This window comes from Bufo gargarizans, chromosome 10, assembly GCF_014858855.1.
Source record: "Bufo gargarizans isolate SCDJY-AF-19 chromosome 10, ASM1485885v1, whole genome shotgun sequence".
NCBI lineage: Eukaryota > Metazoa > Chordata > Amphibia > Anura > Bufonidae > Bufo > Bufo gargarizans.
Window position 1 is genome coordinate 8,956,857 of NC_058089.1, and position 128,422 is coordinate 9,085,278.

Here is a 128,422-nt window from a genome sequence, read left to right on the forward strand (position 1 = left end):
TGTTCCACTCCTCTTCAATAGCTGTGCGAAGTTGCAGAATATTGTCAGGAACTGGAACACACTATCGTATACGCCGATCCAGAGCATCCCAAACATGCTCAATGGGTGACATGTCCGGTGAGTATGCTGGCCATGCAAGAACTGGGATGTTCCAGGAATTGTGTAAAGATCCTTGCAATATGGAACGCCTCTCCAACGTGCCAGACACAATGTGAGCATTTGCCCACTCAAGTCTGTTACGACGACGAACTGCTGTCAGGTCCAGACCCCGATCAGGATGACGAGCATGCAGATGAACTTCACTGAGACAGTTTCTGACAGTTTGTGCAGAAATTCTTTGGTTATGCAAACCGATTGTTGCTGCAGCTGTCCAGGTGGCTGGTCTCAGTTGATCATGGAGGTGAACATTCCACAGGTCACAGTCAACAACCCAATCAACTCAATGCGACGGAGATGTGCTGCACTGCGTGAGGCAAATGGTGGCCACACCAGATACTGACTGGTTTTCTGACACCCCCCACCTCCAGTAAGGCAAAACTGTGCACATTTCAGAGTGGACTTTTATTGTGGGCAGTCTAAGGCAATCCTGTGCAATATTCATGCTGTCTAATCAGTACCTTGATATGCCACACCTGTGAGGTGGGTTGGATTATCTCGGCAAAGGAGAAGCGCTCACTAACACAGATTTAGACACATTTGTGAACAATATTTGAGAGTAATGGGTCTTTTGTGTCTGTAGAAAATGTTTTAGATCTTTGAGTTCAGTTCATGCAAAATGGGACCAAAACCAAAAGTGTTGCGTTTATATTTTTTCTCAGTGTATATTACTTCTCTTCTACTGATCCTGAGTTGCAGGGGCGTACATACAGGGGTCGCAGTTGGACCCCTGGCCCCGCCCTGCAGTAGTGCTGTGCCTGCCTGTATAACCCAGGGCACACCGTCCAGTGTTGCGTTTCTGCGCTGCCCCTGAGGGGTGCCTCGACATTTCCTTTTGGGCGGCCGCACCAGACATGGCCTTTTTCCTGGGCTGCACAGGCACACAACAACGCCGAGATGCAGCAGGGAGAAGGTGCCGGAAAAGCTTTCGGGAGAGCGCGAAGAAGCCGGTGCCAGTGCGGAAGTGAAGATAAGATTTGTAAAAAAAAAAAAATTGCTCACCACATTTATAGTGAGTGAGTTCATAGTAGGGGCTGAGGGGGGCTGGCTTTATAACTAGCACTGATATACAGGTCCTTCTCAAAAAATTAGCATATTGTGATAAAGTTCATTATTTTCTGTAATGTACTGATAAACATTAGACTTTCATATACTTTAGATTCATTACACACAACTGAAGTAGTTCAAGCCTTTTATTGTTTTAATATTGATGATTTTGGCATACAGCTCATGAAAACCCAAATTTCCTATCTAAAACAATTATCATATTTTATCCGACCAAGAAAAGTGTTTTTAATACAAAAAAAGTCAACCTTCAAATAATTATGTTCAGTTCTGCACTCAATACTTGGTGGGGAATCCTTTTGCAGAAATCACTGCTTCAATGCGGCATGGCATGGAGGCAATCAGCCTGTGGCACTGCTGAGGTGTTATGGAGGCCCAGGATGCTTCAATGCGGCGTGGCATGGAGGTAATCAGCCTGTGGCACTGCTGAGGTGTTATGGAGGCCCAGGATGCTTCAATGCGGCATGGCATGGAGGCCTTCAGCCTGTGGCACTGCTGAGGTGTTATGGAGGCCCAGGAGGCTTCGATAGTGGCCTTAAGCTCATCCAGAGTGTTGGGTCTTGCGTCTCTCAACTTTCTCTTCCCAATATCCCACAGATTCTCTATGGGGTTCAGGTCAGGAGAGTTGGCAGGCCAATTGAGCCCAGTAATACCATGGTCAGTAAACCATTTACCAGTGGTTTTGGCACTGTGAGCAGGTGCCAGGTCGTGCTGAAAAATGAACTCTTCATCTCCATAAAGCTTTTCAGCAGATGGAAGCATGAAGTGCTCCAAAATCTCCCGATAGCGGCTGCATTGACCCTGCCCTTGATAAAACACAGTGGACCAACACCAGCAGCTGACATGGCACCCCAGACCATCACTGACTGTGGGTACTTGACACTGGACTTCAGGCATTTTGGCATTTCCCTCTCCCCAGTCTTCCTCCAGACTCTGGCACCTTGATTTCCGAATGACATGCAACAGTCCAGTGCTGCTTCTCTGTAGGTCAGGCGCTTCTGCCGCTGTTTCTGGGGAATGCGGCACCTGTAGCCCATTTCCTGCACACGCCTGTACACGGGGGCTCTGGATGTTTCTACTCCAGACTCAGTCCACTGCTTCCGCAGGTCCCCCAAGGTCTGGAATCGGTCCTTCTCCACAATCTTCCTCAGGGTCCGGTCACCTTTTCTCGTTGTGCAGCGTTTTCTGCCACACTTTTCCCTTCCCACTGAGGTGCCTTGATACAGCACTCTGGGAACAGCCTATTCCTTCAGAAATTTCTTTCTGTGTCTTACCCTCTTGCTTGAGGGTGTCAATGATGGCCTTCTGGACAGCAGTCAGGTCGGCAGTCTTACCCATGATTGCGGTTTTGAGTAATGAACCAGGCTGGGAGTTTTTAAAAGCCTCAGGAATCTTTTGCAGGTGGTTAGAGTTAATTAGTTGATTCAGATGATTAGGTTAATAGCTCGTTTAGAGAACCTTTTCATGATATGCTAATTTTTTTAGATAGGAATTTTGGGTTTTCATGAGCTGTATGCCAAAATCATCAATATTAAAACAATAAAAGGCTTGAACTACTTCAGTTGGTGTGTAATGAATCTAAAATATATGAAAGTCTAATGTTTATCAGCACATTACAGAAAATAATGAACTTTATCACAATATGCTAATTTTTTTAGAAGGACCTGTATTTCTGTAGCCTGCAACCTCTGACAATAATAGTAAATGGATATTGGTGCAATTCCGAGCTACTAGTCTATATAATACATAATGTCCATCTACTATTACTGCCAGAACATGTGGGTGTAGTAGTTTCAACCCAACTGGGCAGTCAGAGGTTGCAGGCTACAGAAATATAGAAGAGTTAGGCTACTTTCACACCTGCGTTAGGTGCGGATCCGTCTGGTATCTTGCACAGACGGATCCGCACCTATAATGCAAATGCTTGTATTCGTTCAGAACAGATCCGTTTGGCTGCAAGCAGCGTTTTGGTGTCCGCCTCCAGAGCGGAATGGAGGCTAACTGATGCATTCTGAACGGATCCTTATCAATTCAGAATGCATTGGGGCTAAACTGATCCATTTTGGGCCGCTTGTGAGAGCCCTGAAATGGATCTCACAGGCGGACCCAGAAAGGCCAATGTGAAAGTAGCCTTAGTTATAAAGCCATTGATAGGCCAATTAAGTATTTTACCATATGAAGGCAAAAGAAATGCATGACAAAACCAGCTCTGCTACATAATTCTTTTCATTCTGCGTGCTTCTAATGACATATAATGTACATACCTCCCAACTCTTGCCCAGAGGTAGAGCTTGGCAGGACAGCAGGATTGCCATCCAAAATCGGCCTGTCCTGCAGAAAGTGGTACTGTTGGGTGAATGGTAGGAGGTTTGGGGGTGGAGGCGACGGGGAGGGGGGCCCCATGGTTCAGTTTTGCATCGGGGCCCCATGGATTGTGTGTACGCCACTGCCGAGTTGCATCCTGTATCCTCGCTCGTGTCATTGGGGAACACAGAACATCATGGGACATCCTAAAACAAGTTATGTAATGTATGTACACAGTGACTCCTTCAGCAGAATAGTGAGTGCAGCTCTGGAGTATAATACAGGATGTAACTCTGGATCAGTATAAGTTAGGGTGGGTTCACATCACGTTTTATGCCTCCTTTTGACATATATGTTAGAAGAAGAAAAAAGGATACAAAAAAGCAGCACATCACATTCTTATATCATATAATGTATACCTTTATTTTTTACAATGGAACTCTATGGTGATTGGATGCCACATTATGGCATCAATCTGAGGCATCCATTTAACATATACGTTTTTTGTATGCGTTTAACAGATGGGAAAAACGTTATATGAACCCACCCTAATGAATTTACAAAGTGAGAACTTTTTATGTAGATTATATCAATATATAAAATCATGTTCAGAGGTGGACATGTAGATCTCTAAAATACCATATCGAGTAACAGTGGCTAATATGTGGAAAGACGTGGGATGAAATATTTTGCTTTTGGATGCAGATTAAAGTGCTAGGCATGCTCTAGAGCCGGAGACTGGTGGCAGGCTATGGAGAGGGGGGGTTACGTGCCGGTAGACGGATTAGTCTCCTTCCATAGACATTAAAAGCTCTATAAAAAAACAAACATAAAAAATACAAAAGGACACTACGTCGCTGAGGTCTCACGGTGAAGTGAAGGAGTTTGTGCCTCCTTAAACCTGTGCATTTTTGTGCTATTACCTTTTACTGAAATCCCAAAATGTATAAACAGGGCACCAAAGCTTAGCCGGTCTCTATTGGAAGGTATTTTCAACTTGAATGAGCCTTTTCAAAAAGTTGCCCCATTTGCAGCTATTGATATGGGATGTGAAATAGCTGAGCACTGTACTCTGCTGTCTCTGGCAGTCCCATAGAGAATGAATGTTGCAGCAGAGAAAATGCTGCTCCACCAGGATGGGAACGTGGGACCCCCGCTCTCAGGATTGTGGGGTTCCCAGCGGTCAAACCCCCACCTATCCGTTATCCCCCATCTTGTGGATAGGATATAACTTTCAGAGTTTGCAGTCTATTATCTCCTTTTACCCATTAAACTTAGAAGCATAGTTTCACAATCATACCTAATTGTGCCTCCGCAAAGCCTTGATTAATGACTTTGATCCGATACTCAAATGAGGTAGAAACAGCCCCCTGTGCCGTCCCCTGCAATAACGGTATTAATGCCGTCCCATCTAAATTGAGCTCCGCCTATCCCCTCAGTGCATTTTCTACAGCTGCCAACATCACAAATCCCCAAATTGAAATCCTACACAGTTCTCTTCCGGTTTCTCTGCACTGCACCTGCTTCTAGCACTTGTACAGTGCACTTCCTGAGACCACTACCAACGAAAGGGTATGGCTGGCGCATAAGCAATATTTCAATTCAGAGATTTGTGAAAGTGGTGGAGATGAGGCACTGAGGGGAGGAGTGGGGTCTATTTAGATGGGAAGGACTGTGTACCGTTAGTGCTGGGGACGGCTCAGTGGGCTCTTTTTGCCTTTTTTGCATACAGGATCAAAATAATTTTTAGGGCTTAGCAGAAGAACAAAATGTATCTTTAAAAAACGAAGTGACACTTTAATGGCACTGTTAACAATTTAATGGGTAAAAGGGAGGTGGGAGGCTCCTTTAAATGGCAGTTCAACTTAGTTACAGTATGTATTAGATGTTAGTGCGCCACTAAGCTGAATTGCCATTCTGGAGTCCAAGAAAGTGGGGTACCATTTGCTGTGGAAGATATAAAGGGGCCGAATTACTGCTAAAAAGCAGTCAAAAATGGGAACCTGTCACTATAAAAATGCAGTGTAATCTGCCTGCACCATCTTATAGAGCAGGAGTTGCTGAGCAGATTTATTTATGGTTTTATGGGAAAAGATTCAGTAAAACCTGTAATTTATTCATTTAAATTCCTGCTCATTCCAGGCTTTGAAGTCAGGGGGCAGTCCTATCAGTGATTGACAGCCTTCCCTCTGAGGAGGCGGTCCTATCAGTGATTGACAGCCTTCCCTCTGAGGAGGCGGTCCTATCAGTGACTGACAGCCTTCCCTCTGAGGAGGCGGTCCTATCAGTGACTGACAGCCTTCCCTCTGAGGAGACGGTCCTATCAGTGACTGACAGCCTTCCCTCTGAGGAGACGGTCCTATCAGTGATTGACAGCCTTCCCTCTGAGGAGGCGGTCCTATGGAAAAGGACTTAGGAAAACTAGAGGAATGGTCAAAAATCTGGCAACTAAAATTTAATGTTGATAAGTTCAAGATAATGCACCTGGGGCGTAAAAACCCAAGAGCAGAATATAAAATCAGTGATACAGTCCTAACCTCAGTATGTGAGGAAAGGGATTTAGGATCATTATTTCAGAAGACTTAAAGGTAGGCAGACCATGTCATAGAGCAGCAGGAGATGCTAGCAGAATGCTGGGGTGTATAGGGAGAGGCATTACCAGTAGACAGAGGGGGGCGCTCATGCCGCTCTACAGAGCACTAGTGAGACCTCATCTGGAGTATTGTGCTCAGTACTGGAGACCATATCTCCAGAAGGATATTGATACTTTGGAGAGAGTTCAGAGAAGAGCTACTAAACTGGTCCATGGATTGCAGGATAAAACTTACCAGGAAAGATGAAAGGACCTTAACATGTGTAGCTTGGAAGAAAGACGAGACAGAGGGGAGATGAGAGAGACTGCTAAATACATAAAGGGAATCAACGAGGGAAAAGAGGAGAGAAGATTTAAAAGAAGAAAAACTGCTACAAGAGGACATAGTTTTAAATTAGAGGGGCAAAGGTTTAAAAGTAATATCAGGAAGTATTACTTTACTGAGAGAGTAGTGGATGCAGGGAATAGCCTTCCTGCAGAAGTGGTAGCTGCAAATACAGTGGAGGAGTTTAAGCATGCATGGGATAGGCATAAGGCCATCCTTCATATAAGATAGGGCCAGGGTCTATCCATAGTATTCAGTATATTGGGCAGACTAGATGGGCCAAATGGTTCTTATCTGCCGACACATTCTATGTCTCTTATGTTTCCCTTTGAGGAGGCGGTCCTATCAGTGATTGACAGCCTTCCCTCTATGACTGTATACAGAGATAGCTGTCAATCACAGATAGGACCGCCTCCTGACTTCAAAGCCCAGAATAAGCAGGAATTTAAACAAATGAAATACAAATCACACAATCTTTTTTCACAAAACTATATATCAATCTGCTCACTTCCTCCTGCTCTATAACAATTAGCCTTCAGCTCAGACACTGTATTCAACATGCCAGTTTCCCGTTAAATAGAATTTTTATCAACTTGACAGAAGAGGGAGACTTACCGGGGGAATTTCTGAGTTCAGGTGAAAATGCCTTTTTAAGATAAATGATTAGCAGCCAGGCATGGACTTGCCACAATCAGAACAGAGGAGAAAACAGTATGAAATCTGCATAATTCCACCGCTTCCTGTGTGACGTCGCCGCACTTCGTTCTGAACACCATGCTTTCTTGTTTTCCGTGTGATGAACCCTTTGGTCACCAAGGAAGGTGGAAAAGGTCACATAAAGGGATAACAACTAATGGAAGCAACCATTCCCAGGCTTCACCCCCACCTGATGTCCAGCCAATGGGAGTCATCGTTGTTGGAGGTACGGTAAGTTGTGTCTGTGTTGTCCTTGAATGGATTTTATTTAAACACAAAGTTGATGAAAAGCTGACAGGCGAGGAAAAGGCAGAGAAGGAGCCAGTGGCGGGAATTCAGCAACGAGGCCCTGGACGGTGAGCATGCAGAAAACGAGCGGTGACAGGTCAGAGAGCTGAGGTTTCTATAAGAAGAGGAGTCAAAAATTACTACAGCGCTGCAGTAAGAGAAAAGAGATAATGAACTGGTATAAAGAGCAAAAAGTATCAATATCAACCTACAGTATATTATCTAAAAGTGCAATCTACAATCACAACTAAGATTTTATATAATTGCATCCAAATATACAAAACTCTACTACTTATAGAGGCTTATCCAGTATTATATATATTCTTGTACATAGGAGAGCAGTATTATAGTAGTTATATGTAGGGATGAGCGAATCAACTTTGGATGAAACATCTAAAATCTATTTGCATAAAACTTTGTTAGACTACTGTACGGAGTGGTACGTCGGAACCGAACCCGAATTCAGTAAAAGGTTTTTTACAGTAGAAATAAATTTCTGAAGTTATTACCCGAAGTATCGGAGACTATCGCTCCATACAGTATTCTAACTAAGTTTAATGCGAATCGACTTCGGATGTTTCATTCAAAGTCGATTCGCTCATCCTTCATTATATTCTTGTACATAGGAGGCAGTATTATAGTAGTTATATTCTTGTACATAGGAGGCAGTATTATAGTAGTTATAGTCTTGTACATAGGAGCAGTATTATAGTAGTTATATTCTTGTACATAGGAGCAGTATTATAGTAGTTATATTCTTGTACATAGGAGCAGTATTATAGTAGTTATAGTCTTGTACATAGGAGCAGTATTATAGTAGTTATATTCTTGTACATAGGAGGCAGTATTATAGTAGTTATATTCTTGTACATAGGAGGCAGTATTATAGTAGTTATATTCTTGTACATAAGAGCAGTATTATAGTAGTTATATTCTTGTACATAGGAGCAGTATTATAGTAGTTATATTCTTGTACATAGGAGCAGTATTATAGTAGTTATAGTCTTGTACATAGGAGCAGTATTATAGTAGTTATATTCTTGTACATAGGAGGCAGTATTATAGTAGTTATATTCTTGTACATAGGAGGCAGTATTATAGTAGTTATATTCTTGTACATAGGAGCAGTATTATAGGAGTTATATTCTTGTACATAGTATGCAGTATTATAGTAGGTATATTCTTGTATATAGGAGCAGTATTATAGTAGATATATTCTTGTACATAGGAGGCAGTATTATAGTAGTTATATTCTTGTACATAGTATGCAGTATTATAGTAGGTATATTCTTGTATATAGGAGCAGTATTATAGTAGATATATTCTTGTACATAGGAGGCAGTATTATACTAGTAATATTCTTGTTTATAGGGGGCAGTATTATAGTAGTTATATTCTTGTACATAGTAGCAGTATTATATTAGTTATATTCCTGTACATAGGGAGCAGTATTATAGTAGTTATATTCTTGTACACATGTTGCAGTATTATACTAGTAAAAATTGATGATTGACATATGATTGAATATTCAGCAGAATGGACTCTAAGTCCACATGCATACGACTGTGGTGTGTTTTGCAGTCCGCAAAACACGGATGGTGTCCGTGCGCGTTCCGAAATTTGCAGAACGGCACGGACAGCCTTTACATATAACTGCCTATTCTTGTCCGCAAAGCGCGGACATGAATAGAACATGTTATATTTTTTTGCGGGGCCACGGAACAGAGCAACGGATGCGGAAGTGGGTCCGCATCCGAATCGCCAAAATTGCGACTCGGATGCGGACCAAAACAACGGCAGTGTGCATAAGGCCTAAAAGTGGTATCAGTGAGCAACATTGAGCACAGGAGAAGGCATCTCCCAGGCATGATATTCCATTGTTTGCAACATGGTTGGAGTTTTATGTGACAGACAGGTAATAAAAGGGGAGTAGTCACTATGAACCCCCATCCAGTCGCTGTAAGAAATAACAAGAGGTGCAGGGTCAGTAGAAGCTGGTGTTTATTACCTATTGATATCCTGCTGTGTTTTGTGCAGAGATAAAACTGCAGCCTGGATTTCTTTAAGTTCATGTTTCTCTTTTCCACATTGGGAACACGGGCCCTGAAAACCTATAAAATGCAAAAACACAGAACAACATCAGGGCATGGTTCTATACTTCCATCTCCTGTCAATTGTTGGAATTACAACTACAGAAAACAAAATATTAAATAAAAATCTGTGGTGATCATTAAAGAGGTTACAATTAGGGATGAGCGAATCGACTTCGGAAGAAACATCGCGCAAACTTAAGTTTCAATACTGTATGGAGCCAATACATTCTAATACTGTACGGAGCGCTCGCTCCATACAGTATTGAAACAACGTTTTATGCGAATCGACTTTAAAGGGATTCTGTCACCAGGTTTCACCCCTGTCAGCTAAAAATATGCTGATGTTCAGGGCGTCTTCACGATTCCTAATGTGGGCTTATAAATGTCATCTGTAGGCTTATTTAGCTCAAAAACAGCTATTACTAACCTGTCAGTCAAACAAATAAGGTGCCCAAGGGGATGTTAATGGATGCAAGGTGCCGGCCGCACCCGCCGCCTTTCCAGACTTCTGCGCCGCCTCCTAATCCTCTGTGCCGCCTCTCGCTCTCCCTCCCTCCCCCTCCTTCTGCTGTAAGATCTCGCGCTTGCGCACAGGGCTCTGCCTGATGCGCCTGTGCGGACTTCTCCATTTGGCTTCATACAGCGAAGTGCGCATGCGCCGGCACTTCGCTCAACCCCTGTATGCGCGAGATCTTACACGGACAGCATACAGTGCAGTAATGCCGGCAAGGGACCAATCGGAGTGGTCCCTTTGCCGGCAATCGATCCGATTGGTTAGTCTGCGCAGACTAATCAATCGGATTGCGGCAGTGAAAAAAATGCTGGTTTCAGGCTCTGATCTGCGCTCTGCAGATCAGAGCCTGAAATCAGGTAGTGTCTCTGTGCCCCCCCCCCCCTCCCCCGATCTTGCGCCTCCAACACCTCCCTGTCTGCGCATGCCCCTGATGCGGCCCACCCCCTCCATTCTCCCCGCCCCTCCTGCTCCAGCCTCCCTCAATGTTGGCAGCCGTACCCCCCACCCCCCCTTCCCAGCGCTGCCCCCGGTCCCCCTTGCCGTGCGGTCCCCCTGCTGTGTGTGATGGCGGCGGCTCCATTCCTGAGCCACCGCCATCAGCAGAGTGTCAGCTCTATGCTTACAGCTCTATGCTCCCCCTGCTCTATGTGCATTTGTGTTTTAAAATTTAATAATTTTCCGTTTCACCTCATAACTCCAACAAATGCATGCCACTTTGCCATTCTGCAGGCCTCTTTCCACAGCGTTGTCATGTCTCCTCTCTGCTATAAACAAGAGATGGGAGAGAACTGGGAGGAGCACAGCTCTGAGTGCCTTGGAGCTGAGCTTGGGCAGAAAGTGGAAGGGGGAGGGCTGCTTTAGATGCTGCTATCTCCTGAATGGTAGCAGCTAGAAACATATAACTGGTCTTGTTTGAAAGCTGACATTCACTGTTAGAAATCGATTCGGGAATAATCGCGGGTAAAACCTTATTTTACTTTCACTTTCACCTGTATTCACTTCATCCCGATTTCTATCAGTGATATCTTCCCCTGTACTGAACATATTGCTGTCATTCTGGTATTGTCTGAAAGCTGTAGGAATGTCAGCTTTCAAAAAATACATATACAATATATCTAGCTGGTACCAAACCAGAGAGATGGGCAGTTAAAGCAGCCCCCCTCTCTGTCAGTGTGGAGGATAATGAGGGAGTAGCTGAGGAGGAGAGGAAAAAACTGTAAAAATAGATAGAAATGTGACATTATCATCATTGTAGTGACCCACATAATAAAATTGCGTTATGTTTACCACACCGTGAACGCTGTAAAAACATTTCACAAAATAATCTAAAAATTGCTGTTTTTTTTTTATATCTTTCCCCCTAAAAATACACACCCCAAAATGGATCCTAAAACTAATCCCCAAAACTAAACTAATCCCCCAAAATTAAAAATTAAAAAGCATTAAGAAGAAAATTTTTAAAAGTTATGACTGCTAGAACACAATGGGGGAAAATATTATTGGTCCTTGAGGCTAAAATTAATGATGTCACTAAGGGCTTAAAATGCAAGATGCCAACAAGATTTGCTGCAGACACACATTCAAAATCTACAATAAAAAAGGTAACATTTTTGGGAGGGTTTTCCCAATTTTAAGGTCACTGTTAAGAGGCTAAAACAAATGCTTACTGATTTCATGTAATTGCAGGGCTTGTCTGTCTCTGGTTAGCTGTATGTGAGAGGATACACTGCTCTGGGGCAGTGAGGGAAGTTATCTGCATTCTGATTGGTCTTGTCTGTTTCTGGTTAGCTGTATGTGAGAGGATACACACTGCTCTGGGGCAGTGAGGGAAGTTATCTGCATTCTGATTGGTCTTGCTTGTCTGCTAGTTCATGTGAGGAGAGCAAGGGGTTATGGGACGGGAGGGAAATACAGAATGTCCTCAAGGACATGGAAAAGATCACCACAGGAAGATGCTGAACTAGAGGCACAAAGAAATAGGGTTTCTAAGGGCTGAATGCAGACACCAGAAAGGTAAAATTAACTAACAAAAAAAAGTTTCATGAAAATTAGGGCTGCACGATATGGGAATTTTGTGCGATTGCGATTAGGGCCCTAAAAGTTGCGATAACGATATGCGATGCAATATTTTAAGGGAATTGTGCTAGAGGTCTATTTGCTTGGATTTTCCCATATGAGCCGCTGACGTGGCTGGGTATGACATAGTTATGGGGGGGATCTGTGGAGGACGCTGTTATGGGGGGGATCTGTGGAGGACGCTGTTATGGGGGGGATCTGTGGAGGACGCTGTTATGGGGGGGATCTGTGGAGGACGCTGTTATGGGGGGGATCTGTGGAGGACGCAGTTATGGGGGGGATCTGTGGAGGACGCTGTTATGGGGGGATCTGTGGAGGACGCTGTTATGGGGGGGATCTGTGGAGGACGCTGTTATGGGGGGGGATCTGTGGAGGACGCTGTTATGGGGGGGATCTGTGGAGGACGCAGTTATGGGGGGATCTGTGGAGGACGCTGTTATGGGGGGATCTGTGGAGGACGCTGTTATGGGGGGGATCTGTGGAGGACGCTGTTCTGTGGGGGATCTGTGGAGGACGCTGTTCTGTGGGGGATCTGTGGAGGACGCTGTTATGTGGGGGATCTGTGGAGGACGCTGTTATGTGGGGGATCTGTGGAGGACGCTGTTATGTGGGGGGATCTGTGGATGACGCTGTTATGTGGGGGGATCTGTAGTGTTTCAGAACTGATAGATTGTGTAATGCCGAGTGCAGAGCCCAAGGGGGCGGTGTATGACACAGGGAGTCAAAGAACACTAAAGTGAAAAAGAAAAGGGGATGAGCTCACTATGGTTATGTCTGCTTATGTAAGGGTTTTCTCAGCATACTGTAGATATTTTATTAGAAACACAGTTATATTATATGTGTGGTCATTTTGAAACCAGAATGGGCACACTGCTTCCACCCCCATCCCTCCTTCCAGCAGTTCCTGTTGATCAGATGTTAATTTCATTTGGAAAAAACACCTTTTTAAAGACATGGTGATAGGATATATAACTACTATGTATTGCTGTAAACAAACCATCATCATCAGAGGATTCATGTCTGGACTCAGGAGTAGAACAGCTGCTCTCCGTGGTCTGGCTGCTAATGGAAGGCTGCTCGCTGGCTTTCCGATGTCTTCCTTCTCGGTTTCCTCTCTAGTAAAGTAAATAAGTAATCACAGACTCCGCCTCATTCTGTGACAGATTTACTGTACAATGTTAGGTTGTATTTTTCTGAATACCAAAGAAAAAAGTAAAAATTCCTTATGCTCCCCATAAAATGAACACGTGATCATGTACAGCCCTGCTACACGTTTGCGTGGTTCACCTCTATTGCCTTACTGGGGGCATAACTTGGCCTGAATCTCCCATTACTAGTCATATTAGGCTTTGTCAGTCAATCACATGACTAATAAGTGTGCTTAAAGGGGTTCCCTGGTCCTATAATGAGTTTTTTTTATATCCGTCATGAGTACTTAATCATTGGATATTTCTGACCCATATACTTGTTTTCATGTCATTACTTCCCTTCCCCTATTTCTCAGCATAACTGTATCCTGCAGGATGTTTACATGCAGAACTTCCTGTTTGCTAACCACACCCAGCATGGCTTGCTCTGTAAGGCTTTCCAGGACTTGCTCTGAGGGCCACACTATTCTCTCTGAGGTAGCCACACCCTGTAAATCTCCCCTCTCCATGTAAGGCCTCTTTCACACATCTGTGATAACACCCTTCTTTGTGTCACCCATATTCCACTGCTAGGCTCAAAATTAATTTAAAACCATGGACCAAACACAGATGGCATCCACCATGAAGCTGATGAAAACAGGAAATAAACCATGTAAACATCCTGCCTTCGTGCACTGAAGCCAAGAGGAGGAAAGTGTGGACGTGAAAAACAGGTATATATACCAAAATATACTCTGGGCCAATGAAAAATTTAATTATGGGACCAGAGAACCTCTTTAAATAACATCTAACTGGATAAAACCTAGGAGGGCCGTCAGAGGTAACTCTTCTCTGCCTGGGACTCCTGCATGTGTAAATCATAACTGGCACTGTGTTTGATAGCGGTTTCTACAAGCCCAGAGGAAGGTATCCAAACCAGAAGGAGCAGCAAAGACTGTTACTCTTCTGTTCTGCATATTCTCATCAAAGAGGCAGTAAAGTCCGCAGGTTATAACAGGCCGTGTTAAAGCGCCTTCCAAACGCTGTGGATTTTATTGCAGAACTTTCCACGACTGAAATAAATTCCATTCATTTGAATGGGACGGCAAGCACATGGATTTCTGCAAGCCACATTCAGGTGAAAGGAAATGAGTTTCAGTCACAGAAAATTCTGCAACAAAATCTGCAGCGTGTGAATGCACCCCTATAAGGGCTTGTTCACATGAACGTATTTTGCATTCCATATACAGGCCTACGGAACCATTAATTTCAATGGGTCCGCAAAAGATGCGGACAGCACTCTGTGTGCTGTCTGCATCCGTTGCTTCGTTCCGTGGCCCCGCTAAAATTATGACTCTTGTCCTTTTGAGGACAAGAATAGGCATTTCTATAATGGGCCTCCTATTCCGTTCCGCAAATTGTGGAAGGCACGTGGGCGGCGGACGTTTTTTGCGAATCCGCAATTTGCAGACAGCAAAAAACGGCACGGTCTTGTGAACGAGCCCTATGAGACTTTTTAATAGAACGTGCGACTTTTTCGTAAAGATGTGCGACTTTTGTAAAGCTGCTTACTGACGGATAAACTGCTACCGTCAAACCACATTTATTACAGTCTTAAAGGGCCGATCATAAATCTGACTTGGCTAAAACTGACTTTAGCCATATGTGAAAGTGGAGTGAGCTGTCAGAGTCATGATAAATCTGCCCCCAAATGTCTCACGTGTTATGTCTCGGCACAGGAGAAAATGGTGATCGTGGAGACAGGGACTTTTTTTTTTGAATGGCCGTTAATTCTTCTCCTCATTCTAACATGGTTGACAACAGAGAACCATAGAGGTGACTCAACTGTACAGCCAATCTACATAGCAGGCAAACATTAAGGTGCATTTACATGCGCTGACTCAGCAGGCAATTATCGGGAAGGGGCCGTTACTTCCCAATAACTGGCTGCTCGTCAGTGGAGAAAAGAGCTGCATTTATATGCAGCAATCGCCTTTACCTACAGATTCATTGTTTCTGGGCAGCAGGTTGTGCTGTGTAAACAGCAGTGGTTTAGGTGTTTGCATCAAAGCAGATGTGCAGCACGTTTACACAGGCTGATTATATAGAAATTCTGCTTTAGGTTTACTATTAGATGAAGAGGATTTATTTTGCCAGTGTTGTAGGTGCTTGTACCTTGTGTTGGGGGTCTGTCCGTGGGGCCAGCATACTGGTCAGGTTCCTCTTCACGGTTTGCAGAATCCCATCCTTTTCATATTGCGCAATGTCAGTCAGAGGATGCCAGGGACGGCTACTGCAGAATACATGACATTTGAGGCATTAGGGAGATGCTGCGCAATTCTCCCCTGAGGGGGGTGGAACAGAACAGAGATTATAGATGCCAATTTATTTCTAATTATGGTAATGCAATTATTTCATGATTTTATATTGTCTGACAAGCCAAGGACTTTTCTTCTCATCTCTGGATTGGTGCCGCAAGCATCCAGCCTTTCTGTGGTAATTTAGAGAAAATTTCTTAGTTTAAGTAATTTAAGGCGTCCATGAGACAGCGGTAATGTGGATGTATTTCAGCCTCCATATTACCTGGACTGCCTGCCCTTCCACTAAACAGGACCTGGGTCTATGTAGAATGCTATAAATCTGTAACTCCCCTTATTGATGCGCAGAGTAATCTGTGACTGAGGCAGATCCTGCGTCCTCCTGACAATTCCTTCACTGTACTGCTTTCATACAGACAGAAGCTTATACAGAGAAGTCGAGTCTTAATACAAATTCCTATATTATGGATCTCTGTTGTACGGATCCATAATAGGACTTCCATAGTAATCTATGGTCTGTGCTGCCTCTCTTTGTGCTTCTGAATTCATACAAATGTATACACCTTTTTTTCTTTTCCTTGCAGACATTTTGAAGGGGTTGTCCATAATCAGAAAAACATGGCTGCTTTCTTCCAGACCTGTCCACAGGTGGCGTATGGTACAGCAGGCCACTCTCATTCACTTCAATGGATGCGAGCTCTTGGAAGTGCCGTTGTGTATGCATACCATTCAGTGGGGCGAATCCTCAGCTTTTTTATTTATTTAAGAAATTCATGGAAATAAATATAAAAAAAACTCCTGGATTTTTTTCCACTAAGTGTGAACAGAGTTGCAGAAACTCCATTCACATGCCTGGCAGATCATTCTCATAGATTACTCAGATTTCGGTGCAGAATCCGCAATGAAATCCATAGCAAATCCCACATGTGTAAATGGACCTTTAGGCTACTTTCACACTTGCGGCAGAGGATTCCGGCAACTGATGGCATTTGTAAGACTGATCAGGATCCTGATCCGTCTTATAAATGCATTGAAATGCCGGATCTGTCTTTCCAGTGTCATCCGGAAAAGTGGACCCAGCATATATATTTTTTTCACATTTTGCGCAGACCAGAAAGATGGATCCAGCATTGCGGTATTTTGAATGCCGGATCTGGCACTAATACATTCCTATGGGGAAAAAATGCCGGCATTTCGGCAAGTTTTCCAGATTTTTGGCCGGAGATAAAACCGTAGCATGCTGCGGTATTATCTCTGTCCTGAACAGTCAAAAAGACTGAACTGAAGACATCCTGATGCATCCTGATCGGATTGCTCTCCATTCAGAATGCATGGGGATAAAACTGATCCTTTTCTGGTATAGAGCCCCTCTATGCCGGAAAATAAAAACGCTAGAGTGAAAGTACCCTTATAGAGATTTTCTCATCCATGTCATATTTTGACATTTTCTTTTTAATCTTTTAGTGCACAGAACCACTATGTGAATGTTGGTTTAGGTGCAATCAACCTCCACATGTCCACATTTTAACTGACTTGAGTGTGAACAATTAGGATGTGGATATTGATATGGTTGGATTTTTGGATCTACAAAGCGGCCTATGACCATTATGAATGATAGATATACTATGATGGACATAGGCACAGAAAGTGTCTTGCACTAAAGAGCTGTTCATACAGATTTTTGGGAATTCTACTTTAAGAGGTTACTTACTCTTCATACTTATAGCGCCATTCTTCCAGGATGTCGTCATACACAAAGAGCTGGGGGTGCCACTCTTCATCATTCTCCTTCCTCTCCTTTGCTGACTTTCGTTGAGCCTCTTCTATAATATACTTTTCATCGGTGGCCTGCTGCTGGTTTCCGTCATTGATTGCGCTGGTCACGTGTTGCCAGAGCCTGTAACAGAGACCGATCTGAAGTTTTAATGTGTATAGAAAAAGCTGTGTATTAGTCCTGTACAGCTCAGTTAATTATGTCTCCTTTCTGGCCTGTTATCACCATGGTAACGGTGATATCTGTGATCATATACATTTAATTTCTAAAACAGATATAGAAGAGGCCTCGAGTCTAGCGTGAGTAATACAATAGTCACTGCTTTCCTCCAGTCATGGAACGTGTGGAAAAAGATCAGTGACCAGTTATAGAAACGAGTGTGAAGGTTTTAGAGATTCTGTGGCCAATGGCGCCAAAATTTATTCAAATTATACTCTATAATTTATATGGAGTAAATCACAACATAGAGGACACACTTATTGTAGATACACACCAGTAGTATTCCCAAAAAAATTACACAAGCGGAAAATATAATTGACACAAACGTCCCCCTCACCCCTTTGATGCATCCTTTTTCAACTCTGTTGTAGGACGAAGATCAGATTGGCGCCCGTCTTCCATAAACATGACATACACATCACTTGTCATACTTTTATAGTATACATGCATATTTGCAGGTTACTTGAAAAGGGCCGGTAGGTGGTCATCACCTCTCTGACTCCATTTCCGTCTGCTCTTCGAACAACACAATGTGACGTTTGAGTCTTTGTCTTCGGATATTAGCAGTCGGATTCCAGAATATGTCCCTGTGGCCGGTGTGAAGATCGTTGAGATAAACCTCCCGATCCTGTAGTAAGATGACAGATATGTTGTCTTCTTGCTCACCTTTCCGCGGCAGTGCTGCATCTATATCACTGGATGTTATCCCTCAGTTTAACACTTTTTTCCCCTTTCTTTTAAACTTTTTTTTAAAATGAGGCTGGGATTCAGAAATGTGTCGTATCAAGTCCTAATGATCCCTGCAGCTTAAAGTAACCTCCAAAGTGCGCAGGTTTTACAGTCTGTTTCCTGGTTGTATTTAAACATGGGGCATGCTGGCCGGCACTGGTTACGGTGGAACACTGGGCGGTACTGTTAAATGGGTGAAAAGTAGCTGACTCTGTTTGAGGTGAGATTCTCTCTAGTACTCAGGGTGGCACTGTTCATGAGTGAATACTGACTGGCACTATGAAGGTGGCTCTGTTTAAAAGAAAATTAACTTGTGGCCGGGCTGCTTAAGAGAGAACTATGGCTGGTACTGTTCGTACGGAAACACCATCCAGCACGGGAGGGAGCTCTGGTTATAGCGAGAACTCGGACTGGCACTGGCTGGTGCTATGTACTGGAGAAGTCTGGTTGACGTTATTTGTAGGAGAACACTTCTGGGCCCTGCTCATGGGAACTTTGCCAGCAATTTAAGAGATATGTCATCAAAGTAGGGAAGTATACTCTCCCAACCTGCCAAACACAATTACAGTCTTGCCTACTCAAATACAACCTAAAAACCTACCTCACTAACCTTCCCCTCCAGACATAACACATAAAAGAGAAACCCCCTTTATGTATGCTGGTTCCAGCCACCATCACCACATCCTTGGTCAGGACTGGCATCTGTTAGAAGCCGCCACCCTACCGCTGTATGAGAGAAGGATGGCAGGAGTATCAGGTCACTTGACCATCAATTGTTAGGTAAAGTTATGTTGTGGAGAGGCAGCCAAACCATAGGGAAGGAATGATATTAACCGGACCATCCAGCTTTCAGCTGCTGCATGGCACCATAACTCTGAATAAACAATTCATTTCTAATTTTTCCTTAAACTAGCACCTTAAGAATCCACAACCCACTCCAATTTCCTTGAACTGTTTCTACTTTACATAAGATTCTCACCCAGTGTCCGTCCAGGTTTGCTAGAACTTCGCTGCCAGTCTTTATCTTCCCGCTAATCTGGTTTAATGTATCACTGCCCCCGAAGAACGGCTGAAAGATAAATGTGCAACTGAAAAAACATACAAAGTGTAGGAGAGTATGATTGGCACATATAGGGTTATTATTACCTGTCAAGTACTGGATGTGGAGACTGATTATTTACTTGTATAGAATGAGGAATGGACGGCGCCATATAAAAGACGCACCTGTACCACTTTTGTCAACACAATGGGAGGTGAAAAGTGGGATGACTTATAAAGAAAGTCCTCCATATCTAAGGGTCTGACCTAGATGTATTTATCTACTAGATATAGACCACCAACACACCACTCGCACAGAGCAACATTTAAAGGGGTATTTCAGTTTCACCAAATAAATGTCATACTCTCACTCACTGTATGATAAAATTGACACAATTTTCCAATATTCTTCACAGTTTTCAAGATCTCATGCAACAGGAGTGGATAAAACTGCCCTGGTCATATGATTAAGGGCTCATTCAGACAACCGTATGTGTTTTGCAGCCCGTAAATTGCAGATCTGCATGCAGTACTTAGTCCGGCTGCCTCTTGCCGTGTTGCCACCGGAACTCTGCCCCCGCCCCCATTATAGTCAATGAGGACGGAGCGGCAGTCCGGGGACACACGTGAACTAGCGGCATGACGGATCCGACAAGCTGTTTAGCCGCCGGAACAGCCTGCCGGACTCCCCTGCCGCTAGTGTGAGACTAGCCCCAACTTTTGGGGAATTGGGGTTGTACCATTGAGTCACTTTGGGCAACATGAAGAGGAATCGCATATATACAGTATATGTAAGAGACTATAGGGGAGATTTATCAAAACTGGTGCAAAGGAAAGCCGGAATTAGACTTACCGGTAATTCATTTTCCACGAATCCACCATGACGGCCCAGAGAGAGATTGACCCCTGACCTCTGTAGGGGCAGGAACAGAGATAGGTTTAAAAGGACCCCTCCCACCACCATTCACCAGTGAGTTCCAGATTATAGTGCTACAATCACCAGTTTACAAGTGAGACAACTCAAAGTGTTGTGTTTTTTTTTTTTTGTTTTTTTTTTTGGTATTACCTCATACCAAAGGTTTTTTTTTTGTTTTTTTTAGGGCGGGATATCATGCCGTCATGGTGGATTCGTGGAAAATGAATTACCGGTAAGTCTAATTCCGGCTTTCCACTTCACCACCATGACGGCCCAGAGAGACGTAACAGATTATATATGACTTAGGGTGGGGCAACGGCCTGAAGGACCTTGCGACCAAATGCGAGGTCGGAAGACCTGGATAAGTCGAGCCTATAATGTTTAATGAAGGTGTTAACATTAGACCAGGTTGCAGCCTGGCATATTTGATTTAGGGAAGCTCCTGCCCTTTCAGCGAAAGAGGCAGATACAGCTCTTGTGGAGTGAGCCCGAATGACTTCTGGACAACTGATGCCTTCGATCTTGTAGCAGTCTGTAATAGTCTGTCTTACCCAACGGGCAATGGTAGATCTGGAAGCTGTCTTCCCTTTATTTTTACCACAGAAGAGCACTAATAAGTTGTCCACCTTCCTCAGGTCCTTAGTGACCTCTAGGTATTTTAGTACTGCTTGTCTGACGTCTAGCGTATGGAAACGTTCCTCTCCAGAATTTTTAGGATCTACACAGAAGGAGGGCAGAATGATCTCCTGGCTCCTATGGAAGTCTGTTACTACCTTTGGCAAAAACGTAGGGTCTAGCCTCAAGGTGATACGGTCCTCCTGTACCATGAGATATGGTTGTCTTATTGACAATGCTTGGATCTCACTCAGTCTTTTTGCTGATGTTATGGCTATAAGAAAAGCCACCTTATGAGAAAGATTCTTCAGGGAACTTGCGTCCATGGGTTTATACGGTGGACCTGAGTCCTCTAAGGACAATGTTTAAGTCCCAGGTAGGCATCCTTGATCTGAGGGACGGTCTTAGTCTGGCTGCAGACCTTAGGAATCTTTGGATCCATCTATGGCTGGCCAATTCGGAATCAAAGTAGGCGCTAAGTGCTGAGACCTGGACTCTCAGGGTAGAAGGACTTAACCCTAACTCTAGTCCCTTCTGAAGGAAATCCAGAATCCTCTGTATATTTGGTCTGGTTTGATCTGGGGCTTCGTCGCCTGACCAGGTGCAGAATCTTTTCCAGATCTTGAAATAAATGGAGTTAGTCACCTTCTTTCTGCTGGCCTTTAAGGTAGATATAACACCCTCAGAGAGACCTCTCTGCCTTAGGAGGTTGGACTCAGGATCCAGGCCGAGAGGCTGAAGATTTCCGGATGGGGATGGAGAACCGGCCCCTGGATCAGAATATCCTTTCTCCCTGGGAGAATAAATGCTTCCTGTGGGGAGAGTTTGGTTAGGATCGAGAACCAGCTCCTCTTGGGCCAGTATGGGGTGACCAGGATTACTCTGGCTCTGTCCCTGATGATCTTCTGGAGAACCCTTGGGATTAATGGGAATGGAGGGAAGGCATATGCAAGGACCCAGTCCCAGTCCCCTTGGGTTTAGGGAGCAAAAGGTTGATACCTTTGCGTTTGTCCTTGTGGCGAATAGGTCTATTACTGGAAGGCCCCATCTCTGGACAATCAAATTGAAGATCTCGACGTTTAAGGCCCATTCTCCCTGGTCTATGGTAGTCCTGCTGAGGAAGTCTGCCGCACAGTTTAGGCTTCCTTTTAAATGAACTGCCGATATTGATTTTACGTTTTTTTCTCCCCAGAGGAAGATTTTCCTGGATAGACCTTCCAGCTTCTGAGATCGTGTGCCCCCCTGATGCTTGAGGTAGGACACGGTCGTTATATTGTCTGAATAGACCTTTATATGTTGGTTTTGTAGTTTTGGAGCGGCTGTTCGTATTGTCTCCCAAACTGCCCTGAGCTCCCTGTAGTTGGAGGACTGGGCTGCAATCTTTGGAGGCCAGTCTCCCTGGTACAGATCGGAGTACATTTTTGCGCCCCATCCTTTTAGGCTGGCATCGGTCTGAATATGTACTGCTGGGGTCCTGAACCAGACCATGCCCTTTTTTAAATTTTTTGTGTGAAGCCACCACCGGACTGAAGATTTTACGTGGCCCGGGATCAGGATCTTTTTGTCCAACGAGGTCAGATTTTTGTCCCATTTCCTTAAAAGCCAGGACTGAAGGGCTCTGTAATGGGCCTGGCACCATGGGACTGCTACAATGCAGGCTGTCATCTGACCTAAAAGGCTCATCGTTTCTCTGAACGAGAAGGAGCGACGTCTCAGGAAGGCTCTGATTGATGACTGTAGGTTCTGGATTCTTTCTGCCGGAAGGAAGGTTGTTTGTTTTTCCGAATCCAGCAAAACCCCTAGGAATTTTACCCTGGTATTCGGAACTAGGGAGGACTTCTTTAGGTTTATCACCCAACCTAAATATGTCAGAAGGGAGCAGAAGATTTCTCGATCTGCTATAGACTGAACCACCGTGTTTGAAATAAGTAGAAAGTCGTCTAGATAAGGGACAACCGTCACCCCCTGAGGTCTCAGGGAGGCGACCATCTCTTCCACCAGCTTCGTGAAAATCCTTGGGGCTGAGGCCAGCCCGAAGGGGAGAGCCACGAACTGGAAGTGGTGAACAGACCCCTCGTGATCCTTTACTGCAAAGCGCAGGAACCTCTGAGACTGGGAGTGAATGGGAACATGATAGTATGCGTCCTTCAGGTCGATTGTACAGAGGGACGCATCCTTTTGGATTAAGGGGATGGTAGAATTTAAAGATTCCATCTTGAACCTTTTGTAGATCACAAATTTGTTTAGCCTCTTTAGATTTATGATCATGCGGAAGGCGCCCCCCGGCTTTTTTACCAAGAAAAGGCTGGAGTAGAACCCCCGCCCCCGTTGAAGTTCGGGAACTGGAATTACTACTCCTAGGTCCAGAAGATTCTGGACCTCCCTCCAGATCTGGCTGTACTGAAAGGGAGAAGGGTGGTGAGAAATCAGAAATACGTTCGGAGGGGGGGGAAGATAGTTCTATTTTGTATCCAAACCTGACCAGATTTTGCACCCAGAGGCTCGGAGAAGTCTGTTGCCACTGAGCAAAATGTAGGGATAGTCTTCCCCCTATCCTGGCGTCACTGTTTCTCACCGCCCTTGTTTTGGGGATTAAGCAGGAACCCTCTACCTCTCCCCCCTTTGGGGTAACTCCAACGTCCGGTTTTACCTTTACCACGAAAGGAACTGCTTTGGGTATTTTGACCACGAAAGGAGGGTTTCTTTTTAGGGATCCTATCCTCAGGGAACCCCCTCTTTTTATCAGTAGCCTTCTCAAGGATCGTGTCCAGTACAGGGCCGAACACGTATTCGCCCGAGAAGGCTATGGAACACAATTTCATCTTGGAAGGGATGTCTCCTGACCAAGATTTCATCCAAAGTGCCCTCCGGGCCGCATTGGACAAGGCTGCATCCTTGGCTGAAAATCTAATTGTCTCTGCAGAGGCGTCCGCAAGGAAACCTGTAGCAATTTTAGCAAGGGAATGGAATCTAATATCTGTTCCCTAGGCGTTTTGCTGCTTAGATGATCCTCTAATTCATTCAGCCATAGGTACATAGACCTAGCGACTGAAGTAGCGGCTATGTTTGTCTTAACACTAAACATAGCTGCCTCCCAGGACCTTTTTAATAAGCTGTCGGCCTTTCTTTCCATCGTGTCCTTTAGCTGACAGGAATCCTCAAATGGAAGTGAGGTTCTCTTGTTGACCTTGGCCACCTGTACATCGATTCTAGGGACTTCGTCAAAAATTTTTGAGTCTGAAGGGTCAAATGCAAGGCGGTTTCTGAATTCCTTGGATATACCCAGCTTCTTTTCTGGATGGGCCCATTCATCCATCACCATCTCCTTAATATTTTCGTTTATGGGGAATACCCTGGAGCGTTTGACCCTCAATCCCCCAAACATTTCCTCCTGAACCGTATGGGGTTGCTGAATGTCTTCTACCCCCATGGTATCCCTGACAGCCTTTAGAAGGTCACTCATCTCACTGGGAGTGAAGAAAAATTTTCTGGAGTCTTCAATGATCTCACCCTCAGATAGGTGATCGTCGTTCTCTTTTTTAGAGGATGAAGCATCCTCCTCTAAATCTTCGGAGTCAGAGGGGATGTCTGCCCCCCTGGGTCTTTTAGGTGGGCGGATCTCCCTGGTATCCTCACGGAGGGAGGCCAAAGAAGATTTAACCTCCTCCTGGATCATGGATCTAAACTCCTGCATGATTGAGGGCTGTTCATCTCTCACTATCTTAGTGATGCAATCCTTGCACAGTTTTTTTGTGTAATCCTCAGGAAGCCTGATGGAGCACTGGATGCATCTGGCGGTCTTCTTAACTTTTTTTAAAGTAAGTTTGGCCTAAGTGAGAGAGAGAGGCAGTCATTTAATTAATGTCAATCTGGTATAGGAGCAATATTAAATGCAGTATACCAGCAGACACCACCAGGGGGAGGGGACAGTGGTTACCCCTAAGGCGCAACCCCCCCCCCCCCTGTAGCCAACTATTAAGCCGCCGTGCCCAGGTGGGCTACTCACGCCAGGGCGCTCTGGAGCGGTCTGCTCCTTCTGCTGTGGCTCTTTCTCCTGGTCCGACATCTCTGGTAGGAGAGCGATGCAGATAGCGCAGCGGGAAAGTGCTGTTAGCGTCTTTTTATGAAAACCCATCCACTTCCGGGTTTCGGCCTGCGGCCCGGAAGTGACGTCAGACGCGCGCGACAGCCCAGAGCGTCTTTCCGGTCGGCTACCTCAGAGAGGTAGGCGACCCGCGGCATCTCAGGGCAGGCTTCCCTCAACAGGGAGCGTGACCCCGGCGTCCCCTGTCAGCTTGAGAACGAGTCCGCCGGAGAGCAGGGGACGCATCTCTGGGTGAAAAGGAGCCGCAAGGGAGGCAAAGAGCACCACCGATGCGGTCACCCAGGTACTTGAAAATAATAAACGAGGTCCACTTCACCTCCCTGAAAGCCAGAGAGGACTTTTACTCTGTCCTGGCCACTATAGGGGCAGGAACACACTGGTGAATGGTGGTGGGAGGGGTCCTTTTAAACCTATCTCTGTTCCTGCCCCTACAGAGGTCAGGGGTCAATCTCTCTCTGGGCCGTCATGGTGGTGAAGTGGAAAACTGGCTTAGTTGCCCAAAGCAACCAATCAGAGTCTTTCATTTTACAAAGGAGCTCTGAAAAATTAAAAGTGGAATCTGGTTGCTAGGGGCAACTAAACTAGTTTTCCTTTGCATCAGTTTTGATAAATCTCCCCCAATTTGTTGGCTGTTTGCAGTCACGGTGTAGAAATACAATTGTTGCAGGCAAAATGTAATCTGCAGTTTGCTCACTGCTCCATCCATTTCCATATTGTACAGATACGTCCTATTTATGCATCTGTTCTGTTAGTCTCTCCACTTTATGATCTCCTTCACAAAATTGTTCCCGTAAAACAGGTTTCTGCTTTGAGACACATTAATTCCGAGACTAATATATTCCCAGATACACGGCCACAGAATATGAATCCATGCTGCTGCTTACAGTCACATTACAGGGACTAATAGGTTTCCAAGGAAAAGTATCATTATAGGGGAGATCAGTGTCTTGAAATATTTTATGCACATTATTCTTGCAGGAGTCCGAGACAAGGACTAGTCCATGCCGCTGCTCATGCGCAACTTGGTGACTTCTCTCTGCCTGGGAATCCTGCATCCCATCCCTGTGTAGCGATAGAATACAGTAAAGTAAAAAAACTATAACCCCCATCATTGTCTAGAGAAGACGCACATTACCCAGTGTTTTTTTTTTCCAATAGGAAAATTATGTCCTATGAAAAATATTTGTAGAGTTTTCAAATCAACCGTTGGCTCTGAATACTTTTGTGACTGCATGTAATTAAAAATTATTTAGGAGTTATTCAATAAAATGTATCTGTATAGAGCCACCTGCTGTTTGTTCTTTTTCTTTTTTCTTTGTCCTGCTCACTTTGATGGCCGCACATGCTCAGTTTAATCCTTTAGCTGCCTCCTGAGCTGTGATAGGGAAAGTGCTCCAGCAAAAAGGACATGCCCCTGAGTTGCAGCAGAAAGTGCACTCCCCTAGAGCTGTCAACTTGATATAAATCTATCAGAGCAATAAATGGTAAGATCTCTGGATCCATGTGAGGTGCACGCGCTTTGCTGGAAAGAGACTGTCATGTACTATATATAGATTTTCATGGGATAACCACCTTTAAGATAACTACGTTTCTTACCTTTAGTTTGAACTCCAGCTCTGTTGTGTATCTGGTTTTCTCACATTCAATCGTAACTTTCCCTCCAAGCTCCATAGTCATAGTGCCGTACAGAAGTCCTGTTATTACATAGGTTTTGATTTATTTCAATTTAAAATTAGTCATAACAAAATACACAAATATCATTCACCAATTTTCTGTCCAGATGAACTAAATATGTTAACCCCTGTGTTATACTCCAGAGCTGTAATAACAGTTCGGCAGCTATGTAAAACAATCAGCAAGCTTGGCCTCAGACTCACCATTTACAGCTTAGCTTCTACAGGTTACATACAGGCCTAGATTTACTATGAGAAAAGCTGGCACAGCGGATCAGGTTGTATGATAAGTCTGATGCATCTATAGACTGCCTCTCTAAAAATGTAAGACAACTTGTAGCTGTCTTACAGTACTTCCCATCAGATTTTGCACGGGAACTTTGGCGAGTTTTGATGCAAAAGTTACATCCTATACCATGCAGCTTATTCGCTAAGCCATGCCCATTGATGATGCCGAAGGCGGGCCCATGCCACTCTATGCTGCCTTGCTGCTCCTGCTTCTTCTGCCAACCCTTTCCTCTCCTTCTTGATTGACTATGCAGAAACCTGACCCTGTCAATGAAGAAGCTTATGCAATAGCGGAGGAGAAAGGTGCACAGAGTGGCTTGGGCCCGCCCTCAGTGCACTTAACTCCTGATTTGCATATGGATTAAAAGTCCTTTTTCTCCAGAATGAACAATGGATCACTAAGTTAAGATATAACTACATTCACCTGAGCTATCCCTACAAGCCATTGTGTCTGATGTAACGGTGAATTTCCTGGTGACAGATTCACTTTAAGTGTAATCACAGTGGATCTCATGGATATTGCATTAATATATAAAATAAATGCAGAGATAAATTCTCATAATGACGACTTATGGCAAAGCGGCTTATAGGTTGCTTTCTTAGCCCGCAATCAACCACCTAAAATGCTCTTTTTCAGATACCTTTGCAGTGTGCGTATGGCATGGTGATTATGTAATCTTCATTGCGGGTCATGAACGTAAGCCTTGCTTTTCCATCTAGTATGGCAGACAGCGAATTTCCTATAAAACAATGGTGAACAAGCGTTACTGATGTGAATGTGGTATGGTGCTAGATGTGAATCATAGAGCACATGAAGAAGCACTGAATAAATACCGGTAACCACAGCTTTTTGCCTATGTAGATCTGTATAGATATTGGTCACCAATACAGGAAGTTACCGAGAGGAGAAGTCATCGGGAGAAGGAATCATCTGGCAGAAGGCAGAGGAACGTCAAGGTATTAAAGTGGTTAAGTGGAGTTAAAGGGAATCTCTCACCCTGATTTTGGACCATTGTCTACAGTAATACATAAGTAGTACTACAGATATGCAGTCCAGATCACTACGGTCCTCTGTTCCCCTGCTGTCAGCACTCGGTGCTGCATAGAAATACATTGTCAGGACTGCCGTGCATGTGCGCACGAGTCCTCTCCATTATGTTGGCACAGCACAGCAGTCCTGAGAGTGTATTTCAGTCCAGCTCTGAGGGCTGACAGATTGGGAATCGGTCCAAAGAAAGAAGATGGAGGCAGCATGACCGGTAAAACATCCCTTTATTAGGGGAACCGCCAAGTGAACAGCGTTCACTTGGCGGTTCCCCTAATAAAGGGATGTTTTACCGGTCATGCTGCCTCCATCTTCTTTCTTTGGACTGTTCATGAAGGAGCCCTGATGAATCTTGGACTCCAGGTAGGCTGCTGCATACCGGATGACCTCAAGCTCTGGTGAGTGTGATTCCAATACTAATTTTTCTGTTACAGATTGGGAATCGGGGGCAGATGGAAAATAAAAAAGTGATCTGGACTCCTTATCTGCAGTACTAGTCATTCATTACTGCAGATAATAGTCCAATACTGGGGTGACAGAATCCCTTTAGGTTTTCAATTTTCTGCCTAAAAACCTTACCCAGCCACCCAATAGCTTTCATGATACATTGGTATAGACGCAAAAACACAAATGCAATCGCACTCTGCAACCAGCACTCTGCCCTGCCTCTCTATGCTGGATGTTGAATGAGGCATTAGTGTACATTTTGGCCAAAGCGTAATAAGCCACTCACCACGTCAAGGTAGCCTCTATGAGTGGTCCCTAACACTAGTTCCTACCTGTTTATGGGCCATGATAGCCACACAAAGTCCAGGGAGCGCAGGTACAGCATGCACGCCAAGTACAGCATGCACGCTTTTTCTTTGTAGTATATATTGGAGGCGTGGCGATCTCCATGCAGTCATGCACACCTGACCAGTTAGTCTGCCCTGGAGGCTGGTTTTAAAGTCAGTATAAAACTGAGCCTACCAGTAGCCATTTGGCTCCAGGAGAAGTATATAGTGGGCTCAGCATGCATGTTGGTACTTGAATCCCTGGATCCAATGGAAGCTAATATGGCACCGGACGGGGTTAAAAGCAGAGTGTGCCTGGCGTGCATGCTGTACCTGCGCTCCCTGGACTTTGTGTGGCTATCATGGAACTAGTGTTAGGGACCACTCATAGAGGCGACCTTGACGTGGTGAGTGGCTTATTACGCTTTGGCCAAAATGTACACTAATGCCTCATTCAACATCCAGCATAGAGGCAGGGAAGAGTGCTGGTTGCAGAGTGCAATTGCATTTGTGTTTTTACGTTTGTATGTGTATTTCGCCATAGCAATGTGCACCTGCATACCGGGTTGTGCTGACTGAACCCCCCCACATTTTTTTCTTTGTAGTATATATTGGTATAGGCCTGTGATGGCTAACCTCCAGCACTCCAGCTGTGGTAGAACTACAACTCCCAAGATGCACACTTGCTCGGCTGTTCTTAGAACTACATAGAAATTAATGGAGCATGCTGGGAGTCGTAGTTTCACCACAGCTGGAGTGCCGGAGGTTAGCCATCACTGGTATAGGCCAACTATTAGGAGTAGTGCAACACAATTAAAACAATGTTCAATGGTCTGACAAATAGTAAAAAAAAAAAAAAAAAAGCTAGGCTGCCGAGAGTGATGGCTGCATGAGAGGGAAGCTCCTGCACCAAGCGACTGAAAATCCAGCTCATCCTCTGCCAGCATGGATACTTCCACTTCTATATACACCAGACTAACTTCTAGAAACTATGGGAAAGCCGAAGAGACATCTGCCCCGGCTGAACAGCAATAACTTTGAGAACTACTTTGAAAGAGACAGACCTAAAGATGGCGCAGAGGCAAGCAGCAAATCAACCTCCCCATCTTCCATCCACAGCATATCTCCTCTGCGATCGCCGAGATCCCCATCTCCTTTGGCAACCTCAGTTCCACCACTGCTGCCTGAAGCCTCGACCCCTCCTTTACCACCAACATTGGAGGACATCAGTTCTTCTGCCCGGGCAAGGCCCGAATACAAAGATGGCGCCCTTCTTACACGCCGTCGGACTCTCCCGCCAGCACCCCGCAGAAACAAAGGCCGTGACTAGAGACATTGGGCCCCTTAACAGGTTAGTGCATCCTGCTGAACCCCTCCACGGGGAATTGCTGACACCCTTTCCACAGCTACCCCACTTCTGAGAAACCCCTCTCAGAGGATACCCTAAAGAAAATGCTGATAGCTCTCAAGGCCTCTCTTCACTCTGACATTGCGGGGCTGATTAACAAGAAGTGGAGGACAGACCCCTCCATATAGAAACAAAAATGGATGAATTCGCCACCTGTCAAAATTCCATTATTGACGCTCACAATGATATGGCGGACGAGTTGGAAGCCATAAAGCTGAAAATAGCAGACTTCGAGGATCGCTCACGGCGAAATAACAAACTTTATGGGCATACCCGAGGAGTTCACACCTCAAGAACTGCAACCATACTTGAAAGGCCTGATGTCCGCACTTCTTCCAAATCTGTCCCCTCAAGATATGATTATTGAGAGGGCCCACAGAGTACGGAAGCCCCAACATCCTGTGTGATACTTTAGCACGCATCCACTTCTTTCATATAAAATATGCATTGATGGTGGCTGCCAGGAAAATAGGAACTCTCCCGTTGCCATATCACACTGTTAAGCTGTTTGCAGATCTGTCAGTGGCGACCTTCCACCAACACCGAGCACCACATCCTATCACGGTTGCCTTCCGGGACCACAACATAGAGTACAGATGGGGATACTCTTAAAATTGCTTGTTCAAAGAAATTGACAGATTAACGTTATCAAGATCTTTGAGAGCAGGAAAGACTTATTACAATCCTGGCAAATCCCTTTGCCCTCTCGGGATCCTGACAAAAGACCTTTGCTACAGCCCACCAAACCCATGTGGCAGTCGGCAAAATAGCATTGAGATCTTAATGTTCATTACCAATACCAACAGGATAAAGGAACTTTCATGAACAATTTGACACTAAAGCACCCAGTTCCACCTGTGGAAGACTTATATTTACTACCTCGTCAGGTGATGATGACTACATCCCACCCTCTGGTGCAGAGCCTCTACCAGGGAACACCATCTTTATGCCATACACTCCCGGCCTCAACAGTGGACTCTTGCCCTATGTTGCTGTAAGCGGCCTACAGCTGTTCTGGTTTTCTTTGTTTTTGTTTTTCAGTTATGGTTTATATTCAGTTACCTGTTCCTATGCTTCTCAATATTATGCACATGATGTGCTCCCACAGGCACTGTAGAATTAATCAAGCGGTCCTCTTTCCATCACCATGGGGCTTAAGATCATGTCACTGAATGCCAAGGGGCTCAATTGCCCTCATAAACGGTCCTATGTATGGAAATAAGCAAAATCATCGGGTGCAGACATCCTTTGCATTCAAGAAACTCACTTATTGCAAACTGATGCTGCTAGAATGCACTACCACCTTTTTCCTAACATTTTACATTCCCATTTCAGTAAGAAGTCCAGGGGAGTCTCCATAGCCATTAAGAATACAGTTGCTTTTACCCTCATCAACAGCAGAGCTGACCCTGGGGGCAGATACTTCATCTTGGTATGTTCAATCAACAATATCACATACACTGGACTTCTCCTGCGATTGATTACTGTGATACCTGGGCTTGCTGTCTCCAATAATGTCTAATGTTCTTTCTTGTTTTCTTTCATCCCGGTTGGGATGCTGATGTACTGTGAACTAATAAGTGAATAAATAAATACTGTGGGTTTTTTTTTTATTAGTAACACATACACACTGGTCAACATCTATGAACCTAACACACACCAACTGTCATTCCTGCACAAAGTTATGCGACACACCAACAAATTGAAAAAAGGAAAGGTGATAGTATGCGGAGACTTTAACTCCATAATGGACCCTTCCCTGGACTCCACCTCCTCCACAAGGCGATCTGAAATGGGAATGGGCTCCTTTTTACAGTCGGAGGGTCTTATTGATGTGTGGAGAGCTCAACATAGTCAGGAAAGGGACTTTACCTCCCCCCCATCTATCATACTCCCGCATTTACATGTTTATGGTGGACCATACTACACTACTCCACACCTCTTCTACAGAAATTGGTCTCATTCAATGGTCCGACCATGCCCCGATCATCATCACCCTGAAAGAAAGATTCCAATTCACACCCAGCTCCTATCTGGACAAACAATACATTTCGATTTAGCAACCCTAAACAGATCAAGTAGCTTACCGCTGGGCTGAGGGAATACTTTCAATTCATCACAGGTTTCAGATCTGTTTACCCAACAGGCTAATAAGGTCTCCCCAACAGACCAACCTGCAAGACGAGCTCAGGATTGAAAGGGACAAACTTAGGGGAGTCCTACTCCATAACTACAGCAAGTCCCTTCTTAAGCTTTAATCCAAATACTATGCCCAAGGCAATAAAACAGGAAAACTACTCGCTCGACAACTTGAAACCCATCAATCAAAATTCCACACAATACACACCAGCACCAAAGCCATTATTGGCCCCAGGGACATTGCAGAACAGTTTTGCTTTACGATAACCTCAAAGACAACACTCCATTACCATACAATTATCCATCCCTTGTCAAGGACTTCTTGACAAAAGCTTCACTCCCCACCCTCACTGCTTCACAGCTACAGACATTAAACGCCCCACCCACAAAATTGGAAATTAAAAAATGTATTCACTCACTCCCCCTAGGAAAATCCCCAGGCCCTGATGGTTTATCCAATGAATACTACCGCCACTTCCAAGCCATACTTATCCCTCACTTGCAAGACATATTCCACCGGACGATGGATGGTACTCCTTTCCCAGCGGATATGCTATTAGCCTTAATAGTAACTCTCCCCAAACTGGGCAAGCCCCCAGACCTCCCCAAAGTTTCAGACCCATTTCTTTACTTAATTTATCTGATAACACTAGAAGACAGCTGCGTACATAGAAAAGTAAGGGCCCCATAGTAAGGATCATACCAGGCCCCACACACAGGACAGAAGGGTTTCTGCCTAAACTCTTTTCAATGAACCTTGGGCCATTTTTTCCACTGCCTCATTTACTAAAAGTTGTTCCTTTAGAGGGTAGAGTCCCGACCAAGTTTTCACCTCCAGCAGAAGAGGAGATAATTCCAACTGAGACTGGACCCCATAGCAGTTGTACGCCCCTGCTAGAAGACTTGTGGATCTCTTCAATTATGCTCAAATTCACCGCTCCCCCGTGCTTGCAGTGACCCTGGACGCTGACAAGGTGTTCGGCCGTCTTCACTGGTCGTTTGCCTTTGCGGCCCTCCGGAACATGGGATTTACAGGCCACATAATGCAAGCGTTTGAAAACCTCTACTCCTCCCCCTCTGCTAGAGTGTGGGTAAATGGGGTTGTCTCAGACAGTTTTTAGATTTCAAACAGGTCCCGTCAATGATGCCCCTTATCACCTTTGCTCTTTATCCTTGCTTTGGAACGCTTAGCACAACGCATAAGAAACTCACCAAACCTCACTGGTATTCAGGTGGGAGATCAAACCCACACCATCACCCTCTATGCTGATGATATTATCCTCACATTGGTGGACCCTGTAAATTCCCTGGGAAAGGCTCTATCACATTTTGGCTCCCTTTCCTACTACAAAATAAACAGCTCTAAATCTCAGGCTCTCCCCGTCAACATTCCTCCTAGATAAGTGTCACTCTTACAATCTCTATATGATCTGGATTGGCAGTCTACCGAATTGCCATACCTGAGAGTCAAACTCACATCTCCATGCTCCCTTCTATATAAACATAACTATGAACCTCTCCTCTCTACTATGACCAAAGACTTCTCTAGCTTTGCAATGAAGGCAGTATCATGGGTGGGTAGATTTGCATAATTCCAGATGATAACCCTCCCAAGAGCTCAGTCTATTTTGAATGCTTATCTATGGGTCTCCGCTAGGCCCAGAATAGCCCAAACCTTGATGTTCAGAAACAAAATAGCTGGAGATATAGGCCTCCCGTCAATTAAAGACTATCACAAAGCAATGGGGCTCTCGTTCACTCGTGAATGGTGGTTACCCAATAACTCAAAGGTATGGGTCTAAAAAGAATCTCATTCCATAGGCCAAGGTTCACTAAAGGACTATCTAATACAACTGGTTTGGGACTCACACCCTCCAAAAGCCAACAATGTCTTCCTGTCTGTTTTTCTTACTTCCTCTTAAATTTTTTTCTAGTTAGTCTTTTTTATAACCCTTTTCCTCAAATTTGCTCTGTAAGTTATCTGCCTCTTTTTCAAACTGGTCCCACTAATGTGGGTATATCAAATCAAGCAATTTTTGATAAATATATTTCCAAACACATACTTTAACATCAGCTTATACTGATAACATGGATCCATATAGAAATTTTTTAGGAGGTGGTATAAAAACGCTGAGATATGTCATCTACAGCTGAGTGGTCTACAGAACAGTGAGGTGAATAGGACTGGTAACCATGGAAACGAACGCCTACTTATCCGTGAGCAGGACGGACCGAAATCATCCCTGAGGAAGGAACTCTGTAGTTCAGAAACGCGTCGGCTGAGTTTTGGTCCAAGTAGGCATCTGTACCTGGTGTGACGTCACACAGAAGATTCGCTCCATTGGATTACTAGCGCGGCTTCCCTCGCGCACACGTGTCACCGGCCGGGACCGCGCGCGCTGGCAGTGGAGGCTAAAGACTTGCTAAACTCTTAGCTGAACAGCGAAACAGCACCACCGCTCCTGTTTAGAGAAACACCGCTCGTAGCAACACAGGCAAGTAGCGTGCTTCTCTCGGATCACCAATCCAAACTGGTGTAACCCCTTCATTACTATCAAGCAGCAGCAGGAAAGGCAACAGCCTTTAATAACTGACAGTCAAAATACACTAGAAAAATTAAAATAAAGCTAATTAAAACACAGTATCTCATTCTACAAGATATATCTACGACCTACTCGGAGACAAGGCTACTTTTGTTAAATCCCCCCCTATTATAAGATGGGAGTCCGAGCTGGGACACTCCTTCTCAGACAAGGAATGGGCCGCAGCAGGCGGCTTTCTTTCCTCCAACTTTTTGTTACTTATTATGAAGCAGGGGTGAATGGTATTTTACCCCTCAAAGACTAAGCAAAATATACCCAGGAACTTCTCCTTGCTGCTGAAGGGAATGTGGTAATACAGGCTTCCCTATACCATACAGATCTTTGAGTTAGTATCTGAATTGACCTCAGCGAGAATAATCGCATCCCCAGAGCTTGCGTTATTGTTCCTGGGTATACAGTCAATTGACCCCAATTATAGAGGTCTTATAGGACATGTGCTACTGTGCGCCAAATTGGTGATAACCCGTCACTGGAAGGAAATAACTCCTTCTACCATATTAGAAGTACTCCAGGAGCTAAACACAACCTGCCGATATGAACAACTATTGCCAGATACAGTGATCTCCTCCAAATCTACGAACATTATTTGGGTGCCTTGGCTACAACATCCTAAATACACCCCCTAAGAATCCTTATCTAACTAGAGAAACTTATATCTTCAACATCCTGTGACAAGTGAGAGAGCATTGTTACTTTCAATTTATATTTATATACACTACAATCTTCATTCAGTTCTTTTTATTTTCTTCCTTCTCCTCTCTTCTTTATTTACTTATTATATGTATCTGGCCGCTCTACCCAAGGCTGTTAGTTCTCCATGCCTCATAGTGTGACTTATAACTAGTGGTCGAATATATTTCAGTTAAATGTAAACTGATTTATGTAAGTCAATAATACATGTAAAGATCTGTCATTTTTGTGAAAAACACAATAAAAACAGTTTATAAAAAAAAAAAAGGATCTTATACTTGCCGATCTCCTGCTGCTTTTCCAAAGGTACCCGGATCCCTACTGCGCTCCACTTCCTGCTTCTGTTCTCGGAGCAGCAGGAAATCACTGGGAATGCGATCAATCACTGGCTGCAGCAATGACCCGCCTCTGCCAGTGATTGGCTCAGCGGCGTTCTCAGTTATTTCCTGCTGTGTCAAGAACAGGAAGCGGAGCACAGCGGGAACCTGAACAGTAAGGGGACTATAAGAACCTTTGTGTTTAAGCATTGGCAGGCCATTTAACTAGTAATAATTGACGCTGCAGCTCCCTGTAGTGACTGCCTAAAGCAGCCACTATAAGTCCTCTTTCGCACGGGCGTCAGTTTTTTTCCTCGGATAAGAGCCGGGTGCGTTGCGGGAAAATGCGCGATTTTCCCGCGCGAGTGCAAAACATTGTCATGCGTTGCACTCGCGTGAGAAAAATCACACATGTTTGGTACCCAAACCCGAACTTCTTCACAGAAGTTCAGGCTTGGGATTGATGTTCTGAAGATTGTATTATTTTCCCTTATAACATGGTTATAAGGGAAAATAATAGCATTCTGAATACAGAATGCATAGTAAACCAGCGCTAGAGGGGTTAAAAAAAATAATTTAACTCACCTTAGTCCACTTGATAGCGAAGCCGGCATCTCCTTGTGTCGCCTCTGCGCTGAGCGGCTGAACAGGACCTGGGGTGAGCTGCTCCATTAAATACAGGTTAAGGACCTTCGATGACGTCACTCCGGTCATCACATGGTACGTCACATGATCTTTTACCATGGTGATTCACCATGGTAAAAGACCATGTCATGACCGGAGTGACGTCATCGGAGGTCCTTAACCACTTCAGCCCCGCTAGGTGAAACCCCCTTCATGACCAGGCCACTTTTTACACTTCGGCACTACACTCCTTTCACCGTTTATCGCTCGGTCATGCAACTTACCACCCAAATGAATTTTACCTCCTTTTCTTCTCACTAATAGAGCTTTCATTTGGTGGTATTTTATTGCTGCTGACATTTTTACTTTTTTTGTTATTAATCAAAATGTAACGATTTTTTTGCAAAAAAATGACATTTTTCACTTTCAGCTGTGAAATTTTGCAAAAAAAACGACATCCATATATAAATTTTTCGCTAAATTTATAGTTCTACATGTCTTTGATAAAAAAAAAATGTTTGGGCAAAAAAAAAAAATGGTTTGGGTAAAAGTTATAGCATTTACAAACTATGGTACAAAAATGTGAATTTCCGCTTTTTGAAACGGCTCTGATTTTCTGAGCACCTGTCATGTTTCCTGAGGTTCTACAATGCCCAGACAGTAGAAAACCCCCACAAATGACCCCATTTCGGAAAGTAGACACCCTAAGGTATTCGCTGATGGGCATAGTGAGTTCATAGAACTTTTTATTTTTTGTCACAAGTTAGCGGAAAATGATGATGATTTTTTTCTTTTATTTTTTTTCTTACAAAGTCTCATATTCCACTAACTTGCGACAAAAAATAAAAAATTCTAGGAACTCACCATGCCCCTCACAGAATACCTTGGGGTGTCTTCTTTCCAAAATGGGGTCACTTGTGGGGTAGTTATACTGCCCTGGCAATTTAGGGGCCCAAATGTGTGAGAAGAACTTTGCAATCAAAATGTGTAAGAAATGACCGGTGAAATACGAAAGGTGCACTTTGGAATATGTGCCCCTTTGCCCACCTTGGCAGCAAAAAAGTGTCACACATGTGGTATCGCCGTACTCAGGAGAAGTTGGGGAATGTGTTTTGGGGTGTCATTTTACATATACCCATGCTGGGTGAGAAAAATATCTTGGCAAACGACAACTTTTCCAATTTTTTTATACAAAGTTGGCATTTGACCAAGATATTTTTCTCACCCAGCATGGGTATATGTAAAATGACAGCCCAAAACACATTCCCCAACTTCTCCTGAGTACGGCGATACCAGATGTGTCACACTTTTTTGCTGCCAAGGTGGGCAAAGGGGCACATATTCCAAAGTGCACCTTTCGGATTTTGCAGGGCATTTTTTACACATTTTGATTGCAAGGTACTTCTCACACATATGGTCCCCTAAATTGCCAGGGCAGTATAACTACGCCACAAGTGACCCCATTTTGGAAAGAAGACACCCCAAGGTATTCCGTGGGGGGCACGGCGAGTTCCTAGAATTTTTTATTTTTTGTCACAAGTTAGCGGAAAATGATGATTTTTTTTTTTTTCTCTTTTTTCCTTACAAAGTCTCATATTCCACTAACTTGCGACAAAAAATAAAAGATTCTAGGAACTCGCCATGCCCCTCACGGAATACCTTGGGGTGTCTTCTTTCCAAAATGGGGTCACTTGTGGCGTAGTTATACTGCCCTGGCAATTTAGGGGCCCAAATGTGTGAGAAGAACTTTGCAATCAAAATCTGTAAAAAATGACCGGTGAAATCCGAAAGGTGCACTTTGGAATATGTGCCCCTTTGCCCACCTTGGCATCAAAAAAGCGTCACACATCTGGTATCGCCGTACTCAGGAGAAGTTGGGGAATGTGTTTTGGGCTGTCATTTTACATATACCCATGCTGGGTGAGAGAAATATCTTGGCAAAAGACAACTTTTCCAATTTTTTTATACAAAGTTGGCATTTGACCAAGATATTTTTCTCACCCAGCATGGGTATATGTAAAATGACACCCCAAAACACATTGCCCAACTTCTCCTGAGTACGGCGATACCAGATGTGTCACACTTTTTTGCTGCCAAGGTGGGCAAAGGGGCACATATTCCAAAGTGCACCTTTCGGATTTTGCAGGGCATTTTTTACACATTTTGATTGCAAAGTTCTTCTCACACATTTGGGCCCCTAAATTGCCAGGGCAGTATAACTACGCCACAAGTGACCCCATTTTGGAAAGAAGACACCCCAAGGTATTCCGTGAGGGGCATGGCGAGTTCCTAGAATTTTTTATTTTTTGTCGCAAGTTAGTGGAATATGAGACTTTGTAAGGAAAAAAGAAAAAAAAAGAAAAATCATAATTTTCCGCTAAATTGTGACAAAAAATAAAAAATTCTAGGAACTCGCCGTGCCCCCCACGGAATACCTTGGGGTGTCTTCTTTCCAAAATGGGGTCACTTGTGGCGTAGTTATACTGCCCTGGCAATTTAGGGGCCCAAATGTGTGAGAAGAACTTTGCAATCAAAATCTGTAAAAAATGACCGGTGAAATCCGAAAGGTGCACTTTGGAATATGTGCCCCTTTGCCCACCTTGGCATCAAAAAAGCGTCACACATCTGGTATCGCCGTACTCAGGAGAAGTTGGGGAATGTGTTTTGGGCTGTCATTTTACATATACCCATGCTGGGTGAGAGAAATATCTTGGCAAAAGACAACTTTTCCAATTTTTTTATACAAAGTTGGCATTTGACCAAGATATTTTTCTCACCCAGCATGGGTATATGTAAAATGACCCCCCAAAACACATTGCCCAACTTCTCCTGAGTACGGCGATACCAGATGTGTGACACTTTTTTGCAGCCTAGATGCGCAAAGGGGCCCAAATTCCTTTTAGGAGGGCATTTTTAGACATTTGGATCCCAGACTTCTTCTCACACTTTCGGGCCCCTAAAAAGCCAGGGCAGTATAAATACCCCACATGTGACCCCACTTTGGAAAGAAGACACCCCAAGGTATTCAATGAGGGGCATGGCGAGTTCCTAGAATTTTTTATTTTTTTGCATAAGTTAGCGGATATTGATTTTTTTTGTTTTTTTTCTCACAAAGTCTCACTTTCCGCTAACTTAGGACAAAAATTTCAATCTTTCATGGACTCAATATGCCCCTCACGGAATACCTTGGGGTGTCTTCTTTCCGAAATGGGGTCACATGTGGGGTATTTATACTGTCCTGGCTTTTTAGGGGCCCTAAAGCGTGAGAAGAAGTCTGGAATATAAATGTCTAAAAATGTTTACGCATTTGGATTCCGTGAGGGGTACGGCGAGTTCATGGGAGATTTTATTTTTTGACACAAGTTAGTGGAATATGAGACTTTGTAAGAAAAAACAAAAACAAAAACAAACAAAAAATGTCCGCTAACTTGTGCCAAAAAAATGGCTGAATGGAGCCTTACCAGGGGGGGGGGTGATCAATGACAGGGGGAGTGATCAATGACAGGGGGGTGATCACCCATATAGACTCCCTGATCACCCCCCTGTCATTGATCACCCCCCCTGTAAGGCTTCATTCAGACGTCCGCATGATTTTTACGGATCCATGGATACATGGATCGGATCCACAAAACGCATGCGGACGTCTGAATGGAGCCTTACAGGGGGGTTATCAATGACAGGGGGTGATCAGGGTGATCACCCCCCTGTCACTGATCACCCCCCCTGTAAGGCTTCATTCAGACATCCGCATGATTTTTTACGGATCCATGGATACATGGATCGGATCCACAAAACGCATGCGGACGTCTGAATGGAGCCTTACAGGGGGGTTATCAATGACAGGGGGTGATCAGGGTAATCAGGGTGATCACCCCCCTGTCACTGATCACCCCCCCTGTAAGGCTCCATTCAGACATCCGCATGATTTTTTACGGATCCATGGATACATGGATCGGATCCACAGAACGCATGCGGACGTCTGAATGGAGCCTTACAGGGGGGTTATCAATGACAGGGGGTGATCAGGGTAATCAGGGTGATCACCCCCCTGTCACTGATCACCCCCCCTGTAAGGCTCCATTCAGACATCCGCATGATTTTTTACGGATCCATGGATACATGGATCGGATCCACAGAACACATGCGGACGTCTGAATGGAGCCTTACAGGGGGGTTATCAATGACAGGGGGTGATCAGGGTGATCACCCCCCTGTCACTGATCACCCCCCCTGTAAGGCTCCATTCAGACGTCCGCATGATTTTTACGGATCCATGGATACATGGATCGGATCCGTAAAAATCATGCGGACGTCTGAATGGAGCCTGACAGGGGGGTGATCAATGACAGGGGGGTGATCAATGACAGGGGGTGATCAGGGAGTGTATATGGGTGATCACCCGCCTGTCATTGATCACCCCCCTGTAAGGCTCCATTCAGACGTCCGCATGATTTTTACGGATCCATGGATACATGGATCGGATCCGTAAAAATCATGCGGACGTCTGAATGGAGCCTGACAGGGCGGTGATCAATGACAGGGGGTGATCAGGGAGTGTATATGGGTGATCACCCGCCTGTCATTGATCACCCCCCTGTAAGGCTCCATTCAGACTTCCGCATGATTTTTACGGATCCATGGAGACATGGATCGGATCCGTAAAAATCATGCGGACGTCTGAACGGAGCCTGACAGGGGGGTGATCAATGACAGGGCGGTGATCAATGACAGGGGGGTGATCAGGGAGTTTATATGGGGTGATCAGGGGTTTATAAGGGGTTAATAAGTGACCGGGGGGGGGGGGGGGGTGTAGTGTAGTGTAGTGTTTGGTGGGACTGTACTGACCTACCTGAGTCCTCTGGTGGTCGATCCTAACAAAAGGGACCACCAGAGGACCAGGTAGGAGGTATATTAGATGCTGTTATGAAAACAGCGTCTAATATACCTGTTAGGGGTTAAAAAATTCGGATCTCCAGCCTGCCAGCGAGCGATCGCCGCTGGCAGGCTGGAGATCCACTCGCTTACCTTCTGTTCCTGTGAGCGCGCGCGAAATCTCGCGTCTCGTGAGAGGACGCGTATATGCGTCCAGGAGGAGTAAAACAACCACCTCCCGGACGCATATACGCGTACGGCGGTCGGGAGGTGGTTAAGCTCTATTTAATGGAGCAGCTCACCCCAGGTCTTGTTCATCAGCAGCGGAGACACAAGGAGATGCCAGCTTCGCGAGCAAGTGGACTAAGGTGAGTTAAATTATTATTTATTTATTTTTTAACCCCTCTAGCGCTGGTTTACTATGCATTCTGTATTCAGAATGCTATTATTTTCCCTTATAACCATGTTATAAGGGAAAATAATAATGATCGGGTCTCCATCCCGATGGTCTCCTAGCAACCATGCGTGCAAATCGCACGGCATCCGTACTTCCTTGCGGATGCCATCCGATTTTCACACACCCCATTCACTTCTATGGGGCCTGCGTCACGTCAAAATCGGAAAATATAGAGCATGCTGCGATTTCAACTGAACGCACAAGTGATGCGTTAAAAACATCGCTCATGTGCACAGCCCCATAGAAATGAATGGGTCAGGATTTAGTGCGGGTGCCATACGTTCGCCGCACGGATCGCACCCGCACGGAAAACTCGCCCGTGTGAAAGGGGCCTAACAGTGTCACGGCAGACTGGGGCATCAGTTCACAATCATAGGCCCCATAGTGCTTCTATATGCTTTATTCAGCCATGTTATACAATTTGCATAAAAATACACAGACGCTTAAAGCCACAAAATCCTATGCCCGATACAAGTATGCAATGGCTCTCTAATTGGCCTGTTGCCATCATTTTCAAAAATAGAAATCTCTCTTTTAATGTCTTTCAAAAGTTCTTTCTTTCTTGAGTTCAGACTTTCTCCACAGATCATTTATTGAGGCTCTTAGAATGGATCTTGACAGAAAAGTTTCTGCAAAGAGAATATCTTTTGCCATTCTGACTTCTAGGACACATTAGCTTCTTTTTCAGCTTTCCCATTCTCCCTGGAACGGTCAGCCTTTACATGACAGGGGCTGTCACCTCTCTTACAAGGGAACAGTTACATGGCGTGACAGGGCCCCGCAGAGCGAGCATACTAGCACAGCACGTGTCCTGCAGGTCAGGGAGAATAAATGGTTCTGCGTAGAGGGCATTGTATGTGAGGCTTTCTATGGTACTGCTGTTATTTATTGCAGTGCTCTGTGTCCGGTACTCCAAGCTACACAAGCCCTAATTACAATAAAGAAATCCTAGTACAATCCATCAACAGCAGCTCTTTAGCTGTTTCCAAGCAGCAACAAGATATTTTTGTACAAGTCACAGAGTAAAAATGAGCTAAAGAGTTAGCAAAACCCTAAACCCAGGTAATGAAGATAAATGACACGATTCTACATTTGCTTAATTACTTGTTTCTGTGCTGTATAATTATGTAACTGTAGTAATAAATCAAGCAAAGTATAATGCACCATTAGCTGTTCTGATGCATGCTCTTTCTGTGTGACAAGCCCACTGGTTCAATATACTGCTTACGTGATCATGCTGGCATTATATAGGACAAACCTGTACGATCATCAGAAGTGCTGCAGAATAATATACTCTGTAATACTCATGACTGTGTACAACATCTATGCTCCTAAAAGGGACAGGGGCTGTTTGCACTTGCCACTTTTCAGGGGCCCTCACCCTGCATAAAGCAACTCATAAGCCAATTACAAGAAAGGTCCGCCGCTGAGACAATAATATAATGGAAAGAAAAGTCAACATCTCCTGAGAGGAGAACATCTGATGTTCTTATTACCATAAAATTTGGATCTGGCCAAAATGCTCCCTGTGATGCAAAATCCATCCTTCCTGTTACTGACATGAAAGGTCGACACTGGTGGGTGATGGCTAACCTGCAAAAGACATCATATATTGTACGTGGATGGCAAAGACCCAGCAGAAACAAGTCAGACTTCTTTGAAATTGAAGAAGGGGAGATGGTGTGGGGGGGGGGGGGGGGGTTCTATGGTCGTATTTAAATATACTCTACTGTTTTGTGGCTATAGGATCTAGGAACGTCTGTCTGTCTCTATTTCAGATACATTGAAGCAATACAAGAATTGTATGCCAGAAAACATGGCCTCGAACCAATGTGTAATATGAAGTTCTACAAATGTCTATTATACTTTGTGTTACAATTACTTCTCTAGACTGGATGTAACTGCAGCAAATGCTCCACTGTGAGACGTATTAGGTGTGCAGGTTATTCAATGGATGTGTACAATGTTTTCGTCAGTATAATCTGAGTCTGCAAAATAACAGTAATCCTGATTTATTGAAATAATTATCCTCCCAGCTGCCTGATCCATCCATGACATTTGCATTTGTTGAACTGATGCATCCACAGCATTAAGAATACAAAGAGGAGATGCTGTCTATGTGAGGCCAGCAATAAATAACAAGTCTATAGCAGTGATCTGCAACCTGTAGTCTCCACTACACCTCTACCATGCCCTGACACCTGCAGGTTTTCTTTTACGCTTTGCTATGGACCCTTTTCACCTGTATGTCCACACACAATCAGCTCCTGTGGATAAAACACTGGGGTTGGTTACCTGTTCTGCTATGTAAAACGTGTGACTGTTTGTCTGTGGGTGAAACCAGCAGCAGCGGAATTTCTCTCCCAGGATGGAGTTATACGGCTTCTTTATTCCCTACGAGATCAATCGAGAGGATTAAAAAAAAAATCTTAAACTAGCCATACATTCTAGATACTGTACATCTCTTAACCCCCCCATCCCCAGACACCTCCAGCAGCAGATCATCTCCTTTACAACAAAAATATTGGACATGTTGGAATCCAGCTACCCAATCCTTCTCTCCCTCTGGGAAGAGTGTGGAGGCGCCCCTTCCAAATATCACACATACTTCACAATCCCAAATGATAAAATACGAAGACATAATAATTACCTTTGGCTTTTTATAAAATCCTGACAAATACCATTTCAGAACTTGCTTCATACGACAGTAAGGATCGTCCTCCACTGCTGCCCTGGAATCAAAATAAACTTTTAGTATTTTTTTCCAGGGCCAGTATAAGTTCCCAGTCAGCCCCTTATACTAAGTTATACGTCTGTTTGGCTCCTACTGTGCCATAGTGGGCTTCTGCTTATTAGTTATTAGCCCGGTTTGATTAGCGGTCTCGTTAAGTTGCCGTCCTGACCTCTGCTTTCAACCATGCTTTGTTTGCCTTGATTATCGCATTGTCTGACTACATATTTTGCATTTTGCTCCAGTTGTTAGTGACGGTATTGGGTTTACAATCTATTTATCTGTTGTTATACCCAATAGCGGTTAGTTTAGCATTACCAGCGACCTGTGTATACAGGGACGTAGGGAGGACACTGATACTGTCTTTCCTGCCTATGTGATGCTGGAAGAATGATAAGGAAGTCAGAGGATCCATGCTTATGTCACCGCGATGCAACCCATATTGCTCTACACTAATTATGATGATGGTGTAGGAAACAGGGGGCCGGCAGTGATCCTGACACCCAAGAGGACACATACACTCAGAGTAAGGATGACGCTGCTTACTTTGACTTTAGGTAAGCAGCTTTGTCCAGCTATAGTATTTTCTCCTGCCTTACACCAGTGATGAAGCCCTATTCCTGCAAGTATGTATAGAAATAGATCGTCAGAGCTGCTCACACCATATAAGCTAATAGAAACTGGTCAAAAATACTATATCGTCATGTCTGTGGCCACTGTGTGCAGACTAGTGCCTTTTTATTGACAATTTTAAAGTGGTTTTTCTGGTTCCTTTCCTCAATTTTCTTTTTAAACATTCTTTATTTTCATATTTGCAAAAACAGAGATATAACACGTGGAAAATGAGCCAATGTCTTGTAAAAATGCAGAACAGTGCTACAGTCCACTTGATGGCAATCAGTGGAACTCCTAGCTCAAGTCAAGCTAAATATGTAAGGGACTGTGAAAGAGCGAGTAGGGGAAGAAGAGAGAGTGGGAAGGAAGTCGACTGCAGACTTGGCAGCACAATCAGTCATTCTCCAAAGCAGGGGAAATAAGGCACTATTTCTGGTACATCCTGAAACATACAGAACAGAAAAAGAAGATGAATAGAAAATGAAAATAAAAAAAAATAAAACCCTATCACCTAGAATAGGAACAGATTGGTGAAGGCTCATGACAGGTTCCTTACAGGGAGCCAGCAATGGAACGCCAGAGCTGCCAAACCTGAAGAAACCTGCCTTGAGCATTGTTGATCCATTTAGACATCTCTGACATATTTGAGCTTGGCAACCTATTTCTCCAGAAGGAGGTTGTGTACCAAGCCAATGTAAAGGAATTAATGTCTTTGCAGCTGCAATAAGGTGTAAAATTACGTTCTTTTTGGAGGGGTTGTATGGTTTGCTTAGTTGGGTCAGAGCCATCATATCAAGAGAAAGCTGAAAATCAGGCATGGAGATCCGTCTGATCACATCCCACACTGCATCCCAAAAAGGCTCAATCAAAGGGCAAGCCCACCAAATGTGAGACTGAGCCCACCTCTCCCCCACACCTCCAACAATGTTTTGCGGCAGAAAGACCTCTTTCATACCAAAACTCAAGTGCCTTGTACCACGCGGAGAGGAGTTCATAGTTATTCTCCTGGAGATGTACACAAGGTGGGAAGCCATGAGAGGGCGAGGGTATTCTCTTAGTCTCTTTCACCGTGAGGACCGTATCCAGCTCCTTCTCCCAGGCAAGTAGAAAAGGTGGCTTAGATGGGTTGGCCACTTTCTACACCATTTTCTATATTTCATAAGGTATTCTCCCTAGTTTACAAAGTATTTTCATCCACACAGAGGTCCTGTCCATAAGATGGTCGCTGATGGAGGGTCATGTGACCAGGTAAATCCTCTCCTTGTGAGGTCTCCGCCATTCAAAAAAAATAAAAAATCGGGTTCAGATAGAGCAGTCCGTACCCGATCTGCTCAACACTAGTAATGAGCTTTTCAAAAGAAGCAAGCAGTCTCTGGAACGTGTGTTTTCGCAATGCTTGTTAGCATACTATCTTAAAATGGGAGGAGGACAAAAAGAAAGAGGGTGACATTTTAAAATATTGGAAAGTATATCTGGGGAAGGGATATTCTGTTCCGACAAAAGTTCCCCCACTATAGTGGAGGAGAGAAAGGCCCACACGTCTGGATAAGCATCTGAAGTAACCCACATGAGGTCAGGAAGAAGGTTAGCTGGCATCAGCCAAGAGGGGGCCAGGGCCAATTTGTTATAAACGCTGAGTCACATTGTACACAAACCTCGAAGGGGGTCAGAGTCCTCGGCTGTAAAGGGACAAGGATCTGGCAGGCAAAGATGGAAAGAGGAGCCAGCAGTGTGCGCAAAAGCGCTGCAACATCAGGTTGTCTCCTTGGCTCCACTAGTTCTAGCCATCTGCTTAGTTGAACAGCCTGATCTTGTTTCACATTTGTGTTAAGCAGATCCAGCAGGCTGTTACCAGATCCATGAATACTGGGTGCTACCATGCGCTGCCGAGATACAGTCCGGCCCTATTCAATATAATGGTGACCGGCAGAGATCCCCGCAAATATGCAGAAAAGCCGCCAGACAAATACTGCTGCACGCAGCTGTTTTCGTCCGGCCACCTCTCGGCATATTTGCCGGGTAGCGGCCGAATCTCCACCAGTCCCCATTGTAGTGAGTGGAGCCGGACAGTAGTGCCCTGTATTCACAGGTCTGGCAGGCTGTTCCAGGTCAGCCGGATGTGGTTTAACGCAGATGTGAAACAGCTCTAATACATAACATAAAGTAAGCACAGCCCCACCTCTCATCGCCTAAACAGGATATTGTAAATGATACAAAGCCTCCACCTCCCCCATATAGTGAGAGAACATGCGTCTAATGTCGGTAAAGAACTTGGAAGGTTGTATATTGGTACCAGCTGCACAGTGTATAGGAATTTAGGGAGTATATATGCTTTCAGTAGATTTTTGGGACCCATCCAAGACAGAAACGGAAGATCATATGTTTGTAAGAGACGCTTTACTGAGTCCAACAGGGGAACATAGTTATTCAAGTATAAGTCTGTAAAAAATCTTGGGATCTGTATTCTCAAATATTTTAGAGGTCCCTTCATCCAAGGAAAGGGCGATAGGGTTAGCAGTTGAGTTATTGCATCTTTAGGTAACGTGATATCCAACAATTCCAACTTGGTGGGATTCATTTTAAAGGTTGAGAATCTGCCAAAATTCCGCAACTTGACATTTAACACTTTCAGTCCCGTCTTTGGATTGGTAATAAGAAACAGAAAATCATCCCCCAAGGCGTAGCATTTCAGATCTCTGTTGCCATACTTTACGTCCACAATCTCAGTAGTCTGTCTAATAGATTGGAGCAGAGTTTCTGCCTCCAAAATAAACAGAGTCGGAGACAAAGGGCACCCAGCCTCCTATATTAGATATCTCAAAGACAGGTGAAAGTGTACCATTAACCCAGAATCTAGCGTGTCGTTGCCCATATAAAATGAAAATCGCCTGGATAAATGGGTCTGAGAGGTTGAATTTATGAAGAGCCAGTCTCATAAAAACTCAACCCTATCAAATGCCTTTTCAGCGCCTTTCCACCATTTTCTGATGACTCACTATCACACTGTGATACAAAAATGATTTTTTTTTTAACATTTTTACAACAAGAAGTAAATGATAATGAGCCCGAGAGAGATCCTGATGAAGAAGTCATATAACCTTAAGTACATTCGTTTCACCAGGCAAGCATAAAAACTGCAAGACTCATCCTTTTTACCTGCCAGGAGCGCTGGAGGCTGCTCAGGAAAGTCCTAATTTCTCAGGCAATTGTTGTCACATTACCGCACGGCTCTTATGAAAATGTGCAATAAAATATGTTTTATATGGAAGTGCGGACAAGCCCCTGGAGGATTCGCGGTTCTCAGCAATTCTCTAAGCAAAGTTGATCATACCATTTTTTATTTTTTTTTGCCTGACGATCCTGTCACTAAATATTCGGTCTGATGGATTGTCATTGAGAGAATACAGTGCACCAGGGGAATACAATAAAGTACGTTGTATCGTTACTTGAAGGTCGAGTTGTTCTTCATTTGTAAGAATGCATTGTGTGAAAAATATTTTATGATAAAACTGCACCATCAGTTCATACACTGTAATGCTCTACGTTGGCTAATCAAACAATCAATTCCTTATCTCATATGTGGAAAGATAAGGGAGGGGCACATCTTTTTTTTACCACCACTGTATGTCAGGCATTGACAATGTATGTTTACTGAAAGGGGGCGCTAGTGTCCAACGTAATAGCTGCATCAGAGCTCATAGTTGGTTACACCCGACACCCGCTACTCTAAAGCCTCCTATAGCGGTGCAGCAGTTTTGTTGCATCTCATTTCCCTTTGTGGAGAAATAGAAGACACTTCTCATGGTGCTGCCGAGTCTTAGTTCTGTGACTAAGCGTGGTTGCTTTTGATCAGGGTGATGGGCCCATAATTAAATGACTCTCCTCAGTATAATCAAATAGACCAAAGACAATGCAGTAAGACATCTGCTATTCATCAGGCAGCTTCTAATGGACTGCTAAAATGTAATCCAGAGCTGACCTTCTATCTTTTATAAGGTCAAGAAATAATGAGCAAACTCCAACTCTTTAATGGATGGGAGATATATACAGCCAATATCTCAGAAGCCGGATGATACCAGATAATTACAGAACTTGTGTCCTGCAGAGGTGATCCTGAGGTACTATCTAGTCATATTGTAAATATACTGTATTACTTCTCCTGTACTGATCCTGAGTTACATCATGTATTATACTCCAGAGCTGCACTCACTATTCTGCTGGTGCAGTCACTGTGTACATACATTACTTATCCTGTACTGATCCTGAGTTACATCCTGTATTATACTCCAGAGCTGCACTCACTATTCTGCTGGTGGAGTCACTGTGTATGTATATTACTTACCCTCTACTGATCCTAATTATACTCCAGAGCTGCACTCACTGTAACTAAGAATCAGTAGAGGATAAGTAATGTATGTATACAGTGACTGCACCAGCAGAATAGTGAGTGCAGCTCTGGAGTATAATACAGGATGTAACTCAGGATCAGTATAGGCGAAGTAATGTATGTACACAGTGACTGAACCAGCAGAATCGTGAGTGCAGCTCTGGAGTATAATACAGGATGTAACTCAGGATGAGTACAGGATAAGTAATGTATGTACACAGTGACTGCACCAGCAGAATAGTGAGTGCAGCTCTGGAGTATAATACAGGATGTAACTCAGGATCAGTACAGGATACATAATGTATGTACACAGTGACTGCACCAGCAGAATAGTGAGTGCAGCTCTGGAGTATAATACAGGATGTAACTCAGGATGAGTACAGGATAAGTAATGTATGTACACAGTGACTGCACCGGCAGACTAGTGAGTGCAGCTCTGGAGTATAATACAGGATTAGAGATGAGCAAATTTCATGTTATGAAATTCATTCACGCTTTGTTTGGTGATAAATGCAGAATTGCGTTATGGATTCCATAACCACGGGCCTTAACGCAACTCTATGACTGAATGCATAATGGAAGGCCTTTAGAGGCATTCCGCTATTCATTCCGTCATAATAGAAGTCTATGGCCTGCATAACGGATCCGTCCCATTTCCGTTATGCAGGAGAGGACTCTCCTGCATAACGGAAACAGGACGGATCCGTTTTGCAGCCATAGACTTATATTATGACAGAATGAATAACGGAATTCCTCTAAAGGCCTTCCATTATGCATTCAGTCATAGAATTGCATTATGGCCCGTGGTAACGGAATCCATAACGCAATTCTGCTTTTACCACCAAAGGAAGCGTGAACGAATTTCAAAATATGAAATTTGCTCATCTCTATACAGAATGCAACATTAACCAGCAGAATAGTGAGTGCAGCTCTGGATCAGTACAGGATAAGTGGAAAGAGACTCTGGATTTTATATAGAATAATGTCAGCTATAACTAAATGTCAGAATGTGACCTTAGGCTTGAAATATGGTGTTTAGTTTGATGCGGTTATAGAAGTACTGTATATTTATAGAGGTGTTATGACAACATGACATTAGTAATATGACCATGTAGCTCTGTAGGTCCCGCTAGGACATCTAATGGCATGAACATCCTAATGTCAGACCTGGTTAAAATGTGTTCCAGGTTTGTTTTTGCTACAGGAGTGTGAGGTGTGAACATACACCTGATATGGACAGCTGTTTATATGACATTTGTAGATTTAGGCTCGATTTAGAAGGGCCAACGGAGCAGCCGATTGTCAGAAAGAAAATGTCCTTTCCCTACAGTCGGCTGCCCGTTCAGTGAAGGAGACCGTGCATTTACATGCAGCGATCTCCTTCACTGTACGAGGATAAAGGATCGCTCATGTGCTGCTCGTGTTACTGCTCGTGTGATAGGAGCATTGTGCACTCACTGTGATAGTATGTCTGCATGATAGTAATAATCCGACAATTTGTTGAGAAAAGAGCGAGGCTCCAGGATGAACGTTGGCAGAACGACTCTGGAAAGGTCCATGCCGGGTCTCATTTGCTTTAGTAACGTCCACATCAAGCTTTTGTTTTCATCAGAGACAGTCTCCATCTGTGACGCTTCTCCAATCTAACAGCACAGAAGAAAGGCAAAGGATCAGCTCATTTATGAGGGGCCACAATGCAAAACACAGTGCAAACTCTAACAGGGACCCCTACCATGTGCCATTTATAACAGTAGTGTCTTATTGTGTGGCAGAGGAGCCATTGATCCCCCTGAGTCACCAGGTACCCATCGCTGTGATATTTCATCCCTATGCTGATGTGACATCATCTGATGACTGCCATGGTCCACTGATGTGACGTTACATGGACCTCAAATCACTGGAGCAATCAAAAAAGGATTGCAGAGGACATACCCTATACTTCTGCCTGATTTACTTGTGTAGGTTATATGATGAACCGAACCTAACTATCGACTTTATGGGTTCATCCCAGCTGCAATTTTCATGGTACCTGGAACATGCCTTTTTATTAACACCAATTAAAAGTGAGTGATTGATGTTCCACCATGTCATATATATTTAGGGGTTTCGAGTGTCCCATCATACCTCTCCAAATTCCTCATACAGTTCTTCCATGTATGTAGTCCCCTCCCTATCTAGAGAGATCTCTCCGTGTAATTCGGACTGGTCGCTCTCACTGGTTTTTCTACTCTGCTCGGTTTCAGACTCTTCTATATTGTCCCTTTCCGATTTGTCAGACAAGGTGTCATTTTCTTGCACACATTCATGAAGCCTGAAAAACAAAAAAACAAAGCATCAAATGTAATCCACACTATTAACACTCTATGTTCAGGTAAATATTCAATCTTTAATCCTGTTACTTGTTGTTTGGATGGCAATAATAGTTTTAGGTTTTAATTCATAATATGAGAATTCAGATGTTACTGGAGTTAAGCCCAGCATCTCATTCTTTCATGTTGCATTCCAGGAGGCTGAGATTTACATTCCAGGAGGCTGAGATTTGAGGAGCTGTTTGCCACGGTGCTCCTACAGTAATAGAAGGAACACTTTGGGTACTATATATATATTTTTTCTGTGTGTCACAGGCAAGCACAGAGACAGCTAAATCAGCCTTGCAGTGTAAGAACCCCACTAGACAGCTCTTTATAGACTTCTTTCTGTGGAATAACAGTGCATTAGTAAGTATGTAAAAATATATGGGATCAGTTAAAGGGTAGATATAATTGGGGTCTAAAAAAATATACATAAGTCTCTACTCTTAACTAATGGTTACCTTCTATCTATTTTCTTGTGACTGATAATTAGTTTCTTTCTAACTCTGCTACTTTAGGGCACTGGTTTCTGACTCCAGCTTAGCTACAATGTCTATTAGTACAGATGTCTATAGATGGGGTCAGGTCTGGGCAGCAAATGATCCTCGAATGCATTGCTGCAGGAAAGTAGGAACTCCAGTAACACAAAATAGAGAATTCCTGGCAAATGAAAGATGTTTCAAAGCCTAATGTTTTTTTATTGCATTGGAGGTATACAATCTCAGGACCTATTTCGGCCCGTCCAGCCTTCATCAACTAATCGTTCATTAGCTGATGAAGGCTGGACAGGCCAAAACACGTCCTGAGATTGTATACCTTATCATGCAATAAAAAGCATAAGCATCTTGCGTTTGCTGGAATTTCTCTATGCTATTGGGGTTCTAGGGCAGTCTCATCAGGGCCTTTGGCTGCTGCATTGATTTAAGGACAGAATTATTGTAAACTACATGTAGCTAAAGCATAATGGCCCTGAAAATGATTCCCAGTCTTCTCTCATTCAGACGTGCACTGAAAACCTTACTTTTCAAACAGGCGTTTGATCTTCCTATATACCGTAATACTTATTTTTGGTTCATATAATTTTATTTTTTTCCCTAAATCTTAGTCTATAAATTCACGGTTGGTAATGTCCTTTCTATTTTAAAGATACCTTTTCCTCACGTTTATTAATTTTGTTCTCTTCACATTCTCTATGTCTCGACCGAACCCTTTGAACCTTGAGATCCCCCTACCTTCCCTCCCTTTTTCTTAATTCTCCATTTGATAAGTGCTAGGAAATTGGTCTCTGGAATAGGTGCCTTATTCTCTAGGCATTTGTGGCCCATGGCAAGTGTCATGCCTTCTTTTTCCTCCCTTGTTGAATTAGCCAGCTAAGCGCATCGAGGCCCTAAGGGTAAGACTGCGTGTACACAAGACTATACATCATTATCATCATAATAAGCCTCAATAACAGGGGAAACTTATTTAAGGAAAAATGACTAGTGGTCTCTTAGGACCCCAAAAGACTCTCTGTGTTAGGTTCAGGCCTGAGGATCTTACTGGAAGAGTTCCTGCTCAGAGAAGGTAGATGCCTGCAGTAATGTGTACAGCCCGTTATGGGTCACATCAGGTGGGGTTATGATGTCTCCTTCCTTTCCTTGCTTGGGCAGATTAATCTTGAAGAGACTGGAGCACCGAAGAGCCAGTTCAAGAGCGTCCATCCAACAGCGCCCTGAAACACAAGAAGCAGGAGGGCAGAAGTCTCAGAGAGGATAATGACTAGTAATAATAGAATTCCACACATCAAAACCGGGCAAGGAGTACCCAGACACTAAATCTGACCAAAGATCTAATTGTTTGCCAAAATTAAGACAATTTTGATGGGATCTACAGATAAACCAATGGCAGAACATAGACATTAGCTTGCTGGCAAATCCCATCAAATCTGGCAGGGTCTGCTGACTGTATCCCATGTCTATGATCAGATTTAGGCTGTTCAGTCTAAGTTGTCCAACTCCACCAAAACCCCACACGTGCCTGTTATTGCTATGGGTTAAGGTAGAAAACCTGCTCCTAGACACATCCAGTCAGACAAAGGACTGAGCGGGTAAAAATGTATTGTGTATCTCCTCCAGCACAAGACTTTGTGGGACAATCAACCATACCCTATAAAATTCAGATTGCTGATAAATCCTGGCAGATAAAAAATTATGGAATGTAATTATATGGGCAATTAATCTCTTAAAATATTTGTTCTTACCATCAGATTCAGAAGCTGCCCTGAATATTAAGTAGCTGCTGGGAAGAGGTAGAGTAATGGATCCAACATTTTCACCTTTAGGGCCCTGAAAAGCAAGAAGCAGCTATAGAAAAGTTCTTATAATTATGCAGAATCAAGCCTAAGCATGGGTGCCCTGAGGCAAGGGCGTTCTACTGATATTATCACTGTTATCTAATGGATCATGTTGGCCTTTGGACCCCTTCACTAGGAACCTGGGAGGGGTGTAACCTCCAACCCTCTCTATAATTACTGCCCATAGCCAAGTAATAAACCTCAGTGCCTTTCCAGTTTATTATAATTCAGGTATTTGTCAAGTCAAAATATTTACCTTAACGGCCCAAATGGACTGATCCAGCGGGTGATAAAGTTTAAAACAAAAGCCGTCTTTCTTAGTGGGTCTCTCAATCAGCTCGCAGGAATGAAGCATTAATGTTCCCACCCACTGCCCGATCTTTGGTGTTTTGTATATCAGTAGCAATCCCGGCTTCAGAACACACCACAGCTTAGTCCAGCTCTTCAATGTGCCGCGAATCTGAAACAGCCAAGAATAACACAGCGGAAGAATGCTGTAATCCTGGAATACAATGAGCCATAATAACGCCCTTATGTACAAGAATATAATTACTATAATACTGCCTCCTATGTACAAGAATATAACTACTATAATGCTGCCTACTATGTACAAGAATATAACTACTATAATACTGCTCCTATGTACAAGAATATAACTACTATAATACTGCCTCCTATGTACAAGAATATAACTACTATAATACTGCTCCTATGTACAAGAATATAACTACTATAATACTGCTCCTATGTACAAGAATATAACTACTATAATACTGCTCCTATGTACAGGAATATAACTACTATAATACTGCCTCCTATGTACAAGAATATAACTACTATAATACTGCCCCTATGTACAAGAATATAACTACTATAATACTGCCTCCTATGTACAAGAATATAACTACTATAATACTGCCTCCTATGTACAGGAATATAACTACTATAATACTGCCTCCTATGTACAAAAATATAACTACTATAATACTGCCTCCTATGTACAGGAATATAACTACTATAATACTGCCTCCTATGTACAAGAATATAACTACTATAATACTGCCTCCTATGTACAAGAATATAACTACTATAATACCGCTCCTATGTACAAGAATATAACTACTATAATACCGCTCCTATGTACAAGAATAAAACTACTATAATACTGTTCCTATGTACAAGAATATAACTACTATAATACTGCCTCCTATGTACAAGAATATAACTACTATAATACTGCCCCTATGTACAAGAATATAACTACTATAATACTGCCTCCTATGTACAGGAATATAACTACTATAATACTGCCTCCTATGTACAAAAATATAACTACTATAATACTGCCTCCTATGTACAGGAATATAACTACTATAATACTGCCTCCTATGTACAAGAATATAACTACTATAATACTGCCTCCTATGTACAAGAATATAACTACTATAATACCGCTCCTATGTACAAGAATATAACTACTATAATACCGCTCCTATGTACAAGAATAAAACTACTATAATACTGTTCCTATGTACAAGAATATAACTACTATAATACTGCCTCCTATGTACAAGAATATAATTACTATAATACTGCTCCTATCTACAAAAATATAACTACTATAATACTGCCTCCTATGTACAAGAATATAATTACTATAATACTGCTCCTATCTACAAAAATATAACTACTATAATACTGCTCCTATGTACAAGAATATAACTACTATAATACTGCTCCTATATACAAGAATATAACTACTATAATACTGCTCCTATGTACAAGAATAGAACTACTATAATACTGCTCCTATGTACAAGAATATAACTACTATAATACTGCCTCCTATGTACAAGAATATAACTACCATAATACTGCTTCTATGTACAAGAATATAACTACCATAATACTGCTCCTATGTACAAAAATATAACTACTATAATACTTCTCCTATGTACAAGAATATAACTTCTATAATACTGCCTTCTAAGTACAAGAATATAATTAATATAATATAACTACTATAATTCTGCCTCCTATATACAAGAATATAACTACTATAATACTACTCCTATGTACAAGAATATAACTACTATATTATTGCTCCTATGGACAAGAATATAACTACTATAATACTGCTCCTATGGACAAGAATATAACTACTATAATACTGCTCCTATGGACAAGAATATAACTACTATAATACTGCTCCTATGGACAAGAATATAACTACTATAATACTGCTCCTATGTACAAGAATATAACTACTATAATACTGCCTCCTACTGTACAAGAATATAACTACTATAATACTGCTCCTATGTACAAGAATATAACTACTAATATACTGCTTCTATGTACAAGACTATAACTACTATAATACTGCTCCTATGTATATGAATATAACTACTATGGTGGTGACTGACAGCCTGGTTTAAGAGATTATTGCTGTTATCATACCTGTGATACTGTATGTAGGTACCAGATTTGAAGTAATTACTTTCTACTATCTTTTGTGTACATTTCATTCCACCCACAAAAGAGCATAAACACAAGCAATAATGTTATGTTATTATTTGTATTGTAGACACCTTAAAAGGAACATTACAGGATTTATGGACAAGTTCCTTCTCAATTACCTTCAGCCAGTCAGCCACAATCACCACGCTGGGGTCTTTCAGGGCACTGAAGAGCTGTTTAGTTGCTCTCTTCTTCTCCTGCCTATAATTCTTTTTCTGCACCTGTGTAAAAATAGAAAAGAGAAATATTGATCCTAGACAACATTTGCAGTCTGGGGTATGACCTCCAGGGGACACTGTATTAAAACTGAAATTTGCATTCATGTGTTACTCCCTTCCAAGAGTATCAAGAAGAGGTGAGAATGGAGTAACATATGACCGCAGAATCAGACTACATGGGGCATGTTTGTAGTTTGTGACCATGGAGACATGTGATCAACTCACTTGTATGTCTATCATCAGATACAATAATTTTGCAATTATCCTTTTAAAGTGAGTTTCCAACTTTATCACCATGTTGCCAACATCCTGTGCTAATCAATTTCTTAATATCTATTTTTTAGCAGACCGAGCGCAGTTTTTTCTGATTCATAGCTCTGAATCGACTGTATAGACATTGAATTCTTGCTGCCTTCAGCCACAACTAGAGGGAGCCCAGAAGGTTATAAAATACTGTTTTATTGAGTTCAGTGTATAGATAATGACTTACAGGAAGCAAGAATCAGTTCGCGTTTATCCATCTTTGTAGGAGATTTGGAGCTCTGTATCAGAAAATAAAGTTCCATCTGATGTAAAAAATATATTGTGAAATGAATCATCTTAGAATTATAGCTACGTGCAGATTAAATAGAGTGCACATTCACTTTAACGTTTGCCAGTTTTGCAGATATTATTATATATTGCAAGTGGATAAATCATTTTTAATAAAACGAGAATGAAGCTTAAGTAATAGATAATCTGGAGGACAATACTGTGATACTGCTGAGCGGCTTCTCTATTAAGATCCAACGTAGTTGAATGACTCTCAGTCCTAATGCAAGACGTGAGATAACCCTGAAGCTTTTCTTCTTCTCACAATCAGGTAGGTGTCCAAGAAACCTATTAGCTTCTCCCAGCATGAAGCCCTATGTCCTAATCTCATCCACCACGAGGCTGAACCCTCAGATGTTCTACAGCATCATTACAGGCAGATATTACAGGACACCGCGGGTCATTTCTAACACATTATAGCGGATCATTGCTACAAGAAGCCTCTTACCTTGAGGGTGTCCATCTTGGCCGACTTACATGTGGGTGATAAGCATTCCTTGTCTGTCCCATTGCAGAGTTTAATATCAGTCTAGAAGACATGGGTCGGACATTACGTTACAACATTACAGTAAATTATTACATCTTCAATTATGATTTTATCCGGGGAGTCTGACTCTGGATTAATGCCTTCCTTCATCATATTTGCAGGAATGTCTAGGTAATAAAAAAGTGTGCAATTATTTAATATACAGTGCTGTTTTGGTTTTCCTACACAATTTCATGATCTCTCTCAGGGGTGTAGCTATAGGGGATGCAGAGGTAGCAGTCGCTACTGGGCCCAGGAGCCGGAGGGGGCCCAAAGACCCTTGTGCTGCATAAGAAAATACCAGTGTTATAGAAAGTGCATGTTGGTCAAGTTACACCTCTGGCTGGAGGAAAGGGGTTAGGTCAAAAATTTGGCATGTGGGGGGGTTTCTGTTTCAATTTTTGCATGAAGGCTATGTGCTTCCCTGGCCACAAAGCACTGAGGAAGGGGGGCCCAAGCTGAGCCCTTGCAGCAGGGCCCATGAGCCTTTAGCTACACCCGTTATCTATCTGCTTGCTGAGTGAATGGGAGCATCCTAGGAAAGAGGTTCTAAATTACAGAAAGACCCAAGTACTGTATAACAGAAAATAATATTTGCCTTTTCTGCAGTTCAGCACAATGTGTTTCAGACCCCAGTGTGGAGCTGATTAAACAGCCATCATCAGCAGAGCTAATAATATTCTCTTTTATGTTTACAGCATAACCAGAAATCTACTGGAAATTATTTCTCTTTGTCGCAGTTTCATCCACATGAAGTAATCGTACAAATTGCCCAAATCTCTTCAAAGAGTTTCTCCGACATTAAAAGGACACAGGATCCGAAAGTAATAACTAAAAATAAAATCTGTTCTGACATTATTACTGCAGGTTTATTCTCATTTGTATTCAGAGGCAAGGCCGTTGTTTGCTTGTTGCAAGATTAGGGCCAAATTGGTTTGTGCCAGAATTCTAGCGGGAAAAAGTCATATTTTGCTGCACACCATTTTTTACACAAAAGTTTGCAACCTTTTGTGATTTTACAATGCTCTCCCCACCGTGGAAGTGGGGGAAAAGTGGGCCTAGTTAGCATGTTTATTATTTGCACATAAGTAGGGGAGGTGGTGTAAAATAAAACTGGAGTTAGGCTGGGCCCACATCACGTTTTTGCCATACGTTTAACTTATACATTAATGTATTCTCTTTTTTTTTTCTTTTTTTGTTACAGTGGAACTATATGGCATTCGTCTGTGGCATCCATCTAACTTATACATTTTTTGCATACGTTAAACGTGAGATAAAACAGGGATGAGAACGCGGCCTAACATCTCTCTGTAAACGTGTTTTGTTTAAAAATGCCACAAATTAATAAGCCCTAAAATCTACTCCAGCTATGAGATAATACAGCTTTATGGCGGAAATTATTATAACTATGTTGGGTCATGGGACCCGCCTCTTCCATCAAGCACCACATACTTTTAAAAAGTGCTAAGAGCTGCTGGAAGATCAGTGAAAATGAGCCCCATGTGAGTGTTCACAGTATATTTAACTTTAGATAATGCCATTGAGCACAATCCATAGGAAGCTCACATACCTCCACCATATGGTGCCACAATAACACAGTCATAGGGTACATACAGTACAGACCAAAAGTTTGGACACACCTTCTCATTCAAAGAGTTTTCTTTATTTTCATGACTATGAAAATTCTAGATTCACACTGAAGGCATCAAAACTATGAATTAACACATGTGGAATTATATACATAACAAAAAAGTGTGAAACTACTGAAAATATGTCATATTCTAGGTTCTTCAAAGTAGCCGCCTTTTGCTTTGATTACTGCTTTGCACACTCTTGGCATTCTCTTGATGAGCTCCAAGAGGTAGTCACCTGAAATGGTCTTCACTTCACAGGTGTGCCCTGTCAGGTTTAATAAGTGGGATTTCTTGCCTTATAAATGGGGTTGGGACCATCAGTTGCGTTGAGGAGAAGTCAGGTGGATACACAGCTGATAGTCCTACTGAATAGACTGTTAGAATTTGTATTATGGCAAGAAAAAAGTAGCTAAGTAAAGAAAAACGAGTGGCCATCATTACCTTAAGAAATGAAGGTCAGTCAGTCCGAAAAATTGGGAAAACTTTGAAAGTGTCCCCAAGTGCAGTCATAAAAACCATCAAGCGCTACAAAGAAAGTGGCTCACATGCGGACCGCCCCAGGAAAGGAAGACCAAGAGTCACCTCTGCTGCGGAGGAGAAGTTCATCCGAGTCACCAGCCTCAGAAATCGCAGGTTAACAGCAGCTCAGATTAGAGACCAGGTCAATGCCACACAGAGTTCTAGCAGCAGACACATCTCTAGAACAACTGTTAAGAGGAGACTGTGTGAATCAGGCCTTCATGGTAGAATATCTGCTAGGAAACCACTGCTAAGGACAGGCAACAAGCAGAAGAGACTTGTTTGGGCTAAAGAACACAAGGAATGGACATTAGACCAGTGGAAATCTGTGCTTTGGTCTGATGAGTCCAAATTTGAGATCTTTGGTTTCAACCACCGTGTCTTTGTGCGACGCAGAAAAGGTGAACGGATGGACTCTACATGCCTGGTTCCCACCGTGAAGCATGGAGGAGGAGGTGTACTGGTGTGGGGGGGCTTTGCTGGTGACACTGTTGGGGATTTATTCAAAATTGAAGGCATACTGAACCAGCATGGCTACCACAGCATCTTGCAGCGGCATGGTATTCCATCCGGTTTGCGTTTAGTTGGACCATCATTTATTTTTCAACAGGACAATGACCCCAAACACACCTCCAGGCTGTGTAAGGGCTATTTGACCATGAAGGAGAGTGATGGGGTGCTGCGCCAGATGACCTGGCCTCCACAGTCACCGGACCTGAACCCAATCGAGATGGTTTGGGGTGAGCTGGACCGCAGAGTGAAGGCAAAAGGACCAACAAGTGCTAAGCATCTCTGGGAACTCCAAGATTGTTGGAAGACCATTTCAGGTGACTACCTCTTGAAGCTCATCAAGAGAATGCCAAGAGTGTGCAAAGCAGTAATCAAAGCAAAAGGTGGCTACTTTGAAGAACCTAGAATATGACATATTTTCAGTTGTTTCACACTTTTTTGTTATGTATAATGTTAATTCATGGTTTTGATGCCTTCAGTGTGAATCTACAATTTTCATAGTCATGAAAATAAAGAAAACTCTTTGAATGAGAAGGTGTGTCCAAACGTTTGGTCTGTACTGTAAGTAACAGCACTTTGCAGAGCCAAAATAACACAGCCATACAGTGCTCAAATAAAGCCACCATGTAGTGCTCAACAAGCATTCCATAGAGTGCCACACACAGCTATACAGTGTTCAATTACTACTGCCAAACAGTGCAAAAAATATTGCATCAATACAATGTATTCCCATTGCGGTTAAGGCATATTGACAGGGTAAGCCAATAATACCTGATAGACGTCGGTCCCACTTCTGGAAACCGCATCGCTCTTTAGAATGGTGTCCGAAATGTTGGAAACACACAGTGCCCAGATAATACTGCCATACACAACAATAGTTGCAATAGGAGCTCATCCGTAAAGTGTGTATGGAGAGGTGATCTCTATTACGTAATGACGAGTACGTACTGTATGATGTGCACGTTTCTAAACCATCAGTGAGAAAAGGAGTTTATTGGGTAATTGCTGCTAATAGCCCAAGTGAACCCCGATAGAATGAGAATCTGATGATTTAGGCATTACCATAGACTCGGCCTTCTCCCCCTGAGCAGTAGGGGGCACAGTTGTTATAACTGAGGGAAATAATCTGGAAGATTTTGTTCCAGCACTATAGATATCAATAGTCTATGCCAATTAGGGGTAACGGGTACCTCAGGACCTCATGTCCATTAGTGCAGCATTAGTATTGTGGATCTTGGCTCGTATGGAGCACGGCCTCCTCCTGATTTAGCTGCTCAGCCTGAGGATTCTGCTGTTCTCAACAGGACTAAAGAAATTAAGTGTGACACATCCCTGCTGGTTAAATGTCACTGGGGAATTTTATACAAATGTTCCTGCTTCTCTCAGCAGAAAAAGCTCCACGTTGCAGCTCCTTTTCAGGGCAATCTATAAAAGACGCTACAATTCGGCAGGGGATTAATCAATGTATATGCTGCACGGGGCCAAGTCCCATCTCTCGTCACACACGGTTTACAATCAGGTGGCAGTCTGCAGATTAAGTTACCTTGCATAGTGTTTTATACTCTAGTCCAAGGATGGCCAACCTGAGGCTCTCCAGTTGTTGCAAAAGTACAACTCCCAGCATGCCCACACTGCCTACAGCAGGGCATAGTGGGGGTTGTAGTTTTACAACAGCTGGAGAGCTGCCAGTTGGCCATCCCTGTGTCTAGTCACACCCAAAGCTTTAAATACAGGTCTGTTGGATCATACAGAACTTACTTTTTAAGCTGCATGATGTCACATCTCACTCACAGCTGGTTTAGCCTATGTAATGGATGCAGACATAGACTGAACTCCACCTCCTGTCTCTTTAATCCCTCTAAATTATCCCCCCCATCCATGCTCTACACTGCAGCTTTGCTTGTTCACATTAGCTTCTCCAAGAAGAGCAGGCAATGAGTGAATGGAGAGTCGATTTCCATTACAGTAAGGGCGAAATGATTATAAACTACATGCTGTAAGTATTTAAAAAAAATATATAATAATAATAATACTTTCCACATATACACTATATTGGGACAGATGCCCCTTAAAGGGGTGGATAACCTCATCTGAAAATGAAGCCACCCCAGTGATCATGAGGTTGGCATTTTTAAACTCTAGCAATCAGCGGTTTTCACCAAGAGAAGCCACTTACAGCTACTCGATTTCTCTGTAGCGACCTCTGCAGGAAAAATGTAGTATTACATGGCGCAAATTTAAATGAATGAATGGCTTGTGGGGTGGGGGTCCGAAGCAGAGAGTTTTCCTCTATTATGTGCATGTTCCTTATAGGTATCCAATTCATATACATGTGGGCCGCCCCAATATTGGACTATTATCTACAGTAATACACGTGTAGTACTGCAGATATGGAGTCCATATCACTAATTTCCAGTACAGCGGTTTCCACGTGGTGCACACGTCCAGGGATGGCATCCCACTAGTATATAGCGAAGAAGGACCGGCACTCACTTTCTTGCCTATATCAAAAGACGTTTTTTTCAAAGCATAATAGCACGAAACCTTGAACCGAAACTAGTCACTGATGATGTTATTATGCTTATTATCTCGTTATATAGTCAAGAAAATGAGTGCCGGTCCTTCTTTGCTATATACTAGTTTCTGTTAGTGTCAGGACTGCCCGTTATGCCATGTGGGGAGCCATAAGAGTAAAAATATTGCCCCAATATTAAAACTTAACCCTGTTCACAGCATAGGTCCTAATGTTAGAACGGGCTTGTCGAGCATGCACACAGCTGCTCCATTCAAATCTATGGAATAGTCGAGTGTGGTACTTGGCTTTTCTTCGGCAGTCCCATAAGAAATGAAAGGAGCAGCAGCTCGCATGCTCGGTCATCGCTCCATTCTCGACCCCCACTGATCATTCACCTATCCTATGGACAAAGGATTTTTCTATATCTTGGGACAATCCATTTACGCCATAGCACATTCAGCTTTCCAGCCATAAAAGAAAAAATGATAAAGTGAAATTAGAAAATATGCATTCATGATAGGCAGACACAGGCGATGCCTCTGGAATATGAGAATTGTGCCAGCCTCACCACAGCTATCAATGTTTTATCCTTATGACTAAAGCGTAATAATAATGCTATGTAGCGTTTATTGACAATCTGGGTAATTAGCATATTTCCCAGGATGGAGGTTGTCAGTATGAATAATGCATGGGTATGGCGCTGGGTTATGTGCAGTATGTTTACTGCAGAGCCGCTGACGTGAATTATTTATCCCAGTGCTAGAACAGATTCTGCTGCAGTCTCCGGGTCTGAGGCTGGACCCTGACTCACAGCAACAGCTCCACTCAAGATTTCGGAGGACATTTTGTGTATGTCAGTTGCTTTTCTGGGCTGCACTCATATCAGTAATAATGTAAGCAGTTAAAGGGTTTCCAGATTTAATTTAACAGGTCTGTAAAGGGCCTGAAACATTGGCTGGTATTGCAGCTTAAGGTCATTCCCTCAAATACCAGATAAAGCCCATGGTGGTGTTTTCAAGGAAAAACGATCACACATTTTATACACTAGGCTTCCGTGGGCTTAAAAGGGCTGTGTGAGGTGGGATGGATGGGGTCTGTTTTTTTGTAGCAATACCCTTGGGTTGTGTCTGCTAGTCTCTTGAATGACACGGAGCTGCAAAACCAGATCCGGCCAATGAGTGGCACAGTTTATGGAGGAAAAAAGCAGACATCTTCCTACTATTCTTATAAAACCCTTTAAAATATAAAAATAATAAACTCAATAGACGTCTGTCACCAAATCTCATCTCACACTTTCAATGCATATCTTTTGGAGAAATCTTTCACAGCGGAAAATGGTCGGTGTGGTCACGTGACATCATATTAATTTCTGGAGAGACAACGCCGGAAAGCGGAGGTGCAGTACAAAGTGAATGTATATTTATTATATCCGACAGCTGTAGATCCCTATTCTAAAGGTAAATCTCCAGTTATGAGAGGTGCCATGCCACCAGAAGAAATGCAGCCTCCCTCTAAACTGGAAGCCCTCTTTAAAAATCCCCTGACAGGAGTGGTTTTTTACTACTTTTTTACACCTGTTTTCAGGCAGAACTGATCGTACCTTTGCCTGAGCCGTAACCCCTACTTGGTTCCCACCACCATGTAAAACCGTCCGTGCGACATAATTTTGTGTAGTTTAAAAAATAAAAATAAATCACAAAAAGGGGTCTTGTGGCTTTATCTTAAGCAAAACACAATGATCCTGATTTAACATTCCAGATTTCTGGCATCAAAGAGTCGCAAAATAGGTCTTTTTGCATTTCTACACTACCCCCTCCAGTTTTATTATGTGAGTGTGGTTAGCTATGGTAAGGATTTTCACTCCAGATTTAACATGGAGACTTTTTTTTTTTTTTTATTTAAGTCGCAGCCTCACTTCAAGAAGAGGGTTGAGAAGGAAAACTGGACAAAAGTGGTAGGTTTAAGGATAAGACAGATTTAGCAAACTACATGTGACATTTGATAAATGTGGCATAAAGCACATCGCAGACTCAAGCAAAACTGACTTCAAATATTTCCCTCCTGATAAATTCCCCCATTATTCGTAAATAACCCCCTAAATCTTTTGAACACAGGGGGAAAGGAGCAATATACTAGGGAGTCAATGTTTGCCACTTTGAATTTAGTTGTGTCCCATGGATGGCTTCTATGATTTTTTTTAACCCATTTGGGACTGAACACTTGCCCAGCTGGGTACTACATATCCTTCGGGATCCAGTGGGATTATCATCATGTCAAAGCTATCGATTTATCAATTTAGGTGTGGACACTTATAAGTCTTATAAAGTTGAAATTCATGTAGCAGAAAATACTGTGTGTGTATTTCTGGCATTATATGTGATTGAAAGGAGGTACTCGAGATAGGAGGGTGTCAAGAAAAGAGCTTCCGGACTCCTAACCTTGCCTAGGTTCCTAACTTGTATAAAAATAATAAACTCTCTCGAAAACAAGAGGCACTGAGTTATGAGACACAGGGTTCCTTAGGTGCATATTGACTATATCTGGAGGCCTCCTGTGGATAAGTCAAGCATATACATTAATCATAAGACATATCTGGTACCTTACTAGCAGCATTTGGACTCAGCGGAGCTTCATCCCTCACAATTGGTAGACTGTTATGTTCTGTATCTTTTCCTGCAGAGGAGCAATAAAAGAACATGAACCTCACACCAGTATTAACACATTAAAGGGGTTATCTCATTAAAAATAAACGACATTTTTTCAAACCAGCACCTGGATCTGAATGCTTTTGTAACTGAAAATTTTAGATACGCACTGAGTTATGTACTGAAATCTTTCTGTATAGCGCCAGCCGTTTCCTCTTTTTCTATTTCTCTCTCCTGCTCACTGAGTAGTGATGAGCGGCAGGGACAATATTCAAATTCTCGATATTTCGCGAATATTTTGTATAATATTCGTCATATATTCGCAAATTCGAGATTATATTCTTGATTGCGAAAATCGGCAATGTATTATTCACATAATGCGCGCTAAATAACGCCGTGGGTCACTTATGCTACATTTTTCAAGCTGGTATACGTTTCCTGAGACTGGAGAAAATGGTCGGCACGGCAGAACATTAGAATAGCTTTATATGCAGATAGAGTGCTCCAATATATTTGCGCTTGCCAATTGTCGGCAATTAATGATGCGTATATTTTTGCGCAATACGTGCAACTTGTGACATCACAGCGCTATGTCTGTAGCATGTATGTATGGACCGCAGAACCTATCAGCTACACTATAGATCAATCTAACCTACACTGACTATCTCCCCCTAACTATCTGAATTACATATATATAAGTTAACTCTCTAATGCAGGCATGCTCAACCTGTGGCCCTCCAGCTGTTGCAAAACTACAACACCCAGCATGCCCGAACAGCCTACAGCAGGGCATTGTGGGAGTTGTAGTTTTCACAACAGCTGGAGGGCCACAGGTTGAGCATGCCTGGTCTAATGTAATACAACAAAGCACAGAGCACAGCAATGACACTGCTGTCTCGAACTGCAATAAACTTTAGAAAATAGCTGCTGGGGAGGTTCTTATATAGTAAGGGGTTGGCAACTTTTCTATTGGTTGCTAGGGATGTTGCTAAGCTGTGACAAAGCCTTCTCATTGGCCCACAAGCTAGAAGAAGGGGAGGGATGATCACCTGATGTGTACTGTGTTAAAAATAATAACATATATATATATATATATATATATATATATATATATATATATTCGTCATTACGAATATATAGCACTATATTCGAAATATTAGCGAATTCTCGAAGTGCCGATATCTGCGATAAAAATTCGCTTTTCGAATATTCGCGCTCAACACCATCACTGAGATGGAAGCGCATGCTCAGTAGTTTCATCCTTCATCTGCCACCAGCTGCAGTGGAAAGGACATGCCCCCTAAGCGGACAGCTTGAAATAAATCTAACAGAGCAATTGGAGTAATGAATGGGGAGCTCTTTGGATCCATGTGAGATACAGGGTTGGTTGTACGTTTGTTAGACTGTCTTGTACTATATGATATCAGATTTTCATTTTTTACACTAATCATTGGATAACCCCTTTAGGATCCATAATTAATAATAATAAACTTTGTTGGTTGTCTTCTACATTGCTCTTGTAGACTAATGAATCCTTCTATCTGGAGGACGCATTATTACTAGAGCGCCCTGGTAACAGCACAATACTCACCTGTATTAAGCGCGTTCATATCATTATCAGCTCCAAGCGACAAGTTTCGCCCCAGCTTGTTATTGTCGACCTTCTGAGGAGTAATGGCGGCTGGACACAAGGAAAATCTGCGCCGAAGGAAATTCTCCTCCTTCATGTTGTGCGCCGGAGAGGTTTTCTGAAAGTATAGAGTCCAGGATTTATTGCAGTGTTTTCACCCAAAAGATCGCTATTAACCACATGAAGCCTATAGACAATATTCTGGCACTGCCTCCACGTATACCGCAATACTTATAGGGCCCTCAAGGGATTCCATTTATCACAATAAAACGCTGATTATCTGGAAAGCACAGAACTACCAAGGTGCCAGATTATCAAATATTCTGAGTTACTGGAATTTTCCCAAACTGCTAAATCTTCACGGTTTTAATCTGTGAGATCAAGGGCAGCACTGTAGGATATATTATCTGCACGAGCTATAGTTAGAATTAAAATTAAGCCATCAACAGTAACAGGCCTGATTGCTTATGGTTTACAGGAAGCACCACATGTTTTGCCTTCAAATAAAATAAACTGGAATGTAACAGAAAAAAGAAAAGTAAACATTTTTGCAGAAAATATGGTAGTGTATGTAAAATGACCTGCATCCTCCTTATATAGAGGCACTATATTCCATCTACATCAGACACAGCCTTCAGGCTCAACCTTCAGAGCTTTTAATTGCAGCTGTCAACATGTAATCTATGATTATATTGTTCTGGAGAATATTTGCCATTTGCAGCTCAGAACACTTAGGCCCAACACTTACTGAATATAGTAACAATCCACATTTCTCCTATGACTAATATAAATGATGCACGGCTCCGCTGGCACCAGATTATTGCTTAGAAAAAGCCTCTAAATTTAGACCCCGAGTAGAAGCTGCTTTTTTAACGAAACCTCGGGAGTTCAGTTGGCGCCCATGCAGTACAGAGTAGTCAGAGATGGTCAGGAGGGTGCTGTGAGGAGCCGACAGACATCGATCTCTCACTGACCCCCGGGAATGTGTGGGTGTCAGGACACAGGCACCAGCGTCATTGGCCGCTGTCTTGTAAGTTAGTTGTACTAGAGGTGCATCATGGGTGAAAGTTTTCTTGCTGAGATATTTTTTTAAATGAGTCATACCTTTTTTTCATAAATTACATCCTCTACGTGAAGATTTACAGCTATTTGGCAAAAATTATATATATATATATATAGTATGAAGAAATATTTTCATCCAAGTAATTATATATACTTTACTTAAAGAGTCACATTGTTAAGAGTCTTTTAGTGATCCCGAGTTACATCCAGTATTATACTCCTGAGCTGCACTCACTATTCTGCTGGTGCAGTCACTGTGTACATACATTACTTATCCTGTACTGATCCCGAGTTACATCTTATATTATACTCCAGAGCTGCACTCACTATTCTGCTGGTGCAGTCACTGTGTACATACATTACTTATCCTGTACTGATCCCGAGTTACATCCTGTATTATACTCCAGAGCTGCACTCACTATTCTGCTGGTGCAGTCACTGTGTACATACATTACTTATCCTGTACTGATCCTGAGTTACATCCTGTATTATACTCCAGAGCTGCACTCACTATTCTGCTGGTGCAGTCACTGTGTACATACAGTACTTATCCTGTACTGATCCTAAGTTACATCCTGTATTATACTCCAGTGCTGCACTCACTATTCTGCTGGTGCAGTCACTGTGTACATACATTACTTATCCTGTACTGATCCTGAGTTACACCCTGTATTATACTCCAGAGCTGCACTCACTATTCTGCTGGTGGAGTCACTGTGTACATACATTACTTATCCTGCACTGATCCTGAGTTACATCCTGTATTATACTCCAGAGCTGCACTCACTATTCTGCTGGTGCAGTCACTGTGTACATACATTACTTATCCTGTACTGATCCTGAGTTACACCCTGTATTATACTCCAGAGCTGCACTCACTATTCTGCTGGTGGAGTCACTGTGTACATACATTACTTATCCTGCACTGATCCTGAGTTACATCCTGTATTATACTCCAGTGCTGCACTCACTATTCTGCTGGTGCAGTCACTGTGTACATACATTACTTATCCTGTACTGATCCTGAGTTACACCCTGTATTATACTCCAGAGCTGCACTCACTATTCTGCTGGTGGAGTCACTGTGTACATACATTACTTATCCTGCACTGATCCTGAGTTACATCCTGTATTATACTCCAGAGCTGCACTCACTATTCTGCTGGTGCAGTCACTGTGTACATACATTACTTATCCTGTACTGATCCTGAGTTACATCCTGTATTATACTCCGGAGCTGCACTCACTATTCTGCTGGTGCAGTCACTGTGTACATACATTACTTATCCTGTATTATACTCCAGAGCTGCACTCACTATTCTGCTGGTGCAGTCACTGTGTACATACATTACTTATCCTGTACTGATCCTGAGTTACATGGTGGAGTCACTGTGTACATACATTACTTATCCTAGACTGATCCTTCATTACATCCTGTATTATACTCCAGAGCTGCACTCACTATTCTGCTGGTGCAGTCACTGTGTACATATATTACTTATCCTGTACTGATCATGAGTTACATTCTGTATTATACTCCACCAGCAGAATAGTGAGTGCAGCTCTGGAGTAAAATACAGGATGTAACTCAGGAGTATAGGATAAGTAATGTATGTACACAGTGACTCCACCAGCAGAATAGTGAGTGCAGCTCTGGAGTCACTGTGTACATACATTACTTATCCTATACTGATCCTGAGTTACATCCTGTATTATACTCCAGAGCTGCACTCACTATTCTGCTGGTGGTGTCACTGTGTACATACATTACTTATCCTGTACCTAGATATAGATAGATATGAGATAGATATGAGATAGATAGATAGATCTGCAGGTACTCATTGAATTAAAGCATAGAATTTATAGTATTGTTTTTATCTAGATCTACATTTTTTTGGCCTGTCCACGGCACAGATGTTTATGGTGCCACCTGTTAGGAGGTGGTTATATAACGTCACACTTAGTAGGCAGCCTTTTCTGTCAATCTGCTCCAGACAGGTTCAGTTACATAGAAACATGTAACCTACATAGCCAGTGAGGTGAAATAATAGCGCTGTGTGCACTGGCCCAGTAAATGGCTGCAGGAGGATGTGAGACACAGGGCAGGGGATCAGCATCGATCCTACATAGACCTAAGTGGAGGGGGAGCAGCATGGACGCCATATTTAGTGATTCATCTATATTAGTAAAGGCACCAAACACGGAGTGCAAGCTTGTCAGTAATAGTTCTAGTAAACATGTCATTATTTGTGATGTCTGAGACATATTGAGGGTACATTCACGTGGCAAATCTGTGAAAAAAAAAATAATCTGTAACAAATCTGCTACATGTGAACATATCTTTATACAAAAGGGTCTGAAACAATGACCACATTTATGCTATCACATAGCCTATCATGGCCAGACGAATAGGTCTCCCATAGTAGCTGTTTGCAGCAGCTCTTGGCTCTAGCTAATAGCAGGAGGACCTCTTTCTATGATGCCCCAGTGCCTAAAAGAGATTATCTAGGATTAGATAAAATGGCTGCTTGCTTCCAGAATCGGTGCCCCACCTGTCCACAGGTTGTCTGAGATATTGCAATTCAGGTCCATTTACTTCAATGGAACTAAGCTACAATACCAGCCCCAGCTGATGGCCAGGCGTTGTGCTGTTTTTGGGAAAAAAAAGGGTCAACTCCCTTTGGGCCAGTCTCAGATGAGTGAGTTGACTGCTGGAAGCATGATATCCCAGCCTGAACTCTGCTTCTGTACCACATATAAGGATTTATATTGCTGCGTGTCCCTGCCCAACATCAGCTGTAATGAATTGTACGCACATAATTCCCTCAGTATAAATCATTACAGGGGATATCGTGCTCCCACACAGAGCGTGTTTACGCGGTCAACTTACTCTTCTGAGACTGGCCTTAAAGGGTTTTCCAAGATTTTGATACTGATGGACTATACTCAGGATAGGTCACCAGTATCTGATCGGTGGGGGTCCAACACCCCAGAACCCCACCAATTAGCTGTGTGAGAAGGCGTTGACGCTCCTGTGAGAGCCGCAGCCTTCTCCGTGCTTACCAAGCACAGCACCGTACACTGTATAGCGGCTATGCTTGTATCGTGCTCAACCCCATAAAAGTGAATAAGACTGAGCTGCGATACCAAGCACAGCCACTCTACAATGTCTGGCACTGTGCTTGGTGAGCAGGGCGAAGGTGGTGGGGCATCTGATCGGTGGGGGTCCTGGGTGTCGGACCCCCACGATCAGATACTGATGAGCATAGCAGAAAAGTATATTGGAAGACAGCACTAATGTCCCACTTCATAGAAGCGATGCACGGTCACCAGTAGTCAGGCTCCTTCCCGCTCCAAACTGTAGAAATCAAAGCAATTGTGACCAGCGTCTTCTCTTTTTGCAAGTTTATTTCGGTCAACACATTAAACAAGGCAACATTTCAGTTTTATGTCGAGCCTTTCTCAAACCATGCTTGAGAAAGGCTTGACATAAACCGAAACGTTGCCTTGTCTGATGTGTTGATCGAAATAATCTTGCAAAAAGAGAAGACGCTGGTCACAATTGCTTTATTTTATCCTGAGGATAGGTCATCAGTATCAAAATCTTGGAAAACCTCTTTAATGTTCTCCATGAAACAACATCTTTGCAATTGAGAGGCAGGGAGATGCACCATTACCACAGTACAAAAAGAGTCCTCTGACTTTTCACATGGTCAAACCCAGCCCCTCTCTTTAACAGCAAGGACCGCGGTCTGTACAGAGATGAGAGGGGTGTCAATGTTTGCAATTATAAGAAAAATGTTAAGCTTTTTGTTCCAGAAACCGCGCCGTTTTCTTTTTATCGGTCGAATGGTATTGCTGTGTTGGAAGTGCATAGAATTAAGCTGCAATACCAGACCCAGCAAGAGTGGTGTTGTTTCTGGGGGGAAAAAAGCAGCCCCTTTTTCTAATTAAAAAAAAAATCTCTTTACCATTTCTTTAAGAAAAAAAATAGTTATAAGGCCTGTTTTTCCACTTCCATTAGAGCATTCTAGCAGGCTCCAACGACGTAGAATGCTGGGAATTGGCTGAACAAAAACCTCTTGCTGCAGCAGTCTTTGTCTGGCATATTTACCGGATTTCTGCTGGACCCCATTATAGTGTCTGGCAGTGACAGATCCGTCAGGCTGGTCCCAAATGGAACAGCCTGACGGATCTGTAAATGCTAGTGCGAACCTAGCCTAAGTCAAACCCCTTTTCTTTTTGGAGATTAACCCTTTTGTCCTGGGGGAGTGATGCACATGGGAGATCATGTCCCTGTAACCAGTGATCTCCAGTGGCTCTCTATATCCACCTGCCCTCTGTGGAGTCGGTTACATTGCAGAGCTGTAGAATAAATAATACAATTATATATCCTGGAATACAGAGACGTGTAACAAGTCATAATTGTACCGCTGGGAGATGGATCCCTGTACAGGCAAGTCTGGGATCTACAGAGACCGTAAGAGCTGCAATTAGCACATCAACAACTTAAAAAGGGAGTAAACAGCTAGAAATGTCTCCTCTACACAAATCTTACCTGCTCCATAAATAATACAAAGTAGCAGCAGAATCTGTACATTCCACAGAAATGATAGTATGTATCAAATAGAAAAATGGACCAATGCATGCAACCCTCCACAAAATATATATATATAAATATGGAAATATTCCCTAACTCTTCTTGAAAGTTTTTCATTTAGATTGAGGAACATGACTGCTGGGATTCAAAGTCATGTCCATTCAGAAGCACATCAGTGAGGCTGCTCTCTAAAATTGGATGATGAGGTCTTATGTACAGTTGGTGCTCCATTCAAATACAGTTATGTTCAGTGGGTTTGAGGTCAGCCAAGTCATTGGACTTTGTGACTGGGTTCTATGTAACTACTTCTCAGAGTTGGATTAGAATGTTCCTTGTTCTTGTGTCATTTTCTGCATCACAGTTTGATGTTGTTTTTCCTGGACCTCTAAGGAGGTAAAAAAATTGATTACATGAGTTGTTAGAAAAGTGGCATCGTATAACCACGGTGAAAGTCACATATCCCTCAGAGCTGTGAACAACTTTTAATATCCGACTGGTATCTGTCTTAATAATATGTGAAACTTTGTGGAAATATGGAGCTATAGAATTGGGAAATAGGATCAACCTAAGCTTGGGAAGAACCTACATAAGTTCTGCATGGGATAAACTCTGGCTTGTACTTTCTGAAAGAGATGCTTGGTGTGCCTGTCTGACATGGAGACCAGAACCTACAGAGATTTCAAATAATCAATAAGGGGGGTCAGTATGGATGTTGAAAAAAACCTAGATTTTTTAAAAGCACTGTTGGCTTCCAGTAGAGAGCTTGAGGACATCGATAATCTGCCTCTCTCTATAGGTTCAAAATCTCTGCTAGGTCTTGAACAAATAACATGTAGACTTTTCAATGGTGAAAAAGAAAATAGGTTGAACAAGTTCAAAGTTTGGATTTGGAGGGCTAAGTGAAATTCTAAAAAGGCCTGGAACCCTCCAATTAGAGTGTGATCAGAGGCGGTTACTCTAGCCTGCTTTGTCGTTGCCATCTTGCATTCTCTCGTATACTCTCTTGTTTATCCAGGCTATTTAGGACATCAGCCTTTCTTACTCTTTGAGCCAAGGTTATTACTTCGCAAAGTCTTGCGAGACTTCAGGTAAGAACTTCAAAAATGTATTTCTACTGTAAAAAACCTTTTACCGCTTCCGTTCCGAAACTGAGTTTGGTAAAATGTTTTTTTTTACAGTAGAAATTAATTTTTGAAGTTATTACCCAAAGTCTCCCGAGACTTTGCAAAGTAATAACTTCGGATCATCGGAGCCAATACATTCTAATACTGTACTGAGCTCCTGCTCCATACAGTACGCTAACAAACTTTTATGCGAATCGGCTTAGGATGTTTCATCCGAAGTTGATTCATTCATTCTTAGCAGTGATCTTGAAAGTGACAGTCGTTGCGTGACCAAGGATCGTAGTGTAGCAGTGCAGCCAAAGAAATGAATGGGGTTGCAGTGCGACTTGGAAATGGTTCTGATCGCGGCCCCAGGATTGCAAGAAAATCTTTTTTTGAGATTCTGGGGTTGCGGCAACTTCTATTCTTTTCTATGGCTGCACTGCTATACTGCGATCCTTAGTCACACTACATCTGTCATGGCCAAGATTGCTGTGCAGCCCCAGCCTTAACCTTCATTATTTTTGGAACATATACTGTAGGATGTTTGGTCCCACTTGCTTGGATGCCAGCAATAGAGAAAAGAGCTGCATACAGGCACCTTCAATATTACTTCCAATACTCATTATGGTTTTACACTGTGCTGCGCTTTGCTCTCCTTATTGTTTGGAAATTAAAACTATGACGGAACCATTCATTACTTAATGGTTGGCCCGCTCCTATAGGAGATGTGTGAATCTGGGTATTGCACGGAGCCCTCTCTCACAATCTCATGGGACTTGTAACCTGTTAATTAAAATCCCCAACTATTTGTTGTAAGCGGAAGATCCAGAAAACACAGGGAGCAGAATCCATACAGATTTATGGGCTGTGGCATACATTATCTATGGGCCTGGATTTGGCAGAGGGTTACATTATTTCAGTTGTAGATGTAATTTGTCAAGTTAATGAAGCAGAGCCGTACAAGAGGCCTTGATGTGGGCGCTGTTTTTTTTCTTTTTAAATCCCACTTCCAATTATTATGACATCAGCACAGGAATCTCGAGCTTGCTAAATCTCACTGCACCAAGTCGCTATGTAGACAGTGGAGCAAAGATTAAACACTAATCCTGGAAGCTGCGAGCAATCACGGGGATATGATCTACCAAGGCAGTTATTATTATTGTGTATGGCTCAACAGGAAAGCTTTAACCCTTTCAACCTCTGAATAGGAATTATAGAAATTACAGACTAATATACAGCGACTTAATCAGACATGGCTATAAATACAAAGAGTCAAATAGAAAGAAAAATAGAGGATTGGGGAAAAAAGCAATATAAATAGATAGAATAGAATTGTGCTCTCAGGGTCGTTTTGCTACATGACCCACGTTTTCTTGAGAATCAGCTCACGGATATATGTCCTGACATTTTCCTTTATAATTTGCTGGCAAAATTCACAAGTCATTGTTCCATCAAAGATCTCAAGCTATCCTGGCTCAGCTGCAACAAAATAGACTCAAACCATGATACTAGCACTACCATGCGTCACAGATGGAATGAGGTTTTATGCTGGAATGAAATGTTTCCCATACTTCTGATTTAGACCAAAAAGTTCTATTTTGGTTTTTTATCAGTCCACAGAACATTGTTCCAATAGCCTTCTAGCTTGTCCGGGTGAAATTTAGCAAACTGCAGATGGGCAGCAATGTTCTCTTTGGAGAGCACTGGCATTTTCCTTGCAATCCTGCTATGCACACCAATATTGGTCAGTGTCCTCCTGATAGTGGACTCATGAGCATTAACATTAGCAAAGGTGAAAAAGGCCTGGAGTTGTTTAGAGGCTACCTTGGGTCCTGTTGTGTCCTTGCAGACTATTACATGCCTTGCTCTTGACATGGCCTTTATTGGTCAACCTACTCCTGGGGATGGTATTAATGGTCTTTAATTTCCTCCATTTGTGCACAATTTGGATTGGTGGAGTCCAAACTCTTCATGGATGGTTTTGTTACCTTTTCCAGCCGGATGAGGCATCAACAACTCTTCTTCTAAGGTCCTCAGAAATCTCCTTGGTTATTGTCATGATATACTTCCACAAACATGTGAAGATTGGACTTTGATAGATCCCTGTTCTTCAACTAAAACAGGTCACCTCCTCACACCTGACTGTCATCCCATTGATTGAAAATACCTGACCAATTACTCCCTCAAATTATCTGCTGATCCTAATGGTTCACATATTTTTGCCACTTACATACATGTGATATTGGATCATTTTCCTCCGTAAATAAATGACCATGTCAACAATTTGACTCATTTCTTTGATTTGGTTATATGTATCTACTTTTAGGACTATTTGAAAATCTGATGTAGTTTTAGGTAAAGTTTCAAGCACTACTATAGATAGATAGATGATGATGAGTTGTGCCAATAGACAAACTCAGATCTACTTTATCAGGGTATTGTAGGCATTACACTAATTGATTTACTTACACTCTGCAGCGTATATTTATCTTTTGTTGGCTATCACCCTATACAAGGTTACATTGTAACTTGTGTCCTGTATGTCAGTGAATAAGGCAGATGAAAAGTGTTCTATTCAGTTGTTAAATCTTATGGCAGAAAATCCTTTAATCTTTTCGTATACGGTAAAAAAGTGGATGGTTCCTTCCTGATGTTGTAATCCCACATCCACAGCTCCAGGCTGAAAATCCCTTAATCTTTTGATATCGCATAAAGGGGATCGTTAGACTTTCACAATATAGAGAAATCCAAAGCTTCACTGTCAACAAGTTTATGCTGGCTTAAAGGGGTTCTTCACTTTGGACAATCCTTATTTGTTAGAACAGGTCTCCCTCAGCAGTCGGCTATAATCTTGGTCAGCGATCGCTCTCTCTCTCTCAGGGTGTCGCACTCAAAGACTTCTTCACGGACACCAGGTTTAGAGTCCAAATGGTGCATTTATTTAACAGTCTTCACACACCAGGACAAACAAAGCAAAAGAAACACCTGCCCGTCTAGGCACTAACTAAACACATATGTCTCTCTGACTCACCTATACATCACAGTTCACACATAGTGATGAGCAGCAGGGGTCATATTCGAATTCGTGATATTTCGCAAATATTTTGTTGAATATTTGCGAATTCGAATATTTCGTTATATTCTACATTCTTTTTTTTTACTCGAAAATCGGCAAGGTAATTATCGCGTAATATGCGAATATTAAGCAGTGAATACAGGCGTGGGTCAAAAACTAATATATATCAGTGTTCACTTCAGATGGGAAAAAAATGACTAATATTCTAAAAAACAAATATATAGCACTATATTGAATATAGAGCTACATATTCGTTTTTCCATCTTAAGTCGTGATTCCTCCCTGCTTAAGTTGCAAGAAGGGGGGGAGGTGCTTTATCCCAGCCTGATTAGAGCAGGCCTCACCTGGGGATCCCTTCCTGCTAGGGAAAATCTGCCCCGGACTTGGGGAGAGGGGTGGATTGGGAGGTCCCGCTGCCGAAACCTACCATCCCAATCCAAGTAAAATCCAGCCCTGAAAAAATAAATAAAATAGCTCCAACAACTATATTTACTGAAGTCAGCGACATTCTGGATTTCACCCACCTCAGCCAGTTGAGGAACCTGGGACATATATACCCCCCTTCCGGGACTTTCCCATGAATTTTACAGTTCACGTCGCCACATCTTGTTATGACTGTAGGTAGGGACAGACGAGGACAGTGAACCCTAAAGCTAAAACCCAGGCCGCATTCTCTACCTACTTGCAGTACAAGCCCTAGATAGCTAAACTGCAACTGGTTGACGGTCCCTACGCTATTTAAGTGCAAACACAATACCAGAGTCGTGCATAAATGGGTCAGAACCAGACAGCTATGCGGCACCAAATGAGATGGTCAGCCTACAAGCCGAGATCTGAACCAGAAGGACAACGCAGTACCAAACAAGAGACAGAGAGTGTTCAGAAGACAAGCCAGGATCAGCGGAACAAATAATCCAATAAGCATGCTAACAAGTAACCAGGAACACAGCTAGTTAGTCATAGACTATCATTGGCAATGGTGTATGGCCAGGAAGGGGTTTCAATTAGAGCACCGAGTCCCTTGATCAGAACCTGATAGGTCCATGACGCTCCATTAGAAACACTAGCACACAGTAATAGAGCAGCTGAGCAATTAAAGCTCACTGCTAATCTCTCCCAGCACACACCCATTGCAAGGAGAAACAGAGCATTGCATCCTGTTGCCAAGAATGCTGTTGTGTCACCAGGGGGCATGGCTCAGCAGCGCATTTCTCCCGGAGCGGGCACACCGTGGCTGAGGATCATGCTGCTGGAACACACATAGGCAAGTCTCTTACAAATCTGCAGGATAACCTGGCAGGAAGTGTTTGACTCCCCTACACCACTATTGGACAAGTGAAGTATTACACAGCTCTTATTTAAATCACTGGTATGTCCAATACAGTGTACTGAGGTGCATGGTCCTCTACAGACAGAGAGAGATAGCAGAGACATTCAAAGACACATATAAATGGTCACCACATTCCAAAAGCTTTCAGGGAGGGTAGTAGTGGATGCTCCAGGACATGTGCTCCATGTGCTAACCCTATAATCCAGGCCTGTCTGTGAGCTAAACAAAAACACACTGCAGCTACAGTATGTAAGCAGAAGATAAACCATGAGTGTTTCCATTCACAGAGAGAGAGTATATTAGCTGCACAATGACCATTTTTTTGGAACTGATACCTGGCACCTCCAGAATCCCCTCTAACTGTTCAGCACCAGTAATAACAGCACAACCTCCGTCCTTTGACTACTTGACACTTGTTAGGAATTCAACATCTCAATAACAGCACAGCTCACAGCCGGGGAGGGGGCACGCCTCGGCTCTGACACCTCGAGAGTCATCTCATTAGTGTTCTACAACCTCCTATCTATTTGTAGCCGAGAACTTTCCGTGTCTTTAGTCGGGTCTGCACCAATTTATATTGAATCTCCCGACAGCCCATGACAGTCTCGTCACTGCAAAAGTACATTTCTATTCATGGAGACAAGGTCTTTCAGATATTTACAGAGAGGAATCAGATAAGGACACTTTACAGATTACAGAATCAAGCAGAGAATAAGAAATGGCACCAGCTTGCTGGAAACAGCCTGGCGCTGGTTGCATCCATAGGAGCAGACATGTTCACAAAGGAAATTCCTTTACCTACATAGAAAACAAGATGTCAGCCCCTCGCCATGGAAATAGCAAATTAAATGTAATGCATCACTGATACAAAGTACCAGTATCTACCTTATTAAAATACAAGACACCAGTAGCCCCTATAAGCAATGTATCGCATGTGAAATAATCAAGGGGGTGTTCACTTACTTCATAGAAGGGTTATCAACTGATCAAAGTGTTCTCCTGCTTGCACCCCCATCAATGAGCAGTAAATTTGTGGACCAATCTGGAAATAAGTGATTAATTTCCCTGTACTGCCCCCACAGGGGAAATAAAGCATTACATTGGTTCCCATCGAAATCAATGAGTTGTCTCTAATGCATGACAGGATGGACCCTTCTTGTAACTGCTCTCTACTCTGGTCAAGAGCTGAAGATCCTGAACAGAAGAGACTCTCATTTAAGTCCCTATCAGGACTTTTGCCAGTCCTTTTCAGACAATAAGCTAAGCACAGCATGTTCAGCTGCTGGAACCTCCAGCAATTAGCTGAAAATTATGGTTAAGCCAGGCAGTAAGTGTTCAATTTCTCCACAGCACCGGGAAAATGATGCATGGCACAGTGTTTGCTGAAATCAGTCGATAGCATGTGTAACCGCTAGAGATGGCCTTGCGATTCACCCGGCGATAGTTTCACGGCAAACTTTGCTCGTTCGCGATTCGTTGAACAGGTGAACATATGGCGATGTCCGCCGGCGCCATATTCTTTTACATTGTGAAGAACTTTGACCCATGACACAGCCATCAGGTGGGACAGGATAGTCAATTGAGACGTTTCAGCACATGGACATACCCCCTACCTTATAAATAAACCTGATCTGGCCGCCATTTTACATTCAGTCTTTTGCCAGTGTAGGGAGAGGTTGCTGTGCGGAGCAGGGACAGGCTGTTAGGGACACCAAACACTCAGGGCCACAAAAGTCCTTTTAGGGACTGGTATAGGTGTGCTATCGATAGGTATGACTTACTGAGGGGTGGAATATACTTATAATATATTTTCTAACATAGAAAGTATATTATAGTGGATTTGTATCGTGCAGCAGTTGTGTGTGGTTCTGCTGCGATACCGCAGCTATACAGAGGGACAAACGCTATTGGAACAAATAATTTCTACTAGTGTAATATACCAGTTGCCCCCCCCCCCCCCAAAAAAAAAAAAAATTATTGACGCAGGGGTGTTATATACCAATAATATACTTTCTATATAGTGCATTTGGGTAGTGCAGCATTTGTTTGAGGTTTTGCTGCGTTACCGCAGCTACAGATAGTGACAAACGACATTGGAACAAATAATTTCTACTGGTGTGATATACCAGTTGCCCCCCCCCCAAAAAGTGTGGGGGGGGATGGGATACAGTAAAAATTGTTATTCAGTGATCACATAATGTACCTCGAGCCACATAATCACAATTTATTTTATGGTCCGTACTCCTGTGGCCCAAAATGAAATTGTTCTAGGCTCCAGCAGGGCACATTTCAGAGAATTTCCCTTTAAGATGCATAAAAATGTCCCCTGATTAAGATACATATTTTTTGTTAGAATTTTTGTCATTGATCCCCCTCTAGTATGTCACTGTCAATGGTGTGGTACTATTTGTACACTTCTACTAAGTATTTGGTGGCTTCAAATATGAGCTGAAAGTTTTTCAGGTTCGCCTGTCATTAAAGTGAATGGGGCCAGCCGCGAACTTGTGGTTCACAAACATTTGATCGGGTTTGCAAACCATCCCGGCCGATGCTCGTCCATCACTAGTAACCGCTATCCATTCTGGCTAAAAAAAATTGAGGTATTACATGAGAGACCCCTTCTTCTATTAGCTCAGGGTTTTGAAAAGCTGGGTATATTGATCAGCCTTTGTACAACGATAACCCCCACTCTCTCAATAATAATTATGTTAAACGCCCATGTTATTTCAATTGAGAGCAATAAGCAGCAGACACCTCTGATGCCACTCATCTCTGGGAGAGGCAATGGATCTGAGATAAAATACAACTTGTCAGATTCTCGTTTCTCTGAATGTCAGATGTCGGCAGAGGCAGTGGCGTAACTAGAAATGACTAGGCCCCACAGCAAATTTTTGAACAGGCACCTCCCCAGCAACTTCTTCGCAACCTATGACTTCCATGCAACCCCCACTCCTGTGACTAGTCAAGATCGAGGCCCAGTAGCTGCTCCCTCTGTTTCCTACAGTGTCTCTGTATATAAAAACTTCCTGAGCAGAAAAAAAATTTAAATACACGATTCACCATTTTTAGTCACCCCCTCCACCCACAAAAAAAAAATGAATAAAGATCTAACATACCACAAAAATGGTACCAATAAAAACTTCAAAAAAACAAGCCCTCATACAGCTATGTGGACGGAAATATAAAAAAAAGTTATGGTTGTCAGAAAATGGCAATAAAAAGAAAATTTGATTTTTTAAAGGTTTTTATTGTTTTAAAGTAATTAAACAAAATAAAAACTATACAAGTTTGGCATCACTGTATTTGTATTGAGCCGCAGAATAAGAACATAATGTCATTTTTAGAGCAACAGTGAACGCCGTTATGTCAAAACCCAAAAAACCTTGGTGGAATTGTGATTTTTTGTTGTTGTTTTTTTTTCAATTTAACCCCAGAAAGAATGTTTCCCGTTTTTCAATAACAGACATGGTAAATTAAATGGTGCCTTTATAAATACAACTTACCCTGCAAAAAATAAGCTCTCATATGGCTAAATGAATGGAAAATGTAAAAAAGTTATGGCTATTTGAACGTGGGGAGGAATAAACGAAAATGAGAAACCAAAAAAGGGCTCAGTACTTAAGGGGTTACAGGAAGGGCTTATGCACACGACAGTATTTCGCGTTCCGTATACGGACCATTTTGATTCCGTATACAGAACAATTCATTTCAATGGGTCCGCAAAAGATGCGGACAGCACTCTGTGTGCGGTCTGCATCCGTTGCTCCGTACCGTGACCCCGCAAAATTTATGAGACATGTCCTATTCTTGTCTGTTTTGCGGACAAGAATAGCACTCTGTATAATAAGCCTCCTGTTCCGCTCCGCAAATTGCAACAGGCACACGGGCGTCATCCGTTTTTTGCGGATCCGCAATTTGCGGACTGCAAAAAACAGCACGGTCGTGTGCATGAGCCCTTAGTATTTTGGACCCAATTAGAAAAAAAAAAAAAAGAGTGGACATTCCCTTTAAGTCTAGCAAGGCTGTATAATGAAGAATGGCTAGGGAAGTACTGTACTACTTGAAGAGAATGTAAACTAAAGGTTTCTCTCCAGAAGTCTAACATAAGGTAATTTACAAAATCCACTCATGTAAGATAAAATGAGACAGTTTTATAAAATGGAGTTGAATGGATGGGAGAGGTGTGAATATAATAACCCTGGAAAGACTATGTGAATACATAATAGCCAGAAGCAGTCTATAAAGCATAGACATAACATCATATAGTGAGATGGCAGTGCATTCATTATAAAGGCACTCACCTTGTAGATGCTAATGTTCCTTATCTTCATCTGCGTCTTCTTTCCTACAAGCTCTGCTGTGGACTGCCCGGTTATACCGACAGGACCATCATAGGTGTCAACACCCAGAGATCGCCATGTCGGCTCCCCCTGGGGTTGTCACCTCTGAGGAGCAGCTTGCTTGCAGAACTAGAATAATCATAAAACCTTCCACTGAGGTGACATCCTATGCTCACAAATTCGCACTGCTTGTACATTAGTTGTAGGTCAGTCAAACTAGACGATTTTGAAAGGTCCAGCCTACTTCCTAATGTGTCCTCCTGACTCTCTCCTGATGGCAGGTGGCAGGTGAGATAAGTATGTGTCAGGTTGGATTTCAATTGGCCGATCTTGGATGTTTTTATAAATGAGAAGGGAGAAAGCCATTGTCAGACTTAGGCCTTATGCACACGACCGTTCTGTGCATCCGCGTCCGTTCCATCATTTTTCACAGTTTAGCGGAGGCCCTATTCATTTCTATGGAGCTGTGAAAAAAAACCGATAGTCCTCAGTTTTTTCTCTGCGTCCGTGATCCGTAATTCCAGTCCGTCAAAAAAATATAACCCGTCCTATTCTTGTCAGTGGAAAACGAAGGACGGACCCATTTAAGTCAATGGGTCCGTCAAAAAAAAACTGATGCACAACTGGTATGTCATCCGTGTCCCTTTTTTTTTCTACAAGACCTTGGTGCAATAAAATTACACTTTTCATTAACCTTTCTTTTTTTCCCCCTGTCAGACAAAAAAAAAGGAAGACACATGGAAACACAACTGAAGCAAAATCGGACACGGACCACTGAAGCCAAATCACTGACGGTGAAAAAACACTGTCGTGTGCATGAGGCCTTATATCCCAAGAATAAAAGGACTGGGCATGTTGAAATCTAATAGCCTGAGGTTCAGGGAGAGTTATGAGGCCCCTATACATATTACATGGTCACTTTATCCCAGCAAAATCAGTTAGTCAAAGTAATATACATCTGATGTATACATATACACTCACCTAAAGAATTATTAGGAACACCATACTAATACGGTGTTGGACCCTCTTTTGCCTTCAGAACTGCCTTAATTCTACGTGGCATTGATTCTATATGGGGCCTAAAGTGTGCCCAGAAAACATCCCCCACACCATTACACCACCACCACCAGCCTGCACAGTGGTAACAAGGCATGATGGATACATGTTCTCATTCTGTTTACGCCAAATTCGGACTCTACCATTTGAATGCCTCAACAGAAATCGAGACTCATCAGACCAGGCAACATTTTTCCAGTCTTCAACAGTCAAATTTTGGTGAGCTCGTGCAAATTGTAGCCTCTTTTTCCTATTTGTAGTGGAGATGAGTGGTACCCGGTGGGGTCTTCTGCTGTTGTAGCCCATCCGCCTGAAGGTTGTGCGTGTTGTGGCTTCACAAATGCTTTGCTGCAGACCTCGGTTGTAACGAGTGGTTATTTCAGTCAACGTTGCTCTTCTATCAGCTTGAATCAGTCGGCCATTCTCCTCTGACCTCCAGCATCAACAAGGCATTTTCGCCCACAGGACGGCCGCATACTGGAGGTTTTTCCCTTTTCACACCATTCTTTGTAAACCCTAGAAATGGTTGTGCGTGAAAATCCCAGTAACTGAGCAGATTGTGAAATACTCAGACCGGCCCGTCTGGCACCAACAACCATGCCACGCTCAAAATTGCTTAAATCACCTTTCTTTCCCATTCTGACATTCAGCTTGGAGTTCAGGAGATTGTCTTGACCAGGACCACAACCCGACATGCATCGGAGCAACTGCCATGTGATTGGTGGACTAGATAATCGCATTACTGAGAAATAGAACAGGTGTTCCTAATAATACTTTAGGTGAGTGTATATCCGGTATAAGGGGTGCAGAGGAAGTTATGTGTCCTGCTGCACACAGGTTTTTTATTAGTTTTTTTAGAAGTAAACCCTATTAGGCCTCATGCACACAAACGTATTTTGTTTCAGTGTCTGTTCCGTTTATTTTTTTGCGGATAGGATCCGGACCCATTCATTTTAATTGGTTCGGGAAAAATGTCCGTTCCTTAGCTCCGCATAAAAATGAAAACATGCCCTATTCTTGTCCGTTTTAGGCATTGTTACAATGGATCCGAAAAAACCCCTAAAAAAACGGATGGCATACGGATGTCATCCGTTGTTTTTTTTTGCGGATCTGCAATTTGCGGACCGCAGAACACATACCGTTGTGTGCATGTAGCCCTAGGCACATACGGGCGCTACCATCAAAAAGTATGGTCAAGGCTACATGCACACGACCGTATGTGTTTTGCGGTCCGCAAATTGCAGATCCGCAAAAAAAAATAATAATCCATATGCCATGTGTTTTAGTTTTTTTTTGGTGGATCCATTTAAATGAATGGGTCCGCATCCGCAAAAAAAACTGAACGGACACAGAAACAAACAACGTTTGTGTGCATGTAGCCTAACAAAGATGTAGCACAAATAGAGTTCAAATTAATACATAAGAATTCAGTTACTGAATCAGCGACCTCTAAAAATGATATTCACAAAAATTCCAGATAACGCTGCGGTGAATGCTATAATTAAAACAAACAAAAAAGGAAAATACACGATTCACCATATTTTAGTCACCCCCCCCCCAACAAAAAAATTGAACAACAGTGATCAAAAAGTCGAAGATACCACAAAAATGGTACTAATAAAAACTGCAAAAGCAAGCCCTTATGCAGCTATGTGGACGGAAATATAAAAAAAGTTATGGCTGTCTGAAAATGGCAATGCAAAGAAAATTTAGATTTTTTTCAAAGGTTTTTAATTTTGGTTTGGTATCACTGTATTTGTATTGAGCCGCAGAATAAGAACATCATTTGTCATTTTTAGCGCACAGTGAATGCCGTTATGTAAAAAAAAAAAAAAAACCTTGGTGGTGAACGCCATAACATAAAAAAATGAAAAATACAGAATTTGCCATTTTTAGTCACCCCCCCCCCCCCCATACACACACACAAATTTAATAACAGTGTTTTGTTTTTTTTTTTTCAATTTAACCCCACCATTTTTTTCCCTGTTTTCCAATAACAGACATGGTAAATTAAATGGTGCCCTTAAAAATACAACTTATCCTGCGAAAAAATAAGCCCTCATATGGCTAAATGAACGGAAAATTTCAAAAAATTCTGGCTATTGGAACGTGGGGAGGAATAAACAAAAAATACGAAACCAAGAAAGGGCCCGTACTTAAGGGGTTAAAAGAACTGTTCTTAAATCAATGCTTTATTTAAGGCCTCCTGCACACGACCGTTGTTTTGGTCCGCATCCGAGCCGCAGTTTTTGCTTCAATGGGGCTGCAAAAGATGCGGTTAGCACTCCATGTGCTGTCCGCATCCGTTGCTCCGTTCCGTGGTCCGCAAAAAATAAAAAAAAGGAAACTGTCCTATTCTTGTCCGTTTTGTGGACAAGAATATGCAGTTATATTAATGGCTGTCCGTGCCGTTCCGCAAATTGCGGAACGCACACGGACGCCATCAGTGTTTTGCGGATCCGCAATTTGCAGACCGCAAAACACTCAACGGTCGTGTGCATGAGGCCTAAGACGGATTTCTAAGGCCCCTTTCACACGGGTGAGTTTTCCGCGCGGGTGCAATGCGTGAGTTGAACGCATTGCACCCACACTGAATCAGGACCCATTCATTTCTATGGGGCTGTTCACATGAGTGGTGATTTTCACGCATCACTTGTGCGTTGCGTGAAAATCGCAGCAAGCTCTATTTTGTGCGTTTTTCACGCAACGCAGACCCCATAGAAGTGAATGGGGCTGCATGAAAATCGCAAGCATCCGCAAGCAAGTGCGGATGCGGTTGCTAGGAGGCGGTTGCTAGGTGCGGACACGGTTGCTAGGAGACGATCGGGATGGGGACCCGATCTTTATTATTTTCCCTTATAACATGGTTATAAGGGAAAATAATAGCATTCTGAATACAGAATGCATAGTACAATAGCGCTGGAGGGGTTACATTTTTTTTTTAACTCACCTTAATCCACTTGCTCGCGCAGCCGGCATCTCTCCTGTGCTGTGTACAGGATAAGGACCTGTGGTGATGTCACTCCGGTCATCACATGATCCATCACCATGGTAAAAGATCATGTGATGGACCATGTGATGACCGGAGTGACTTCGCCACAGGTCTTTTTCCTGTACACAGCACAGAAGAGAATCCAGGCTGCGTGAGCAAGTGGATTAAGGAGAGTTAAATTATTTATTTATTTATTTATTTTAACCCCTCCAGCGCTATTGTACTATGCATTCTATATTCAGAATGCTATTATTTTCCCTTATAACAATGTTATAAGGGAAAATAATACAATCTACACAACACCAATCCCAAGCCCAAATTTCTGTGAAGTCCTGTTGTGTCCTGTGTCCTGTGTCCGTTGTTCCGTTTTCCGTGATTTTCCGCAGACCCATTGACTTTCAATGGGTCAGTGGAAAACTCGGCGAATGCACCGTTTGTCATCCGTGTCCGGGATCCGTGTTTCCAGTCCGTGAAAAAAATATGACCTGTCCTATTTTTTTCACGGTCCGCGGACCCATTCAAGTCAATGGGTCCGTGAAAAAACACGGAGGCACACAAGATTGTCATCCGCATCCGTTTTTTTCCTATCATTTGCATGGCAAACTTGACTTAGATTTTTTTTTTACTTTCCTTCATGTCTGGAGTTCTTCCAAAAATAAAGGATAACACACGAAAACAAAAATGGACACGGATCACGGAACAACGGAAGCCCTTTTTGCGGACTGCAAAAAAAAACCTGTCGTGTGCATGAGGCCTAAGGCTGAGCAGATAATTCTCAGGAGGCAGAAAGGAATATAGTTCTTGAACAAGCAGAGAATGCTGGTCTCTCCTGGGCTAAAGCTCAAGAACAAGCTGTGGTGAATTATCCCAAAAACTGGAACATCTAAGGCCTCATGCACACAGCCGTTGCCGGCCATGGCCCGTATTACGGCCCCATTCACTTGAACGTATTCTATAGAACTTGTTCTATTTTTTTGCAGTGCGGACGGATCATGGACCCATTCAAGTTGAATGGGCCTGGATTCGTCGCGGCAGCCGCACGGATGGTGCCCGTGCATTGGGAACCGCATTTATTTCTACATTGGAGGGGGAGTTTAAAGAAACTGATACACTTGACAACGCAGTCGGATACAGATTGAACTGGATAAGAATACCAAGACGTCTGAAAGGAGATCTTACGAAGCAAACGGAGTCGTTTGAACAGGACACCAGAGATTGTGTATACCTGTGAGAAGGAAAGGAGGAAAACCTGGGGTTTTCGTAAGAACCAATTTCCAAGATCTCTGAGTGATATTTCTGTAAGTGAGACAGAGACATCGGACGCGAGTCAAAATTGAATGACCCTCAGATCAACCAAGAAAACAAAGAGAACGCGCATTTTTTTAGGGAATCAAAAGATGAAGGAGAGACAAGTTCTTCAAACGAGAGTACAAGCGGACAGAATCAAACCAACTCTGCACAGGACAATACCAACAAGAACATTTTTTCCCCCGAAAAACAGAGGACCTAACAGTGAATATCTCTTCAAAACATTTAACTGTAAGTGAAAAAAAAAATTCTCTTGAATTAAGGACTTGGGTTTGTTGCCACTAGGGTTAGTGATAAATTTGATATCATGATTGATTTTTATCATTTTTGTTGCAATATGAGATGTAAGATGCATTTTATTTGTTTTTTTACAGTAATCGTACCTTTAATTGCAGTAAATCTGCAACAAACAATATTACTCTGGTCGCTTTAAGAAGTAAGAGCAAGTTTGATCCTGATGTTAGATGTGATATGCATGTCAAGGAGGCCTTAAAGGGGTTGTCCAGGCTTTTAGTATTGATAAGTTATTCTCAGGATAGGTCATCAATATCAGATCAGCTGCTGTCTATGGCAAAGCAGTAGCAGAAGAGAGACAGGAGACGGCACGTGCACACTGCGTGCGGCGTCTATTCATGCAGCTGCTCGGCGCGGGTACCAGGTGTCGGATCCCCACCGATCTGATATTGATGACCTATCATCAATATTAAAAGCCCGGACAACCCCTTTAAATCAGTTAGGAGATGAGAATGTATATCGTAAATTGAGTTGCGACCCTACTCTAATATCTAAAAAAGAAATGGATGATTTTTTTGAATGACGCGCTCACTGCAGGTGTTATTGGGAGAGATTTATTTTTGGCACCGAGTAATCCACACCCTTGTGTGCCTGTGTTTTACTTATTGCCAAAGATTTATAAAAAGCTGGAAAAATCACCAAGGAGACCAATCGTGTCGTCTTTTCTGCAGGATATTGTGTGCAGACTCCCACATCGTTTGAGGGATACTGGACAATTTTTTCAATGGTTAGAAAGCTGTAAGACTGACAAGGTTACATGGTTATGTACTCTTGACATTGGCAGCCTCTATACCAGACTCCCATATACTGAAGGGGTTACGGCGGTCCATCAAAAACTATGTAAAAATCCTACCTCACACAATGATTACATAAGATTCTTAAATGTCTCCACTGGATTTGGTTCTTACAAAAAATTATTTTAGGTTTGGAGATTATTATTTACAGTTACAAGGATCTTTGATGGGTGCTCTGGTAGCACCAAGCTACGCAAACATATTTAAGGATTTTTTTTTTGAAAGCCAGTTTGTGTATGACTGTAGTTTTAAGGATAAGAGAATGGCATGGTTCAGGTATGAGGATGATGTATTTATGCTATGGCAAATTTGCAGAGATGGGGCTGAGCTTTCTACTACTTTATTTTCCGTCAGGAACAAAAATAATCTACTTCGAGCCAATAGCGACCATGCTCCACAGACTTTTTTAAGGGGTTCTTCTCAGGATAGTTCATCAATATCAGATCATAGTCGTCCAACACCTGGCACCCCCGCCAATCAGCTGTATGAGGAGACGGCGCGCGCTGTGTGCACATGCCGTCTCCCATATCTCTTCCTGCTGCTGTGTCTATGGCAAAGCAGTGGTGAACAGGAAGAGACAGGAGATGGCAGGTGCACACTGCGCACGCCGTCTCCTGATACAGCTGATCAGCAAGGGTGGCAGGTGGCAGACCATCGCCAATCTGATATTGATGACCTATCCTGAGTGAGACTATGGAATAGTAAAAGTCCGGACAGTTTGTCCATGCGCAGAGAATAGGTAGCTCCAATGCTGCCTATCTTATACAGATGGTAAAACTGATTAACCGCTTAACACAAAACGCTGTGCATGTACGGCGGGGGATGCATTGCTAGAAACAAATAATTTTTGTTTCAAAAATGCTTTTATTGTTTTACATTTAATATATTTTTTTTAAGTATACATATTAGGTATCGCCGCGTCCATAACAACCTGCTCTATAAAAATACCACATGACCTAACCATTCAAATGAACACAGTAAAAAAAAAAAGCGGTGTCAAAAAAGCCTTTTTTTTGTCACCTTACATCACAAAAAGTGTAATAGCAAGCGATCAAAAAGTCATATGTTTCCCAAAATTGTACCAATCAAACAGTCATCTCATCCTGCAAAAATTATACCGTACCTTAGGGCTCATGCACACGACCGTATATGGAATCAAAATACGGCCCGTATACGGAACGCAAAAACATTCGTGTGCATGAGCCCTAAGAGAATTGCCCAAAAACTAAAAAAACTATGGTTTTCAGACTATGGTGACACTAAAACCTTTTTTTTTGTTTCAAAAATAATATTAGTGTATAAAACTTAAATAAATAAAAAAATAAGTATACATATTAGGTATCGCCACATCTGTAACAACCATCTCTATAAAAATATCACGTGACTTAACCCCTCAGGTGAACATCGTAAAAAAAATCTAATAAAAATGGTATCAAAGTCATTTTGGCACTTTACATCACAAAAAGCGTCATAGCAAGCGATCAGTCATATGCACCTCAAAATAGTACCAATCAAACCGTCATCTCATACTGAAAAAAATTAGCCCCCACATAAGACAGTCACCCCCAAAAAAACTATGGCTTTCAGAATATGGAGACACTAAAAAAATCATATTTGGTATTGTCGCGTCCGTAACAACCTGCTCTATAAAAATAGCTCATGATCTAACTTGTCAGATGAACGTTGTAAATAAATAAATAAATAAATAAATAAACAAAAAAACTGTGCCAAAACAGCGTTTTTTTTGTTACCTTGCCTAACAAAAAAGTGTAATATAGAGCAACCAAGAATCATCTGTACCCTAAAATAGTACCAATAAAACTGCCACCCTTTCCCGTTGTTTCCAAAATGCGGTCACTTTTTTTGTAATTTCTACTCATGGGGTGCAACTCAAATGTGACATGGCAAGTTAAAATTTCACAAGCTAGGGCAGCACTAAAGCCCACCCATCTGTGCCGGTGACATCACCGGGCTCACTGCTGGGTGGAAGCCTCCACCTGGCAGCCCTAAGAAGAGCCCAGTTCGCCACCAGAACTCCAGAAAACGCCTTTGTCCTGCGCGATTCAGCGCAGGGCAAAGGAGAGTAGCAGAGCATGAACTGCTCTGATGCTCAAGTCATGGGGGCTGCGTGGGTGAAAAAGGGGATATGTCCAAGTTCAGCTCTGAACCCGGACAACCCATTTAAACAAATTTATTGATATCATTTGGGACTGATATATAATTGGTTGGTGTTATGGATTTGTATCTGATATATGGTTCATATTATTAAGTAATATGGAGACATTTGTTTGGTTGGTTCTCTGAGCCACATTTTTTTTGCGTCTTGGATGCCGACCCATTCACTTCAATGGGGCTGCAAAAGATGCGGACAGCACTTTGTGTGCTGTCCGCATCCGTTGCTCCTGAAAAAACAGGATATGTCCTATTCTTGTCTGTTTTGCATAAAAGATTAGGCATTTGTATTATGGCTGGCACGTTCCGTTCCACAAATTGGCGGCCCTTATAGTCTAAAAAAATACAGAATTTCTATGTTGTGTCCTTATCTAGCCAGGTACTAGTGTTATGTTATGTTGTGACCCTCAAAGACAACTAGATCGATGTAAATCAAGGCCTACAGACTGCACGGCTTTTGGGTACAACATGAACCGACTAGGAGCGTAGCTGCTCCCTGGAGTTCAGACACTGTACTGATCAATGTCCTATACCAGGAGATACAGACTCTACTCAGAAAGGTCACTTCATCCCCGAGGCTTCTGTACTGAACGTCTGCTCTGAAGCAAACAGACAGAGCTTGTGTTTCCATTGATCTTTGCACCGGTTTAATCAGCAGTAACAAAGGAGCATGCATTGTGCAGTCATTGTCCATTAGGAGCCTTCACTGAGCTTCAGAAGTGTCCTATATATATATATATATATATACACACACACATACATACCGTATATAACACACATGTCCGCTCGGGGGATGAAATGTAGGTCACAGACATGGAGGGTGAGGTCTGATGCTAGTGATCAAATATCCACATCGTGTACGCTGCAGTCATCGCTAATTATATAAAGCCGTAAAGCTACATATTATCTCTGGGCAACGGCAGCTGTAAAATTGTGAATTTTCTCCAGCCGTAACTCCTAGGACTACCTGCACACAGTGCAGATTTGTTTGCAGAAATCAGCACCAAAACATGACTAAAACCACACATACATCTGCCCTATTTTTCAAGTATATTTTTTTTGGCATCTTTTGGTACAGATTTTCTGTTTGTTAACAACCCCGTTGAAGTCTATGGGGAAAACCCCTCTACAGAAGGTGCGGCATCGCACAGACAATGCTGCTAATTTCAAAATCTACAAGTCTGCCCTATTTTTCAAGTCCGCAAAATCTACAAGTCCGCACCTCACCGCATCTCCCGTATTGCGGACCCATTCAAATGAATGAGTCCGCATCTAAGATGCAGGGTGCACACGGCCGGTGTCCGTATATTGCGGACTGTATGTGGGCCGCAATAGGGCCACGGCCGAGCAACAGGCTTGAGCCCTAAAGCTGCACCTGTGCGCATGTACCTAAAGGCTCGTCTACAGCAAAAAAATTTAAACGCACACAAACAATTGCGACGGCAGGAAAACATTGGCTATTTTGCTAATACACAATTTTACCGCTACAACTGTGCAAACAATGCCTGCTATGGAGCCCAAGCCTAAGAGAATTCATAAACATGTGCAATCAATAGCTGGAATTACCCAGACTGGTGGAACATGCTAATAAGGCCTCCTGCACACAACCGTATGGCTTTTGCAATATTTTTCAGTCCACAGTCCGTTGTTCAGTTTTTTGTTTCAGTAGTGTTTTCGCTTCGGTTCCATTTTGCCTTTCTGTTTGGTTTGCGTTTTTGATAAATTTTTTGCGGATTGCAAATGGAAACGGAAGCATACAATAATGCTTAAACAGTGAGTACATAAAAAATTTGGGCTAGGCATAACATTTTCAATAGATGGTTCCGCAAAAACGTAACGGATGCAGAAGACATACGGATGCATTCTGTTTTTTTTGCAGACCCATTGACTGATCGTTATTTGTGGGAAATAATAGGACATGTTCTATGTTTGAACGGAACAGAAATACGGAAACGGAAGGCATATGGCGTACCTTCCGTTTTTTTTGCAGATCCATTGAAATGAGTGGTTCTGTATAAGGTCTGTATACGGAACGCAAAAAACGGAATGTAAGCAGGGGGAAAAAAAGTTTGTGTGCAGGAGGCCTAACGCTGGGTTCAGACCTGAGCGTACGCTCTGTATGCGCAATTGTACGGGTGTTTTCAATCGCGCATACAGAGACAAGAGAACGCCCATTGTCGCGCGTTCCCGCTGAAGTCTATGTACGGGAACGCGCGACAAGACCCCCCAAAGAAGCTCCTGTACTTCTTGGGGCGTCGGGCGTTTTACAGCCCGATCGTACGTGCTGTAAAACGCTCAGGTGAGAACCATTCCCATAGGGAATCATTGGTTCTTGCCTGTTGAGCGTTTTACAGCGCATAGGAACGCGCTGTAAAACGCTCAGGTCTGAACCCAGCCTTAATCAGGTGCTCTTGGCACAACTTAAAAGTCACACGCCTTTTTATCCCTACAAAAATGATTGACACAATCAAATCAAGCGTTTTCCTTTAAATATGGTCAATTCTTGTTAAATAAAAAGATCTTCAACTTTCTAATATACTTTGCATCTAAATTTCTCGCCATTTTTAAGATCTGTGCTTGCAGCCAGTAAATGGAAACATTCACCTAACACTTCTTATAGGGAAGTGTTTGCTACTCATGTTTCCAGTTTAGACGATGTGAGCTAAACAACCTGGACTCCAGAATGATTTATTGTATTTGCACTGATACATTCTCTCAAATGCCAATACATGAGATTTTTATATAATATGCATAAGCAGCAGAAAGAAGGTATGGGGGTGGGGGGCTGAGAAATGTATAACTCAAACAGAGGAGACCCCTAGCACTATATAGGAGGAGCTCAGCATGTTCACTCTATAGGATATAATTGGTGATGGTTCCTTTAAATCTCCTCCATTTGTGTGGGCACAGAAAGGCTAATTTGCATATATATTTTTCATATATCCCTGCTCTCCTGATCACTGAGCCGTTACGTCTCCTCTCTAACGAGCAGCAGATAGCGGTGTGACCAGCCAAATAAACAGATTTTCTTGGCTTCCCAATGGAATTTAACAGCAGGAGAATGAAAGGAACAGTAATTCACAAATCCTCTTTACAAGTGTTTATCAAAGTAGTCAGATCTGGCTGCAAACACTTCCAGAATGTGCCTGTGGATGTGTGGGAGATGCTTCCCGCACCCTGTGGATAAACAAGCTCTTATCATTGGTAAGGACTTCCCCTAACGTTGCATTGTATGTATGGATACCATTCTTCAAGGGCATCTGTCAGCAGATTTGTGCCTATGAAACTGGCTGAGCTGTTACATGTGCGCTTAGCAGCAGAAGGCATCTGTATTGGTCTCATGTTCATATGTGCCCGCATTGCTGAGAAAATATATGAAAAAAATGTATGCAAATGAGCCTCTAGGGGCAATGGGGGTGTTGCCGTTACACCTAGAGGTTCCGCTCTCTCTTCAACTACTGCGCCCTCTCTAATTTGATTGATGGGCTAGGCAGTGGAAAGGTGATCATACCCGGCCCTGTCAAAGTGCACAGAGTGCTCCCATTGCTCCTAGAGGCTCATTTGCATATATTAAAACTTCATATGAACATGGGACCAACACAGATGCCAAGTGCACATGCAACGGGTCAGCCAGTTTCATAGATACAATTCTGCTGACAGATGCCCTTTAGGACTGACCCAAGGTGATTAATGGGGCAGTTGGGACTTATCTCTGTGACCACAAGGGCCCGGGAGACTGCAGGAGCTGTCGGGTCTTCCTGAGACCACAATGAGCCCTGCAGTGATGCATGTACAGCATAGTATACTTCTGTACAGCCTCTCTGGGGGCTGTATCCCCCCTGTAATTGGGGCTACCGTGTCAACCCCAGTTACAGGACAAATAAGCAGTAAAAAAAATTGTGACGTTAATTGTCCCCCAGAGGTCTTGTATGACCTTACGGGGATACAAAGTGTAAAATAAAAAATATAAAAATAGTAAAAGAAAAAAAGGAGACAAAAAAGTCCAAAATAATAAGGTACAAAATTTGCAAAAATAAATAAAAAATAGTTCACCAGTTTCAAGTCTTCTTGTGGCGTCGCAGACTTCCGCATGAAGTGGGTTAAATTCATATCAAACAGCAATTATTTCGAAAGGTAGTCGCGCTGCCTCACATAGGCTGTGACTTCTTAGTAATAATGAGGATATGGCAGATTTTTTCAATGCAGCCGAACACCTGAGTTCCACAGAACGACCCTTCTGTGGATATTAGTGGTTGGAGCACATAGTGAAGTTCTGCCAATTTACCATATAACAATAGGTTTTATTATACTCACAATGGTATAAAATCAACAGGCATTTGTGCAAACATAAAATCGTCCTTGTTCACAGAAGCGCAACAAGCCAGGTTTTGCTAAGACAGCTTCATCAGGAGCGGATAATACGCCCACATTTGGGTGTTCTTTTAATATGGGTCAGGGATGAGAAGACAACTTCTCTTCGCCCCATTCAGTGCAAACCACCCATATCATGTTACTTTGTGAATCTTTTAAAACAATTAAAAAACATTTTTCAATCTGATCATAAATAACAGTTTACATATTAAAAAAACAGCCTATGTAATCACCATATTCTACTTACATGTATAGTAAGTCTTTCACAACCAAGTTCCTGTGTTTAAAACAGAGGCAACTACTTGAATAAAAGAGCATATTTATCATCATGTATGTATACAGACACCTCATACCGCTATTTTTCGCTAAAAGATCGAGCTAAGCATACATGTACTCGCTCCTGATGTCATTTCATTCATACAGGGCAAACACGTGATGCCATCACATGGGGTATGTGTAAACCAATGAAATCTCCCAATCCGATTCATTCATATTTTCATCGCTACAACTTCTTTACAATTACTCCAGCAGACATGGTTTTAGATCAAAATCAATGTTCAAACCTTCCGGTTGTAGGGAGCACATCCTATAAATCCACTCGACCTCTCGGCGGTTGATATTCGCCACCGAGTCTCCACCCCTCCAATTGGAATTAACCTTTTCAATCCCCGCAAACCATAGACCTCTCGGATCTTTTCCATGTATTTTTTTAAAATGCATCGACACACTATGGCTTTGCAGACCTTTTTTGATGTTATTAATATGTTCCTGGATTCTTGTTTTTAGCTTACGCAAGGTCCCCCCAATGTAACATAATCCACAGGAATATTTCATTTTAATAAATATATTACCCCCATATGGTCACAAGTTATTTCTCCTTTGATCTCCTACACCAGGAGTAGGCAACCTCCGGCTCCCAGCTGTTGTGAAACTACAATTCCCAGCATGCTCCATTCATTTCTATGAGAGTTCTTAGAAGAGCAGAGCAAGTATGCATACTGGGAGTTGTAGTTTCACAACAGCTGGGAGCCGGAGGTTGCCTACCCCTGTCCTACACTATACCACTCTTCAATGTTATCCTCTGCATATTCCTTTTCTTTTTTATCTTCCACGGTGCGATTCCTGCAAGCAATGCACAAACCGCACCATGTGAACTGATTCTTCTCTTTCTTTTCAATCTTGGTAGGGATGTGACTAAGACATCACGTAGGTTCGGCGCTTTCCGATAGAATACCTCAGGTCTACCTGGAATAACGGTTCCTAAAATAAGATCGTTTTTCTAATCTTACCAGTTTTTTTGCAATGTATTTTTCAAAGGCCCTGTGATCGCACTGAATTGAGTGAAAAAAAACAACCTAAAATCTTTTTTTTCCCTTATTATCTCTATTCTCTCTCTCTTTTCCCCTTACTTCCACACTTTTACCCTGGGTTCAGACCTGAGCGTTCCGAAAGGAGCGCTCTGTATGCGCGATTGTACCGGCGTTTACAATCGCGCATACAGAGACAGGCGAACACACATTGTCGCGCTTTCCCGAATATCTATGTACGGGAACGCGCGACAAAACGCCCCAAAAAAGCTCAAGAACTTATTTGAGCGTCGGGTGTTTTACAGCGCGATTGTACACGCTGTAAAACGCCCAGGTGAGAACCATTCCCATAGGGAAGCATTGGTTTCTCCTTGTTGAGCGTTTTACAGCGCGTAGGAACGCGCTGTAAAACGCTCAGGTGTGAACTTAGGGTTACTGATTGTTTCTAATTCATCTTTACCATAACCTTTTTCTTCAAATCGTTCTATTATGATCTTACTCTGTTTTCTGTAGTCCTCTATATGCACTCACATAAGCTGACCTTTAGGGATATTGGTTATCCAAGGGCTATGGTGACAACGCGTTGTATCAATATATCCATTAACGTCAGTGGGCTTGAAAAATATTTTTGTTTTGATTTTTTTATCCTGTACAAAGATGGTAAGATCGAGGAAATTAACACTCTCGGGGCTGATTTCACTGGTGAAGGTAAGGTTCCAACTATTGTTATTAATACTATTTAAAAAGTCTATTAACCCTTGCTGTTCTCCTTCCCACATTATAAGACAATCGTCTATATATCTCTTCCACAGTGTAAGTCTGCCACTCTGTTGTTATATTATATATTCAATATAATATGGGCTTTATATTTGGCCCCCATCACCGTCCCAACCTGCTGTAAGTAAAAACTGTTCTAAAAACGGGAGCTTGGTTGTGAAAGATTTACTATATATGTAAGTAGAATATGGTGATTACACAGGCTGTTTTTTAATATGTAAGTGGTTATTCATGAGCATGGTTATGGTCATGACTCTTGTGGTCGCATGCGGTTATCAGCGGTTTGTTCTGTGTTGTCAACCACAGGTGAGGGCTCTGGGTTTGTTGCCTCACGTGTGGTTGCCGTTGGCAACATATAGTTTGGCGGTGTAGCAGCTGGAGCTGGTTGCTGGGCTGCTCACTGTGTATGCATGCGGTTGCCTATGGCAACCTGTGTTTATATGTGTGCACTTTCCTTGTCTGGTGTGCACGGGGTTTATTGTGTGTGTATTCCCCTTTAAGTTGCTGTCTTCCCTTCCCTGGTGTTGGAAGGGTTAACTTCCTTCCTAGTGTGTGTGCACTGGGTGTGTCTGTGTGTGGGTGTGGCTACATGGGCTATTCAGCCTCTGCTGTGATCAGTAGTCTGAGGGGTACTTCAGCTATAGCTAGCTGGAGTCACCTTCCTGTGATATACCATCTGCCAGTGGGGGCCACCCTTGTGGTCATAAGTTATGTTACATGGTGTTATGAAGGTGTGTGTTTGGTCTCCTTGTTATTGCAGCTTATGGTCCACAGTTCCTGTGTGAAGTGTGGTGTGTACTGTGTCCGCCATATCTTGTGGACAGCAGCGTTTCTGCATGGGTTCCAGGCTTTGTGTCTGTGGCAGGTAGGTGTTACTTGTTGCATTTACCTGCCATAAGCTGTTCATGTTTCCCTTTTTATGTAGCTTGGCCAGTTTGTTCCTACGTGTCTAGTAGGAACAGGTCGTCTTACCCTGCTCCTAGTCCAGGGCCACCCTAAGGGCTAGTAGGAATATTAGGTTCCGGAGTATGAGCCCTCCTACCATCAGGGTCGGCTCATACGGCTAGGAGACAGGGTCAGAATTAGGGATTGATAGGAGGTGACCTGCTCCCTAATTCTGTCGTCCTGGCCGAGTAGCGACCAGACATCATCTAGCGTCGTACGGCTGAGGGTTTCCCCCATCCTCAGCCGTGACAAAAATGTTTTTTAATTGTTTTAAAAGATTGACAAAGTAACATGATATGGGTGGTTTGCACTGAATGGGGTGGGGAGAAGTTGTCTCGTCATCCCTGACCCATATTAAAAGAACGCCCATTTGGGCGTATTATCCGCTCCTGATGAAGCTATCTTAGCAAAACCTGGGTTGGGGCGGTTCTGTGAACAAGGAGGATTTTATGTTTGCACAAATGCCTGTTGATTTTATACCTTTGAGTATAATAAAACCTATTGTTATATGGTAAATTGGCGGAACTTCACTATGTGCTCCAACCACTAATATCCACAGAAGGGCTGTTCTTTGGTGAGAACTATCTTCTGGTGGAACTCAGGTGTTCGGCTGCATTGAAAAAAACTGCCATATCATCATTATTACTCAGAAGTCACAGCCTATGTGAGGCAGCGCGACTCCCTTTCGAAATAATGACAGGGGTGTAGTGTCACAGGGTCGCTTTCTCCAACTATTCCTGTGAAATGTTACATGGCTGTGGATTGAAAGTCTTCAGAGGCCTAGTTAAAAAAATAGCCATTACTCGGACTAAAGGTGGGCAATAGGGATGAGCGAATCAAAATCGATTTGCATAAAACTTAGTTTGAATACTGTACGGAGCGAGCGATCTGTAAGTATTAGAATGTATTGGCTCAGAGGAACCAAAGTTATTAATTCGCTAAGTTAATTTCTACTGTTAAAAACCTTTTCCCAAGGTCAGTTTTGGTTCCAAGTGGTACCTTGGAACCAAACCAGAGTTCTGGAAAAGGTTTTTAACAGTAGAAATACATTTTTTAAGTTATTACCCGAAGTCTCGCAAGACTTTGCAAATTAATAACTTCAGCTCATCTAAGCCAATACATTCTAATACTGTACGGAGCGCTTGCTCCGTACAGTATTCAAACAAAGTTTTATGCAAATCAACTTTGGATGTTTCATCCGAAGTCTATTAGCTCATTCCTAGTGGGCAACAGTGTGGGCCAGGAAAACATAAACTAAGTTACAACGTTTTTTTATGAACCCCTTAAAGTCTGTGTACACCTTTGGGTGAACTTTTTTATTATTGCATTGTACTCATTTGAGCTAAAATAAATTTTTTGAATTGGTCTTTATTAAAAATATGGAGTCCTTTTTTTCTGTACAGACAATATTGAGATTGATTTTAAAATGCAATGCATTATCCCAATAGTGCATTGCATTTTAATATCAATGCTATACTGACATTGACCAGCAGCTGCGACAGAGAGGCACAGCCTGCTGGAATTTACTCAAGGCAGGCTTGGGGCCTTCATAAGACCCCAGCCTGCCTTTACACACATCGGCACCCCGCAATTGCATTTGCGAGGTGCCAATGAGAGAAAGAGGGAGTCCGCTCACTCTGTCAGCGCTTTATATGTGGCGGGCGCCATTGCCCGCAGCATGTAAAGCGTTAAACAGCCCGGACCGGCACTCCTGCCGGCCTGGGCTGTTAGAGCAGGGCTGCGGCTCTCATGTGCTTAGACTTGACCACCGTAAAAAAAAAAAAAAAAAAAAAAAAAGTGGCGGCCCAGCCTAAGGCCCCTTAGTGACCACCATAAAAAGGCGTATGGAGGTCACTAAGGGGTTAAAGGGGTTATCCGACACTAACAAATGCTCCCTCAAATGCTGGGCCCCTCACACTGAATATACTTACCTGGCTCCCTGCGTCGCCCCTGGTCCCCGCACCGTCGTTGCTGCTTCTCCCTGTGCGCGGATGAAAACATCTGGTGTCGGGTGGGGGGGGCAGCCAATGGCAGGCGGTGACGGGGGACAAGCCTTCCTAGCGTCACGCGCAATGCTAGGGAGGCTCATCCCCGTTCCCGCCTGCCATTGGCTGCTCCCCACGACACTGGATGTTTTCATCCACGCACGGGGAGAAGTGAGGACAGATATTAGATAGGTAGAGCGATATATAGATAGATAGGATTATTTGCCAAGTACAGAACACATGGATCCTAGACCTCCCATAGCTGACAATTAAATTGCGAAAGGGAGGGGGGTTGAGGAACTAAACTCCATATCTTCATGATGACATTTGTAAATGTCAGTCTCCGGGAATGTATTGGCAAATATGACATTTTCAAATGTTATAATACATGAAAGAATTAAAGAGATCTCGCTGCCGGATTATTATTCCTATTCTGTAGTAAGCACAGTGTGGCAGAACTTCAATGGAAATCCTATTATAAAGCAGTGCAAATATTCAAGTCCTTCTGTATCTACTACTATTTGTCCTGGAGGGTCCTGAGGGCCACAGACATGGGGGGGGGGGGGGGGGGGGAGAGGACTATCTAAGGGATAATCTCCCTCTTACTACTACCACTGGAATATTCTTGTAAATCCCAATGTAGAAAAAAGTGATTTCTCCAGCACTTCTTAAAGAGAATGTGTCATCATAAAATGGCCTGTTGTTTAAATCAAATTTTTTATGTAATTTTCCAAGTATTCCATTAATTTAAACACAAAAGATAAAATCCTGCAGTTTTCGCACCTGCCACTAATTGGCGTAATTTCTTAGTCTGTACACATCACTTTACTGCAGTTATCTTCTTATCTGACATTGTAATTGTGCCTGTAATGATTTCACCCCTGTGTATAGATAAGACAGGATCCTTCATTAACAATGATATCACAGTTTATCTATTCTTTCCTCGTACAATGACCTCTGCACAGGTCACAGAGCATGCCCAGAAAACTCTCCCATAGAAGTCAATAGAGTCCCCTCCTGACCATTGTGTTCATGACCCATGGGGCTGCCGTAAAGCAATTTTCTTAATGCTTTCTAAATACTGTTAAGAACAGCTCAGGCAAGATGGCCGCCCACATAATGATGATGTTCAGGAAACAGAATAAAAAAACTGTAATCAAAGAATAAACATTAAAAACATCTTGAACAAAAGGATAAAAAACAACAACAACCCTACCTGTACCAATCACATTTTATTAATATATTTAACTCTATGCGCACCTACTGTACATCAGAGATGCCCTGGTATTCATAGGCACCTGTTCACATTATATATGACCACCTTAGCTAAGGCATCTCAAATAATAAATCATTCACTCAATAAAAATCCATGACATCCATTCATTTATTCTCACTGTGCTGCCCACATATTGTACATTGCATTCACTACATGTTTAGGGGAGCAATTAATAAAAAATCTGGTAACGTGTTGCTCCTGTGCTAGTTGATGTAACGGTCTTTGTATTGCCAATGAACTTGCAACTAATTCACACTAGATGCATTTTACATTCTCTTGGAGAGAGCACATTGCCAAAGTAAGCGATTTCTTTGCCACATAACGGACATTTTTTCCAAGATCCCCCACGTTATATTATATTTTTGTAATTCTCGACTGTGTAGGCCCTACCCATTTTGCGGAGACTATGCTCTTAAAAAAAAACAACTTTTTGTTGTCCGAGTATTAAGCCAGTCTTGTATTCACGTGTCTTACAAATCTTGTTGCCAGTGTGAAAAGCCTGCACTCCGCGGTGAATCTACCCGACAGCGATCATACTGAACGTTAGTGATGAAACCGCCGTATCGTGGAAATAATTGACAGTAACAAGTGTGTTGCAGTACCCAAAAAAATGCCGGATGGGACAAAATATGAAACACACCTGCTGAGAAAGAAGGTCATCAATACTTAAAGGGGTTTTCTTTGATTTGATACTGATGGCTTATCCTCGGGATCGGTCATCAATATGATATTGGCAGGGGTCCGGCCCCTCTGCTAATCAGCTGCAGTGCTCCGTGAGTGCTGCAGTCTCTTCCTAGGCCATGTCGCGTCATGTTCATGTCTTAGGCTCGGCTCAGTCTCACTCAAATGACTGGGGCTGAGCTGCATTACAAAGCACAGCCACTATCCAATGTACAGCACTGCGCTTGGTAATCTGTGAGGAGGCCGCAGTGCTCCCAGGGATCCAGTGAGCGACGCCGCCTTCTCAACTGCTGACCAGCCGGGGTGGGAACCCTACCAATCTCATACTGATGATCTATCCTTAGGATAGGCCATTAATACGAAAAACCTGGAAAACCCCTTTAAAGAAGCAGTATCTGATTAGAAAAACATGGCTGCTTTGTCCCAGAAACAGCACCACACTTCACAGGTTGTGTGTGACATTGCAGTTCAGCCCCATTGGGACTTTTGTTTGGAGGAAACAGTAGACACCTGGTGGCTATGGCGCCCACTGGGCTCTTGCACGGGTGCCATATTTAAATATGAAACTTCCTTTGGGAAGGGGTTAAAGGATGCAGGATATTCAAGCTACACATTTGAGTAACTTTGTAAATGAATTACATTACCTATCATGTTCTGATCGTATATTCTAGTCCAGAGCTGCCTTGATAATTCCACAGGTATCAGAGCTGAACTCTTCCAGCAATCTCTGAATCTTCATTGTTTGCACAGATCTTCTACTGGTGATTTCAGATTTGGAAAGTGTTGCTTTTAGTTACTAAAAAGTAATGTAGGAAAAAAAAATACTTCCTTTGAATAGAAGCTCAGCTAACCTATTAGGGGAGTTTTTGTCAAGAAGCATTTTTTTCAATAGAAGAACAATGAGTGCAGCTCTGGGGTATAATACAGGATGTAACTCAGGATCAGTACAGGATTAGTAATGTATGTACACAGTGACTGCACCAGCAGAATAGTGAGTGCAGCTCTGGAGTACAATACAGGATGTAACTCAGGATCAGTACAGGATAAGTAATGTATGTACACAGTGACTGCACCAGCAGAATAGTGAGTGCAGCTCTGGAGTATAATACAGGATGTAACTCAGGATTGGTACAGGATCTTTAATGGATCTATTCTGTGATGGATGAGTGAATCGACTTCGGATAATTCACATAAAACTTCGTTTCAGACACCAGACGACCTGCAATCACCAGCATTTTTCATCCTGTTGTCAAATCAGGCAGAATTGCTCCCTATTTTGTTAAGTGTCTCAATGTTGTAGTGTCCAGAAGGTTGTCACCCTGTGAACATCAGCCAGTAATGAAAGCAGTATCTCCCCGCTCACAGCGTTATCGTTTATTTTGTCTGAGCCCGGATCCAGCACAGTGGACACGGCTACTAAGCTCCCATTTATCATCGCAGACATCTGTATGTACCCTCTGCCACCATGATACTAGAAAGCCCCAGCTGTTGTGGAACCATCAGTCTCAAACGGCACAGTATGTTCAGGGTTGTAGTTCTACAACTGCAAGTGAAAATATTGTCTAGCTCTATATACAATAATGAGGATAATATGCATTATAATTCTGACGTTGAACCTGACGATCAAAATGAGTGACATGCATAGACGCTGATACCTGAAGTTGCAGTCAGTCTGTGGCAGATCACAACTGTAGGAAGTTTCTTCACCAGAGTCACCCACCAATTGACTCAATACCACCAACTGACCAATACACACCTCAGCTGCTGCAGAACATCATACACATCTGAGCTGTCCGAGAACCTCATAATACACACCTCAGCTGCTGCAGAACCTCATAATACACACCCCAGCTGCTGCAGAACATCATATACACACATCATATACACACCTCAGCTGCTGCAGAACCTCAATACACGCCTCAGCTACTGCATAACCTCATAATACACACCTCAGCTGCTGCAGAACCTCATAACACACACCTCAGCTGCTGCAGAACATCATATACACACCTCAGCTGCTGCTAAATATTATAGTATACAATCAAGGGTGACCATTGTCACCAAGCTCACCAATAACCCCACGTGTACATAAAACAGCTAAAAAGTCAGAAAATTTGCACACAAAAAAAAATGATAAAAGAAAAATACTTGAATCACTTCTAAGGCTAGGGCTACACAGCGACGTAAAGTGTACAGCTACATGGCGACATTTGTTGCGCAACAAGAAATTACATAAAATGTCACTTGACACATGTGGAAATGTAGCCCTAGCCTAATATTTTTTGTGTTTTAACTCCTTAGCATTTGTAAGATCTCCGCTTGCTGTAAGCAAATTAAATATGCTGTTAACATGCATTGATTACACTGCTTAGCTTTCATTTTAAATAGCCTCTGTAAATGACAAATAAATAATGCATATTCGAGGACTCTAACCATTGTCTTATTGTTGTTTTAGGTGGACTGTTCCTTTAATTACAGAAAACAAACAATGGATCCAAAATTTCCTTTGCTACATTAACTCTTCATCAATTCATGTGTGTAAGAACCCAGCAGAGGCCGGTGACTGTGTGACAGCTGAAATAGCTCTGCCTGAGTCTTTACGCCTCCTGACTAATGGGCAGCAGATAGCGGTGCGACCAGCCAAACAAACAGATTTTCTTGAAGTCGTGAAAGAAACAGTAATTCACAGATCAAATCAGTCAGGTCGGCCTGAAAGCACTGACAGTCGGTGCAAGGTCAAGAGGTGGGATGGATGTCTATCTTGAAGCCAAATGCTGAAGACTATAGGGTATTACCATACATTATAGAACTAGAAGTCCCAGCATGAATAGGCAGCTCTGGGAGATACAGGGGGTATCGTAAGCTCTGACACCTATGACAGATCCAGCGTACCATGGATCTGAATGGCAGCTGACAGACAGACCCTACTGACTACTGTGCTGTTCTCAAAAGTAATGGATACCCCAACAAAATGTCATAAAGCAGATGTGATTGTAACTATGACAAACCAATAATCATTACTACAACCCCCTTCATACTCCGTGGTCATTACTACAAACCTCAATACACAGCATATCCTGTAGTCATTAATGCAACTTCCTATATCCTGTGGTCACACAACCCCCACTATAGTCCATGGTCATTCATACAATGAGCACAATGATCTACAGGCAATTGTTCAACCCTATAGTCATTTATATACACCCCTATATACAGGGGCGTAGCTAAAGGCTCATGGGCCCTAGTGCAAGAGTTCTGCTTGGGCCCCCCCCTTCCCTCAGTGCTTTGTGGCCAGGGAAGCACAAATCTTTGTGCCGTCCAAGTCAAAAATTGAAACGGCACCCCCCATGCCAAATTCTTGACCTAGCCTCTTCCCTCCAGCCAGAGGTGTAAGGCCCCTTTCACACGAGCGAGTTTTCCGCGCGGGTGCAATGCGTGACGTGAACGCATAGCACCCGCACTGAATCCTGACCCATTCATTTCAATGGGGCTGTGTACATGAGCGTTGTTTTTCACGCATCAGTTCTGCGTTGCGTGAAAATCGCAGCATGTTCTATATTCTGCGTTTTTCACGCAACCCTGGCTCCATAGAAGTGAATGGGGCTGCAAAAAAAACGGGTGTGATGCGTTTTTCACTAATGGTTGCTAAGAGATGTTGCTTGTAAACCTTCAGTTTTTTTATCACGCGCGTGAAAAACGCATCAAAACGCATTGCACTCGCGCGGAAAAAACTGAACAAATTAACGCAATCACAGACAAAACTGACTGAACTTGCTTGCAAAATAGTACGAGTTTCACTGAACGCACCCTGAACGCATCCTGAACTAATCCGTCACGCTCGTGTGAAAGAGGCCTAACTTGACCAGCATGCCTATTGCACACGACCGTATGGCTTTTTCAGTGTTTTGCAGTCCGTTTTTCATGGATCCGTTGTTCCGTTTTTTGTTTCCGTTGTGTTTCTGTTCCGTTTTTCCGTTCCGTTTTTCCGTATGGCATATACAGTATACAGTAATTACATAGAAAAAATTGGGCTGGGCATTACATTTTCAATAGATGGTTCAGAAAAAATGGAACGGAAACGGAAGACATACGGATGCATTTCCGTATGTGTTCCGTTTTTTTTGCGGATCCATTGACTTGAATGGAGCCACGGACTGTGATTTGCGGACAATAATAGGACATGTTCTATGTTAAAACGGAACGGAAAAACGGAAATACGGAAATACGGAAACGGAATGCATACGGAGTACATTCAGTTTTTTTTGCGGAACCATTGAAATGAATGGTTCCGTATACGGACCGTATACGGACCACAAAAAACGGCCAGTAAACGGGGAAAAAAAACGGCCGTGTGCAATAGGCCTAATGCTGGTGTCTTCTTATGCAGCACAAGAATCTTTGGGCCCCCTCAGGCTCCTGGGCCCGGTAGCGACTGCTACCTCTGCACCCCCTATAGCTACGCCTATATACCCCATAGACATCCTTTTTATGGCACAGCCAAACTACGCAGCCTCCTACCCATGATAATTGATATAAACCCCAAAACAGACCTTGGTCACTTATACATACCAGAAGATTCCCCAAAACAGACCACGGTCATTCATACATACCCCAATATTCCCCAAAACAGACCATGGTCGTTCATACATACCCCCAATATACCCCATGATTATTCATATATGTACACCCCACTATACTCCATGGTCATTTGTTTGGCCCATATTTTATAGCACAATTTCTCAGCCCCCACTATACCTTTTGAGAGCTTCTAGCTGAGAAAAAAGTGGGGGATCATTTATATAGAGTTTTATGTCGTTAAAAAAAAAAAGCCCCCATTTTGCTAATTTTTAAATGCCCATGTGACCGTATTTTCCACTTGGGAGTGTAGTGGGCCAGGCCTGGGACATGGATCCCGACAAATTTAGAAACATTTACGCCATTTGAAGATGTAAATATTGGTGAAAAAATACTCAAGGGGTCGAGTGGTTTTTCGCTCCAGGTGCAGATCTGCTGATGAGGTGCCATAAATTAGCCAAAATCATATGGCAGCACATCGGGGGAATCTAAGGCTACTTTCACACTTGCATTCGGAGCGGATCCGTCTGGTATTTGTACAGACGGATCCGCTCCTATAATGCAAACGATGGTATCCGTTCAGAACGGTCTGCATTATATTTTACTAAAAAAGTATAAGTACAATTTGTATTCAGACGGATCCGTCCAGACTTTACATTGAAAGTCAATGGGGGCGGATCCGTTTGAAATTGAGCCATATTGTGTCAACTTCGAACGGATCCGCCCCCATTGACTTCCTTTGTAACTCTGGACGGATCCGTTTGCCTCCGCACGGCCAGGCGGACGGTGTCCGCCTGCTGAGCGGAGCGGAGAACAGATGGTGCCAGACTGATGCATTCTGAGCGGATCCGCATCCCCTCAGAATGCATTAGGGCTGGACGGATCCGTTCGGGGCCGCTTGTGAGAGCCTTCAAACGGAACTCACAAGCGGAGCCCCGAACGCTAGTGTGAAAGTAGCCTAAGACTGGTGTAAAAAGCGGTTCTGGTAAATGACCCTCAATGTCAGAACAATTCAATAGATTCCAGGTCTCGTAGGGACACACAGCATTATAAATCAATAAGCAAGTACAGTATAATGCTGTGCGATCCTGTCAGAAGTCAAAGTGGAAAATCTTTGATGACGTCACTGTGCTCATCACATGGTCCAATCACATGGTTCATCACCATGGTGAGGGACTATATGATTGGATCATGTGATGTGACGTCACCACAGGTCCTTAGCCGGCAGCTCAACATTACAGAAGAAGACAGAGATCCGCAACTACGCGATCAAGTGGACTCGGTGAGTTAATCTTTTTTTATTTTTAACACCTCCATCTTACTTTGCATTCTGTATTCAGAATGCTATTATTTCGGTCCCCAGCCCGATCGTCACCTAGCAACCATGCGTAAAAATCTCACCGCATCCGCACTTGCTTGCGGATGCTTGCGATTTTCACGCGGCCCCATTCACTTTTATGGGGCCTGTGTTGCATGAAAAACGCACAATATAGAGCATGCTGCGATTTTAACGCAACGCACAAGTGATTCGTGAAAATCACAGCTCATGTGCACAGCCCTATAGAAATGAATGGGTCAGGATTCAGTGCTGGAGCCGGAATACTCGCCCGTGTGAAAGGGGCCTTAACATGATTAATAATGCTCTTTGCCTCTCTGTGACCTTTTTACTACAAAATCACGGTGACAACTTTATCTCACTGTGATCTTGTAGTTAAAAGATCACATGTTAACGCAATCTGTATTATTTTCCCTTATAACATGGTTATAAGGGAAAATAATAGCATTCTGAATACAGAATGCAAAGTAAAATAGTGATGGAGGGGTTAAAAAAATAAATAAAAATTAACTCACCGAGTCCACTTGATCGTGTAGTTGCGGATCTCTGTCTTCTTCTGTAATGTTGAGCTGCCGGCTAAGGACCTGTGGTGACGTCACATCAAATGATCCAATCATATGGTCCGTCACCATGGTGATGAACCATGTGATTGGACCATGTGATGAGCACAGTGATGTCATCAGCACAGCAAAGAAGAAGACAGAAGAGATGCCAGCAGCGCGATCAAGTGGATTAAGGCGAGTTAAATTATTAATTTATTTATTTTTTAACCTCTCCAGCGCTATTGTACTATGCATTCTGTATTCAGAATGCTATTATTTCCCCTTATAACCATGTTATAAGGGAAAATAATACAATTTACAGAACACCTAACCCAAACCTGAACTTCTGTGAAGAAGTTCGGGTTTGGGTACCAAACATGCCGATTTTTCTCACGCGCATGCAAAACGCATTACAATGTTTCCGCGCATGTTCCCGCAACGCACCCGCACCTTTTCCCGCAATGCCCGTGTGAAACCAGCCTAATGTCCTGTGTCTCCGCTGTCCGGAACGGGGATTGGCATTCTTTCACGCAGTGGATTACCCGCACGGGATCCGCTCATGTCAAAGAGCCCTAAGATCCTATTACATGAAGCAAATATTGTGAATGAGAATCGTGTGATGTAATATGTATGAATGATTCAAAGATGAGCGACAAATCACTTGTTTCTTGTCCATCACGATCTTTCAGCTACAAAATGATCCCTCCTCGTTAATAGATCTGTTCATATAATATGGAGTCGTCTACTCACTAACGATCTCATACATGTCTTTTGACCAAGCATCTGTCCGGCATCTTTACATGTAATAACATGGAACACTTTAAAAGCGAACAGGTAACAACCGCAAGTACAACGATTATCTATAATAAGCTAAACTTTTATCGTTAATGAGTCGCTACATCTTCGATCGTTTATTGTGATCTGCATGACATCTGCTGGGTAATAGTACCTTTAGGCCTTAGTCACACATCAGTGAAAACCAGGAGTGGAGCTATACAGACATAGGCCTCATGCACACGACCTTTGTTTCATTCCATGTCCGTTGTTCCGTTTTTCGGAATTTTCTGCAGACCCATTAACTTTCAATGGGTCCGTTGAAAACTCTGCTAATGCACCGTTTGTCATCCGCTTCCGTGATCCGTGGTTCCAGTCCGTCAAAAAAATATAACCTGTCCTATTCTTTTCACGGAAAGCGGTTCGCAGACCCATTCAAGTCAATGGGTCCGTTTAAAAACGCAGAGGCACACAAGATTATCATCCGCGTCCGCGCGTTCATGTCCATGATCATTTGCATGGCAAACTTGACTTAGACTTTTTTTTACTTTCCTTCATGTCTAGAGATCCTCCAAAAATAAAGGAAGACACCCGTGACTCGTTTCCGTAACAACGGAACCCCTTTTTTCGGACCGCAAAAAAATACTGTCGTGTGCCTGAGGCCATAAGGTATAAGGGAAAGATCTGCACCTGTTTTGGCTCAAAATCACTGATGGAAATCACTGACTGTGTGAATAAGGGCTCACGAACACAAAGTTATTTTCTATTCCGGGTTTTTTTTGCGACCCGCATGTGGAACCACTCTCAATGGGGCTGCTAAATAAAATAAATAAATAAAATTACTCCATGTGCGTTCTGTGTTCGTTCCGCAAAAAAACTGAACATGTCCCATTATTGTCCACATTACGGACAAGGAAAGGACTGTTCTATTAGGGGCCGGCTGTTCTGTTCCGCAAAATACAGAATGCATATGGCCGGTATTCATGTTTTGTAGATCCGCAATTTGCAGACTGCAAGATAACCACAGTGGTGTGCATGAGCCCTAAGGCCTTAGAGATGAGCCAGTGCAGTAGTGTACTCCAGCTACAGTGCTGCCCCCTTGCAGTCTTGACAGGGAGCTGCAGCGTAAAAGGTATTAGGCAAGGTCTACACGACGACAGATAGGGCACAACTACACTGCAACATTTGTCCCGCAACATTTTGTATAATGGTAGTCTATGGTGTCGCAATGCGACATGCCATGACTGCGACGCTACAGTTGCAGAAAAATCTATCTCAAATTGATTTTTTGCAACTGTCGCGTCGCTGTCGCAGCATGTCGCATTGCGGCACCATAGACTACCATTATCAAAATTGTCGCGCGACAAATGTCGTTCTGTAGCCCTAGCCTTACTCTCTCTCATGGTGGGTGCAGCTTTAACTAAATTTGGCATTGATTGCCACAACACTCGCTATACCTTATGGTCATTTGTACAGTCCCCACTGTACCCCATGGTCATTTATACAATTCCCATTGTACTGCATATTCTATTTCTTAAGCCATGTAATATCAGGAATCTCCCCCAGCATATCTTATCATTTATTCAACTCCATTAGACTCTATAGTTACTTGCAGGATTATGCCCAATCATTCACATATCCTCCATGCTACTCCTCGGTTATGTTTACAACCCCCATTAGGGTCCACAGTCAATTGCACAACCTCCCACTATACACCATGGTCAGTGGTGCACCACCAATGAGGCCAGGTGAGGCGATCGCCTCAGGCAGCACCAGGTAGGGGCAAGAAGGGGGGCAGCCGAAGGGCCATAGGCTTAAGGGAAGGGGTTAGGGCTCATGCACACGATCGTATGCCCTCCGAGACATACGGTCCATGAGTGGGCTATATGTCCCAGGGCGGCATACATCGTGCGCACGGGAGCGCACAGCATCATAGGTTACTATGATGCTGTGTGCATTGGGCCGCCCCGGGGGTTTATTGTCCGGCACTCTTAATATCATAAGAGTGTGGGACAATAGCCCCTGCGGGTGGCCAGATGTACACAGCATCATAGTACCCTATGATGCTGTGTGCTTCCGTGCGCACGATGTATGACGCTCCAGGACATATGGCCCGCTTACGGACCGTATGTCTCGGAGGGCATACGGTCATGTGCATGAGCCCTTAGGTTAAGAAATTGGTATTGGGGGGGGGGGGGGGCGCTGTTTCAGTTTTCGGCAGCAGGAAGGCTAGGTGCACCTGGTTATGAAGTCGTGTAAACTGTTTTGGACAGCCACCATTGTAATCCTCATTCATCTGTACAACCCCTATTATACCTCATGGCTATTTGTATAACCCCCAGTATAAAGTGGGCTGTAGCCATTTGTGCACATGTATATTTTACAGTCCCCACTATGCCCCATTATTCTTTTCCAGTATTGAAATCCAGTAAAGGGTTTCAATAACGGAAAAAAAAACGCATCAGTTTTGTCCTAATGCATTCTGAAAGGAAAGCAATCTGTTCAGTATGCATCAAGAATTCAGGATGTCTTCGTTCTGTCCCTTGTACCTGTGCCTAAGGCCCCTTTCACACGAACGAGTTTTCCGCGCGAGTGCAATGCGCGACGTGAACGCATTGCACCCCCACTGAATCCGGGCCCATTCATTTCTATGGGGCTGTGCACACGAGCGGAGATTTTAACGCATCACTTGTGCGTTGCGTGAAAAATCGCAGCATGTTCTATATTCTGCGGTTTTTCACGGTTTTTCATAGAAGTGAATGGGGCTGCGTGAAAATCGCAAGCATCCACAAGCAAGTGCGGATGCGGTGCGATTTTCACGCACGGTTGCTAGGAGACTATCGGGATGGGGACCCGATCATTATTATTTTCCCTTATAACATGGTTATAAGGGAAAATAATAGCATTCTTAATACAGAATGCTTAGTACAATAGGGTTGGAAGGGTTAAAAAAATAAATAAAAATAATATAACTCACCTTAATCCTCTTGATCGCGCAGCCCGGCTTCTCTTCTGTCTTCTTCTTTGCTGTGCACAGGAATAGGACCTTTGATGACATCACTGCGCTTATCACATGGTCTGTCACATGATCCATCACCATGGCAAAAGATAATTTGATGGACCATGTGATGAGCGCAGTGACGTCATCAAAGGTCCTATTCCTGTGCACAGCAAAGAAGAAGACAGAAGAGAAGCCGGGCTGCGCGATCAAGTGGATTAAGGCGAGTTATATTATTTATTTATTTATTTTTAACCTCTCCAGCCCTATTGTACTATGCATTCTGTATTAAGAATGCTATTATTTTCCCTTATAACCATGTTATAAGGGAAAATATTGAAATCTACACAACACCTAACCCAAACCCGAACTTCTGCGAAGAAGTCCGGGTTCGGGTCTGGATACCAAACATGCCGAATTTTCTCACGCGCGTGCAAAACGCATTACAATGTTTTGCACCTGCGCTGAAAAAACGCAAACATGGAACGCAATCGCGGTTAAAATGGACTATGTTTTAGTGTCAAAATCGCACCATTTTCCCTGAACGCATCAGGCCCCAATCCGCAACGCCCGTGTGAAAGGGGCCTAAGACGTTGTGTACGCTTGTCATGCACATGAGTGTACCTGCTCAGTGCCTGTGCTGCGGACACTAAATTCCAATCCGCAATGCACTGGCACCGGCCGTGTAAACTCCACTTGCAGATGCGGACCTATTGGGGGAGATCTATCAGAACTGGTGCAAGGGAAAAATGGCTTAGTTGCCCATAGCAACCAATCAGATTCAACTTTCATGTTTCACAGCTCCTTTGCAGAATGAAAGGTGGAATCTGATTATCGGTTGCTAGGGATAACTAAGCCAGTTTTTCTTTACATCAGTTTGGATAAATCTCCCCCACTGACTTGAATGGGTCTGCGATCTGCAACTAGGGCCAAATGTTCTATCTTTTTTGTGGTGCGGAGGTACAGATCGGAAGCCAACGGAAGTGCTTCAAAGTACTTATGATTAGTGTTGAGCGAACTTCTGTTTTCAAGTTCAGGGTACAAAGTCCAGGTTCGGATTTATTTAAGAATTCTGTTATGGATTCTGCTACCATGGTCCATAAAACTTTGTACGCCAAACGGGATAAACAGAAGTTTTCTCATCCCTAGTTACGATCCATGCTCCCCGCATCACAAAAAGATAGGTGAAGTCCTATCTTCGTTCGTATCTGGCAGATGCGGACCCAGAAAGTCAATGGGTGCACACCTGTGATATGGAGTGCACAAGGCCAGAGCCCGTATATTGCGAACCAGGCTTTAACACTCCGCAATACGGGGACTAAGTGCGCTTGTGTGCATGAGCCCTTAGACATACATCATTATACTCTATGGCATTTGTACAACTCCCTTTATATCCTACAGTCTTCCTACAAAGCCCACTGTATTCTATGGTCATTCATACAACCTCGTATTATGAAGGTATATAAGCTGTTCAAATGTCCATCATGGTCATTGGTCTAACCCTCATTATGCAGTAGCCTTTAGCCATTTGTGCAGTTATAGGCCTCCTGCACCCGAACGTGTGAACCCCGTGGTCGTGCTGAAGCCTGCAAATTGCGGGCCGCAGTGCACGAACGAACACCAACCGTGGGGCAGCCGCAGCGGATCGTGGAAACACTCACTTCAATGGGTCCACAATCCGCCCGTTCTGCAAAAAGATAATACATGTTCTATCTTTTTGCGGAACAGAAGTACGGGACGAAACCCCACAGAAGCACTCCGTTGTGCTTCCGTGGGTTTCCGTTCCGTATCTCCGGATTTGTGGACCCATTAAAGTGAATTGGTCCGCATCTGTGATGTGGAATTCCCACGGAACGGCGCCCGACTATTGCGGATTCGCAAATGCAGGTCCGCAATACGGCAACGTGACAGCTACGGTCGTGTGCAGGAGGCCATACACTGTATCTTACAGTCCCCACTACACCCAATGGTCGTTCACACAAGCTGCACTATGAAGTTGTGTAAGGGCTCATGCACATGACCGTGTTTTTTGTCTACATCCAATTCACATTTTGTGCGGTTTGGATGCAGACTCATTCACTTCAATGGGGCCGCAAAAGATGCAGACAGCCTACCGTGTGCCGTCCGTATCCGTATGTCCGTTCTACGGCACTCACAAAAAAAAAAAAAAACATGTCCTGTACTTGTCCGTTTTACAGACAAGGATAAGCCTGTTCTACAGATGGCAGGATGTTCCATTCTGCAAAATGCTGAAGGCACGTGGATGATATCTGTGTTTTGCAGATTCGCAATTTGCGCACCGCAAAGACTGCTACAGCCGTGTGCATTAGGCCTAAAGCTGTTTTGGGCAAACCCAATTGTACCCCCATTATATCCAATAGCTTTTATACAACCCCCATTATATCCGACATACCCCATTGTACGCTATGGTCATTCAAACAACCCCCCTACTATATAAACTGTCCCAAGGTCCATCATGGTCATTCATACAAACCCCTGTGCACCCCATTATCGTTCACACAACCCCCACTATCCCCTTCCCCGTGGTCATCAACACGACCCACTCTGCACCCCCAGTCATTCATTATCCACCTCTGTCAGGAATGCAGCCATTGCTTACGTCTTTCTTCCTCCAACTATCGTCACATTTCTCTCATCGGTATGTTCTGAAATAAAAGGCACCAGCAACATTGGTAAGGAAAATCGTGTTCGCAGCATCTGAAGTCACTGGCGAAGGGAGAGAGCAAGGAAAGGCGAGGGGTTTCTATGTCTTACCTTGTCAGCCAAGGGTAGGATCTATTGGCACATTGGAGCAACTGAACACTGCCCCAGTGCTAGTGAGTTTCCAAAGCAGGAACTTCATCGCAGATCATTGCCTTCTCCTGTGTGCTGTGCACTGACCCAGGCTTTTCCTCCTTGTGGACTGCAGGCACAGGCTGGAAATGTTGCAGCCCAGTCTTTCCTCACTTTCCCTTCCTGCTGCACAGTATCCACAGATGGAGAATTGTCAGCTGCTGCTTCTAGAGCAAAGAGCGAGCGTTGTCAGCGGCAGACTGTGCAGACAGCAGAGCACAAGCCCATTGGGACAGCAGGAGGAGGCAGCACATCCACTGAAGTCTGATGTCAGCACAGAGGATGAGCAGAGAGGGGAGTAGGCAGATACTGACCACAATCTCCATCTTATCTGTTTACTATTTTATCTAAATCCCATACAAAGTAATGGCAACTGCATAAAAAGCAACCTAAGATTACCAATGAAATGGGAAAACACTGGGTAAAACTGACATGGAAATGGCATAAACAAAGGCGCTCATAGAGTAAATAGGTCCCAGGTGCTGTATGGTGCTCACCTGCAAAAATCAGCACAACACTAATGTGAGGTCTGTGCCTACTAATCACAGTGAGACCACCTTGGTTTACCACTTCCAGACATCCTGTGTATATATCTATTATTTATTTTATGCACTTGCATAGCGCTACTATATTCCGCAGCGCTTTACAGACATATACAGTATATGGAAAAGACTTAAAGGGGTTGTCCGAGTTATGGAAAAAAATATATAGCACAGAAAATATATTTATTTCCTCATTTCCCTGGTTCTCTTCTGGCCCTTTGTTTACATGGGAAAAAAAAACCACTCTCTGCCCCTCCCCCTGCACTGCTAAGGGAGTGGATACAAGAGCTGCCCTGAGTGACATGCTGGGAGACTCAGCAGCATGTTGTATGTGTAGGACTACAAGTCCCAGCTGTATAATGACACTGCTAAGGAAGTGGATACAAGAGCTGCCCTGAGTGCTGGGAGAATCAACAGCAACTTGTAAGTGTAGAACTACAAGTCACAGCTGTATAATGACACTGCTAATACACAGCAGGATCTTCCCCCTACCTTCTTGTGCAATGTTCTCTCTAGTCGGTCAGCTCCTGTGCCCAGAATTATCACTGCTGCAGCTAGCCAGTCTGTGCAGCTGAAGGGGTTAAAAATCCTAGGATAGAGCAGACAGCAGGCAGTGAAGGGGGCGTGGCCAGCACAGTGAAGTCTCGTTTACAGGCTTGTAAACGAACTTTATCAGAGCGGGGAGAGAAGCTGACATCACAAGTCATGTGACCCTCAGTGCAAATCTGATAAACCAGCCACTGGAGATAAAGTGAGTTAATTGGAAAGCTGTTATATTTGCCTAGTTAGAAACATTAGAAGAATTTTAGTTGACAGTAAACTTCACTGTAGCAACCAGTGTCAGGCAGCTGCTGCCAAGGCTAATAAGATCAAGGAGCACAGATGCACATGACAAGAACATAATTCTACCACTTTACAAATCACTAGTCAGACAGTATATGGACTATATTATGTACTGGTAGGATTCAGAGGAGGGCAACTAAAGTAATAACTGGAATGGTTGGACTACATGTTCCAGAAAGATTATGAAATTAGGGTCATTTCATTTAGAAAAAAAGACAGCTGAGGGGAGATCTAATAACTATGTATCAAAGTGCAGAGATCTCTCCCATCATCTATTTATACCCAGGACTGTAGAAATAACAAGGGGACACCCTCTACATCTAGAGGAAGGAAGGTTTCTTCACTAACACAGAAGAGGGTTCTTTATGGTAAGAGCAGCACGACTATGGAGCTCTCTGCATGAGGAGGTGGTGATGGTTAACTCATTAGGAGAAGAGGGGCCTGGATGTATTACAGGTTATAGCTACTAGATTACTGGAGATGGATCAATGATGCACAGAGTTATTCTGATTTGGAGTCAGGAAGGATTTTAGCTTCTGGAGGGTAATAGGCTAAAATGGATGGACAGGTGTCTTTTTTCAGCCTTACAAACTTTGTTACTATATTATGATACTATAAATGATGCCCCATTTATAGTATTTGCCCTGCAAATCCATTAGTGTACTACAGGCAGAATTCATGAAAGCTCATTGCTGCAGGTACAGACTGTCCTAAAACATCCTGGTACCCAGAAAATGCCACATGTTTGAGGAGAACGTTTTTTACATAGCGAGTGGAAATTACTAAATGGAATATTTTTTGTGTTGAGAAAAACTGCATGGTCAATAGTTGAAGTATATATATTAAAGGCGCGAGCCTAGTTTGCATGTATCTAAGCAGTAGCACTAGCGGCATGAGGAAGAGAAATGTGTCTACATGCCTAGCGAACTGCACCAAATTTATCATGCTGGATGTGCCAGTTGGTTTGCAGGAAATTGGTAAACAATTTACATTTAAACTGTAACATGTGAACAAACTGTTAGGCGCTAAATCTGCAGGTTTTTTACAACCTTCACCTGGCTTTGACAAATGAAATTATGGATCCAGCATTCTTTAAGTTTCTAATATAATTCACACGACTATTGATTTGGTCCGTGTTGAGGAAGGGTTGAGACGCATGCATATATATACATATATGCATGCAAACACGTGCATGCATGTATGATATATATGCATGCATTAAAGGTCACTTTATAGGAAGATGTGCGCAAATGTGCATGGTGGCCCCTGTGGGAATTATGTGGTCCCTGGAAACTGTGCCCCCTTATAATCCCCCTTATAATATATATATATGTGTCCCTGATAGAGAGATATATATATATATATATATATATATATATCCCTTATATTGGTGTATACATGTGTATGGATGTGCCCCAAGCATTCATGCACATGTATATTATACATATATCCCCCTCCATAGACACCTGAAACCAGGTGCATCAAGTGTGAATGTGCCCCAAGCATTCACACTGATGCAATCTGGCTGATTGCATCAGAATGACCGGACAAGGGTCCGGTCATCCTGATGGATACAAAGAACTCAAATTCAACAGATTCAACAGAATCTGAGTCCTTTGTTCTAATTATCTCCAGAAACCTCCCCTCCTTCTATTATGCACAGTCCGGCAGCGCGATTATTATCGCGCTGTCCAGAATGCAAGGTGCTGCAGGCGGGAGATCAAAGGCTTCTCCCACCTGTCTGCAAGTGGCGCGACCCTGCTGTGCGTGTGCAGGGACGCGCGGGCTGGCGCGGTGATGTCATATCACCGCGCTGGCCCATGTGTCATTACCTGAGGCGCGCGCAGCGCATGCGCCGCAGCCCGGGAGTGCAGGCTGCGGGGTATAAAGCCCGGCAGCCCTGCACTAGAAGAGGGACCCCCTACCGGCCCACCCTGAAGGAGAGCGCGATCGGTGCTCAGGAGACAGAGCGGCCCTCCACCCCCCCGGCTGAAGGACCCCCTACCAGCCCACCCTGAAGGAGAGCACGATTGGCACTCAGGAGACGGAGCGCCCCCCCCCCCCCCCCCCGGCTGAGGACCCCGACCGGCCCCTCTGAAGGAGAGCGCAATCGGCGCTCAAGAGGAACGGAGCAACCCCCCCTGGCTGGACTAAGTCTGAGTATCCCCTCCTTCTTCCCATATCCCCTATCCCACCAACGATTATTTATTAACCCCTATCCCACCAACGATATATCCCTGACCCCCTACCACTTAACCCTTACACCCCTGGTAGTCCCCTCCCTACACCCCTGGAATACCACCAACTATTCATACCGCTATCCCACCAACGATTAGCCCCCCCCCTGCATAACCAAACCCCTATTCCCCTGAATAACCCCTGGTTAACCCCTGACCTCCAAACCCCTACTCCCCTGGATAACCCCTGGGCCCTGGTTGCTACAGTTGCAAGGGTATTAACCCTTGCATTGCTGTGTAGCCCTGCACTACTGTATTTGTGTCTGTGGCCTGCATACACCCCAGCAGTGCCACCGTTAACCCTTGTCGTACCCCATAGGGACAGTAAGTAGAACCAGGTGGGTGTGCTGCTAATACATGTGTGTGAGTGTATTGTATAGGTAGTTTGTGGGAGGAATTTGGGAACGTGTAGTGTAGTTTAGAACGGTATATTTAATACTGTATTGTTAGTGTATTGCGTGCGTAGTGTATTGTTGGTAATAATAAATACTGTGTTTTATATATAACTATCTGTGTAATGTGTGGTTATTAGCGATAGTTAGTTTAGTAAGGCCCATGCAGTTAGCTTAGTGATTAGCGTAAGGCAAAGTATAGTGAAAGCATTGTATTGTTATTAATATAAAGGTATAAATAGGCAGGGTCTTCAATAGACGGCTCCTCCTATTTATAAATATTTATCGATATTTGCATAAAAATTGGTAATTAATATTCCCCCTTTACAGTCCGCATTCCGAGCTGCATTTTCTGCGGCTTGGATGAAGAACCATTCACTTCAATGGGGCCATAAAAGATGCGGACAGCACTCAGTGTTCTGTCTGTATGTATCCGTTGCTCCATTACGCAGCCCCACAAAAAAATAAATAAATAAAACATGCCCTATTCTTGTCCGTTTTGCGTTCTGTTCCGCAAAGTCCAGAACGCATACGGCTGGTATCCATGTTCTGCTGGATGCACAATTTGCGGACCGCAAAACACAGTATGGTCGTGTGCATGAGGCCTTAACAAGATCTCTGCCTATTGTCAGTGAATGAAAACATTCCAAATGCTGGAGAACCATGCTGAACTAATACTTCTCACAGCCGAGGGTTTGCTGCAAATGTATCCAGTCTAGACAATCCCCAGTGTGCAAAATACATCGGCCATGCAAATCTTTCTCTTGATAATTTGTTCCATTAGCTCAGTGCAGGTAAAATGTACTAGAGGATTGTTTAAACTGGATAGAACTGTAACAAATACTCTGCTCTGATTGGTTGACATCTAGACTTCTAGGAATGATGAAAACCTAAATAAGACCACCTTTATACACCTTTTTAGGGGCACTGCAGCATTGACAAAGGTGGACATGGAGCCAGTCTTTCCCATCCTTCTATTCTACAGTGGGTGTGGGGTATACCAGCACCATACATTGTATACCCCACATTAGCCAAAGAATAGGGGAGCCCCATTTCTTTTTATTGTCCATATTGTGGCCCTTTGTTTTGGTATCTATATCCAGGCTCATGGACACCTACTAATGTCTAATGAGGCCATTTTTGGAGGGGTGGATTTTCCCTGTAAATCTTTCTGAAGATAAATCACAATTAAATAGTTTCCATATGTCACAGAAGGTTTATGGACAGAATATTGATGATCAATTTCCACTTCTGCCGGATAATGATAGAGCCACATATATATATAAAAATACTTCACAGCAAGAAGAGTTATTTGGCAAATTACCAATTTGGAGTGAGATATATTCATAACGGGGATCTCTGCAGGAATCTCTGATGTCTGTGACACGAGTCACCTCGCCTGCTGCCAATGGAGTATGAATGAAGGAGAAAATGATGTAAAAAATTACATATAAAAGCCAACATTTACAAATAGAGTTGAGGGCAGAAAAATGAAAACATTTCATGCTGCACAGAAGATTTAATAGAAAACTGTTTTATATACTGTAAATTGCCCCTTTCGAATTTACATTTGACCATATACATCACATGGTCAAAAGTAAGTGCACCCCTAAAGATCTCATAAAATGTGCCAAATGTTTCAAAGCCATGGACATTACTATGGGTCTGCCCCTACCTCTGTGCTGCTATGACCCCCATTCTTCTGGAAAAGGAATGTATGTAAGGTGCACCCGACCGTATGTATTTTGTGGTCTGCAAACTGGATGTGCAAAATACTGATACTGGCTGTGTGCATCCTGTAGTTTCCATGGGACCTTTTGTCAAAATGCCTATTCTTGTCAAAAAAATGGACGGATGACATCCGTGTGCTGTCCGCATTTTGCAGCCCCATTAAAGTGAAAGGGTCCACTTGTTATCCGCCAAAAATGCAGATGGGACGTGGACCAAAAATACGGTCATGTGAATGAGGCCTAAAAAGCACCACACTTTGGAGCTACTGAAGTGGAGGACATCCCTGCATTGATCCAGGCACTGCACGTACAGAGGACAGAGAGTCAGAAAACTGGACTGTCCGGCCAAAAACTGGGCGTATGGCCACTCTAGTCACATGTCGTTCAAAGGGAAGGCGGGACCTTGTTATAAAGTGACTGTCAGCTCAGCTCCATCTTGCAGTTAGTGTGGCATGAGCCACGTGGATTTCTCTCACTACCTTGCTGGGGTGAGCAGGGAACAAAGGACTACTGCAATGGCTGCTACGGTAGGTAGAAGAAACACAGATGCAACTGGCTGCAGCCATAACAAGCGATGACGAGCGTGGGAAGTGCCTGGGGAGAGCTGTGTCTGCAGGAGAAGAGACAGATTACAGTATGGTTAGTGACGCTGGGGCAAAGAGGAGACAGTGCCCTTGTCTGACCGCTAGTCCCTGGGAACACTGGATTAATGCTCTGGGCAAGTGTAACAGCCAGAAATAGAGGATATGCTGTGCTTCTGTAAGGCACTTAAGGCCCAAAGCCCCAAATTTACCCCTGTATCAGGGAGGTCCCTGTGGGACCTATGGAATGTGAATATGGATTTTATATAAATGACTGCACCTCTAAGGCCTCTTTCACACGAGGGTGTCCGGATAAGGTCCGGATGCGTTGTGGCAAACCCGCGCGAGTAGGTACCCAATTGCAGTCAGTTTTGACTGCGATTGCGTTCCGTTGTTCAGTTTTTATCACGCGGGTGCAATGTGTTTTGCACGCGTGTGATAAAAAACTGACTGTGGTACCGAGACCCGAACTTCTTCACAGAAGTTCAGGTTTGGGTTCAAGGTTGTGTAGATTGTATTATTTTCCCTTATAGCATGGTTATAAGGGAAAATAATAGCATTCTGAATACAGAATGCTAAGTAAAATAGGGCTGGAGGGGTTAAAAAAAAAATATGTAACTCACCTTAATCCACTTGTTCGCGCAGCTGGCATCTCTTCTGTCTTCTTCTTTGAGGAATAGGACCTTTGATGACGTCACTGCGCTCATCACATGATCCATCACCATGGTAAAAAAGATCATGTGATGAGCATAGTGACGTCATCAAACACTTACGGATGCTTGCGATTTTCACGCAGCCCCATTCACTTCTATGGGGCCTGCATTGCGTGAAAAACGCACAAAATAGAGCTTGCTACGTGAAAATCACTGCTAATGTGCACAGCCCCAAAGAAATGAATGGGTCCAGATTCAGTGCGGGTGCAATGCGTTTAACTCACGCATTGCACCCGCGCGGAAAACTCGCCCATGTGAAAGGGGCCTAAGAGATAGCACCTCTGCATGGGAACTGCTATTTAAGATGTGCCGAGCGTATGGACTATGGAAATATTTTATGCAGAGTTATGAGCCGTTAAGGAGGTGCTGCCTGGGGCTCGGACAATTGAGACGCCGCCCTGGGCACTTGAGAGGGTGCGTTTACAGAATCTTAAAAGTTAATTTTTGGCTGAAAGAAAACTCCATTAGATACAACAAAGGTACAGTTTTAAAGTTCTCGTGCCACATATAACGCTATTTGATCAGTCTAATATGCTCAAATGTGGTGACAGACTCCCTTTAAGCAATAAAATGTGGATTGCACATTGTGTTCATACCCTTTCAAGTAGGTTTCTGAACATGGATGCCGGGATTTGTAGCCATTGAACCACAAGAACATTATGTTGGCTGATTCAGTCTGACTCACAGTGTGAATTCTAATACATTCGGAAATCAGGGGGGGAAGTATCTGTAATCGTGTAATATACCATATGAAAACAATCTATGTGCTAAAATATCGGTCATATTAGATCTACTGATACATAGAAGCTTAAGATAATGCAATCATATATACAGTTTATGTCCCTTTAAATAGTTTGCAGTCATTTCCACTCATAGAAAATGCTGATTTGATAATCTTTCCTGGCTTATATGAAAAGGTTATAGAAAGCTACCGTCTCTTCCTTCACTTATATAAATGTGGATGTTCCTCTGCTCATGAATGTTTTCACTTTCTTGCATGGTTGCTATGCAACACACTTTAAATGCCCTCAGCAACATGTGATTTTATTCTGATAGAGCGCCATCTTTCTGCAGTGAAGATGAATAGCAGGCTGGTACTGCCGAGGGTAAACAACAGTGCTCATAATACTGTAATACTACTGGAGTATATATATATATGTGAATGTGTATATATCAATCCTTGCTGTTCATAAAAACTATGCTCATAAGCAGACTCAGGCTATGCTCAGTCTGGACAGCTGGGTCTCCCATTAGGCTTTTTTTTTTTTTTTTTTTTTAGTATTTTTCAATGACACTATTTTGGATTACATATAGCTTATTGATCAACTTTTTCAATTTTTTTCAACGATTTTGTAATTGTTCATTTACATTTTAATTTTGCACCATGCAGCAAGCAGATATAATGTTTTGCCTTTATTTTGTGAGCCAGTATGATTATGACGATACTATATATATATATATATATATATATATATATATATATTTTATTATGTTTCACTACTTTTGCACAATAAAAATGATTAAAATGAAAATAATTGGTTCTTGTGTCACCATATTCTGAAAGCCATAACTTATTTTTAACTCAATAGAGCTTTTGTGGGATGAGCTGTAGATTTTATTGATAACACTTTGGGACATATATTACTTTTTATTCCATTTTGTGTAGCTGAGGTGACCAAAACCAGAGAACAGTATTATCTTTTTATCATTTTCCATGTGGGTTAAATATTGTGAAAATGTAATTGTTCAGGTTGTTACATTTTTTTAAGGCCCTCTGGAGTACTTCCTCACTATGGGCCCAATCTCTAGTATAATACACTAACAGGCAACCTTACAGGCCCTGTCTATGGCAGGGTGGAGTATTAAGATGGGAACCATGCAAGCCTTTGTACTGTTTGTGTTGTGTGGGTTGGTTGATGGAGTTGCTAGTCATTATTGATTGTTGTATCTGAGGGGTTAAACTGCAAGGATCAGAGCTAGTAGTTGCAGCAGGGTGCCCACTGCTACATGTATGGAGCATTCGGTATCTTCATGCTGTGCTGTTAATGTATGGCACAGTGCAGGAAGGCTTAAGGGAATATCCCATCTAAATCTGAACGGGCCCCAAATTCTGTACAGCACCAAACCTTCTGCATGGACATAGGATTAAACTATAAAATTCTACCTGCTGGTAGCCACCAGTAGAGGGAGCTTAGGAGCTTCCTGCCTGCTGATGATACATTGAACTCTGTAATAACAGTATACAGTGAGCTCTGAAGCTCCCCTCAGTGGTAAATGGAGGCAGAATTGTATTTGCTCAAGTCATTTTAGGCTAGGTCTACATGACGACATTTGTCGCGCGACAGATAGGGCACAACTACACTGCAACATTTGTTGCCTAACATTTTGTTGCACCAATGTCGCGCAACAATTTTTTATAATGGCAGTCTATGGTGTCGCACTGCAACATGCGACATGCTGCGACTACAACGCGACAGTTGCAGAAAAATCCATCTCGAATGTTGCACCAATGTCGCGCGACAAATGTTGTCGTGTAGAACTAGCCTTACACTGCAGACAGCATTTTCCCTTTATGAGGTTGTCTAGGATAAAAGGACAACTCTACTTTTTTCCAAGAAGCCCACATTCAGGACACAGTCCACATATGCTCGCTCGCCATAGTCTTTTTAAGTCCTGAACTACTGTCCCATTTGTGCCATCAACTTCTTCCTATCCCAGCCGTCAATGGAAATAAAGATGGAGCATGAGAACCAGTTCTGGATTGTGATTACAAATTAGATAGTTATAATAAATAATTTGCCATTATGTAGGGTGGGGTTGGGGGGCAGCAGGAAACTTTGCATTTGACCTTTGGTTTAAAGTCACCTTTTGTACTTGTATATACAGCATTCCTTCCTTATAATATGCTAATGAATACAATGTTGGCAGAGTCTTAGCCACACAATCCAGGAAAGCTAATTCTGACCTTGTGAGCTGAATTTCAGTGTATATAATAATGACGCAGAGTAGATATAAAGCAAAACTCAAATATAGAAACATCACGTGAAATTATTACTGTGAGTCATAATCACTATGTAAGATGTACATGAAATCAATTTCATCAACCTTGATCATTACTATTATAGTTATTACTTATTCAGGATTAAAATATATAAAGAGAGGAACTAGCTTTCCTATGCATCATATCATTGTTCCAGTGTTTGCATCCATCACAGAGGCATAATGCACAGTATGGGGCTTACTGGTAATAGCAGCGTCAGAAGAGGTCATCAGAGCGATCGCTTTACATTAGGGCATCTACATGTTTCCCTCCCTACAAGGTGCAACTGCAAAAAGCAGATTTGTCACATAGCAAATTGGTAATTGAAAAAATCAGTCAGGAATGCTCCCATACAATGCCACAGATACTGTAAGGCTTGGCAGAGAGCATCTTTACAGAATGTGACTCCAGAACATGTGCTGCCAAACCTTTGGACTGCTTATATGTGTGTATATATGCTTTATTGTTGTTTCCGAAACTGACATAAATCCATCAGAGAATTGATCCTGTTTCTGATGGCTCTCTCTGTTCTCCCCCTCCCTTCTCTCAGTGTTAGGCCTCATGCACACGACCGTTGTTGTGTTCCATTCCGCAAAATGGGGTTCCGTTGTTCCGTGATCCGTTTCCGTTTTTGTTTCCGTGTGTCTTCCTTTATTTTTGGAGGATCACCAGACATGAAGGAAAGTAAAAAAAAAGTCAAAGTCAAGTTTGCCATGCAAATGACGGGAAAAAAACGGACGCGGATGACAATCCTGTGTGCCTCCGCGTTTTTTCACGGACCCTTTGACTTGAATGGGTCCGCGATCCGTTTTACGTGAAAAAAATAGGACAGGTTATATTTTTTTTGACGGACTGGAACCACGGATCACGGACGCGGATGACAAACGGTGCATTAGCCGAGTTTTCAACTGACCCATTGAAAGTCAATGGGTCTGCAGAAAATCACGAAAAACGGAACAACGGACACGGAATGAAACAACGGTCGTGTGCATGAGGCCTTAAAGATAGCAATATAGACTGTCAGACCTCCCAAGTGTCGCTCTTTTTGAGGGACAGTCCCTAGTCTTGACCAAAGTACCTCTGACCCCCGTCCCTCTTTGCTCCTTAAATGTCCCTCTTTTTGATCTGATATATAGATTTGCATGATCACATTTACAATATTGATCCAGAAAGTGTTTGTCTGGTTCCTATCTGTATATTAGACCCCCACCTTGTATAATATTTCATTATTTGATGTAATTTTGATTTTTGAAATTTCTATATTCAGAAATATTTTTGCGCTATTGTGTTGAATGTATTAATATGCAGGAAAAGTGTATCTTCCACACGATGAACCCAAAGTGCCCCTCTTTGACAGTCCAAAACATTGAGCGGTATGGACTGCATAGGTGTACACTGAAAAAAAAAAAACACAACATAGAAAATATAAAACCTCCATGCGGATGTTATCCCCTGCCAGATTTACCGAAACTCAAGACCCTAGTGCTGCTGTAAGACGGCAGTGTTAACCACTAGACCAATATGCAACCCATGTTATTAATATTATACTACATAGTTACATACAGTATTTCCTATAAATTAATGAATAAAAAGATAATATAATAGTTACAAATTATTATGCAATAATTACATATCACAATTCAATACTCAGGCCTCTCCTTTTATTCATGTAATTATAGCCTAATGCCAACAAAAAACTGTAATTTCCAGTTCTGTAGGTAAGGTCATGCAGAGACACACAGCATTAGGGTCTATTCACACGTCCGCAAAACGGGTCCGCATCCGTTCCACAATTTTGCGGAACAGGTGCAGACCCATTAATTTTTAATGGGGCTGGAATGTGCTGTCCGCATCCTCATTTGCGGATCCACATCCGCATTTGCGGATCTGCACTTCCGCATCCGTGCTTCCGTTTCCGCAAAGAAATAGAACATGTCCTATTCTTGTCCACAATTGCGGACAAGATTATGCATTTTCTATTGTAGTGCCGGCGATGTGCAATCCGAAAATTGCGGAATGCACATTGCCGGTGTCCGTGTTTTGCGGATCCGCAGAACACTTACAGATGTGTGAATGGACCCTAATAAATCATTATAATGCCGTGCACTCCAGCAAGACAAGCAGTGTCCATAACTGGAAATCACACTCACACACGGAGAGTGATTTCCGCACAGGACATGCTTTTCTGAAATTAGCCCAAGGGCTCATGCACTTGGTCGTATTACAGCTG

General features: G+C 43.0%; 1 protein-coding gene across 2 annotated transcripts; it reads right to left on the reverse strand.

Annotated features, from left to right (window-relative positions):
- Positions 1 to 6,951: 6,951 nt before the first annotated feature.
- OSBPL5 (oxysterol binding protein like 5) lies at positions 6,952 to 92,499 on the reverse strand. 2 transcript variants are annotated; one of them, XM_044269644.1, is made up of 22 exons: positions 92,459 to 92,499; positions 67,526 to 67,682; positions 65,889 to 65,962; positions 58,034 to 58,114; positions 56,896 to 56,997; positions 54,513 to 54,716; positions 54,164 to 54,248; positions 53,464 to 53,635; positions 51,698 to 51,884; positions 51,032 to 51,216; positions 44,491 to 44,572; positions 44,136 to 44,234; positions 43,337 to 43,433; positions 27,554 to 27,652; positions 26,548 to 26,645; positions 19,257 to 19,346; positions 18,040 to 18,176; positions 17,267 to 17,452; positions 15,413 to 15,530; positions 13,108 to 13,225; positions 9,436 to 9,538; positions 6,952 to 7,542 (listed from the first exon to the last, which is right to left on the reverse strand). In XM_044269644.1, the coding sequence occupies exons 2-22, from the start codon at positions 67,659 to 67,661 to the stop codon at positions 7,404 to 7,406; spliced, it is 2,592 nt and encodes an 863-aa protein (XP_044125579.1). In that variant the 5' UTR covers positions 67,662 to 67,682; positions 92,459 to 92,499; the 3' UTR covers positions 6,952 to 7,403. The 2 variants fall into 2 exon arrangements, with proteins under 2 accessions (XP_044125579.1, XP_044125580.1); XM_044269645.1 differs by lacking the exons at positions 65,889 to 65,962; positions 67,526 to 67,682; positions 92,459 to 92,499 and adding an exon at positions 57,485 to 57,560 and having other exon boundaries at positions 58,034 to 58,053.
- Positions 92,500 to 128,422: the final 35,923 nt, after the last annotated feature.

Coding starts and splice junctions, on each gene's coding strand:
- OSBPL5 (XM_044269644.1), bottom strand. CDS start 67,661: ATGAAGGAGGAGAATTTCCTTCGGCGCAGATTTTCCTTGTGTCCAGCC. Junction 17,453..18,039: donor ACGGAAATGGAGTCAGAGAG/GTGATGACCACC, acceptor TCTCTGTTACAG/GCTCTGGCAACACGTGACCA. Junction 15,531..17,266: donor TGGCGCTATAAGTATGAAGA/GTAAGTAACCTC, acceptor TGTATTCTGCAG/TAGCCGTCCCTGGCATCCTC.